Source organism: Solanum verrucosum, unplaced genomic scaffold (assembly GCF_900185275.1).
Source record: "Solanum verrucosum unplaced genomic scaffold, falcon-dt-bn FXZP01000008.1, whole genome shotgun sequence".
Classification (NCBI taxonomy): domain Eukaryota; kingdom Viridiplantae; phylum Streptophyta; class Magnoliopsida; order Solanales; family Solanaceae; genus Solanum; species Solanum verrucosum.
Window position 1 is genome coordinate 1,105,375 of NW_026020195.1, and position 144,179 is coordinate 1,249,553.

The following is a 144,179-nucleotide window of genomic DNA, read 5'->3' on the forward strand; positions in this document are numbered from 1 at the left end:
ATCAAATCCCTTAATCTTAATCGTTAGTAAACAATACCCCTTTTAAATGGAATAGATAATCCCTTTGAACAATATTTTTCAATGAGAATTATGATACAATATTTATAAGCTGAAATTGAATTTCAACAATATTATTCTTACAAGGTCAAAGTTACAATTCCACATCCCAGAAAAATTATCACTCAAAACAGGAAGAGAAAAAAAAAGAAGGGTTGGGGGTGGGGTTGGGGAGGTCAGTTGCTCATAAATCTTTTTCCTATACAGTCTGAACATATCCCATTCCTTTATGCAGCTTCCATATGATCATATATACATGCTCAATCGAACCCTACCACGTCTGGTATATAAGTGGAGAAGAGTAAGGGGAGGTCTATCATCCACTGAGTTATGAACCGTGCACTATTGACCCTCGAGGACTTCTCGGTTATCAAAAGAAGAAATAAAAAACAAACTCAATAACATACATATATTACTTCAGCATTCTATCTCAGATTCCCTTTTTTGTTTCATCTAATGGACTATCTTGTATAATCTACATCACCTTGGTCCTGATAATTCCATTGCTTGAACAAGCAATGAAGAATCATCAGTAAGATCAGAATATCTTTCTGAAGAGGAGAACTCATTGGCTCTGCAGCGCGTAGATTCTGCTCTTTGAGAAGCTTCCCATTTCTCTGCAAGTCCGTCTCCTTCGAGCATTCTTACCACTTCTGATATTTTTGGTCTATGACTAGGGTGATACTGAGTGCATATTAGAGCTACTTGTACCATTTCCTCAAGCTCGATCCGATCATATTTGTCCTTTAAGTCCTTGCTCACCAGCAAATCAAGCTTTTTCTCCAGGTGAATCTTCTTTACCTGCAACAAATATGCACATTGATATTATCAACCCCAACAAGAATCGAGATACTCTCTCCGTTTCGTTTTGTTTGTCTTGGTTTGATCAAGCACAAAGTTTCAGTATGTTAATACGACTTTTGCATCTTGTCATCAAATACCCTTTGAAGGTAAAATAGAATGTTGAAATAAAAAACATACTTAGTAGATATAGAATGGTCGTAGGCATTTTTTTTTTCTAAACAGACTAAAACGAAAAGTAAGAAAAATTGAAACGGAGGGTTTTGTCACATCTTGGAATGTGTAATACTTACCCAATCAAGCATAATGCCTTTCTGATTTACCGCTTTACCAAATTCTAGAGCTCTCTGGCCAGATATCAACTCTAGCAGGAGAATTCCAAACCCGAAAACATCTGTTTTATCAGAGGACTGTCCTGTAGAGAGATACTCAGGAGCAATATGTCCTACAGTTCCCCTAACTGCAGTTGTGACATGTGAATCGCGATGATCCAATAGCTTTGCCAATCCAAAATCTCCCACGACAGCCTCACAGTCATCGTCGAGCAATATGTTTGCTGCCTTCACATCCCTGTGGATAATCTTTGGATCACACTGCTCATGTAGATATAGTAAACCTCTTGCAGCTCCTAATGCAATTCTTTTTCTTGTAGTCCAGTCCAACGGTGGCTTGGCTGCAAGAAACAACAGAAATAGAGAAATCTACCATCAGGTATCTGAAGTCCACTAGTTCGACTATTCCGGTTCACACAGGTAAGCCTACTATGGTTAAGGATGACGGGATCTCAACCATCCCACCATATTTAAGAATACTTGCAGAATCTTTAGTTCTCTAAGGTTGTTTCTTTTTACCTTTGAGACGAGAAGCAACGCTTCCATTAGACATGTAAGGGTAAACCAGAAGCCTTTCAGTTGGTGTCATGGAGAACCCATACAAACGTAGGAGATTGCGATGCACTGCCAAGCTGATCATTTCAACTTCTGTTTGGAATTGTTTGTCTCCTCCGATTGCATTTCCATCTTTGAGCCTTTTTACAGCAACAATCGTGCCATCACTAAGACAACCTTTGTACACGTTTCCAAAACCGCCTTTTCCCAGTATCTTCTTGTTGCTGAAGTTGTTTGTGGCAACTTGAAGTTCCCTAAATTGGAACCTCCTCAAGTTTCCCAAACACACTTGTTCATGATGTTGTTCTGAAATTATCAACAAGCATGATCCTCTTGGTTAAAGCAAGACATTACTAGCATCTCGAGATTCGAGCAATATAGGTTTTAGCTGCATATCATACTCACCATTGATGTCAAAGAAAATTTGCTTGTTGTGCTTTTGTCTCCACCATAGAAATATTCCAAACCCAACAATTAGTAGGCAGATGCATCCAAGACTTGTCCCAAAGGCTAAGGCAATTTTGTGAGTTTTAGATCTTCCAAAAGGCTGAGCATCTGAGATATAACAAGAGACTTTTCAGTTGTGAATAGTACAACACATAAACTATCCAAGACTTCATGATGAATCCTTATAATAGAGTTGTAGTTAATCATAACGACGTTGAAAGCAGGAGACTTGACAACAACCAAGATTTGTGGAATAGTCGAGGGGCACACAAGCTGGCTCGAAAAAAAACTTAGGAGGATGATTCAAGATTCTTACTTTGTGAGTTGTTCAAAGTGAAGGGCAAAGGCATGGATGTTGTTGTTCCATTGCATTCTGGTTCTTTTCCAGTTGCACATATAATAGGATTTCCCAAAAGGCTGCATCAATGAGAGAAAAAATGATTTATTTTCTCTAATCTTTAGCAAAGGGAAAAAAAATGAAATTCAAAGAATTGTTCAAGAAACTTACTTGAATGTTTTAGCTAGAAGCCTTGGCACAGGACCACTCAAATTATTAAAAGACAAGTCTCTAGAAAAAAACAACAAAAATCCCATCAAAATATACTCATGAAAACAGAAAGCAGTTAGGAAAAAGGTGCACAAAGCATTCCACGTTCACGCAAGGTCCGGGGAAAGGCTACACCCCAAAGGGTATACTATAGGCAGCCTACCCCTAACTCGAACACGTGACCTATATAGATAACAAGGAGACAAGTTTACTGTTGCTCCGAGGCTCCCCTTCAAGTATGAGAAAATAAACAAAACTAAATGAAGCTAAGGAACTTACATAAGAGTAAGTTGAGTCATATTAGACAATTCCAAAGGAACAGCTCCACTAAGACTATTGTTGTTTAGTCTCCTATAACACAATTGAAAAAGAAAAAAAAAACCATAATCATTAGCTTTTTATAATTCAAGAACTCATTTTTATATCAAAATCTTTAAAATTTTCTCTGCTTACAAGTATTGAAGGCTTTTTAATTGAGCTAAAGATGAAGGGATTTTCCCAGTGAGTTGATTATCAGAAAGATCAATTGTATTAAGTTTCTGAAGCATTCCAAGTTCAGTTGGAATTGGTCCTGTTATATTATTGCTCTGCAGAAGCCTGTTTAAAAAAAAAGAAGTTAAAAAGTAATATTAGTACTACTATTTTCTATATTCTTGATTCAAATAATCAATCATTTGAAATTTCATTATTTTTTCTTCATATAAAGTACTCACAGTAGATCCAAGTGAGTCAAGTTGTGGATGTATGGTGATATTTTCCCAGACAAACTTTGTCTTGAACAAGCCCTGCACAATTCAAGAAAACTTGTAAGCACTTTCATCCTTAACTAGAGGTCTCGGGTTCAAGTATTAGGAATAGAAAAGGTTTTGTTAGTCGGGCTCCAATGCAGATACCGGACAATCAGGTATACTTACAAGCCAGTGACAAATTTATCATTTGAACAAGTGATCATAGTCCAGCTACATGGATCAACAGAACTTTCATCCCAATTCAAAACACCAAGTGGATCATGTAATGAGTTCTTGATCTCCATTAAAGCTTGCACTGTCCAAAATCAACATAACAAGAAAGTTAAAATAGATGAAATTCTTGAAATATTTTAAATTTGTTCAAATCTCATTCCTTTCAAAAAAAATCAGAAACCCCTTATGAATTTTTCACAAAAAAGTATCAAAGTTTCAATCTTTATGAGAACTAGCCTTCATAATCAACTCCAACAGGGGTAAACATATTTCAAAATTCTTAACATTTCTAAAATTTGATCAAAATCTCATTCCTTTCAAAAATTTCAAACACCCCATATGATTTTTTCAAATAAAAAGTCATAAAGTTTCAATCTTCATGAGAAAAACCACAAGAACTAACCTTCATAATCAACTCCAACAAGGGTAAGCATATTTCAAAATTCTTGATATTTCTAAAATTTGATCAAAATCTCATTCCTTTCAAAATTTTCAAACACCCGATATGATTTTTTCAACAAAAAAGTCATAAAGTTTCAACCTTTATGAGAAAAACCACAAGAAACAACCTTCATAATTAACACCAACAGGAGTAAATCATACTTTTAAATTCTTGATATTTTCTAATATGGTCAATCTCATTCCAATAATGTCTCAAAGTTTCAATCTTTATTAAAAATAACAAGAACTAACCTTCATAATTAACACCACCAGGAGTAAGCATAGCATTAGAGTAAACCAAGAAACTCAACAACACCACAAAACCAAAAACACTTCTTGTTTCCATTTGTCTTAAAACTTCAAGAAAACAGCTAAACAAAGAGTAAAAATGAGATCTTTTTTTATAAAAGAAGAATTTGGGACTTGGTTTTTTCACAAATAAGAAAACACAAATCATTGGAAAGTGGTACAATTCCTCATGCTTTGCTGCTTCATTTTACAGAAAACTTGCACTCACTCAACTCACTCACTCACTCAAAGTTTCAAACAGCTTTATGTCAGACTCTTTCAAAAAAACAAATAAAAAAACAGAGGTTTTTGGTGGTAAAAAAGTGAGAACAAAAACAACATGCCAGCCACTTTAGTTCAGTAAAGCAAACAACAAATATATAAAAAAGGAAAAAATCATAAAGGTAGTGAAAAAACAGAAAAATCCCTTTAATCATTCATTGGTTTAGAATTTTTTTCAAGAAATTAAAAAAAATGTAAAGGGTATTTGAGAATCTAACTGTTAAGCACTAAAATGATAAATAATATCATATATTTTTATTGTGCAAAATTCTTTTTGTGGGTCATGGGGGTAGAGTAGGGTGAGTTGAGGTAAGTAGGGCATGCTTATTGGGATTGCTTTAATTAAACAAACAAGGAATCTAATATTCCCTCTGAAATTTTGTAAAAAAAAATTGTTATTTTAGGAGAAACAATTCATGGATTTATGTGCAGGCATATAAATATCAAAAGATAGTATTTCCCTAGGATACAAATGTGAAAAAATAATCAATGAATTCATACAGGGGAAAGAATTGATTGATTTATTATTTTCAGTAATCCAAAGAGAATATCTTTTGCTTGGCATTCAAATTTTTGCTTAAATACATCAGTAGCTTTTTAAATTTATGAGCAAATTTCATTTAGAAACTTGAACTATGACGTGTTCCTATTGAATATTCAAGCATATGATAATAAAAGTGTTTTCCATTAGATATTTTCAGTTTAAATGATAAAAAAAAAAAAATATGTGTGTTTTTGTTAAAATGTAGATAAGTTAATCACTTAAAATATGTCATCTCCTTTAATTATACAAATTAGTCTTATTATGTCATAAAACATTAGACATATTTTCATTGAGAATGATGTATATAACTAAAGGAGATGACATATTTTAGATGAATAACTATTTTCGATTACTTTCAAAGTTATTTGGGATATAATTACAAAAGGTTTGATCAAACTAAAGGTCCATTTGGACATACGCCGTGGAATCATGATTTGAGGTTGAAGTTTTGTTTGTACATGTCATTTGAATTTTTTAAGTTGTATTTTCGTTATACACATGAAAATCCCACAAGTTGTGAAAACTGTTAAACTTCCTCAATTCTTATATAATCTTAGCAGATGAGCAAACCATAGTACATAATCCATAAACAAGATATCGAAATATCCTTAGCCACCACTTTGATAAATTGCATATATCCATGTTCCTTTACAAATAAATGTTCGCGATAACAAACTAATTTTAAATACACATAATTGATTATAAAGATTCATCAGTCAATAATAGTAGTATTTAGTAATCTTTAATATAATATTTTCACATAGTACAGACAATCTCTTTCGGCCAAGCAAAAGTCTTTTTTGTTTTTGCTAAATCTAAAATGATGGGTCATTCTTTTACAAAATATACACTTATGGATCAAATTTTATATTTAGAAGAAACATGGACCCTCAAATTTATTTATTTTTGAGAATTTGGAATTAAAAATTATGATCTTAAATCACATATTCATATGCTAATTTGAAATCCTGACTTTGTATCACATTTCCAAACTCAAGTTAATTTATTGTTTGTGAGTTGTGAAATTATTTAAAATATTAGATATAAGTGTATCTTATAACTTTTGATTTATTTTAGCTTAAATACTTTCAACACTTACAAAAGCTATGAAAAAAATATATACTTAGTCAAAACTCAAAACACTCTCTATAAGAGAATATTTTTTCTATATCTATTAACAAAATAAGCTTTATAGTTGTGGGTGGGGAGGGTTTGACTTTGGAAGTGAAGTGGAGATCTTTAAAATTCTTTTTCTCAATATTCCACTTCAATTTTTTAGAAGAATAATGCTAATATATGAAGGCTATCAAAGAATTTTAAGAAGAATTTTTTTTTTATACTAGTGTAATGTGTTGATGAAAGCTATTTCAAAGCAGTTTGGTGATTAGTTTATTTCGTACATATCACAAATGACCGCATTATTTAAAGTTTTTGTAAATTCATTATTGATTTCTTTTGTAATACAAGTTGTTGTGAGAAAATTTTTTGAAGGACATTTTTGTATTGTTTTTTTTTTCATCACAACAACAATATATGAGCATATCGACAAGTGGCATAGTGAAAATTAACGACAACTAAAATATAAGATATTCGATCTATTAGTTACTATTCATGTTTTGATTTGTTTATCTTAGTTTAATTTACGAGTTTTAGAAAATCAGCATTATAGTTGTGGCTTTTGTTGGGGGTGGAAACAATTAAAGGGTTTGACTTTGGAAGTAAAGGGGAGATCTTTAAATTAAAGTTCTTTTTCTCAATATTCCCTTTCAATTTTTGAGAAGAATAATGTTGATATATGAAGTCTAGGAATCAAAGAATTTAAAAAGAAATTCATTTATACTGGTGTAATACGTTGATAAAAGCTATTTTTAAGCAGATTGATGATTAGTCTATATCGTACAACTACACTACTTGAAGTATATATACCATGCACGATCACATTATTCAAAGTCTTCACAAATTCATTATAGATTTCTATTGTAATATAAATCATTGTGAGAAAAAAAAATTAACGACACTTTTGGTACTATTTTTTTAATTACTACTATAACAATAATAATTTCATTAATATGAGCATATCGACAAGAGGCATGGTGAGAATCGACTACATCTAAAATATAAGATATTCGTTCCATTAGTTACTACTCATGTTTCAATTTGTTTATCTTAACTTAATTTACAGAAAAAAAAAAAAAAAAAAAATAGGAAGCAATCAAATTAGGGAATAAACATATACAGTATATTTTTAGTTAGATTTAAAAAAAAAAGAAAAAAAAAGACATAATGATGCCAAAAAAGGTTAGAATCTCGAGATAAGCTCGAGATTGGTGATGTAATGGCTCCTGATATCTTTATTGGACTAATTATTTACCAACTTTAACTTTTACTTTTGCTTTTGCTTTTTATTTTTTAACAAATTACTACGTATAATTTTTAATTATGTGAAGTTGAGTGGAATTTTCATAATTAATTTGATACTCAAGATGAAATAAATAAGTCATTATATATAAAAATATTTGAAGTTTACGAGTATTGAGCCAAGTATTTAACAAAAACATAACATGTTTGAAGTTCACGACCATCAATCTAAACTTTGTGACTGATCAAGCTAATCATTTTAGCAATAGCTTCAAAATCGATTATCTATACACTTACTTATCTATTATATATATAATAAATTTTACGACATGATGAAGTCCCTTCACCCTACCCCCACTTCCCCACCCACCTCCAACATGGAGAAATATTCAAAAGAAAAATTATAACTTATGATATTTTGCTTAATAAAGAGAAAAGTTATCATAAGGTTAGCAGAATGAAATTGTAACCTTCTAAATACACGTGCAATGTGGACATGAACATCATCACATTGACCTTGGTCAAACATTCTTTAATTAATTAGTTCAAAACATGTCATTTTTTAAATTTAAGAATGACAATTATTTTTATATTATATTCTTGATATTAAAGAAATATTTTTTTCTAATACTTTTCAATGCTAAAAAACATTTAATAAAAAAGAGTGATTTTATAAAATAGATTTGTGTTTATTATTTTCTCAATGAGTATGAAAAGAATTAATGTAACCGTCAAAATAGAACAGAAGGAATAAAATGGTGCTTCCTACTATCCACTTTATATGTCTAATTGCCTTGACTAAGCATGAAATTTAAGACATTAATAGAGATTTTTTATTCTTGTAGAGTCTTCACGTTAAAGATGTGTATAATGTATTAAAATATTCTTCAAATCTGTGATCCTAGATATGACATATATTAGACATTGGAATTTAAGAGTAATTAGACTAATAAATATCACTACAACAAAAACAACTTTTAACGTAAGTAAATATGCTCATCAACAAAGTGTTAAAGTATTTACCGACACTAATTAATTGTCATTGAATCCAATGTCGCTATCGGTTCATGGACATTTACAAAGAGTGTTAATAGCCGCTAAAAATGCATATTTCTGTAACTAAACGATTGCCGTTAATTAATTACCTCTTAAAATCATTTTTGATGCAGTATATTGAAAGTAAATTTATTTTTAAAAAATCTACTAATGAGGAAACTAAGAAAACTAAATTGACGAGAGGGAGTTGCTCGGATGGTAAGCATCCCTCACTTCCAACCCGAAGGCTGCGAGTTCGAATCACCAAGGGAGCAAAAGGGGTGGGAGCTCCTAGGGAGGGTAAAAAAAAAAAACTAAATTAAAACATATATGGGGAATAAATGTTTTTATGTGGACAGATTATATAGTAGGATTAGATTATTATTTTTCTTTCTGAAAATGAACAAATTAAGTAGGCCATCCTAGTTCAATCAAGGATCAAACATAATTACAAGTAGAATCCAGTACATTAGTTGTTCCTCAATCATAATCTTTCTAGTTCTCCTTTAGTTTCCATCATTATTATAATTTATAGTACCATATTGTAAAATTATAAATTGACTTTATGGTCCATTTTCATCATTTCTTAGTCAAGAACATCAATTAAAGATGACTGTATAAATCATTATTATATGAGCCCTCAATTAGAGCTCTCTTCTTCCATTGTGTTCCCTTAGTTGAACAAATGTTTACCACATGTATCCAACTTTATCATTACTTGTTGAATATTAAGAGATTTGGACCTTACTTTGTCACTATAGTAAATTAATTAGTGCTTTCATTACTTCTCTTTGATTTCGATTATCATTTTATTTATCGTTATTACAATAATATGACTTTTTTATTACTGTATTTTTTTTAAATACTTGATTTTTAATACGTTTTACTTGAGTCGAAGGTTTATCAAAAAAAAATTTACTATTAAAAATATAATACCATCAAATCGTGATTGTTTTCCTATAATGCATTTCTTCTTTCATGGTTTGATATTCTGACATCCTAGGCGTAGAGAAATGACACTGATTATCTCGAACTTAGAAGTTAAACTACACTACAATAACGATACTATACGAGAGGTCTGACAGAAAAATAGCTCGATGTTATGATGATAGAAAGCTTAACACGATCTCATTTATATTAATTTTCAAACATTGATCCAAACTAAATTTACCTTCTTAATTAAGCAAGCTTTAGCACACGGGTGGATAGAGCTTACACCATATAGAAAATTTTCATATTTAGTAAGTTTTGCACTATACAATAACAATTACGTCTCAATTCCTGATAAGTAAAGGTAAGCTATATGAATATTCACCACTATATGTCCATATAAAATAAGGTAATTACCTCAAAGATTAAAAATATATTCAAGTACATGCAATTATACATATATTATATATACGTATAATATATATATATATATATATATATATATATATAAAATTGATCTCTGAAAACACCTGACAAGTCATTTCGTTTCTTTTTCTTGTCAATTTTATGATACCTTTAGCTCCATTGATGCATATCCCTCTTTTTTTTCTCTCCTTAGATTAACACAAGGTAGTCAATCAACAAACATATGTACTCTAAATCAGCTCCCCCACCACCTCCATCTGCCCCTAACCCCACACAAACCCTCTTTAAATAATTCTTTGTATTTTATTTTTGGAGAATTATTGAAAACATTTCTAAATTTGGCTTAAATTATTAGTTTTGTCTTCGAATTATTGACAGCTTTAAAAAAAACTGATTTACTTGACTAACTAAACTTAAGTACACCTTTGATCTTGTCACATGGATGAAATACATCCCTAAATTCTCGTCAAATTTAGGATGTTTTCAACACTTTTCTCGGATGTTACGCTCCTACAAGAGTTTGAGACCACTTGATATGTCATGTGAAAGATTATGAGTGTATGTAAGTTGAGTTAGTCAAGTAGAGAAGTGTTTTTAAGACTATCAATAGTTTGAGTATGAAAAAATAATTCAAAAGTATTTATATGTAATCTAGTGGGATAGTATGAGATGAGGTGGAGCGAGGAGCGGGGGTCAGGGGTGGTCAAAAGATGGGGATTGGGGGCATCGGGGAGGGGGGGGGGAGTGAGGAGGAGATAATGAGATTGAAATGCTTTTTATCGAACTTGTTTTTTCTACTCCTACTAAGGAGGTTATTTTTTAATTTCTGAGAATCTTATTTTTTTAGATGAAATATTTTTTAGAATAATATTTTAACCAATCAAATATGAAAAATACAAAAACACACACAAACTACTTTTGTTTTCACTTTTTCCTTAGTATGTAAGAGGGTGTTAAAGGGGGGAAAGGTAGTCAAACAAATTTAGTGGAGCTAATATAATTGACCATAATATAATCTTATTAAAGATTTATTTTCACTTAGTGGGGTGATACCCAAATGAGTAGGAAATAATTGTTACTTATTTTTTACTAGTTGGATTTTTGTATGAGAGGAACTATTTTGCTAGTTATAGGCAAACTCACATGATTATTTGCTTTAGACTTGTCTACTAAAGGAGGAAACACATTGTAAAAAGTATCCAAAATAGTTGACAACTCTAGCCCCACATTTGTCCCCCACTTTTAAGTACTTTGATATATCTAGAGAAATTATCATGATCTCTAATTTCTATATCCCTTTGTGTGTTTTAATACAAAGGAATTGGACACTTGGAGTGATAGTTGAAGTATGAAACTCATAAAATTATGATCGTTTAGGACGGTAAATAGAACAATGGATAGTTGAAGTATGAAAGTCGCAATTATGTGATAATTTAGATGAATCTTTTTTTTTCATTAACTCAATTTTCAATGAATATACGAACTTCATAAAAAAATATGAGATTTCTGACCCAAAGTTCACGGAAAACACTTCCTACAGACAATAATAATAACATACTCAATGTAATTTTATAAGTAAAATTTGAGGAAAATGATATGTATGCAGTCTTACCCTGCCTTGAACCCCTTTTGCCTTTAAAATTTTATCTTATGTAAGTTACTATAGTATTTTCAAGAAATGATATTTGGAAAAAGGAAGGGGAAAAAGGGAGGAAAGGACATCTTCACATGACCTTTATGTAAAAAAAATTGTAATAATCTATCCTCTTATTAATTATGAACAATTATATATATTGAAAATCTTTTAAAATGACCATGGTTAAAATGTGGTTGCGTATGTATAAAATTGAATACCAATCAAATAATTATACCTCAATTCAAACTTATAGTAATTCATATGAGATCTTCGTATTCATTTCACTCTATTTAGACACGCCATGTATAGAGTACCTTCAAAGGCATGCTATTGGAACACGGCAAGGTCCATTTGAAGTTGGCACTCCCAACAAGTTTTTTTTTATATCAGGTTTGAATTCGAGACTTATGATTAAAGGTAAAACAGTCTCACTACTGCACCACAAGTCATGTCAGTATAAATTCAACTTAGTGAAAGCCAAAGCCTTTTTTTTGTGAGAATAAGAATATATTTTAGAGGGAATTTTTGACATATGGTGTGCTTCTTTGAACAAAATTGGTATTTATTCCCATTACTTTGATTATTTAATCTTTTTTTCCAAAAAAAAAAAATGTTCTTTTAAATTAGTTGTCATTCCCTTTTATTAGTGCTACCTTTTACAATCCAAATTCCTACTCCCACCAAATAAAGTAGTAGAAAGAACATTTAGTTCTCTTCTACATAACCCCCCCCCCCCCCCCCCCCCCCCCCCCGACCTTCCTTTGTCTAAAATAAACTTTATTTCTCTATGTTTTAAAAAAATTATAAACCTCATGAAATCCATTTATATCCTTTTTATTATGAGTTTAAGTTATATATACCAACAACAACGAGTAATTAATAATATTTGCACAAGTTGCATCACTTATAAAATAATTATAAATAAATCTCTTGATAAACATCAAATATGGTTTAAAAAAAAAAGGAATTTACTATTTATTGAAAAATTACGATATATATATATGTGTGCGCACGTGCGCTTTAATTATTCTCTTAATTTTTTTTAATAAGATTTTTAATGCCGTCACTGTATAAAATGATATTTCGTTTCAATTATTCAATAAATACAAATTGTGCCTTCATCAGCATATGTATCGAATAACTTTGGAGACAATAAATTATAATTGGCCTACTAGAACTATCAAGATAGATCATGTTACCCTTTTATAGGATCCCTAAAAGAGCCTTTTTTTTTATGCCTCAAGACGTCCAATTGTGTTGTGCACTTTTCCATAAATCTAGTTCATCAACTTTCATTGAAGGGCACCCATTGCAGCGAATGTGATTACTCTTTCCTTAATTAGAGATCTCGAATTTGAGTTTTGGATATGAAAAAATCTTTGATAGAGACTAGAGAGCGCTTCCATCTGAAAGGGGTACGCCACGTGAATTTAAATTAGTCAGACTCTAATACATATACCGAATATCGAAGGGAAAACCAATAAACAAAAAACTTTCATTGAAGAAAATGTGTAATGGTTTTTTCGTTCTCCATTATTCTCTTTGGCTTTTTTGATTGTACAAATCACTAAAATTGCCTTATATTGTAATTGAAGGCCCCAATGGCCTATATGTTCCATTTCCCACTTGTCAAATTGATGTTAATAAAGTTATATATACAACCTAAATTTTTTTAAATTATTTGATTTAACTTTTCTCTAGAAACATTTAGGAAGAAATAGTAGAAGAATTTATTTATAATTTGTTTCTGGCTAAACTTTTAAAAGTTGTTTATATTAACAAGTATTTTTTTTGGCTAAGTGATTTGAAAAACATTTTTATTAATATTATGGCAACAAATTGTGTTTGGCCAAAATTTCAAAAGTATTTCTAGGAAAAACTGATTTTTTTCAGCTTCTGATTCTACTTAAAATTACTTAGGTTTTTTCTAAAAAATTGGTCAAATACCTTAATTTTTTACATAAAAATTTAATTTTTTAAAAGCTTGATCAAATGGACTATAAGACAATAAGAAAGAACAAACAACATTTGTAACAAAATCTAACCATTGGATCCATTCATTAATCATCACTAATACCATCTAATCAATAAGCTAAACATATAATATCCTGTCATCCAACAATTATGCTAAACGTGAGACAATCATTAAAGCAATAATAATTAATTAGTTAATTTTCTTAAAGGTCATTTGCATAATTATCACTCCAAAAATAATGGAATTATTAGCTACGAACTTCTTCGTTGTTAATCCATCGTTAATTTGCTCGATCATAGCTAAAAAATGTATTTTGATAATTTATCATTAAATAAAAATAGCGATCAATTTTATTGTTTAGCTGCACAGTTTAAATTTGTGTTGTCACCAATTTTTGTTTATTTTTTATTTTTTTAGTAGTCATGTATCCCCTTGGTCAAGATATTTTTGATTAATTATTATCCAGGATTTAAGGTGACTATAGTTGTGCCTATTCAAGAATTATTGTTAAAATACTATTCATTCTACTGAAAATTGGGTAGAATTAGCATAATAGAAACAAGATGATGTTTTACATATCCCTCAAAATTAGGATGTCTTTTAGTATAATAATTTGAGTAAGAAATAATCATAACATGCACAAGATCCAATGCAGGAATTAAAAAAAATGCTTAAGAATTAAATTGTAAATAAAAAATGTGACCTGATACATGTTACTGGGAAAGAAGACAGATATTTCGTAAAATTAGTTAAAATACATACAAATTAATCCAAACATCACGATTATGATAATAAAAAAAAAATCACAAGTTGAAATCAATCTCCTTTAATTTGTTCTTGTTTTTACTTTTTTCAATTTTCAAACTTTATGTCTGGTAATTCTGATTTAACGTACGTAAAGCTTCTAGAATGAAATTCATTTTAGAATAAGAAACTTTTTTAGGATAAAGTTTTAATTAGTTAAAAAATGAGTGTCCACTTTCAAAAATTGTATAGAAGATACTGCTTGACCTAGCAACTCTTGACTACATATTAAGTCCAACACCGTAAATTTATTCGTATTCAGTATTTATGTCAAATTAATAATAACATGACATGCATTTGTGTAATATATATAACCTAATAAGTTGTTCAATAGAGATACATGTATCGTTGAATTTTTCAAAAGTAATGTATTTCGAAAACTATCCATATCTAACATGAATACGATAACTTTTTTTAAAAAAAAGTCCGAACAACACAAATAATTTGTTTAGCTCACGGTTGAAAACTTTCCATCTTGTAGAGTAATTCTTACTGAATTTGTTCATTTAATTTGTTGTAATAGGTACACCAACTTGTGATGAAAGGGTGAGAAATAAAGAACCTAACAAACTTTGGCATCATCTTTGATCAACCATTTCTTGAAAATTGAGGACCCATGTCAATCAACAACCATATCTCATCCTTACATTTTTACCAAACTTAGCGTCAAGTGCGTGCATATATATATATATATATATATATATATAAAGGACGGGCGAGTGACGATTGGTTGAGGGACCATTGGGCCTAAGAAAATAGATTGCACTATAGCTGGGTACAAATAGGTCATTGTGACGAGTAAGCATGCATGGTGTGTGAGAGAGTGTTTTTAAGTTATATACATTAATGTCATTGTAAGATTTTCTTACTTAGGTTATTCAAAGAATATATATATATATATATATATATTTGTTTATAATGTTTTTTTTTTATATATAACTCACTATCTCATTTTATATGTTGGTATATATGGTTGAACACATGTATATGATTTAACAAGAAAGAGATTACTTTTTAGACATACAATAAGTATATAAGTAACAACTCAACATGCATATATACCAAGACTCACTAGGGTACCGGAAGGGAGTTCGCTCGAATCCTTTTAGTAAAAAATGTATGTGTATATAATTAAGGTAAAAATTATTTGTTGAATTTCTTTAACTTTTCTGATGTTTACTTTTTTGTATTTTTGAATTTCCTTAGTGAAAATCCAAAAACAAAAAAAGGTTCGCTAAAGATACGGTTCAATTTTCGAATCTAAGTTTCCCCTAATACCCCTAGCTTGTTTACACATGTTTATGTCCTTCCTTCATAAATTGTTTTGGCACTTGTGGTGGTACTAAAACTTGGATGGACTCAAACTATGAGTGTCCTTTTTTTTTCCACCCAATATCCGGAGCCCATATTGGAACTCCGATTAAATCTGTATTGCACATTGCATGGTTCATCTGCGGATGGCGCTAGCTCCAAACAAGATTTTCTCCATACTCGGGCTCAAAAGTTGAACTTGAAACTTCTGGTTGATGAAGCAGTTTCACCACTGCACCACGTTGGCAACTATGAGTGTCCTTTGCTCCTATAATAAAGGCTTTTGATTTTGTCCTTTGTTTGGATCACCCCATTGCTATAGAAAGGGGAATTGGGCTTTTCCTCTCTTCTGTTTAGGGGTAAAATAGTGTCACTAAGTTTACACCGAGCCAAAAGTCTGACTAAAACCCAGAGTTGGATATAACAATACATGCAGAAAATAAGAGGGAAAAAAAACTTTGCTTTCTTATTTGGATAAAACTAGTCATTGGTCCTTGGTCATGGTCCCCTCCTCTCCCACTCTGCTAGTGATAGATTCAAAATTTGAAGTTTACGAGTTTTTATATCAATTTTGTTTACATACATAAGGTTCATAGTCAAATACTCGGATATTTTAATAGATTTTTTAATACATATACAGAGTCTAAGCAAGAAGTTGTTAGGTTCCGTTAAATCATAAGTAATTACATGTGGATCTGCCTTTATCCTTGATAGATTCGAGATTTGAACTTCATAAGTTTAAGTATTACCAAATTGGGTTTCGAGAATGTGTATAAGTAAATATATATATATTGTTTAGTGTAAACAATTTTTACGGCATCAAATCATCTTTACATATTATACCAGCCATAGGCCCTAGTAGGGGTGTACATGATCGGGTTGGTTCGGGTTTTTCAAATATCAAACCAAATCATTTGTGTAAAAAATTTAAATTTATAAACCAAACCAAACTAATAAAATTTGGATTTTTTCGGATTTTTCAACCTCGGGTTGGTTCGGATTTTTCAAATACCAAACCAAACCATTGTGTCGAATTTTTAAATTTATAAATCAAACCAAACTAATAAACCTCAGATTTTTTCAGATTTTTGGATTTTTTCGGTAATGTTTGCATACAAACATATAATTAACTTGTACTCCAAATATTTCTTTAGTCCAACCAAAATACAATTATCTAAGGTGTTTCTTAAGAAAATGACACAAAATATGAGATGAGTACTGATGACACTAAAATATTCAATAAAAATTAATAATGAAATCATCATATAAAATAAATATTGTAAAGTCATAATGAAAATGATCATAATTTAAAAGTACTAAATCATGCTAAAATAAATTTAATAAGTATTAGTTACATTACTAAATATTTAAGGAAAATTAAAATTAGATTATGTATTTTAATTGTCTACCAATGTAAAACTAAAGAATAAATATTCAATATTATTGTCATTCTTAGTGTTGAATTGATTTTCTTTTTGCATTAGTATTAATTTGATTTTGATTTAAGTTTTATTATAATTATCAACATCTATGAACTATAATTTTTATTGGACCATTCCGAATTTTAAGTTTTAAACTTGAAATAATATATTAAAAGATAAAAACTATGAAATAGTATAAGAAATATTTTAAAATTATATCAGAGTAAATATTTTTATGTATAAAATAAAATTTTAAAATTACATATATAATGCCGGGTTGGTTTGGTCTCGATTTGGGTTTTTTTAGTTAAAACCAAACCAACCCAAATATAGTCGGGGGTTTTTTTTTCAATACCAAACCAAGTCAAACCAAACCACTAGTCGGGTTTTTGTTTCGATTTGACTTGATTTGCGGTTTAATTCGATTTTTGGTTCGATTTTGTACACCCCTAATCCCTAGCATATCGTGTTTTCAATTTTCAAATCTTACATTTTAATAAGGCTTACGTGTAGATTTTCTTTGAATGACAATACATGATGGTGTTAAAAATTATTTTGGTAGTGTATTTTTTTATAACGCATATATACACGATTTGAGTCAAAACTTATACAAAAGATTTTTACAACTGCTTCTACCATATATAGGGTGAAAACTAAAGTTAAAAGAACTATTGCTTGTCTTTATATACTGGAATTGAAAAGGGAGGGAAAAGTACACATTGACGGTTTCATATTTTGGAAAAAACAAAATTAAAAAAATGCCAAGATCATTCCTCTCCAATTATTGTAACCTGTGTAACCCCATGAACAAGTCATATATTATAATTGGTCACAATTTAATTTGGCCAAACTAGAAAGGATTTGATTTCTCGTATGGTTACTTAACTAGTAATAGTTATTGTTTATTTTTCTTCTTGATTTCATTTATTTTTTTCAAGAAAGAAAAGTGAGATACTAATAATTACTCCATTTGTTTCAATTTGTTTGTATGGATTTGACTTGGCATGAAACTAAAGAAAGTAAAAAGAACTTTTGAGTCTTGTGATTTTAAATTAAAGATAAGTAGAATGTATCAAAATGTCGTTTGATCTTATGGTCTAAACATGTCTTGTTCGGAAAAAAAAGATGTATTCTTAATAAACGGCTTAAAAGGAGAAATAAAACAAACAAACAAACTAGAAAAAGAAATTAAGTTACACCTATTTATAATGAATACACGCTGATCTAGACGCTTGAATCTATTCCATGCATGCAAAAAGCCTACTTACCATAGCAATGGCTCAATTAGATTGATTTGGTTTTTCGGAAATTTAAGGATTGTGACTATTAGACTTGTTCTACTTTGATAGAGGCACTTAGTTGTAAGCGGTCTATCATTCGGTCGCGTAAATTAGGAGCTTCAACATACCTCAAGGTTTCAAATATTTTGTTACATGGTTCATCAAAATCACATAGCTAAAAATGGCGTTATCCCTCTTCTTCCATATAGGACTATGTTATTTCCTTTAAATAGTTTTTGTTCTTTAAATAATTCATTATAATACCTATGTTGCTGCTAATACCTAGCACATAAACGAGAGGAACAAGCAGTTGCAATCTTGAATAAAGGAGAGGCCAAGAATTACACATAACAAACACAATTTTATTAGACGCAACGGAACAGAGACCAACAACATGACACAATTCAAAATGCAGACACATAAAGGCTTCTGGTGGAACACCAAAAGGCAAGACTAGATCAGAATTTGCACACAGACGTTGCAAATTCGACAGACACAAGTTTGGACGTATAAGTCCATTATTCTGAGAAACAGGGAAAACATGAGCAAACGACAGACACTGAAACAGAAACAAAAACAACAAAACAACCCTCAAGACAACACTACTCCTTTCCTTCATTCTCTTCCTCCTTCCAGCAGCCCTTCAGAACGGACTTGGGAGATTCACAGTAAGGAGTTCTAGTGAACTTCTGGTAGACAATGGAACCGCCTTTGCCAAACTCTTCTGGACTCCACTCAGCAAGAGAGTAGCCCTTAACATCAACAGAGCAAGTACGCTCCAGTAACTTGGTAGCAACATCAGCATGCAGAGCAATAGAGAACTCAGCCGGCTCAAAACATGCAAGCACTCTCTCAACCAGGGGACCCAACTCCATGGTTTTAGGATTATATCCAACAGATTCAAAGCTGGCATAGCTAAAGCCGTCCTCAGGGGTAATGTGAATGGTTGAAACAGCAGCTCCTTCAATAGAATTCATAGAATAACCACAGGGTTCAAACTCAAAATCGCATATCTCAGACTTGGGGAGGATCTTCCTTATGCCAGATCTAACAGTCATGTGAGCAGCCGAGCTTTCTTCAGTTTTGTAGAAGACAGATGCCTTCTCCCTGTCCAAACCAGTCATACACATCTCAAGAGTGTAAACAGGGTCATTAGACTGAACAGACCCAGCTGAGGCAGAGTAAACATGCCATTTCTGTGTTTTGTCGGGACTGCCCATAATCACAGCCTTGCTACCGGCAGCAAGCTTTCCAAAATATCCATCGAGGACAGCAACTTCTTCAGAAAAGTGGCGGTGAGGAAACGATTGAGCACCAGGGAAAATGAAGCTCCCACGAGTATACCTCACGTCTTGTACTTTGAGAGACAAGGTCTCAGCCAACCTTAGAATGGGCGGAATTGCAAGAAGCAACTTTGTGGTGCCACATGTTTTGATGATTATCTTGTAAGAATAAACGAAGAGGCTCGACTCAGACAGCACATAGGAATCAACATAGTCATTTAATAGGTTATCAACAATGGTGCACTCAGCAGGTCCGAGAATTTCATCCAACTGTGCCTTTGAGAGAGATCGAAGTCCTTTTCCATTAGGATCAGCAAACAGACCAGGCTCGACGAAAGAAATTTCGAGCCTCTTTTCAAAACCTTCAAAACCAATGGCAGAAACTGGCAAGTCCATTTCCATTATGAAAAAGTTCACAGCAGCAAAGGAAGTTAAAGCGGAAAATGTTCAAAGCAATGAGTGCAAAAGCAGGAAGTAGGTAAAGAAGGAAGAAAAGGAGTGAGGGCTTGACAAAAGAAGAAACTGAAAGAAGAAATTTTTTTTTTGTTTTTTTTTTGGTTGCGTCTATTGACGCTTTAAGGAAGGAAGTTTAGGAAATATCAGGATGGTTTGCGCGCGCACTGCATACAAAGGTAGAAAAAAGAGAAGTGTCAGTTACAATATTCTCACTTCTCATTCTTTATGGCTTATGGAATTTTAAAACAAATGAGATCCAGATACTTACGTTGGAGTAAGCAGCTGATCTGAACTTCTTCACTCCACCGTTTGGTCGAACGTCTTCAATGCTGTAGCCGAGGGGAGCTTCGTAAAATAAGGAACTACTACTACTAGACTTCTTTTTACCACCTTTTGACTCCATTAGATCATTCACCTGTACATGCCAACAACTTGTAAGTTAAATCCAGTGGATGCACAGCTAGGCAATAAGAAAACTGAAACCCCAAGAAGGAACTGCAGATAACAGCCATAGAATTCTAATATAGTGAAAAGTAAACATAAATATTTAGGCAACCAATGATTTTGCCAACAGATAATTAATATACCATCTACAGAAAGATAAAACTTTTGGATGGGGAAGGTTTCCTTCATCAGATAATTAAAGTTGATGGATGATTAATGAAAATAGACAGTCTTGTTACCAGATCAGGTGATATAAGGATTAGCAGGAACCAAATCATGTGCAAAAGAAAACATAACTACAGAACTCAGAAAATACCTAGAAAAAAATACAATTTAACAAGCCTTTGTGTCAACTATCCATAAAGTAACCATGTGAATGCTACAGATACAAAATTATTTCCAAAAATTGGGTGCTTCATGTCATGATCAGACAGACACACCCAATAAATAGGAGCTGGAGATTAGTACAACTAAAGAAGACCACTCAAGGTGACTCTTTCATTAAAAAGATTGACAAGACTGAAGATTATAATATGCAGCTTAACATTCCAAATTGGGATAAGCAGAATGAATTTTCTGAGCTATCCCCAGGAAGAACTACGAAAATTTTTGAGCAATTCAAAAGGACATGTCACCATAATCCATCCATATGGCAAAGCCATTGGCTCATGAACCTATGATCAAATATACATGTAACAACCATTCAATTAAGATTAACATGAGTTAAAAAGAGCCTTAGATTCAGAAACTTTATCAATATTACTGCTTTGAATTTTAAAATAAGGAAAACAGACCAGAAGCTTTTGGTTGTAGAGGTTCTCCAATATGAACAAGTCAAGTCATCCAATTTGGAGCAGACTCACGTAACCGTGGAAACTGACGAATCAAATCTCACTTATATATATATTCAAAAAAGTTAACCTAAAAAGATATGTAGGTCAATTAAAGCGGCCAAAGTGGGTCCTACTGTTTAGCTAGAAAAATTTAATCTTTGGAAAGATTCCACAACAAATAAACAATTGTGGCTCAATTTCTCAATTTCATAAAGATAAAATCTTTCAGGAATATGCAGGAAAATAACAAAAGAAAAAAAACATATATCTATAATCCCAAGCTTTCCCCGACTATAATTTAGTTTTAATTTCTGAATAAAGTGATTTTATTTTTCAAATAATGACCTTTAATATACCATCATTCCTATCACAATCACAGATCCGCTCTTAAGACGGAAAGAAACACAAATAACATAATTTTCATACAGCAAAAGCTAATCAATCATATCAACAACAACTTTCACCCTAAAAGCAAGACAATCATAGCCAAAAAGGTATTCAGAAAAGAAAAAATAAAAATAAAAACAACAACAATGATTCAGAAACAATTATTAAAAACTCAGATCTACTTTTAAAACACACAAATTCCTTGATCATTGAACACAAAATCTAATCATATCAACAACATTCACCATAAATTCATATCCAAAAAAACGTAAACTCCAACAGTTTTCATAAACATTCATAATGAAACAAGGATCGTGATACTTACAATACAAAATTTTGATGTTTGTTCCAAATCCAACTTTTCCCAAAAGAATCACAAACTTTCCAAATCCTACACAAAAATCAAAACAACAAACAATCAAATCACACAAACAAATCCATCATCAACAACAACAACAACATACATCCAAAAGTCAGAACTCACCGAAAAAAATTCTTACAGAAAATTCTTCGAGAGAAACCCTAGAAATTTGGAGGAGAAAAGAGTAAACAATAAGCTAAAAAATTGTTTAACACAGAATTCTCGTGAGCGTTTTGAGAGAGGCAGCAAATTGGCTTATTTATATATGCTGAGATAACATGATTGGTCCCTGTATTTTTCCTTTAATTATATTTAAGTCCCTATACTTTCGTGGAATTTTCGCCCACATATTCAAATGACGATATTGCCCTTTAATGTCGACAAAATGGTAGGTATGTGGCTATGACTAGGAGTCTTATTAAAATAGAAATTTTATTTATTTGCCGAAAGTGACCTTATATTTAATTTAATTCCATTTTAAAACATTTAAAAGTTGTAGAAAATTCAATTTATTTCTTTTTATATAAAAATGGATAATAATTCAATTTCTTTCCAACTTGGAAAATATATTCATGATTTTTTGCTAATTATTGAGTTATAGTTAGTCATTTATTATTTTTTCCCTTTTATTGAGTCATTTATTATTTTTTCCCTTTTATTGAATTGGTAAAAAGGTGTTCACATTATATAACTTTTACTACTATATGATTTAAAAGTCAAGGTCAAATTTTTCAAAAGAAAATAGAATGAGGTAATTAATTAGAATCTTAATAGGATTACACTTAATTATATGAACTTTTTAGTAGAAAATACGGGAACGAAAAATTAAAAAATGAGATTAGAATAGTCTAGATTGATATCATAGTTAAATTATAAATTAAGATGAATATTATTGTATTGTGTTGTTTACATAGTTATGGAGATGTTTTGAGTTTAAAATATGTATAGGATTTTACGGTTTATTGAGGTTAATAAGTAATATATATAATTTTAAAAATAATATATTTTAACTGATTAATTTGTTTATGTAATAGATATTTAATAATATGTACAAAAATCTAATAGAAATATTTTATTGTTCAAGTGTCTAAATAAAATTTATAAATATCATTATCGATCATATGTGTGCTTCTGTCATGTGGTTAGAGATTTGATAAGTCGAGTTTTAGTGATTTTTTAATTAAATTTTACACCATGTGAATCACAAGTCGATTGTTGTCACTACAAAAGGAACCCCAGTTACCAACAAAAAAATTGGTTGGCAAATTGATCAAATTGGTTAGCAGATTGAGTTACCAACCAAATGCCAACTTATATTAATTTGTTGCCAAAAGGCTCGTCGGTACATATTACCAACAAATTTTAATTTGTTGGTAAACTTACCAACCAAAAATCAGTTGGTAAATACTCAAAGATGTTGTTACAAAATTTTGAAACACGGCCCTAAAATTTCCGTTGGTAAATTCACCAACTAATTTTTTACTAGTATATTGTTAGTACATTTACTAACGAATTGAAAAGGAGTTAGTACATTTACTAACGAATTGAAAAGGAGTTAGTAAATTTTTTTCTTCATTATTCGATTCCGTTGGTAATACGTTGATAATTATAGTAAATTTTTGTTGGTAATTTACCAATAAATACTTTTATTTTTTTTGGTTTCACCACTCCACCACAACCTTTGTTGGTAATAAATTTTAAATACGTTAGTATGATTATTTGTTTTTCTAATAAATTTAATAATTAATTGTTAGTTTGTTGGTAATATATCATTCAAGGCGACTCCGTACCCAAGGGAAATCGAACCTGAGACCTCTTGGTTAAGGATGTAAGAGTACTTACCACTCCACCACAACCCTTGTTGGTAATAAATTTTAAATACGTTAGTATGATTATTTATTTTTCTAATAAATTTACTAATTAATTGTTAGTTTGTTGATAATATATCATTCAAGTTCAATGTTAGGTTAGTAATTGATTGACAATATGTTCAAAATATTATTAACTGAATGATTATCCAATAGTAAAATATTTATTAATTTATTGCATTTAAAAATCTAAGAGCACGACTATAAATCCAAAAATACTAATATTAATTTTATAAATCATATTTGAATGAAACAATGCAAAATCTATGATAACAAGTTAAATTAATCTCAATATGGCACGTATCATTATATCAAAAATTTTAATTTGAGCACGTTTACAAAAAATATTAACCAAATCTAAATTTTGGCCAAAATTTAAAAGTTAAAATGCCTAACAACACAAACTGAAAATGGAAACCTCAAAACCTGAACCAACCATCCTATTAGATATAAAAATGACCTTCCAAAGCTAATCGCACTGACGAAATTCTCATCAGAGCACGTTTACAAAAAATGTAAAGCAAAGTCAAATTTTGACCAAAAGTTAAAAGTTAAAATGCCTAATGGTACAAACTGAATATGAAAACCTCAAAATCCAAATCAACCATACTATAAGACGAAAAATGACCTTCCAGAGCTAACCGCGCTGACGAAATTCAAATTTGAACATGTTTCCCAAAAAAATTGACATAGTTCAAATTTTTGCCAAAAGTTAAAAGTTAAAACGCTTAACGACACAAACTTAAAATAAAAGTCTCAAAACCCGAACCAACCATCCTATGAGACCAAAACTGAACTTATATGGCTAATCGCGGTGACAAAATTTCAATTCGAGCACGATTACCAAAAATATTGACTAAAGTGAAATTTTGGCCAAAAGTTAAAATACCTAACGGCACAAACTAAAAATGGAAGCCTCAAAACCCGAACCCTCTATATTATTACATAAAAAATGACCTTCCGCATCTAACTGCACTGACGAAATTCTCATCTGAGCACGTTTATCAAATATATTGACCGAAGTTAAATTTTGGCCAAAATTTATAAGTTAAAACACCTAACGGCACACACTAAAAATGAAAGCCTCAAAACCCGAACCAACCATCCTATTAGATAAAAAATGACCTTTGGAGTAAATTACGCTGACGGAATTCTCATCTGAGCACGTTCACAAAAATATTGACCAAAGTCAAATTTTGGCCAAAACATAAGATTTAAAACACCTACTGACACAAACAAAAAATGGAAGCCTCAAAACTTGAACCAACCTTCTTGTTAGATAAAAATGACCTTTCGAAGCTAATGACACTGACAGAGTTCTAATCTGAGCACGTTTACCAAAAATATCGACCAAAGTCAAGTTTTGGCTAAATTTTAAAAGTTAAAACGCCTAATGACACAGTCAAGTTTTGGCTAAATTTTAAAAGTTAAAACGCCTAATGACACAAACTAAATATGAAAGCATCAACACTAGACGCTGATTTTACCAAAAAGTTTAACTTCAATTGATAAATTTACCAACTATTCAAATATAAGTTAGTAATTAATAATTTACCAATAAATTTCATCACAGTTGGTAATAGTTACTATTCAACTAAACATTCATATGTAATATTAACAACTAATAATTAATATGTTGGTAAATTTTACCAATGGATTAATGATCGGTTGGTATATTACCAACTATTTTAATGATGTTAGTAATTTACTAACTACAATCTTTATTCGTCGGCAAAATTTTCAACTAATTGGATATTGGTTGGCAAGTTTACCAACAAATTACATTTCGTTACTAATTTACCAACACATTTATATTTGGTTGGTAAATTTAGCAACACAATCTTGCTGTTGGTAAATGTTTGGTTAGTAATTCATTGGTAATATGTTAATAAATTATATAAACATTTTTTTGTCATATTTACCAACCAATATATACTTCGTTGGTAATATTACTAACAAAAGGTGTGCGTTAGTAATATTTCAGTTGGTAATCCATTGATAAAAATGTTGCTAAATTTGGCGCCATTTTTTCCCGCCGTATTTACCAACTAAAATACTTAGTTAGTAAGATTTTGGTTGGTAATCTGTGAGAATTTCGTTGTTAAGTTTTAAAATATAATTCAGTTAGAAATATGTTGGTAATTTGTTAGTAGAATGCTAACCAACTTAAGTTGGTAATAAAATATGTTGGCAATTTAGGGTTTTTTTGTAGTGTGTGATTTTTTATTTGATCAACTATGATAATATAGTTAGTGTAGTGATACATGATCTTGTTTCTATCTTGAAAACGTAGAGCGATTGTATTCGATAGATTCTTGATTCAAATAAGACATAAAAATATAGATATATAAAGCTACAAATATGTCATGTCTCATCTAATCACCTTGATCTTCCCAATACTTCGATCTACCTCTATATCTCTCCTCATATCCACTATATATAGTCAACATAGCTCCCACACCTCCTCACCGCACTTGTATATCTCCTCTTCATAATTTGCCTAAACCATCTCACTCGCGCCTCCCTTATCTTGCCCATCGTCACATCTGTCACTCCCACCTTATCTTGGATATCTTTATCCTATATACATTTCCTAGTATGCCCACATTCATCTCAATGTGCATCCTCATTTTGTTATTTCCATCTCTGGACCTGTGAGTTTTTGATCGACCAACACTCTGTCTCATACTACATAGCTAGTCTAACGACCATCAAACTTTATAAAATTTACTTTTAAGACTTAGCAATACATTATTATGACACAAAACACCAAATGCGAACCTCTAGTTTTATTTGATCACATATCTAAATTACACAAAATAAGTTGTTCAAGGTATATACTCATACATTGTGATTTTCCATTTGATCACATATTGAATTTAAGTTCGTTCATCCACTCATTACTTTGTGGTAGGTGATAATTTTCAAACTCGAATTTATTATAGTGAAGGGGCAAAAGGACGATGTGCATGGGTCATAATAATGGAATTTCAATTAAATGGACAACTATACAATATGATGCATTGAATATATTAAAAGTAGTAAACTAGGAAATGTGTTTTTTTTTTCCTTTCGACTCTTTTTCTTATAGATAATAATAATTTTATTAATATTAATGTAGAAAATTGATACACACATGTTATGTGTGGAACTCCATCAATATCACTTGACTTAATTCAATCATAGAGTTTTTTAGTTTCACGTCTTACCTTAGATGGAACAAGACGTGTGTTATTCAATTTTAGTTTAATATTAAATTCTTAAGAAAATTAGATGGTTTTTAGTGGAATTTATAAGTTGATTAAACTAATTTATAATATGTTTTAACTTGCTATGTTTGACAACTATCAAAAGTAATGTTTATAAATCAAAATCAATCAAAAGCTACATGTTGGTTGTTGTAATTTACCCATGGTAGGTGAAGGTTCCCAATGGAATTTTACATTACTATTTCGAAGTAGTACATTTGGTTTAAAATTTAATGGAGATAAAAAAAAATATTTGGTGATTTTGTGCATTTGTTTTAGTTTTGATAGATAGAATTATCTAGTATTTGTACGTTGTTGATGGGGGATGACAAATATCTCATGAAATTAATCGAGGTGTCTAAAAGCTGACCTGAATACCACGATTATAAAATAAATAAAAAAAGTGGTACATTGGTCCACACAATATAAATGTTACTTTAATTCATCAGTGAATGACCAAATTATTGACAATTATACAACAAGAAGAACGTGTCCCTAATTACATCCTTAATAGTGGCAAATGTAGCGTGTAAGTTACGAGTTAAACATAATTCAATATTTTAGACACCAAATATTATATATTTGTTATGATATAATGTTATCGAAATTTAGAAAAACCGAAAAGTCCTAAAATCAAAACCTCAAATGTAAAGGTAGGTTCTACTTTCTTGATGAATTATCCCATTCCACTAAATTAGAACAAATCTCCCATGCTTAAAACATGATAATTGAAAGATGAGTGTATTTAAATTTTATGAGTTTATTCGTTAAGATTCTTAACATTAAACCTATTATATTTTTAAAATTATGGATTTTAGCTTGTATTTATTCCAATTCTAGTAGCTTGACAAAAAAATTAATGTACCTTATTAAAGATATTGAATTTAGATGAACGTGGTGTCATAACATTGCATCCGCCTCTGAATTCAAAGGTAAGAACAAGAAAATTAAATTCAGAATCCATCTTTGCTTTTAAATTAAAATTAATTAATTAAAAGGGACCTTTCCTCCCTTCTCTTTTTTTTAGATGAGAAAATATTATATTCTTTCACATTATTAATTAATTAATAGGAATAAAGAAGGTCAGCAGTGCAATTTTTTGCTATGTGACCAAAAAGATTTTATCTTAATTAAATATATATGATGCAAATTGCAATTTTTTAACTAATCGCTAATCTTATCATCCACTTTAGAAATTATGAGGCAAAATATCTCTATTATATTACACTATAATTAAACAAACAACAACATACCTAATGTTTTCGCAAAAATTAAATTTGAAAAGGTAATACATACATAATTTTATCTTTATCTTATCATGAAGATAAAAGGAGTGTTTTCATTAAACTCTTAACTCAAGTAATTAAACATATCAAAATCAGTACGAAAAAAATATAATAAAAAAGAAGTTAATAATACAATAATCAAAATGAAGAAAACAATAAGATATAATAAAGTCAAAGATTTAAATAGGATAATTATTATAATTGTTATTATTTTATTACATTATTGGATAAAAGAGGGCCAAGTGATTCCAAAAAAATAGGGATGACCAACTAGACAACTACTACTAACTAATGGCATCCAACTCATTAACACATAGCATACATATTTAATTTATTCTCACCGAATTAGCTCACTAGTAAAGCGCATGAGCGAAAATAAATTTTCAAAATACTGAAAATAGTCACTAAATACTTTTTCTTATAGAAATAATCATCGAATATTTTTCAATGGGAGATTTCAATGGATTTTCTACAAATAAGAATGCATAACAAATTTTTTTACAAAAAAAAAAAAAAAAAAACGAATATGTGGCTTTTGAAGTATATATTAAAAATTATCAGCAGAAGGAACATGATTCTTCTTAATTAAATTGAAAATGTTAAATCACAAGATAAGTTTGTGAGTTTGAATAAATAAATTGGATTTGTTTGTATAGGCCAAGGCGCATTATGATATAATATATTTTATTAGCAGATCCTATGTTTGGGCAGATAATGTGGATTTATATAGGAAACTTCGAGGGGTTCTTTGTGTGAGTGGGGGAATCTATAATATATATATATATTGAAAGTGGATTTTTTGGATATTGACTCATCCAATGAACGGTCGTGAATCTTTTCATTTTTAATCGAAGGTCTAAGTTAAAATTTTATTTTTATAAATTTTAAATTTTAGAACGACGACCTCAAGTAATAATAGTAAGGTTCTAGACTTAATATTTATTAAATGAATGAGAAGTTTCGGATCCTACTCATTTATGTCATGATTTTTGTTTAAAAAGATTTGAAATATGAACAAAGTAAATATACAAAAAAGTTAAAGAAAATTTAATATCTATTATGGGTGTATATATCTACGTCCATTAATTTTATTTATGATGATATGAATCTGAATTAATCGAATCAGTAAATACAGTGAATATATATCAAATAAATAAAGGCACATTGAATGGTATTCGTAAGGCTTATATGATAAGATGCTTTTATGCAAGTGTGGTGGGATTATGTATGTGAGAAGAAATAGAGACAAAGAAGGACCAAATAAGTAAACATTTTGTGCCTTTTTCTAATTTTCAACAAAGTTTGTTTATTAAATTTGTTTTTTCATCGATGTTTGATATTTATATGAAATTTGATTAAATTTAATATAAAATGACTCATTTTCTTTTATAACGCTCTCAATAAGATTTTTTTTATTCTGATCAAAGATTCGAACCTTAAATTTTTAATTAATGATAAATAAATCTCAATTCTCATTGCAACTCACATTAATGTTTCACATTTTTTATTGTTTTTTATAAACTCAAGTACCCACCCCCCCCCCCACCCAAGAAAAAAAAGAAAAGTGCAAGCATCATTCACAAATCACACTTCCATCATTTCATGTGATAAAAAAAAAAAAACAGTACTTGTGCTGCCTAAACACGACTTTATTGCTTGATTAACTTGGGACCCTTCTTGGAAGGTGGTCGAAGCAGTTGATATCATCAAACAATATTATTAAATTAAGCACCTATAATAACTTATTTTTTTAAATTAAAGCTAATCTTTAATACCATAATCTCTTACAACAATATACTTTTTTTTTAATTTAATAATATAACAATTGTTGTCTTATTATTTGCCGTATAACAAATTTTGTATTATTTCTCACATAGTAATTATTTCAATATTGAGTGTAATTATATTACTTTATCGTTATTATATTATTATATTCGTGATATTCCACAATAAATTCAAACTTAAAGAAAGTGAACAAATGATGAAAAGCATAAAGTGAACGTGAGATAAAAGGATCTTATTTCTTTGGGAGGAAAATTTTTAAACTTTGTCACAAACAAATGTCAAATATTCTATTTGATGTGATATATGTAAAATACTTTACTATCTTCTTATGTTTTATTTAAGTGTAAAGAGAATCATCATCTCAATTCTAATAAGAGGTTAATTAGATCCAAGTACCTCTTTGTTGATATGATTATTTTATATTGAGCGTATTTTAATAATTTATTTTTCTTTGTTGGTGTATTTGCATCATGTTGAGGATATTTTTCGAATTTTTATGTTTTCTGATTATGTATATTTAATGATCAATTTTTTATAATACTATTGATCCTTTTGACTGTCGATTTTCATAATTTTAACAATTTTTAAGTGCTAAAACATTTAACTATTGATATATTATGTTAAGTTTGCATTATTATTGTATATCTGAAGATAATATAATTTTAATAATGATCTAAATCTCATATAATATTACTATATATTAGAAGAGTCTAGGATTTACTACCATTGTTCCAATTAAATCATTATAAATGTCCAATACTTACTACATAAAATATAAAAGTGGGCCCCACCTCCTTCCACTTAAATAATATTTTTCAACCTTATCATGGTAAAAGTTGAATTTATTATCCTTTCCATTTAATTTTATATGATATTATTTTTTCTATAAAATCATTATATATGTTTTAATAATTTAAATTTCAAATACATTATAATTTAACTTTAAAGATTTTATTTTATCAAAATCTTGTACATTGAAATATATAGTTATGAATTTAAAATATTTTTAAAATCATATAAAAATTTCAATAACTTCTCAAATTCCATAATATAAAACTTAAATACTACATATTATATATTAATTACTATACTATAAATGACTTAAATACTCCATATTATCTATTACAATAATTAACAATTATTTGACACTTTAAATTCTATCAATGCCATATAAATTAGGATAAAAAACCTAACATATAATATTTAAATATATTTAAAAATAATATAAGTAATACTATACATTACAATAATTAACAGCTTCATTATTTAAAAATTATATAAAAAATTTAATTGACTCTCTAAATTCTATTGGTACCACATAAAATAGATTATATAATAAACATATATTGTTTGAAATTGACGAAAAAGAAACAATAAATTACAATAATTAATAAAAAAAAAAGTCCACTCCAAAAAATCTATCAATTAACAACATATATTGTTTGAAATTGACGAAACAGAAACTATAAATTACAATAATTAACAAAATAAATCTCTCGACTCCAACAAATCTATCAATTAATGCCACATAAATTGGGACATGGCAAATAACATATAGTATTAAAAAATTAGGTTCAAAATGTACTAAAAAATACAATAATTAACAACTTAATATATTAAAGAGACATAAAAAAGGGTTAATATTTAAAATTTTGCATGTGCCACATAAATTAGAACAAATAGAGTAATAAATATTACTTTCAAAATAATGTTAAAAAAAAGTACTACAAATCACAATAGCTAACAATTTAAAATATTTTTAAAATCATATCAAAATTTCAATAACTTCTCAAATTCCATAATATGACATAAATTAAAAAAAAAGTGTTATAAATCATAATAAATAGTACAATATTTAAACTACTTTAAAAGCATTATAAATTGTAATAAATAATACAACAATTTAAATTACTTAAAATTTAACGACTTAAAAATATTTTTTTAAATGTATTAAAATTTTGGTTAATTGTCAAAACTTTACATGTGCCACATAAATTGGGACATGGACAGTCACACATATTTTTTTTTTAAAATTACATTAAAAGTATTCTATCAATTAACAACATATATTGTTTGAAATTGACGGAAAAGAAACTATAAATTACAATAATTAACAAAATAAATCTCTTGACTCCAACAAATCTATCAATTAATGCCACATAAATTGGGACATGGCAAATAACAGATATTATTAAAAAATTAGGTTCAAAATGTATTATAAAATACAATAATTAACAACTTAATATATTAAAGAGACATATAAAAAATGGTTAATATTTGAAATTCTGCATATGCCACATAAATTAGAACAAATAGAGTAATAAATATTATTTTCAAAATTATGTTAAAAAAAAGTACTACAAATCACAATAGCTAACAATTTAAAATATTTTTAAAATCATATCAAAATTTCAATAACTTCTCAAATTCCATAATAGAACACTTAAATACTACATATTATATATTAATTACTATACTATAAATGACTTAAATACTCCATATTATCTATTACAATAATTAACAATTATTTGACACTTTAAATTCTATCAATGCCATATAAATTAGGATAAAAAACCTAACATATAATATTTAAATATATTTAAAAATACTATAAGTAATACTATACATTACAATAAATAACAGCTTAATTATTTAAAACTTATATACAAAATTTAATTGACTCTCTAAATTCTATTGGTACCACATAAAATGGATTATATGATAAACATATATTGTTTGAAATTGACGAAAAACAAATTATAAATTACAATAATTAACAAAATAAATCTCTCGACTCCAACAAATCTATCAATTAATGCCACATAAATTGGGACATGGCAAATAACATATATTATTAAAAAATTAGGTTCAAAATGTACTATAAAATACAATAATTAACAACCTAATATATTAAAGAGACGTATAAAAAAAGGGTTAATATTTGAAATTCTGCATCTGCCACATAAATTAGAACAAATAGATTAATAAATATTATTTTCAAAATTATGTTAAAAAAAGTACTACAAATCACAATAGTTAACAATTTAAAATATTTTTAAAATCATATAAAAATTTCAATAACTTCTCAAATTCCATAATATGACATAAATTTTTAAAAAAAGTGTTATAAATCATAATAAATAGTACAATATTTTAACTACTTTAAAAGTATTATAAATTGTAATAAATAATACAACAATTTAAATTACTTATTACTTAAAATTTAACGACTTAAAAATATTTTTTAAAATGTATTAAAATTTTGGTTAATTGTCAAAACTTTACATGTGCCACATAAATTGGGACAAGGAGAGTCACACATATTTTTTAAAAAAATTTACATTAAAAGTATTCTATCAATTAACAACATATATTGTTTGAAATTGACGGAAAAAAAAACTATAAATTACAATAATTAACAAAATAAATCTCTCGACTCCAACAAATCTATCAATTAATGCCACATAAATTGGGACCTGGCAAATAACATATATTATTAAAAATTAGGTTCAAAATGTACAATAAAATACAATAATTAACAACTTAATATATTAAAGAGATATATAAAAAATGCTTAATATTTGAAATTCTGCGTGTGCCACATAAATTAGAACAAATAGAGTAATAAATATTTTTTTCAAAATTATGTTAAAAAAAAGTACTACAAATCACAATAGCTAAAAATTTAAAATATTTTTAAAATCATATAAAAATTTCAATAACTTCTCAAATTCCATAATATGACATAAATTAAAATAAAAATATATATATATATATTGGGCCCCGTGCTGGCACGGGTCCTATATCTAGTTCTCTATATAAGATGATAAAAATCACATACTTTAATAAATGACTGAAAGATAAAAATTTAAAAAATGGGACATTAATGAGAACTAGTGTTCATAACGTCTTCATTATATGAATCAAAGTTAAAATTTAAAGATTAAACAACCACAATGTTGAGGGATAATGTTTAATGTACTTAATTGAATATTATAAGAATTAAAATTAAAATTTAACGATAACGAAAGGATCAAATCGGGATATAATTCAAAAAAATATTCCTTCTTTTTACAAATAATAATAACTAAAATATATAAAGAATATCATATTATTTTAATAATAAAAAAATCATGTGGTGCTGGATCTCTTTTTTCTTATTTTAATATTAAAAAATTTGTGTGGCCTTGAATTATTTAGTTTTATGTGAAACAAATACGACTTCTTATATGTGGCTTACATTGATTCTTGGGAATTGTAATCGAATCTTTTCCACCGATCCACAATTTACCACAAAAATAATTCAATGTATTTTTATTTATTTTTTTCAATTTGGATGATGTTAGAGAATTTATTCACGAGAAAATAAATAAAAGAATCTAAAAAAAAGTCAAAATATAATTAAATAAACACATACAAAATGTAATTTGCTTAAATATTTTTGAGTGATTTTTATACTTGGCTTGTTATTATTGAAGATTAGAGATACACAATAGTGGTTATGAGTTGCGATTTACTTTTTTTGTAAATAATTATAATGTTCGAATCACATATATATGTATTCTTCAATAACACGTGCAATGAATAACTAGTGATTTTGCCTTTGCTAAAATGAAAAAAGTACTTGTACACTTTTTCCTTTTCCATATATTATTCGATCCATGCATTAAAAAGAATACACAATCAAAGAATAATTAAAAAAAATCGTCCATATATAATAAGAGCAGAATAATTCGTGAAAGTATTGCAATATATAATAGTGTAGAAATCATTACAAATATCATATTTAAGCTCATGGTTTTTAAAAGGGATAAGGGTTTGAAAAATATCCCAACTTTGGTCGGATTTGTTGTTGCGATACTAAACTTTCATGAGGACCTATTACCTCCCTAGACTATTTAATACCGGATTTTAAACATATATATTTGCCCACGTGGACATAAAAAATAATGCAAAATTATAAATAGTAATGTGTCCACGTGGACACATATATACCTTTAAAATACACTATTAAATAGTTCAGGGGGTAAAAAATACGTTATTAAATAGTCTAGGGAGGTAATAAGTCCTTATGAAAGTTTAGTATCGCAACAGCAAATCCGACCAAAGTTGGGTATTTTTCAGACCCTTATCCCTTTTTAAAAATCTAATTACTAAATCAAAAATAATTTTTAACAATCATAGCTTAATTGCTACTCAATATATTTTTAAAGATAATTACTAGTGACAATTATATTTTAGCATTTTTTGTAAAAATCGCTAAAGTTTATAGCGACATTGAATCTAATGATACCTTAATAATGTCGGTAAAGATTTTAACACTCTCTATTTATATAGATATTTATTCCTACTAAAAGCAATTTCCAATAAAAATAAATAAAATATTTGGTAATGATTAGGTGCTAATTCTAGAGAAATCATTGCTTTTAGAACTTTTTACTAAATTCACTATTGATTGATTCAATAATTGCACTAGTAATCCACACGTTAAAAAGTTAAGTTAAGAAAAGGTCGCATTAACACGTTAGCATACATTTAAAAAATCTCTTTTTAATAGTTGCACAAATTAATTTATAATTTTATACGTACCTCAATTATTTTATTAAATACCTACCATTTTCCACGGCTAAGAAAATGTAAAATATCTTATAAAATAGTCTTGACACGAAATGATGATTTTTAAGAAGTTATGAAACTATCATATGTTATATGTCTCGGGTTTCTCAATTATGTTGAATTTTCCATTTCAAAATACTATGGCACATTTGATTTCTCCTATGAAATAATTATATCAATGATACATTAAGTAAAGAACCATTATTATGCATATATTTGGACTTTATATGCATTTTAATCCACCTACAATTATACATTTCTATAACAGTTATCATATGTATCAATATTTTATCATCACAATTATATTTTTTGTGGAGCCGATCTTTCAGGTTATATTTTATCTGTGATAACATTTCGCTATAATTAATAACAAAATTCAAGAGATTCAACAGTTAAGCTTTGGGAAACTTACAGAAATCTCACTAGTTTAGGAGCTAATTATTTAAATACTCTTTAGTTTGTAATATTACGAATCTTACCAGATTTTAGTGTGTCCAGATACATGTATCTCGGAATACATGGGGTAAAAATTAGGTGTAATTTGTTCTAGATTCACTGTATCCAATTCACTACAACAAAAATAGATTTTAGCGGCAATAAATATATTAACAAAGAGTGATAAAGCATTTACCGACATTAGTTAATTTTTATTGAATACAATGTCGCTATAAGCTTTAGGGACATCTACAAAGAGTGCTAAATGTCGCTAAAATATGTCTTTGGCGGCATTAAGCTATTGTTGTTAATTAACTACCGCTAAATATCATTTTTGATGTAGTGTAAGTAGATTCACATGTATTTAGGATACATAACAAATCTCGCTCGCCTCTCTCTCCCATCTCGGTTGACACTCTTTTATGTATCTTGTATTTCAGATACATACTATATACATACAAATACATCTACCTGATGTGTATCTGAGATACATGATTATCTCGCTCGCCTCCCTTTCCATCTCGCTATTTTGCTATTCCAAAGTACCAATCTTTCCCTTTTGCTTTACAAAGATCACAAGTCAATAGAAAGCCCATATACTTCTTAGGCTGCGAGCCCAACATCAATCATTTGGATTTTAGACTGGACTTCACAAAATGGCCCATTTTGAAAGAGACTTTAAGGCCCATTTTTGAAAAACATTTTTATGTATTATACTGTGTAACTAGGTGAAATAATATATTTTTTATGTATAAATACTATATATTAACTTTCCTTGGCTTCTTCGTGGTTTACTACTCTATATTTTGACATATTAATTGAAAATTTCGACTATGCCACTGACTAGCAGTAAGAAATTCTCTTGAAGAATGCAAGAATTTCATTTGAAATATATTAGGTACAATTAAATATTTATAACATTTTAACCAAAATAAATAAATATTTATAACAATAAATTAATGATTGATTAGGATCTATCGACTCTTGATAATGACTTTAAACTCTATATTTTCATGAATTAGAAATAAATAATTATGACCTTAGGCAATTGAATTGAATGATATAAGAAAAAGTCTTGGGTCATTCAATGTTTAATTATTATCTTTAATAATTGACAATTTGACATGCACACATGTTGGTCACTTATTAATTAAAAATCACATTTTAGAATGACTTGGTGTTATAAAAACAAAAGAAAATACGATATTACTATTCGACGGGTTCTTAAGAGTAAATTATATATTTTATAAACACTTTTTCTAGTTATACTTCATCTTTGAATATCAACATAACAATTCAATAGATTTACTATCGACTTGATATTGAACATATTGGATCGTGCACTAACTCTTATCTTTGTTAGAATACTTAGTTTATTAGCATAGTCAAATAAATAGTTTTACCATTCATTGGCCATTGCCAAGCAAACTACAAGTTAATAGATGTTATATGAATTTGAATATATCGTGATCTTAATATGAATATGGAATATAACGTGAGAAACTAAAAAAAAAAGAAAAAAAAAAGGGCCTCTAGTTTAATAATATGAAAATGCTTAGCTGTGAATACACGAATAAATGTACATAGAATTGTGTGCATGGTTGACTGTCCAAAGAATATTTTGTGAACACTGCTCCAAAAAAATATTAAAATAACTACTCCCTCCGTCCAATAATAGTTGTCCATTATATTATTTTGGGATGTCCAACAATACTTGTAAACCTTATGAAATAAATTGGATAATCTTAGTTCCTAATTTACCCTTAACATTAATTATAGGATAATCATTTTCCTGTCACATTTTTTAAGACATTATATTTATTATTGAGGGTATAATAGGTAAAAAAATTTGTCCTTTCTTGATTTGTCAAAATGGACAAGTAATTAGGGACAACTAAAAAAGGAAAAATGGATAAGTAATTAGGGACAAAGAAAGTACATTCAAATGGTGAAAATAGTAAAATTATCCTTTTATTTATAGTTTCTTAAGAAATGTGCAAAGTCAATAGTAGACAATACTGTTGGACAAAGGAAGTAATTGCAAGTCGGAACACTTGCTCAATTTATTTTTTCAAGCTTTAGGGAGGAAAAAGGGTCTCTAATTTGATATGTGTTTTGAAATCTGATTAATTCGATTCGTGCCGGAAGGTCTTATTTTGAGGGTAAAATATTTTTTACTAAATGTGATTTTATATCCAGAGCTCGAATCGAAAACCTTTAAATTAAGAATGAAGTATGAAGAAGTTTTTTTTACTCCACCGTAATCTTTACATAGAGCACTTGTTCTTTTTGCTTGAATATAATATGCAGATTCCCTAGTTAAGACATATTCGTATTTCTAAGGGGTCGTTTGGTTTGAAAATGAGTTATGATGGGATAAGTTATGTTGGGATAAGTTATGTTGGGATTAGTTAAGATGGGATAAGTTGTGTTGGAATTATTTTTTATTGAGTGTTTGGTTTGTTGTATTCAAAATAATAAATTTTAAGAACAATTTATTTGTTTACAAAAATGCCCTTCATTAATGTAAAAAGTGATATAACAAAAGGGTTGAAAAAGACATTTTTGTCATTTACCTATTTTATCCCGGGATAAGTTATCCCGGGATTACTATACCACCCAAGGAGAGGGATAACTTATCCCGATACTAATTATTAATCCCGGGATAAGTTACCCCGAACTTGCCAACCAAACAACAAAATAAGCGGTACTATAATTTAATCCCGGGACTATTTGTTATTATACCTCACACCAAACGAGCCCTAAATGCTTTCACCTTTACTTTTATTGATGTCAATGTTTATGTCCCTAACACAATTCATATGAACCAATACTAGGTTTTAAAGTTTTTTTCGGCCAATCAGAATTATGATAGAGTGATAAGTAAAACGTTTTATTTTAAACATGGGACTTAAAATTATGACACTCAAATATATTGGGAAAAAAGGATAAATATACCCCCGAATTATCGTAAATGGTATGCAGATACCTTCGTTATACTTTTGGGACATTGGTGCCTCTGCCGTAAAAAACTAGAGCATATATGCCCTTCACTCTAACAAAAGACTAAATAGGGACACGTGACACAATCTTATCCGTTGATCCGACATTTCAGATCGGTGGATAAGACTATGACACGTGTATGCTCTAGTTTTTGGACGGCAGAGACACCAATATCCCAAAAGTATAACATAGAGTTTGTACGCCATTTACGATAGTTCGAGGTATATTTGTCCTTTTTCCTAATTATATTTATTGATAAAAAACAATCTTAGTCTTTTTCCTAATTATATTTATTGATAAAAAACAATCTTAGTCACCCCAATTAGTGCTTTATTTGAATTTTTTGTAAATGTATTTCTTATATTTATTCTTAATTCTTTTTTCGTATTATATGTCTTAAATTAATACACATCCAATTTTCAATTTTCAATTTTCTTTGTCTTTGCTCATTGCTTCTCCAAGGATCACTCCCCTGCGTTCTCTTTGCACAGAGGTGAGTTAGATTTTGCAGAATCTCTATAAAGTTTCAATTTTTCTTTCAAGAATGGTTATTTCTTCTCAAATCTTTGCATTATAAAGATACCCTTTTGGTATTTCTACTTTGTTTCCTAGATTCGATCTTCAAAAATCCATCTTGATGCTTCCCATCAAATGTTTATCGATAATTTGTCATATTTAGAGCATACCCTTTTCGTATTTTAGGCTCAATTTACAGATTTTATGTTCAAAATCTTATTTTGATAGTACCCATCTAGTTTGTTTGCTCTTGAATGTTATGATTTGTTCTTGTTATTGTGAGCATACCCTTTTTGTGTTGCCAACTTTGTCTTTCAAATTTCCATTTTGATTGCTCTGTTAAATTAGTTCTATATCTCTTACCTCTGGAATTGGTTTTAAGAAAATTTATCATAAATTGTAGTTCCAAGCATACCCTTTTCATATTTCTACTATTTTTCTCTGATTAAATGTTCAAGATCCCATTTTTTTTTGAGTTCCTATCAATTTTTTTTTTCTGTTTACTCTAGTATTGGTTGTGAAAGTTGGTCATGATCCTACAACCTTAGAATGTGTGTTTCTACTTTCATTTTCAGACTGAATGTTCAAATTTGTTATCTCTGTTCACTTTTTTTTAGCATTATAAAATTTGTCATATGCTTGCCGCTTTTATGCTTGTCATGGTCTCTATCAATTTTGTGTTTCTGTTAACTTTGGTATTGGTTTTAGAGACTTTCACTAAAGTGTTTTTGTGCAGATTCCAATTGGTTTATAGGTGATTTTCGAGGGAGCAAGAGGAGGTAAAGGAAGGATGGGTTACATAGGGGCTCATGGAGTGCAAGCCCTTCATAGGTACAAATACAGTGGGGTGGATCACTCCTATGTTGCAAAGTATGTGTTGCAGCCCTTTTGGAGTCGCTGCGTCAATTTCTTCCCTCTTTGGATGCCGTAAGTTTTTCTCGGAATTTTCTGATGATTCCTTTTTCCTTGGCAATTTGTGCATGTCTACAAATTATGGGTGTTTAAATTTCTTGTGTTGTGTAGTGATATAGCTTGTATAATGGAATTCATTATGTACTTCTTTAGTGAACTCACAGAGTCTTGCTGTCCTTTGGCAAATTGGAGTACCAGAGTTTCTTTTATGACCTGTCAGGGGGAAGAGAGGATAAAGAAGAAACTCTTTCTGTTAGGAATTATAATATACGATGACGTGGAGATACATAAGAATTTTCAGGATGAGTTTTGTCTATGGACAGTCTAACAGTCTTCCACTCGTAGAGTGAATTGCTTGAACACCCTAGGATAGAAGAGCAGATCTCAAAATTGAAATGTAACAGAAGTATTATGAGTGGAATCGATTGAGGGATATGGATCCAAGGAACTTTCTTTTCTCGTTTTCTGTGAATATACAGAAAGCTGTATTCTATAATGGTGATGTCAATAAAACAACTTTCAGGATCATGGTTATCAAAAGGAAATAAAAAAAGCTTTCAGGATCTTGGTACTGAGACAAACTTTTTGCCACTCATATACCTCCTTAATGTCGAAGTTAATGATAATGACAATAATAAAATAAATGAACAATTCGTTATGGAAACTTTGGGAGTATTGGGAAAGCATAGACGATTTCCTTCTGTGACGTTATAATAGGCTTTGATGCAGTTTCGTACATACTTACATACACACATATATATAAACACACACATGTATGGAGTGTATACTCATCAGGTGCCAGAATAAATAATCTAACATGAATTTGTTACCCGTTTTAACAATTAATTGATAATGGCTTTAGCTTGGTTATCATGCTGTATGTTTTTCTCTGTTTCCGGAGTTAACTGACCGTTGTTTTTTGGTGTGCATGTTCTGTATATGTTTCCCAGACCGAATATGGTACGTCCCACTGTAACCTACGATCTTTGTTGCAATGCTATTTTTCTCATTAATGTATTCTCTGCGAGGTCTGATAAATAACTTCCGTTGCAGATTACGCTTACAGGATTTTTGTTCTTGGTCACATCTGCGTTGCTCGGATATGTGAGTTGGACTTTGTATTTCTAGAACACTTATCCATTGAAGTTTTTGTTAGTAGATGGTTTTTTGTTACTTTTTCCAAGTGGAAAGGGGATATTTTCTTCAGCCTCTGCTTTGGTTTTTCCTGCTTCTTGTTTTGAAGTTTCTCCCTTCAGTTGAATCTACTATATCTTCATGAATGGTGTTTTTCTTCCCTCTCGACCTTTCAGGAGGTTGCTTTTCTCTCAACCTTTAGTACTGCATCTTTTCTCTCTTCATACTGCTCCTTCCCCACTACATTATACCTCACATCAGCAAGCAAGCTATTGACCGTAGGAAGGAACTTACTTGCCTCCTCCACCCCTTTCTTTAACTGCATAATAGACTCTCTGTCACTAAATATGTCGAGATCCTAAGTGCTCACAGGAGAATCCACAGGCACATCCATGCAGTGCAACATTTAATTGTTTGTGGTTTTGCTTTTAAAAAGTTTTTTTAATTGCATATTCTAATTCTCTCTTACTGGATATTCTTCTCCCCAGATTTATTCTCCACTGTTGGATTCACCTCCTCCAAGATGGGTCAATTTTGCGCATGGATTGCTTCTCTTCCTTTATCAGGTTTGCCTGTCTTAGCCACCATCCTAATTTTCTCAATTTGTTCTTGTAGCATAATGTTTTGATAGTCGATATGTGTTTCACAGTCATGATTATTTTAACCAGGTATGTACTCTTTGATTTCCATGTTTAATTTGTACGTAGAATTGTGTTTTAGTGTATTTTAAATTGGTGAACATAGAGGATAATGGGTGTCATTAGGTGTACTTTTCAACTTTTTTGACTTTGGATGGGTGGGAAACATAGGCTGTTACAAGTAAGTTTTTGAGGGCATGGTTCAATCTTTTAGTTTTCCATTGTTTTTGCCTCGGCATGTGCGTGATCCAATTACCACATCCTGTGTTGGTCTAGAAGCGACACTTTAGATAAACTTGTTTCTGAGGATCACTTGTTTGATTACCACATATAAAATGCTGTTTTATTAGTGTATTTTTCCATTGGTTATTTGTAGTAGCATTTTTGAGGGACAATTTTAATCTTTATGTCATGTGATTTTGACTATGTTACATGACTCTGGAATGCACATTTATCCTATATTGGTATGTTGAAGTATTTGGCATGGGTGTAACATTTTTATGTTAATTTTCCTGTTATTTTGAAGAATAATAGCCTATCCATGTCACACCCATTCAATATAGTTACAACAGCGTAAATAAGGGTCCATGTAACATAGGAATTTTACCTTTAATCACATATAAAAAAGGGAAACATTGGAGTTGAGGCATATGGTTTCTCTGCATAACTGTCATTGTGTGTGGTTTGTAGTTGTTAGAGGTCTCTGAGAGTATTCGACTTTGATGCACTGATGAGAGTATTCACTTTTGATGCACTGATGAGAGTATTCACTTTTGGTATTCTTTGAATGTTTAGACATCATACCTAGGTAAATATTGAAAATAAAAGAGTCGATGCTCCTGATGTAATGTAACTACTTGGCAGTTCTATCATCATGAGGCCTGAAAATTAGGTATAAGAATTCAACATAGATCTTTGCAGATGAATTCTGATGACCACAAAGGCCTGTCCCATTATGTTTAGTTCTCGTCAGAATATAAGTAATTTTCTTTGTAACTGACGTGAAAATAGAAATCAAGTCTGCACTCTGTGATCTTTTGTTTTGCCAGCCTCCTTTGTGCTACTGTCTTAAAAAATCTGAGATCTTGAAAGTCCCAATCCCTAATGCACATCTGTGAAAGAACTCTGGTAAGTTTAGGCCTTGTAAGTATGTTCAAGATTGAATTAATTGGTTCAACTTTGAGAAAACATGAACCATATTATATTAACTCCGTTCTGCTATGTAAAATGTTTATAGGGTAATGATAAAATTGAACTGAGATCACATTAAATTCTATAAATGGAACAGTAATTACAAGAGGCAAACTTCCAAATGAATAGCCACAGATTTCTAACTGATAGGACATGTCATTTCGTATGACTGGTATTTCACTGGAAACAGGGTTCACATCTTGTTCCTGGCATTTTAAAGTCAAAAGTTTTGTTATCTAATAGGGGAGTTGTCCTTTGAGTTTGGCTTGAGAATTTTTTTATGAAGAAAAGGTAACAAATATAAGATACAAGCTTGTTCTATAGCACGAGTTATTAAGTGTTCTTGTTTCAAGGTCAATCTACTCACTTGTTACTGGGATGGTGGCAGAAGATAATACTTACAGATGTAACTGTTCAGTTTATTATTTAGGGTACCCTTATTTTTGCATATAGTATGGCCTTTGAACTATGCAACATTGAGCTTATCTCGGAGCAACTTACCACTAAGTTTGTGCATAGTATTGGGGAACTGTTGGATGGACCAAAATATTGTTATCACTTATCTCTGGCTTTAGATTCATCTTTGGTGCTGCCCTTTGGTAGTAAAAGCTATTTCATAAAACTGTACCTTTCATAATCCTTCTTTGGAATGGCTTTAGTAATGAGATCTATTGGTTTTTTCTTCTGTTGGAGTTCCTTTTTGATTGTATTGTTTGGTTGGACTCTTAATGGATGTAGACGTTTGATGCTGTTGATGGAAAACAAGCAAGACGAACAAATTCCTCTAGTCCACTAGGAGAACTTTTTGATCATGGTGATTGTTCCTCTCCTTATTCATTTATATATTTTTATGTTATTCTCTCTCTAAGTTGCGCGTGTGCGAACTGCCGTGATTCCGATTAAATTTCTTGCTATGATTCTAATCAGATGTCTTGGTTTTCACAATTTGCAGGGTGTGATGCGCTTGCATGTGCAGTATGTCCTGTTTTCAATTATCCTTTTTCTTTCCCTGGAAAGACTTGTGACTTACAGATTTTGTGTTTAATATGAACAGTTCGAAGCCTTGGCTTTTGGGAGTTCTGCTATGTGTGGACGGGATGCTTTCTGGTTCTGGGTTATATCAGCTGTTCCTTTCTACTTCGCTACTTGGGAAAGGTAGGTGTTTATCAGTAAATTTAGTTTTTGGATATATTGGCTTAAAATATTAGAAGGGTGGATTAGTAAGCTGAAATACAAATCAAATACTGTGCATCAGTTGCAATAGCTATTTGAATAGTAATGAACTCAACACCTCTACAAGATACATGGATTTAGAAGATAATTTGATTAAATTATATAGGAGAGAATTACCCTGGGATTTTGGTGCAATGGCGAAGGTAATACAACACGTCAACACGGGATATGTGGTTGGTGGCTAGGCGCACATCACAAGTTAGAATGCTAGCTGGTTAACCAAGTCTTGTATTTAAGTGGATAAGGGTAGAGGGAGGGCCCATTTGCTCCCGAGTTTCAAAGCTGGAAACAACTGATTTCTTGGTCAAGGCAAAAAAACTTTATGAGATAGATATCTGGATCAATGTCTCATCCTAGTTTTATGTCTTTTTTTAGTATCTTGATTAAATCTTGTTTTTGGATGTTGCTCCCTTTTGCAGCTATTTCACCAACACACTAGTTCTTCCGGTAGTAAATGGACCAACAGAGGGTCTCATGTTGATATATCTCAGCCATTTCTTTACAGCTTTAGTGGGTAAGCTTGGTTTTTCTCTCTTCCCCACCTCCTTTTGAGATACATGTGAAACTTCCCAATAGGACATCCCTTCTGATGTCCTTCCTCATTCCTGGCTACCCCAGTCTACGTTTTGGGCACATTCTACCAGTTTTCTCTGTTAACAGCTTGACAATTCATGATTTCAGGGTCTGAGTGGTGGGCTCAGCCGTTTGGGAAGTCTATGCCTCTCGTGAGTTGGGTTCCTTTTCTGAACGGTGAGGCTTGCATAAAGTATCCTTTTGTTTTTCAGCTTTTAAGTTTCTCCCCAACCCTCTCTGTGTCTCTCTCTCTGTCTATGTATTATGAAGTGCTGAGTATTGATCGGAGGTACTTTATCTGATGTGATATTTGTGTAGTTATATAGTTTATATTATGCTTTATGAACTCTCTGCCTCTATACCTGCTTTCAGATGATTGTTGCTTCCATGAGCCTATCCATACATATTATTTATGGATATTGACTATGTTCCTATCTGTTCCCAAGTTGATTTTAGTGTTTCTTATTATTCTTACTCCTATTATCCTGACTTCAGAAATTCCGACCAATAAAGCCGTGTTGTTGCTGATGGTTGTTTTTGCTGTTATTCCAACAGTCTATTGCAAGTGAGTAATTTTTCATACTTCGATGAATCTCTTCTTCCATAATTTTTTCTGATAATGGACTTGAAATAGACGTGTTTTATTTATCAGATCATGGTAAATGACTTATTAGCAATAGGCAACATCCATCATTTTAACAGTTCTTGGCAATGTCCATCGTTAGCATTGTAGTATTGCATCTCTTTGAATTGTTGAACTTTATTCTGTGCCGTTTCACCTTTCTGGTGAAAGCATAGGCTACTTCTTCCATATTCATCATCTAAAGATTCTGGATTCTAGCTATTATAGTACTTTAGTTTGCTGTAACATTTAAGACTAGTTGAACAGTATTAACCTCAATTCTTTTTGGCAGTATTAACAATGTTCATAAGGTTGTTCAGGCAACAAAAGGAAGTATGCCGCGGGCGTTGGCCATGGTAAGTGCGTTTCTTAGATTATAATATGTGATTTCTGATTATAGTCTATAGTTGAATAATTTCACTTCTCTTGTTGACAGCTTTACCCATTTGTTGTTCTATTGGGAGGAGTGCTTCTGTGGTATTTCTCACTTTCAGAATACTTATTATTTTTGAGACCATATCATGGTATTTAGGATTGGTTGTTATGCAGGGACTATTTATCTCCATCTAATTTAATGAAGAACTATCCTCATCTTGTGGTAGTGGGAACTGGGCTTGCATTTGGATTTCTTGTGGTAATTGCTCTCCTTCTTGCCCTTGGTTTTATGCATTTTTACATTTTCTTGCTGTGCAACCTATTCTAAAATGAGATATCCAGAAACCTGATAATTTCTGTATACCAACATTTTCTGCTCTCATAGATGTTATGTCATCTCAATTATTGAGTATGAGTTGTTTCCTGAAGATACATGCACAAATGAGTAGTTGCAGATCTTTAGGGCCTTCTTGAATCTCATCTATTGCTACTTGAACCAATGCCATGCTCGAAATCTATTTGAAGTTCTTAAATTGTTTCTAAGTAAGGTTTTGTCTGCAGGGAAGGTTGATTTTGGCTCACCTGTGTGATGAACCCAAGGGTCTGAAAACAAATATGTGCATGGTACGCTGGTTTTTCTGATTTTTGCTGTGCAAAAAAAACCCAGATATTTTGGCCTCCATCACACACATTCTTGTGGCTCTTTCTAGTAATGAATTTCTATACTCCATTGGAAGTTATTCCAATAGGCTCTTTTAAGGGGAAAAAATAATAGAATAAGAAACCATTTTTGTGTTGAACTGGATTGATTGAGGCTTAATAACTTGCACTTTTTTGCATTTTCGAGTACTTGCATTTGGATTTGGCAATTGGGTCTACCTAGTCCCATTTGCTGTGTGGGTGCAATGCTCATTGAAGTCTTGCATTCTGTTACGTCAGGTTTTAAAGTATTGGTCGGTTAAATCACCCCCTTTTGGTCTTTGAAATACCTAAGCTGATCTTGCCCTCTCTCACACCTGAAAAACAAAAAAGAAACCAGAAAAAAATCAGACCTTGTGAGTTTGCATTCATGCACCTTCCACACACAATTCTCAACCCCTAACTGCATGCCTCCCATCACCTTAATCTCAGCTTCGGAAATCTTTCATCCCAATTTGTAGAAATGATTAGGAGCAGCAGTGATATTAGCCGAATAGTTAGGGGCAGAGGTGATGTGAGGTCCTTGGGGAGGGATTTATAGGGAATTTGGTGGTCATCTGGAAACTTGCAGATTTACATAAAATCTAATTAACTCCATCAGTGGGAGAGTTAAACCTTCTCTTTTGAGAAACAGTGAAGCTTCAATGCGTTGTGTGGGGTAATACAGAGGCTAAAATTTCAGCTCCCTCAGAACATTCTGACAAAAACCGTGTAAAACCATCTCTGTTTCTTAATTGACCCACGTAAGTGTATGAGTTGGAGAACTGTATCCTCAGAGTTGGTCTTGCCAGAGAATCCTTGTTGTTTGATTGAAGCTGATGATGTCTCCATTGAATATTGAATGAGATAGTATGGTAGAGAACAATTTATTGAAAGAAGAAGACAAGTAAATAGATGATGTTTCAAGTATTGTGGTTTCAGTGCTTTTGAAATATAACTTTATGTTTGCAGTCTCTGCTTTGTCTACCTTTTGCCGTTGCAAATGCGCTCACTGCCAGACTTAATGATGGGTAAGTTGAAACCAGTCTCATTTATTCAAGGAATTTAAGTCGTACCAGCTTTTAGAGAGTATGGTTTCACTTTTTTCCGGAATTCTTGTATTTCTGCAAGCTCATGAGATCTCTTCCTTGCAGAGTTCCTATGGTTGATGAGTTCTGGGTTCTTCTCGCTTACACTGCATACTCAGGTATTACATCTGCTTTAGCGATTCAGATGGATATGCGATGCTGTTTTGTTGAGCGACTTGGAAATTTTTTAAGTTTAGCTGAATCTGCAAACATACTTTTCTGTCAATCAAGGAAGAGAAGAATAAATTGATAGATCAGCCAATCATGAGAGCTGATGATTTAATACCATCTGCTCCATATTCTACTTTTGATCAAGAGATATCCGATCAAGTGTCTTTATATTGTCGTTTTTTCAACTCCTATGAATGATTGTCTGATTATTATTGTTTCTTCCCATCTTGTTCAGTATCACTCTATCTGCATTTTGCCACTTCTGTTATCCATGAAATCACATCAGCGCTCGGGATATACTGTTTCAGGTGAGAATTATTGTGCTTGATTCTTATTGTACCCTGCGCCGAACTATATATTATTTGATTTCAGCACAATATCTAGAGTAGAGTGCCCATTCTACTCAATAAAATCAAAATCAACCTGAAGTTTGTTACAAGGATCCAAGAACCATTTTTCAGTATCCAGTTTCCTTTATTAACATTTCCAGTCCTAATGCTTCACTTTTAAATGACAGGATAACAAGGAAAGAAGCTTGAGCCGTTTTGCGCTCTAATTTTTGGTACACCTTAAACATTTTCCTCGTTCTTGATGAACTCGAGGTTATATTTTCCTTCGGTTTGTGTATGATACAATTGTGATCTTCTTGGTGTTCTTGTTTCTAGCTTTCAACCTCGGAACTACATGGGATTGAAGTTTGGCTTTCCTTACCTAGCCGATTCCTGAACCTGGCTTGAAGGATGTTTGGGGTTCAACGAGTGCCTCTTTGACTTTTCACGGTTTGAGAGCGTTGTTTGAACTCGCCTTCAAATTCATGTTTAGTTCAAGTAGCTAAGATGAATTTCTTTGTGAATTTTCCATTTCGATTTTAGTTGACTAAGATGCTTGTCTAGGATTTTTCGATTAGTTGACCCTGCTAAAGGTATCATGTTTTAACAATATTTATGTTGTGGATTGAAGAATTGTTGGTTATTGTATTTGAATTGATTTAGATTTTGCACTTGGAAGGAGTATATATATCTTTCTCTTCCTCCCTCTGTTTATTTCTTTTTTTAATGAAATAACTAAAAAGGAAGATAACCATAATATCGTAAATCACAAGGAAGGTTTGGGAAACAGGTATACACAAAAATATTACTATATTCCATCAGATCAGATGGGAGTTTTCAGTGCATTGGATACTGGCCAATATGCATTACAAATACATGTACAAGTAAGCTGGACAACTAAATTTTGTTGCTGACTTTGTATTGCTTTGAACAATAGATATATGAAGCTGATGTCGATTCAAATCGACAGTCTTGAATAAATAATGATCAAAATAACTTTGTATTAACCAACGCCGTGGTGTAGTGTCTGAGTAAAGTCCCATTTCTACCGCGTCTTGAATGAGAGTGCACCCTTTAGCATGTTTAAATTGCTATGGCTAACCACCTTGGCAGTCTCAAATTAGCTTTCATGCCAAATTTGGTAAGAAAAATGGCATAGAGAAGATGCAGCAAGGACACGAAGAACGCACAGTTTATCAAAAGCTGCAAGTTTAGGAAGCAGAAATGTAAAACGAAGAAAACATTAGCGTTCTACTGTTCAAATTGAATAGATAAGAAGAAATCACACGTACCAGAGTCCCGAATAAGGTGTATATAAAATTCATAGAAGGAACTATCGGACTGCCTAAGGATGTGAGGATGTACGAGAGAGAAGCATGAATGTTTATCGTGATCTACAGGCAAAGAATCAACACACGAGTGATCATTTTATTTGTAAAGAATAGCTGAGCAATTGTAAAAGAAGATCATTGAAGTTTGCAAGTTACCAGAGCAAGGATGTTTTCTCCTATTAAAAATGAGGATAATATAACGTATCCGAGAGCACCCACAGCCCGAGCCTGCAAATCAAAACATATGTTTCTTGTTGGAATTTTCTGTGATTTATTACAACACTCTCAAAGAGGTAAAACAGTGGAGGGAGAGAACATACAAGAGCACACAACAAGATTGAGGCGCCCCAACTTGTTCTTAGCCTGGTGAGAAATAGAAGAGCAAGCAATCATTGAAATATCAGACAGCAGCAACATTTCAAGTGAAGGATGAACAATATAGCGGATAACTTTGTATATAGTGAACCCCAGAACATCTCAACACAGAAGTCCCTACACTATTGATCATTTGTGCATATGACAAAGCAATCGACCTACAAGGCTACAACTCCTTTAGGTACTTTTTGGATGTAAAATGGAGCAGCAACTGCAAATTTCTGTTGTAGGGAAAAGTATCCCGTCTGCATATTTTTTTCCATTTATTTGGGGGCTCTGGGGTTGAAAGAGGGAAGGGTTCAGAACAGAGAATGGGATCAGTGAATATATATTGCGGAACACTACTGCTTAATGTTTGTCCCTTTATTTGTTACCTATTCTGTTTCTTTTTTTGGGGAGGGGGAAAGGAGGTTGTGTGTTCCACTGAGGGGTTGCACCAAGGCGTATAGCCGTTGCAAGACTTCCATTGCAAAGACTTGACGAATAAGCATTCAGATATGAAGAGACATAACAAACTAACAACATACCTCCATAAGGAACCCATTGTGAAGCCAAGTAAACCATGCATTAGCTGATTCAGGAGAGAAGAAGTGTAGCTAATTTAGTAAGAAAGATCACAGAAATATGAATAGAACTTTTTTTTTGTTGGTGGAAATTCGAATAATACTTTTGTGAACATAAAGTATTGGAGCACAAGAATGGCCAACAAGTATAATAAGCAACAAAAGAAAGCAATGACAAAATTTGGCATTCACTAGCCTATAATATACATCTTTTATGGTTTATAAGACATCACTCACCATATAATTTAATGCCTTCACTGGACCAGACAAGACAAACAAGAGTACAACAGTTGCCACCTAACACGATGAGATAAATATCGTTAGAGAATATAGATGAACAAGCTTCCAGGAATAAGTGAATGTCTAATCTAATAGACACATGGAGAGGACAAACCATGGTTTTCCTGCCAGCTGCGACACCCCATCTCATCGAGGATACAACAATTGGCAATGCGAAGAAACAGCCGAAGTAATTCTGTGCTACACGTAAAGCCAAATTTCCTTTAGGAGATCAAAACCAACAGCAAGAAATGACAGATAATACAAGACAAGTTCATACAAACTGGTAACTGGATACAAACAAAAACTATGATGCAACAGGTCTGAGTTAATGTCACTTAACATCAAACGAAGTCATATACTAAAGTTGGATTACCAACAAAAATACAGAATGCACAACCTAAATTGGCTGGTTCTTTTCCTCCAGTACCACAAATTCCTCACAACCACCAACAGAGCCAAGCATAGATAGTAAAAGATTTAAAACTTTTGAAACAGTTAAGAAATAGAAGCTCGACTGTTTACACCATTATCACACACACAAAAAAGCTTGACTAATCAAGTCACATAAGCTTGGATGTTGGCAGCAGACAGGAGTGGAGCTAACTTACGTGAACCGAGTAGCTTTTGCCTAAGTCTTGTATATATATTAAGCATTCTACTAAATATCTATAGATATTCGACTGTGAACCCAATTATTATATATATAGAGAAAGGTTTTCATAAGAACCCATAAACTTCAAATTCTTGATCCACCTTTGGCAGTAGACATACCTAATACATGAACCTATCGATAACAAAGCTACCATTTTTTCCACTCTCACTAGTAGCATACAAAACAGGATTAAGAATTCAATCAAATATATATAAACATTCGACTGTGAACCCAGATATTATTATATATATTAACTTAGAGGTTGCCATAGAAACACATAAACTTCAAATTTTGGATCCACCTCAGGCAGTAGACACACCTAATTCATGACCCTATTGATATCAAAGCTACCATTTTTTCCTATGAAACAACTTTTCACCATAATTAAGTCCACATTACTTTAATCAAACAGTTCTTCACCTTGATTAGTTCCACTCTCACTAGTAACATACATTACTGTATTATTCAAGTACTACATTACATGATGGACTTCCCTTACTGCACCAAATTCAATGGTACTTCATAAACTACATCAAATTAAAAACAAAAAAACCAACAAATTTCAAAATTCCAAGAACCATAAGTACCTCAATAGCAAGAGAATTGCTCAAGAGATAAGCCAATCCTGAAACAGCAGCAAACATAGCACCCTCTACTAGTCTCAAAGTCCTCTTATGAACAACCCCATCTGGAGCTAAGTACTCATACTCCTCTGAATTTTCCTCTTCTTTATCACTCCAAATTTGGGTTTTTACAGTTGAACCTTTCACATTACTTGGCTTAAAGTTGTCAAGAGAACAATTAAGAACTAAAGGCAGAATTTTTGGTTTGTGGGTAGGCAAAAATATGAAATGGGGTGCTAAAAAAGATGAACGGGGTGATAAATTCCCAGAAATTGAAGAGAATTTGCTATGGTAATGAAGTTTGAGGACATTCATGGTGGAAAAAAAAAATAGATTCTCGTTTGTTTGTGTTCTTGATCAAAAGGTTACTCTTTTAGATAGGGGTGTTTTATGGGCTTTGGGTTTTTTCTGGTTGGCCCATTAATTTGATTTGATTAGCCCATGTATCAAATCATGTCTAAATAACCCAATAAATTAGGACTTAGGACTAAAAGAGGCCCAATATCTATACAAGTAGTCGATTTTGGGATCACCATTTAAGTCATAACGGTAGTTGATTTTAGGATCACCATTTAAGTCATAGCGGTAGTGTATATAAATTTGCAAGTTTAGTTATTGACTCAACTTTAGGCATATGCGATCAAAGTTGTAAAAGCTTACATCTGATTTTTTTTTTATGACCGTGGTGTTCCGACTAATTCCACGGAATACCTACCATTTTCCACCAGCAACAAGTACCAGGTAACTTTTTCCACCCAGGCTAGGACAGATGAGAAGAATCACCTAGTATTTTTTGTCTCCACTGAATGTTAAACCCGAGACTTCAGAATTGTCAACTACTTCATTGACCGCTAGGTCACACTATTGGGGTACTTTACGTTTGAATTTTAACAACAAAAGTTTGATATTTTTTTTACCTAAAGTTTGGCTTGCATGTATATGTCTGAAGTAATTTTCTAAAGTTTGAACTACCAAGCTTCTTAAGCAATAACCACTTGATCAATTTAAATTCAATTTTCATATGATGAAATGATGAGTTTATAAATTTTAAATTCTAGAAAAAGTAGCTTATTTGGTTATTCAATTATAAATTAAGTAAACTTTTTAATACAAGTATAAAGTCTAGACCAAATTATAACTAAATTATCCCGTAAGCAGAACTGTAATTCCGCCCCCACCTCTTAGGCAAATTCTTGAGGTTTCAATGGACAAATACTGTTCATTTATTTTATGTCTCAGGTAGTGTTATAAGATTATTACATAATTTGGTGATGGGAGAAGAATGGTGAGACAGGTAGGTGTTGTGGACCTAACAAAATTTGTGTATATTTTGTACGATAGACGTGTTACAGTGATAATATAATTAAATTGCAAGCTGTCATAAGTGTTATTAATCATCATCAAATGACATAAATGTACCTTTTTGTTAATTATTGTAAAGTAAATAACATCGAGTCTTGTGATAAACAATACTACTTCACTTAACTTTAAATGAAAAACCCACTAACATATACATATTGTGAATTTTAATATATAGAGTACTTATTATTATTATATCCACCATACCAACAAGTGGATACCAACTTATTTCATAAATAACCTTGATTGATATATGCCTACTTAATATAGCAAAAATAACTTTTGATGGTAATAAATATGTATATTCATAAAGAGTGTTAAAGTCTTTATTGATATTAGTTACTTTGTTATTGGATCTAATTATGTCGGTATAGACTTTAGGGACATTTACAAAAAGTGTTAATTGTTTCTAAAAGAACATATTTAGCGGTAATTAAAATGTTATTATTAATTATTTGCTGCTAAAGATCATTTTTGATGTAGTGGTCATCTTCAAAATTAATGAAAATCACAAATAGAAAACCTATGTCGTGTCGTGGAATTAATGATGAATGCTTGTATCAAGGTAGGCTGATGCAACCCTTTTTCGAGTCTTGCGTGAACGTGAAATGGTTCATGCACCAAGTTGTCTTTTTTAGATATAGTACTATTTATTTTTTGGTTTCTTATTGATCACGATGTACTCGTTTAGATGTCCCAACTAATTCATATTCGTATCAGGTAAGAAGTCACTAAAAAAAGAAGCTCTCTCTATATAAATTTTTTCATTTTTAAGACTCGAACATGCAATACATCATATTCGTATTGTGTGAAGGTTTTGTTTTAATTAAATCAACATTGGAAAATAAGATTTGGAAAGGGACACAACATAAAAAAAAATTGTTATGTTTTGTTATTGTCATAACAATGATGCACTTGAAATTGGGCGTGCAATGAGCCTGCATTGTTTGCTATAATAAAAAAATACCAAACATGATATAGTTTATGTAAACTTTAGGCGCTGACCTATAAAAAAATTGACGTTTTCGAGCTTATATTATACTCTAATCGTTTTATTTTACCCGACTTTTATACTAAAAATAGACCATGTTTTAATTATTTATCCATTTTCGTAAATTAAACTTTTCTATTGCTACTTCTTTTCTATACTATCCATAATATTATTTCTTATGAAATGTGTCAAGTCAATAGAGGCCACGTAATACAGAAGGAGCCCTCAAGCGTGCGTTTATGCCATTTCTAAAAGAGACTTCTTGCTTGTATTCAAAGATACTACACACGTGTGTATTTGCAAGGCCAAAAGGCAAAAAATAGCATGGATATGTGGGACAAACTAGTTAAAAGATAGAGACTTACCGAGAAGCGGATTCAGAATTTAAAATTTATAAATTATTAAAACGATCTCAAATTAATATATAATAATAATTGAGTTCATCTTTTTAATACATACACATGATATAGACAAAATCTACTAGATTTATGTAAACCTGTCGATGACACTTTAGACCTGACCCTGATTATTAAAAAAATCCGTTTACAAGGCACAACGAGTGAACCCCATGAACTTTTAACTTTTAACGTTTTTAAAAATAAAATAACTTTTAAGATTATAGTTTTATATGTACGCAATTGTAGATAATTAATTATTAAGTTGAATAAAATTGAAAAAATGTAAGCAAAATCAATTTAAATATCTGGTAATAAATGCACAAAACAATATTCTAATTCACCAAATTCATAAGTATAGAATAACATATTAATATGTAATTTCTAGTCAAATATTTAAAAAGAAGCAAAAATAAAATATATTTTATAATGATGATGTGCAAGTCAACTTAGGTGCACCTAAATTGACCAACAAATAATTTTAAAGATAAAATATCATGTTATATATTTGCTTATATTTCAAGAATTAAGACTCTTTTTCCTCTTATTATAGTTCACTTGTGCACTTAAAATGATATTTTTACTGACCGATAAAGAGTTAAAAGTAATGTAGAAATTAGTTATGCATAGTTATTTTATTTTTTATTTTATATAAAATAATATATAATTGTGGGGTTATAAGTTAGTAATCAAAACAGTACAATATTTAATGTGCTACATCTTATATGTATTAATCTATATATATGAATAAATTTCTTCCTAATCAGCAATCAAACGAGTACTTTTTTTTTTCTTTTTTCTTCTAGCCTATGAATTATAAATTGAATTTCATAAACTTCGAACTTTAATTTCTTGAGTTGAAATGCCTTTCAAATCAATGCATGAATCTTTCTACAATTTGATCAAGTTTTCTCTGACTACAAGCATAGTAAAGTGAAAACACAAGGGAAAGAAAGAAACATCACCAAAGATTATGATGTTTTAAATCAAAAATCATCTCAGATTCGGACTCTAAATATGAAAAAATTCTTAATAAAAAAATGTTTATTATTTAGTAAGCTTTACATGGCGTAACTTTAAATTAATTAGACCCTAATAGAAATATCAAATACTGCAAAAAATAAAAGAAGACAACGGAAAGAAGAGACATCAACAAAGATTGAGGTGGAATGAATAAATTAGAGATCTCGAATTCAAACTTTAGGTATTAAAAAAAATCACGACTAAGAGTGTTTCTTCCTTAATAAGTGTTACATAACATAAATTCAGATTATTCGTCCCCAAATACAAATATCAAACATCGCGAGAAACAAAACCAAGACAATGGAAATTAGAAGAGGCACCACCGAGGCAGTGGTGGAGCCAGGAATTTGGCAAAGTGTGTATAAATTTTTTTTGCAGCTGTGATAAGAGTGTGCAAAATTAAATATACACTCATATTGATTAATATTTAACCTCTGTACACCATATAATATTCTACAGAAGGATGTGCACCGAATCACCCTTCGCCTAAGGTAACTATAACGCCGTTGCACCGAGGATTGAGATGGGAGGAATAGGATTCCTTCTTTCTAATCATATCCAGATCGAATTCTAGATATGTTGTGGAAATTCATATTAATCGAGCCTTAATATAAATATTGAACACCGTAAAAATAAAAAAATGAGACAACTCGAAGTAAAATGAGTAAATCCACCACAACACGACACATATATACATCAAAATGGACTACACATTCCAATTTCATTTTCATGTTGAGATAGTGGCGTATAATATATACTCAAATCAATATCCCTTTGATTGAGTGTCACCAAATTTTGTAACATATAAATCTGATGAATCTAAATTAATTGAAAAAAGTTAGATGAACGTTACATTAAGCACTTAAATTAGTTAAATCCAAGAAGAAAATGCTAAAACTGTACTATATATAAAACTATAACATCATATGGGTAAAAAACATCCATATACTATATATATTGTTTCTTTGGTTTTCCATTTGGTGTCTAGAGTTTGTGTTGGTGTTCCGATTAAATTCGGATCACACCTTGTAGGGCTTCATTCGGGGGTGACTCTCGCAACATAATTTTCTTTTATATTCAGAGCTTGAACCCAAAGCCTCTGATTAAGGTTGAAACAATCATTTCACTACGCTGCAAACTCATGTCGGTGGTGGACTATTATTTGATAGTAAAAAGACAAACAAATAAAGTCTAAACACAATATTTTTTATAATCTCAATAGATAAATAATTATGATGAGTAAGTTAGTCGAATTGATGTTAACAAGTCGGATGAAATTAATCATGAAGCTTTAGTATAGTAACTATAAGAAGCACGTTTTAGTTTTAATTTGGAATATTAAATCATTTTAAGTCATACAAAATAATTTCATGTTTGTAATTCACTGAAATTTTATTTTCTCGTTAAAATGTTGTTTACATAAAATCACTAAACTAACTTTTTTTGTAAAAACAAAACCACTAAACTTTGTTTAACTATCACAAAACGTCATTCAACTTTCCTTAAGTATTATATAAAATGACTCTAGTTAAGATGCTCACTATTCATCGAGATTTCACTATTTAATATTGATCACAATCTTTAATTTTTGTAACATAAATTTGAAAACTTTCAATTAATAGCGAAAGAATCTCAATTATTCCGCGACAATAATTTTCATGTTACAAGTAGCTAGGGCTCCAAAGACAAAAATAAACATGTCAAGGGGACACGTGTATAAGGTGAACATATTTATTTCTTTAATAAATTCTAATGAAACATTATTGTAAAAAGAAAAATTCAAAATAGTGGGGACAAAATTAAAAAAATAGTTATGCCTCTCTGATTTGTTACTTTCAACTTCATTCCCACTTGCCTCCTCTAATAAAACTCCATATATCATATGCTTAAAAAAAATTTAAAATTTAAAATTCATAAATTCAAAAATATAAGAAAATAACTAAAATATAATAATATTATTTTTACATAGGATGATAAATCAAATCAAAAGGCTAATTATTTGATAAAGTCATGTAGATTTACTTGCTACATTTTTTTTCAAGTTTCTTTATGGCATTTTGCATTTATCTTTATTCTCTGTATAGTTGGAAAAAAAAAGTCGACTCTGATTGATAATAACATGAAAAATCCAATTAATTATTTTTTTTCTAATTTAATACATTCTCATTTTCATTTTGGAGTTTTGCATTTATCTTTTTCAGTACTTAGGGAAAAAAATGAAAAGTTGACTAGGATGGATGAAAAATCCCATTCATATTATTATTTTTCCAAATAAATACTCTCTCTATTTTTATTTTTCCAATTTTCAATATTCAAATGGTGTGAATCTAATTTGTATCCCAATTCATGTACTTCACCAAATTTCATTTCAAACACTTCATTTCGATTAGAATAAACACTTTAAACACATCTAATCGTTGGACAAAATTTATGTGTTCACTCGTATACGAAATGTCAATAAATATAATATTTGTAATTATAAAAAAAAGTGATGTGACAACTCTTATCTGATGCGGATATTGATCGTTTGTTCATATAAGCGTGATTGGGGGGACAACATAGTAAGAAGTGTTTAAAATGCTTGTTTTAATCGAGTTGAGATGTCTGAATAAAATCTCATGAAGTATAAAGATCGAGATAACAAATCAAACCAAATACAAAGTCTCATCATCCGCTACAAAATGAATCTTTCCACGTACGTTCAAATTAGTCAAACTACAAACATAGGTACGTAAAAAAAAAATTGACAAGAAAAAAAAAGATTATCTCTTCCCCTACCCCCACCCCCACTCACCCCACCCTACGCACCACCTCTCTATTTCTTTCATAAACAAACGTAAAGTGAAAGCCACCATTCTCTCTTTTTTCCTCTTACAAGAAGCTCACACTCAATCCCCTGTTCACTTCAATCTCCTTCACAACAAAATCAAGAATTGCCATGAAAGACAGAGGCAAAGCTGCAGCTACAGAAGCCATTAATGGCGAAAACACCAAAATTTCAGATTTCAATTACTCTGTTTCATCAGATATCCCCTGTATGCAACACCCAAATTCATCTCCAATTGGGATTTGCTCTTCTTGTCTCAAAGAGAAATTACTCAATCTAATTTACTCCGATCAATTCTTCTCTGATGATACAGAAATAAATTCTCCTTCTGTTGAAGTTGGAAGTGTTGGGAGGATTTCATTTTTGCTTGAAAATGAAAAACAGAGCAAAACAGAGCAAGTAATCTTGCTGAGGAGCAGCAGCAACAGTGTTGAAATCAAGAAGAATCGTAACGGGTTTTTGGAAAATCAAGAGATTTTTCAAGAAAAATAGTGAAATTTCAGGTCCCATTGAAGGAGTTGTTTCAAGATCAAGATCACTCTGTAGCTTCAGAGGTGGTGGTGATGATGGAAGCAGTGATTACAGATTTTCAAGTGCAAAAATCTCTGATGTTACTGGTGGTTTATTATTTGATGATTTCAAGAATCACAGGAAAAAATGCTCGGACTCTCCAAAAACGTTGCCGATCCTTAAAAAAAACACTATTTTTAAAGGATCCGATACAACATTTTTAAAGAATCCGAGCAACAGAACTACTATGATTGATGATGATGATGATGGTGATTCAGGTTTTATAGATTTGAAACTTGATTTATTATCAGAGCCAAAATTTGAACATTTTTCAGAATCTGGAAATTTGAGAGGTGGATCTTGTAGAATGAATGAATATGACAGAAGGATGAAAAAGGGTAAAAATGGAAAAGGAAACAGAGTATGGAAATGGATTTTCAAGAAAAGTAAAAGAGATGAAATTAATAGTAATTTGATTATTAAGTCTTAGTAATTTTAGATTTGCAATAATCTTGTTTTTTTTTGGTACTAGATTTGGTTACTTTTGTTGTTAGTAAGCAAAGTAAATATACAAACTTTACCTTTACTTTTGTCATAGTATTGTTTTGTTACTATCTGTTTTTTTCCCTTATTTTCTATTGTGGTTTGTATTTTCGTTACGTCTTTTTTTAAACTGATTTAGTTATTGAGTCGAGGATCTATAGAAAATAATTTATTTATTTCAATTTTAAGATAGATGTAAGATTTATGTACGCTATATTCTTTTTTGATCTTATTCAGTGGGACTGCACTAAATATGTTGTTGTACCTTTGATTTGCTTTAATTTTAGTTTACTTCCCTTTTTCTTTTAACTATGGTTTAATCTTCTTCTATATGCTTTAGTTTTTCTAGTTGATACATATAAAAAGATGGTCTCTTTTTCTTTTGCCAAAGTATGTTTATTGGTGTGTATGGATATCTCGAATTTGAGCTTTGAAAAAGAATTGTTTTTGATAGGAAGTATTTTCTCTTTGGTGGTCTTACGCAACGCGAATATGAATTAATGATTCGAAGTGAATATAAAAAATCATATCAGGTGCAGAGGTGGTATATATATGAATTTGGCAGAATCTAATGATTTTGGTCGAAATCATTATTAATTTAAAAAGCTATTAAAGAGTGTCAAACACAACTTTGATGTAAACAGAAGTCCTTTTTTCGTTTATTGAGAGACTAGATGACAAAATATATGTTGTAAAATAAAATTAAGAATTTAGTTATTAACACTTGGAATCATGATCTAGATTTAAAATTCATAAAATTCATACTCTGACTTCACTTTTGAAGCGAATGGAATTTTTTTTTACATTTTGTTTATGGTAAGTGTTGGGAGAAGCTAAAAGAAAATCAACAAGGTGGGGAACCTAGAATAAGGTAGTGGTTAAGTAGTCTTTTTCCTATTTTATGAAGATAGCGATGATGTTTTCGATAGATCAAATAAAATACGACAAAATCAAATATAAAAAAAAAGAAGAGATACACTAGTAAAACAGTCAGGTTAAACATAATTGGAAAAATAATATAGCAACAACACATACTATAATAACTGAAACAATGAAATAACAAGTACTAATAAATCGAAGAAAGACATAGTAACTGATTATTTTAATTCAGAATACATGTTATAAAATTTATTTTAATGCACCCCCTTCCTAACGATAGATTTTCCGCTAGCTCAAATATGTTTTACTATACTCTTACATTTTCCTTAAAATTTTCGTTGCACTCAAATTAGATCTTCCAAAATACATATTACTAAAGTTCCAAAACATAACAAAACGATATTTTTAAAGAATCCGAGCAACATAACTCCAATCTCTTATAGATTGGGTCAATTCACAGAGGTTTTTTAGTCACTTTCAGAAAATGAAACTGACCCTATAAATGGGCTTTACTCACAATGGTTTTGTGGTCCAAAAAACATTTAAAAGCCCAAATCTAAACTATTGCCCTACCTTTAGATCTTGTTGCTTAGATAAAATTTTGATTTGGTATATATAAAAAGAAGAGTTTTGCTATTTGTCTTTTTTATTTTTTCTGATTTGGGACCAATCAATGATCCTGACACTAAAATAATTTGTCTCAAGAAAATATTTGAATTGTGAAAATAAAAATAAAAATAGAAAGTGGATGATCTATTTGAAAGATTTTTTTTCTTTTCAAATTAACTTCCAGTATAAATAGGGAGCAATTGACATATTAAAAAATAGGTCGAAAACAATACTTCATGATAAAATCGAGGTGAAGCCAGTCTTAAAGCTATAAATTCGATAGAATTCAATAGTTTTGAATCAAATCAATATTAAAATATTTATCTGTATACATAATTTGTTTACAATCTAGTAAGCAAAACAGATTATAGTCCTGCTTTTAAGATTGCATTCTTTTGATGTATACAACCAGTACGTATAAAAAAATCAAAATATAGTTGAATATTAATGTCACAATTTTTATTCGAAAACTAACATTTATGAATCAATCATCTTTATTTGATATTATGTACGGTTAGAACTTTCTATAACAATATTATATGTCACCAAAACAAGCGCATGACTAGTTTCTTTTCTAGGCATATTGGTGCAGAAGTAGAACAAAAACCAACCAACCCCATTAATGCATAAAACATTTATAGGTAAGTTAAGTTAAAATTAATACTTTTGACCCTACCAAACTTTTAGGTATGAAAATGGTATGTCCCTTCATGTTCATCAAGGATGGATAACATAGAATTATGGACGATAAAATTAGCTCATGAAAATATGATCTGTTCAAATTTGAGCGATTGAGATGTATATAATATTCATGATCAAGAGCGGATCTAGGGGGTTGTCAGAGTGTTCATCTAGTTCAAGATTTCTTCAATGTTTAGTGCTACACATGATTTTTTTTTGGAGGTTTACAACCATTATGTGACATAAGAGTTACTTCTCAAATGAAAGTCAATAGTATATCACTTCGACTCGACTAATAGCTCGTAATGCTGCATCCCTTCCGATACCAGGACCATTTATCATGACTTATCTGCTCGTTGCATACCTTGATCCACAATTATATCAATATTTTGAAAGATGCAGGAAAGAAAATCGAAAGAAGAAATCAAAATTTGCTTTATAGGAGTGTGAGATAGGCAAATCCACCTTGTATTTTCTGCAATTTACTTCATTGGATTTTCATTTCCCTTACATCTGCAGAAACAACAGTTTTGCTTGTCTTCCTCCTTTGAACAAGTAAATGCTTGTCTGCACAAGATCATTTGGTAAGGGGATCGGATGTAATTCAATTGTATGTTATGCTATGTTGCTCAGACTCTCCATAAAAATTGTTACACTTGTGTCATATCTTCCAAAACTGCACTGCTTTTGGAGGATCCAACAGGCACTTATCGACATTTTTAAAGAGTCGGAGCAGGACATATGTTCTGCAATACTCCAATTAATGAAAGGCTAAGAAGACACAACACTAATGAGGAATCAGAAAGATTCATATTCATGCAAATGAGTCAAAAATCAAAACATAATTAAATTTAGGGTATCTTCACTATAAAGTCAAAACATAATTAAAATTATATTAGAGCATGAAGTAGCCCTTTACAAGCAAATTGTAATGGAAATAAATGAAACAACAAATAGTACCAGAACAATAATACACCAAAATATTCATACAGTATATTCTTTGGACTCATAAAAAATGCCACCGGATGTGTGTCAGATCCTCCAAAAGTAGCGTTTTCTTGGAGGACTCAATGGAAGTGCGGCAACATCTTTAGGGAGTCCGAGCAATATAGGTCACACATACATACAGAAACATCAACACTACATGTGGTCTCATAAACTGTCTTAGTCCCATATACTTTTAACCTTGTCAATGTGCTTGAAATCATAAGTCATCACCAAACTTCTATCCATTCGTCTCAACACGAACCTCTCAACCAAAACATAGCAACTTAATCTTCTCCATCCGTTACTATTTTCTCTGTTCTCTTCGACTTGTTTGATCCTCCCTTGATTTTGCCATCCACCTCTCTGTTGTTCCCACTTCATTCTTTCAACTATTTCATGTCTCAATCCCAAACTTGCTACTTCATTTCCATCTTTACTATAGCTTTTAAACCATATTACTCCTTCCACGACGTTTCTATCATCCCACGTTGCTTTATCAGTTCCGGCAATAAGGACAACCTGTGTGTCAAGTGCAACATCGACAAGTACTGAATTCCCTTCATTAATTTTGTCATTTTGACAAGTGAAAAACTGCTCCCATCTCTGCTCAAGTGTCATTTCGTAGAACATCGATCTCTTCATCTGTTTTTTAAGTTCTGTTCCATCTTTGATAAACACGAAAGGACAATACCAGTTCCCCACAACAACTTCAGAACTCTTCTTATAAGATGATGCAAAATTGAACTGTGGAAGTTGTTGCCTCAACTCAGCATTAAGGCCTATAGCATCATAATTTAGTTCAATTTTTTTAGGATTTTCAGCACTGAGATGCCAACCTTTTCGCCTTAGAAAGTATGGTGGAAAACTATCAGGTGCAAGAGACTTAGCATAAAAACTACCTCTGCCTTTGCAACATATATCATATAGACATATCTCAAACTGCTGAAGTGCCTCCTCTGGATCTAATGGCTTCGGTTTAACGTCCCGTACACATCTGCAGAAACATAAGCTTTTCTTGTCCTCCTCCTTTGAACAAGTGAATGCTTGTCTACATAAGGTCATTTGTTAATTGTAAGATTCATTATCTTTATCAGTCTAAAAAATTCAACATGTCACACTAGAAACTTGCAGCCTAAGGCAATTTTTCCAGAATCAATTTATGTTATGCTATGTTACTCAGACTCTCCAGAAAAGTTGTCGGATCTTCCAAAACTGCACTTTGCTTTTGGAGGATCCGACAGACACCTATAGACATTTTCAAAGAGTCCGAGCAGGACAGATGTTATGCAATACTCCAATTAATAGACAACAATACCACTAAAGCTGTTTTCTCCTAAAGCACAAATGAGTCAAAAAAATCAAATAATTAACAACATATTATATTATTACCCCTTGTTATTTCCATGAGTCTTGATAGCATAATACTGATTAGAAGACAATGGCTTATTAAGAACTGGAATGAACATTACAGTGTTCCTGTTAACGCTCGTGCTCTGACCATTGCTCATTTCGTATCGAATGGTCAGCTTCTTGTTCTGAGGGAGAGGCAAGTCCATGATTTCATAGTTTTTGCAAAGTCCAAAACAACAATATGTTTCAGATTCTGAATCTTTAATCACCAAGTAACCTGAATTTGGACCATCAGGAGGTAATGAAAGTGCATCTGGATTCTTTTTGTAGTAAGAAAGAGATCTTGTTACATACATTTTCACCAAAAGTTTGCTAACTTTTTTCTTGAATTAAGATATATATAAGATTGAACAACTAAGACAACATGTTGATAAGTTCCTTTTTATAAATTCAAATATCATGTCATGCTGTTTCTAAGAAGGTTGGGAGATATTTTCTAACTGCAAAATCTATTAAAATATTGTACATATCAGATGTATGTAATGGTAGTGGTGCACACAACTCAAACTTATATTGATAAAAAAAATAAAAGATCTTGGAAGTTTCAATATTTTGATATGGTTCAAGCATCAAGGAATTATGATTGTTATTTGACTAGTTCATAAGGATATAATAATGTGGATTCATGTTAATCGTAAGGATATAAATAAGGCAAGAAAATAGATAGCCACGTAAAAAATGATACTATAATACCTAAAAACTATTCCATGAGAACTATTTTTTAGCAATATATGTATATTAGATTACTTCATTAGGAAAATATGGGGCTCTAAACTATTGCTTTAGTTGACTTATAGTCGAGCCGGCCATGTGACCAATTGTTCTCTTAGAGTCTAGAGAAGCTTCAGTTTGAAATTAAACAAAGATAATAACAGTAATGTAAGCATGAGACGTCTTGGTAGTACCAGTGAACCAAATAAATGTGGTGATAAAATCTGGGACGGAGGACTTGTAGTATCTCTCTAGATTTGGCAAAAGCGAAAGACCGTCGTGCCCACTCTGGCCTGTGAGTGGGCCCCTATGGTTGCGAGCTAGAGCTTCCATAGCTTATGGCTATAGCAACGTAAGGACCTCCAACTTTGGATATGCACAAGTAGATCGTTAAACTTGTATAAAATTGAACAAGTAGACATAGTCATCCTACTTGACAATTCGCGTGAAAGACAATATTTACAAATCAATAGTCTTTATATAATATCACAGTCATAACTTTCTACAACAATATATTGTATTGAATTTTCAAGGTGTAAAAATACTAGATGATAAAAATCTATTCATAAAAAAAATTAATTTTGTTTCCAATAATCAGCTGGTTGAAAGGTCTTCTATATTGAATCAAGGGAAAAGGATCAAAAATACCCTCAAACTATTACAAATAGAGCAAATATACCCTTCGTTTGAATTTGGGTGCAAAACTACCCCCACCGTTACTCAATAGGCTCAAAAATGCCCTTGGCTAACGGATAAGTACAAAAAAGGAATTTAAAAAACTTTTAAAATAAGAAAAAGTCAACTTTTTCTTTTCACCTGCCCCTTCCAATTTTCTCCCGCTGCCACTCTTCTTCCTCTTTGTTCCTTCCTTACCTCTTAAATCAGATCGAACCAAAACCCAAACAAAAAAAAACTTAAATCCCTTGTCACTCAAAGCTGAACGCATTTTGACTAATCTACACTCAAGTTTCACCCACGACCCATGGCTTGTATTCGATGATGAAATTTTATGATGTCAAGTAAACAAATTTGTATATAAGCACCACATCAAAAATATCTTTAGTGACAATTAATTGACAACAACAACTTAATTACAGTTATATATATAAATATATGTGTGTATTTTGAACAACAATTAACACTCTTCGTAAATGTGTGCAAACCCTATAGCGATATTTGATCCAATAATAATTAACTAATGTGGTAAAGACCTCTTTATTAATACGTATATTTATTATCGTTAAAAAATATTTTTATCGTACTGAAGTCATTTCTGATTAATATTGCAAAACAAACTAACTTCAAGTATTATTCTTCAACAAGTGGCAACATATATTGCAATCAAGATAAATTGCAACCTTTTAATATTTCTCTTGTATGCATATAAGTTACTTAAAAGTAAACATGAACTAATTGCATATTATAGGATATTGAACGGAGAAAACTAGCATGTAGGAATGATACAAAGAGCAAAAATTTTCTACTAGAACAATTAGTGCCAGTGTATATGTTGAATTGTTCAGTTTAATATGCGTACACTGAAATTTTAACTCAATTTTGTGCAGTATTAATGATAGAAAATGAGTAATAGATTTAGATTTTTTGACAAGAGTACTCAAGATTTCTACATATCCTTTGCTTGATATATATTTGCTCTACTTGGCAATGAGATGGCATAACTTGAATTTGGCAATTTAGCCCGTATATGGAAAAATCATGCAAGTTCTTGATAAATATGCCTTGAGAATTTTTTTTTTTTTTTTTTTATAAAACAGGCTGGTGGATGGAACTTAGGGGCAGCGAGCAGAATGAGAGAGGAGGCAACAAAAGAAAAAGTCAACCTTTTCTTATTTTAAAAGTTTTTTAAATTCCTTTTTTTTACTTTTCCGTTAGCCAAGGGTATTTTTGAGCCTATTGAGTAACGGTGGGGGTAGTTTTGCACCCAAATTCAAACGGAGGGTATATTTGCTCTATTTGTAATAGTTTAAGGGTATTTTTGATCTTTTTCCCTTGAATCAAATATCTTGATTAGATCACTAAGTGCTAGAAAAATTGACCATCAACAGGATTCTTCTTCACTAAATTGGAATATATAAGACGTATACATGAGATACAATAATATACATGTGACATACACAATATACATAACCATGTATTATTCATAGTAACTAGTAAATCTGATATTGTAACATGGAAAATAGACTGACCTACTACAATCTTTTAATTCACACTGATAGAGTTTGATACATTCTTAGGGTATATAGCTTAAACCTTAAATATTAAAAACATATTCACATAGTATGTTCTTTCAACTCTTGTAAAATGCCACCATATGTGTGTCAGATCCTTCAGAAGTAGCGTAATTTTGGAGGGACTCAATGCAAGCGCGGCAACAATGACTGTCTTACTCCCATATGCTTTTAACCTTGTCAATGTGCTTGAAATCATAAGTCATCACCAAGCTTCTATCCATTCTTCTCAGCACAAACCTCTCAACCAAAACATAGCAACTAAATCCTCTCCATCCGCTACTATTTTCTCTGTTTTCTTCAACTTGTTTGATCCTCCCTTGATTTTGCCATCCACCTCTCTGTTGTTCCCACTTCATTCTTTCAACTATTTCACGTCTCAATCCCAAACTTGATACTTCATTTCCATCATTACCATAGCTTTTAAACCATATTACTCCTTCCACGACGTTTCTATCATCCCATGTTGCTTTATTAGTTCCGGCTATAAGGACAACTTCTGTGTCAAGTGCAACATCCACAAGTACTGAATTCCCTTCGTTAAGTTTGTCATTTTGACAAGTGAAAAACTGCTCCCATCTCTGCTCAAGTGTCATTTCATAGAAAATAGATCTCTTCATCTGTTCTTTAAGTTCTGTTCCATCGTTGATAAAAGCAAAAGGACAATACCATTTCCCCACGACAACAACTTCAGAACTTTTACAAGATGATGTGAAATTGAACTGTGGAAGTTGTTGCCTCAACTCAGGATTGAGGCCTAGAGCATCATCATTTAGTTCATAATCTTTAGGAGTTTCGGCACTGAGATGCCAACCTTTTCGCCTTAGAAAGTATGGTGGAAAACCATCAGGAGCAAGAGACTTGGCAAAAAAGTTACCTTTGACATTGCAACCTGTATCATATAGACATATCTCAAACTGCTGATATGCCTCCTCTGGATCTAATGGCTTCGGTTTAACGTCTTGTATACATGTGCAGAAACAGCAGGTTTGCTTGTCTTCCTCTGTTGAACAAGTAAATGCTTGTCTGCAAAAAGTCATTCCCCAATTGTAAGATCCATTACTTTGGCCAGTCTAAAAATTCTAATAAAGGGGATTCAAAAAAAATTCAAGAATTGAAACTTGAAGCCTAAAACAATTTTACTACTCCCTCCGTCCCTTTTTAGTTGTCCACTTTAGAAATGGCACACAGATTAAGGCAACAATGATTAGCACAGTGAAGTTACAATTTTACCCTTATGACAACTTTTCACTTCAAAATTACAACCACTTATTTGAATTCAAGTGAAATAAATTGGAGGGAAACAACATACACTTTTACAATTTTCAAGAAGTGTAAATAAGGGTATAATAGGAAAAAATTTGTTGTCCTTTCTTGATTTGTCAAAATGGACAACTAAATAGGGACAACCAAAAAAGGAAATATGGACAAGTAAATAGGGACGGAGGGAGTATATAGTTTTATATTATACTACAGTACAATTTTCTGATGAAAAGGATATAATTCAACTCATTGGACCTTGGTTTATCAAGAGGAAATAAACCAGACAAGAATTTTCCCAGAATCAATTGTATGTTATGCAGTAGTCCAATCAATGAGAATAGATAGAGTCATGATCCATTCCGAAATATTGTAAAGGAAAATGGACTCTTTTCGGATGTACGCCCTTTTGTAACAAATAGATCCTCACTTCTTTTCAGTTAAAAAATCGAATCACATAATTAAACTATCATATCATACAAGATCAAAAGTGCAAATAAAATAACAACATACCCTTTGCGCTTTCCATGATGCTTGATAGCATAATACTGATTAGAAGACAATGGCTTATTAAGAACTGGAATGAACATTACTTCGTCCGTGCTAACACTACTGTTCTCACCAGAACCTGATTCGTATCGAACAGTCAGCTTCTTGTTCTGAGGGATAGGCATGTCCATGATATCATAATTTTTGCAAAGTCCAAAACAACAATATGTTTCAGATTCCTCATCTTGAATCACTAAGTAACCTGAATTTGGACCTTCAGGAGGTAATGAAAGTGCATCTGGATTCCTTTGGTAGTAAGAAAGAGGCCTTGTTACATACATTTTAAGCAAATAAATTTCAACTTTGTTTAATTTCTGTCTATATATTTTCTTTTGATATGTACATGAACAAAAAGTCAAATTTAATGAGATTACTCAACTAAGGCAACTCTTATTGGGCAAAGAAATCAGCTGGCTAGCTAACATGTTGATAAGTTCCTTTTTTTTTAGTCTTGGGATGACTTTCAACATTGCTTTTGAAGGACTTAATCAAGAGTATTTACTGCAGCAGAACAATTTTTTATTTAAATATCCTGTCATGCTGTTACTAAGAAGGTTGAGAGAAATTTCCTAAATAAAAAAAACTATTAGAATATTGTACATATTAGTGGTGTAGTAAGTAAATGTAATACCTACTCAGAAACATGACAAGATATTACTATTATAATTTGACTAGAACAAAAAATTATTCTTTTCACTCTTGACTATAAGATCTCAATTATTATCCTTCAACACAAGCAATGTTGTGGACACTTAGAACCTATGTGGTTTGCTGCAGAAAGTCAACCTAAGGCTAACAGAAAGCAAAAAAACCTTATTGTTGTTTTGGATATTGCAAAAATCATTGGAACCAGAAAAGGGCATTCGAAGCTCACTAACAAATGTTCTTGATCCTTTTCATAAAACTGATGATTTCGTTAAGACCAAAGTAACAAGTATAACTAGCAACTGATAGTTATTACATTATCTCATTCGTACTGATTTAGGATAGGAGGCGAGATCCATAGGAAGACCAAATGTAAGGCATTATTGGCGGAAATGAATCACCTTCACATTCAAACTGATAAATCATCAAAGCTTAAGACGGTAGAAGTAATATTCACTTCAATGGCAAACATGAAAGCCATAAATACCTGCCTAAGAAAATGTCACCAGTTCCATTATCCTTCTTCTAGTTAATACTCCTTTCTCCGACTTGAGATTAATGCAAGATGGCTTATACTAGATGTACAGTTTACAAATCAACAAGTAGCATACAATATCTATGAAGGACAGATGCAGAGCAATTTAATCGGTATAAAAAGCAGTGTACTGCATATATCACTGTACTTTCACAAACTACGTCACTGAAAGGAAGCTAGAGTATAAACTTTTGTTTCACCAGAGTGATAGTGCAGATTAATTTAACATCTACAGTTGGATTATTCGTATGGGTGACACTACTACAAAGATTAATGTTGAGAAAACATACTTTTATCAGTTTCTTCCAAAACTTCTTCATCCCTTGAATGGAAATTTGTCTTCCCTTTCTTGATAGAGACTGCAAACAACTGCCTGAACAAAAAAGCAAAATTGAAGATGACCTCAATATGTACAAACTTTATGCTTATATTATAGTCCCACCAGGTGAGAGAAACTGCAAAGATTTTACATGTTCTCAGCCAGATGAAACCATGCTCTTCTTATAAAAGTAAGTGTCCAATCATGAAACAAATCCATGCACAAATGTCTACGGGCAGATGAAGTGAGCAAAAGAACCTAACTAGTCATTGTAACCAAACAAGCAACAAGATAGTTCTACGGGCAGATGAAGTGAGCAAAAGAACCTAACTAGTCATCGTAACCAAACAAGCAACAAGATAGTTAATTCAAGTTTCCCACTCAACCAGTGAATGATCCACTTTCAGAATACAGCAGACAATGAGAGACTTCATACAATTCAACATGGTATCAAAGCAAAGAAGAGATCATGGTTAAGTTTCATTTCCATCCACCAACAAAAATACACTCTAATCCAATTCAGCCAAATTGTAAACATTAGCTTTAACAAGTTCAAAGGAAAAGTACAATTCTATGTAAAAGAACAAAATTTCTTGAAGGAATACTACAATCTGATGGCACAAATACTGCCGATAATCGACAGGCAACAATAAGTAATGATCATCTCCTTCCAGCAATCTTGAGCAGAGGAGTCACAATGCCTTGTATCTGTAGCAATGTCTGTTGTAATCGTATTTCCTCCTCCACATCTCGTTTAAGATTTCTAATGTCACCTCGCAGTTCATCGGATGATTTGATATCTTCAGCTCGCATCTCAACTACTTTCTTTGTCAAGCCCATCAAAAACCTTGAAAATCTAGGCATGGTTGAATATCTCTGCAGAAACTTCAAAAGCAAACCAAGTTCTTCCGTTTCCAAGTTTGATACACATCTCATCAACTTCTTCCGAGCAACCAATTCCTCCATAACAGCTACCACATTTGCTGGGTTCTTCCCATTCAAAGCAGCTAACAAAGCCTCCTTGTGCATAAACTTCTTCAACAACTTATCATGCTCCGTCACCTTTATCTTCTTCGGCTTCTTAATCAAGTAATCCCATTCAGAGGGCTTCTCACTTTGCCCCCGCAGAAAATATCTGTAATAAGATGGCCTCAACACCCGCCTCTGAGGCTCTTCTACCTGACCAAAGCCACCAACATCAACAAGTTCCATGCTTTCACTTTCCTTCACCTTTCTCCTGCCTATATACAATGTCCCATTTGATGCCCCAATCACCCTTGTAGAACAATCAGGCGAGAACCCAACAGACATTAGAGGATTCGGAAACCTCATCGAATGAGTAATTTTGAACTTGGCATAATCAAACACCTTCATATATCCATCCAAAGCCACACTCAAAATCCGATATTGCTGCGCCTCCTCACCAGTCTCCTTCCCAATTTTACCAACACAAATCGAAGTAACAGTCTTGTTGTGACTCTCCATTGTACATAGCAATTTCCCACCTCCAAGTATATCCCAAATCTTCACAGAATTTCCACCAGCAGTAGCAACTAACCCACCAGATGGCAAGTAAATCACATCCTCAACAGGCTTTCCATGGTCAAACTCCATCACCGAACCCGAATTCATCACCCTAACATCCCAAACTTTCACCGTATGATCATAAGACCCAGAAACAAACATATCATCACTTACAGGAGAAGCATCTCCACACCTCACATAATCCTTATGCCCCAAAAGATCGTAAATTTTTGACTCAGTAGTAATATCCCAATACTTAACAATAGCATCATCCCCACCGGAGAAAAGGTGAAGCTTATCAACCCGCGGGTAACGAACAACACGAACAGGTCGGGTATGGCCACGAAGCCGACGAAGTGGGACACGGGTCTTGAGGTCGAGAACTTGAACGGCGCCGGAAAGGTCACCAGCAGCGATAAGACGACCATCGGATCGGAATGAAGCGGAAGTGACAGTATCACGGAAAGCAGAGGAGATGGTTGTTTTAGGTTCAAGAGTTTTGCCGGAGTAAATGGAAACGGTGGCGGAATGGGCGGCGGCGAAATCGTGAGGAGATGTTGGAGAGAAGACTATGGAGTTGATTGAAGAAACAAGTGTTTGTGGGGTTTGAATTTCTTTAGGGGTTTTGAAGGATTTCCAATACTTGGATTCAGGGGTTGGTGTAGATGAATTTGCTGAAGTGGGTTTCAATTTTGGCTTCACTGGGAAAGTTCTTGCTATCGATTGAGTTTCAGCCATTGTTGAAGCTCTGAAGAAAACTTCGGCTGAATATGATTAGGGTTTAAAGGTCTTAGGGTTTATCAATCTGAATATTAGAGATCTTATATATGTTACGGAAAATAGTCAAAAATGACCTTAAGTTATGTAAAATTGAATAAAAACACATTCGTTAATAGTTTGATCATAAAAGCAATTGTCGTGTAAGACGCGCGTGCATCTATTGTTTGATCCAAAACGCAGTAGGAAAGGAACGAAAGTGAGCTTGTTTTCGTGCAATTTGTCATATAGGACGTGTGTGTCTATTTATTTAATTTTATGATAGTTATAGTGTCTATTTGTATATGCATTGTCCTGTAGGACGTGTGTATTTATTTATTTAATTTTATGATAATTTAAATGTCTATTTGTATACGTTTAAAGTTGGAGGGCGTAGTTTAAACCTATTTTACTTGTAATTTTATTCATTTTTTAATATTTAAATGACTTATAATAATATAAACGTTTGTTTATCTATCAATATTTAGATGACTTGTAATAATATGAATGCTTATTGTATTCTCGATAATGGCATTGTAATATAAGGTTTTAAACTTCTAATTAATTCTTACACAAACTTTATAACTCGTCGAAAGGTGCATATTTATTACTCATATTGTATTTATATTTATATAATATGTAATATAAGTAGGTATTTATCATAATGCATATTTATTTATTTTTGTCTAAAAACATTACTACTCCTATAATATTAATGTTTTATAGGAGAACAATAGGATCATTAACTTCACAAGGACATTTTGATCTTTGTAGAATGCCATATATATCATTCATTGAAGTTTTTTTTTTTGCAGATAAGCATTTACTTGTTCAAAAGAAGAAGACAGTAGATCCAGCGGAGGCATATCAGCAGTTTGAGATTTGTCTATTAGTGGCACAAGTAAAATTATTGTGTTCTACCGAACCCGTAGGATAGTTGGATAAGATATTCGATGTGAGTTTAAAGAGTAAAATATGATACTATGAACTTTAACGCGATTCCAGTAATACAACAAAACACTATTTTTCCATTGAGGCTTTCGAATTTTGACATATTCATCAAAAGTAGGATTGCCAGTTAAACAAAAGAATCCATTTTGCAGGTGCAGAGTAAATTGAACAAAAGGAATGCAGCTTTGGAGACTTTACATTGTAAATAGACTAGAAACGTTAAAATGGACAAGGTATGAGACAAATTAAATATCGATCTAAACTATGTCAATCTTCGGATAAGTGTATGAGACTTGACAACTTTCTCCAATGACAGTCTTGAGTGAGTAAAAACTTGGGATGTAGCTACTCGATTTATGTCCAAGGTACACTTTAACCTTTGTAAACTTCTTTTCTTTTGGGTTGTAAGAAACTACTTGTGTGCCACGATACCTTTGCATCAATATTTCTCCATCTTTCCAAGTTGAGATTGGTATAAATATATCACAACGGATATTTGATTGAATAGTATCCTTCAAAATGCGAGTTTTAGTCCAAGATTCAGCTATTCCATACTCTTTCATCCACCATATATCAACATACTCACTATGGTTAGGACTACACAAACATAGACAATTCCCCAACTCTACTAGCGTCAAGTTGTAGGATGGAGTTTCCAGACCACGCGGAGCTAACAGGGACTTCAACTCTTCTGTCCAACTGTTAAAGGAGTAAATGCTGTCATTTTTTTCCGAATTCATCCAATGAACAACACCATTGACGTTAGCCTTACTAAATGATACGGATAGAGGTTGTGGAGCCTCGCCCACATATCTCCATTTTTCATCAACTCCAAGAGTATAAACCTTCAATTCTGCTACTTTTTGATGTCTAACTGCTGATCTCAGTACTTTATACTGTCTAGAGGCTTCACTAAAGCAGAATGCATAAGCAACACGAGTTCTTTTCTCCTGTTTAGGCAATTTAAGTTTGAAATACTCACCCAAAGGAGGATTGCTAATGTAAACCGAATGGTCTAAGTCAAACATCCAACCTTTCAACAAACAAACAAACCCATTACATGAACCAATTAATCTCATGTTGGGTGAAGGAAGATGAAACTTAGGGCTCAACACAGTGGTGCTCTTTAGGGGGGAAGGATCATCTGGTTTGAGTTCCACAAGAAACTGGACATAGTCACCAATCGAAAGCAAAAGGCTGGGAAAATTAGACGATGTTCTTTTGTGATACATGTTAGAAAATAATGGGTCGGAAGTTAAAAGATTATACCACAGTTTACAAACCGTCTTACAACAAAAAATGGACTTGATTGGTAATCTCGAAAGAATTTCCGACATAATCTCACTCGAAAGGTCCATGATCATGGTGACATGAGAGATTATTCTTCCTTTGCAATCTCCCTTTAAAAGCTTAGAGCTTCGAGGGTCCATGACTGTCAATTCCTTTGAACAAAAAAGCAAAAGCAGAGAAAGTTTTCTACTATGAAAGAAAAAAAAAAACATACAATGATTTAGAATCCCAACTACGTCCCTAAATATAGATCCCGAGTAATCCCAAACCTATAAGAAAAAAGTTTTCTCAATCCTAAAAGAACAATATATTCCTTTCCCGAATCTATTAGGACAAAGAGTTTCCTAAACCAATAGGGATTATGAATTTCCTAAATTGGGGAAAAAATTCAAGAAATAATCAACACCTATTTTATTTCGAATACGTTTATCATAATAATCCTATTTTATTTCGAGTAATTTTATCATTCAACTATGCAAATGTTGTATTCATTCAAACAATATAATACGATACAGTATGAAACAATATAATTATTAAGAGTGTAAGTATAACTGAAAGTATGTATGTATTAATTAATTATAATTCCGTGAAATAATTGTATTTATAATTTAAACATATATCACAATTCACAACCTGGAGAGATGACGTGTGTTTGAGCAGAAAAAAAAAAAAAGGAATCAGGAGACAAACAAATTAAAATACATCTTATTATAAGGGCTATTAATTATCATTCCTTATTCAATACTAATTAGGCCTTATTTGTTTTAAAGAGTAACACGACAATTTTTAATACCAAAGAGACTATCTATGATGTATTTTCTAGGCTTCCAGTTGATTCTTTAACTCTTTCAAGTGTCTTTCGAGCGCGTCTAGTTTTTTCTGTTCCTATTATTTTTATTGATAGGCCAACATTTTGTTCCTTAGTTCGTTCTATTCAGACAAGTGCAGAATGAATCGAATAAAATGAATGCAACTTTCGAGACTTCACATTGCAAATAGACAGAGTTGTACTACCATAACTCAAAAACATCCATTAAACAGTAAAAGTTGACATACCATAACTCAAAAGCATTCATAAAACAGTAAAAGTTGACAGGTCTTAAGCTAGATGACTCATAGAAGCAAAACATAATATCCAGGAGGAAATAAGACAAATTAAATATTTAAACTATCTCAACCTTCGGATAAGCATATGAGACTTGTAAACTTTCCCCAATGACAGTCTTGAGTGAGTAAAAACTTGGGATGTAGCTAGTCCCTGCAAATCCAAGGTACACTTTAACCTTCGTAAACTTCTTTTCTTTTGGATTGTAAGAAACTACATGTGTGCCACGATACCTTTGCATCAATATTTCTCCATCTTTCCAAGTTGAGATTGGTATAAATCTATCACAACTGATATCTGGTTGAATAGTATCCTTCCAAATGCGATCTTTAGTCCAAGATTCAGCAATTCCATACTCTTTCATCCACCATATATCAACATACTCACTATGATAAGTATCACACAAACATAGACAATTCCCCAACTCTACTAGTGTCAAGCCGTAGGATGAAGTTGTCAGACCACGCGGAGCTAATAGGGACTTCACCTCTTCTGTCCAACTGTTCAAGGAGTAAATGCTATCATTTTTTTCCGAATTCATCCAATGAACAAAACCATTGACGTTAGCTTTACAAAATGATCCACATAGAGGTTCTGGCACTTCACCCACATTTCTCCATTTCTCATCAACTCCAAGAGTATAAACCTCCAACTCTGATACATGTGGACGTCCCTCAAACTTACTAACTACTGATCTCAATACTTTATACTGTCCAGAGGTTTCACTGAAGCAAAATGCATAAGTAACACGCTTAATTCTTTTCTCCCATTTGGGTAATTTAACCTCGAAATATTCACCCAAAAGAGGATTGCTAATGTAAACCGAATGCTCTAATATGTTATTCATCGAACCATTAAACAAACAAATGAACCCATTACATGAACTAATTAATGTCAAGTTTTGTGTATATAAAGTTGGGGGGAGGTGAAACCTAGGGCTCAACACAATGGTTCTATTTAGGGGGTGAGAAAAATCATCTTTGAGTTCCACAAGTAACCGGACTGAGTGATTTATCGAAAGCAAAATGCTGGGAAAATAAGATGATCTTTTGTAATACATTTTACAAAACAAGGGGTCGGAAGTTAAAATATGATACCAGAGCTTACAAACAATCTTACAACGGAAAATTGACTTGATTGGCAACCGTGAAAAAATGTCAACCATAATCACTATATGAAGGTCCATAATCCTCGTGACATGAGAGATTGTACTTCATTCGGAATCTTCCTTGAAAAGCTTAGAGCTTTGAACATCCATGATTGTTACTTCGTTTGAACAAAAAGGGAGCTAGTTTATAAGGTTTAGGTCTTATGGATTGACTGGACTTTCATATAAAGTGTGATCCTCTAAAATGACTAATTGAAAGTAATTATTGAAATTTAACTAGCCGTTAGCTAATATTAAATTTTTTTCCTAATATTATTTCTTACACTGACTTAGTATTTAGTAAATAATGAAAGTCTAACTAGCCGTTAGCTATCCGTTGGAGTGAACCTATATCTATAAGGTATCACTTTGGAGACTCGAAGAATATATAATTCTTTTATCTTTCTTGAGATTCTATTGTATCTATTCCCAATTTATAGCTAGCAGTTTTTTGTTTACAAACCAAAGAAAGTAAAGATATGTTCTAAAACTTCTAGATATATGTTATTGTCCATTAATGTGCTTAGCATTGAAATCGTTTAAGTATTTATTATAGATTCATGAATTGAAAAGAAAAAACCATCTTCCGAAAAATTTATAACATAGAATTAAATTTAAAATGAATGTTATACTTCACATTCACGTATTTTGTATATTTCAAAACTTTTAATGATGGATTCGTTTCAAAATTAATTGAAATACTTCCTCTTACAATTTCCCATTTGTTTCAAGAGTATTCCTACACACTCCAATCGAAATCGATTTATTGACTTATTAAGAGAATATAATCTCATCCTTCTCTTTAGTAGGAATATTGATAAATTTATCGATACTTTGTTGTAAAGGAGGATGAGATTAATTTCTCTCAATGAAATTCATAGACTATTTGGTCGGAGTATGCAAAGTTACTCTTGATGAATTCACTGCACTAAGTGCGAAGTGAAGACCGTTTCAATAAGATTTTAACAGAGAGATCTTAAAGCACTTAGCTAAGAGGATTCCAGACATATGGCAGTAAGGTATCGAAGAATTTTGATTTTCACCGGAACATAGTGATATGCGTGGAATATTTTTCTATTTCATTCAATGAACCACTTAGTTCAAGTTTCGTTCACTAAGTAGTCAATGATTTAAAAGACACCATCATTGATGAATGTTGCTAGATTAATGTCTCAAAGTATTTTTAGATTTTTCAAAGATAAAATTTCTTGAAACAAGTGGGGGATTGTAAGAATTAGTGTTTCAATTAGATTTGAAACATGTAAATTCATCCGTTAAAAGTTTTGAAATATACAAAATACATGAATGTCAATTGTAACATTCATTTTTGTTTTAATTCTATGTTATAGGTTTTTTGGACAATACTTTTTGTTTAAATTGATGAACCTATAATAAATACAATCTAATTAAAAGTCTTTTCTTGCAAAAATTCTGTCCTATAAATTGAGTTTCTTTTGTATGTAAAGACAATCACTCAAAAAACTACTTTTCCTTAGAAAAACATTTGAGAGACATTAATCAAAAGGTGAAATAATACAACCAAACACTATTTACCCATTGAGGCTTTCAAATTTTGACATATTCATCAAAAGTAGGATTGCCAGTAAATTTTGTCATTTTCTTCGCGATCCATCCAATGAACAACACCATTGACATTAATCTCGCCAAAATTATACCCATACAGGACACGGAATTTCACCTACATATCTCCATTCCACACCAACTTCAAGAGTATAAACCTCCAATTCCGATACTTTAGTATGATCCTGAACCTTTCTATTTATTAATGATCTCAATATTAATTGCCTTCCTTTCTGTTCATTCTTCATATGCATTTTTCTGTAATTGTATGTATATCAGATCAATTTTTGAAATTTCAATAAATCATGCCTTTTGAATTACCTTTTTTCTCGTTATGTCTTCCTATTTATCAGTCTTGGGTATGAGGCTAATTCCATGACTAGACAATGTCAATCTCGAGAAGACAGTGTCAATCACTTACGTTACAAAATTGCAGAAACATCTTGTGCTCGAGGTCGTCTATGTTTACTCTGTTGCTATTATTTTTACTGATAGGCCAACATTTTATTCCTTAGTTCGTTCTATTCAGACAAGTACATAGTGAATTGAACAAAAGGAATGTAAATCGGACATAAATTAAAAGCATCCATAAAACATTAAAAGTTGACAGGTCTTAAGCTAGATTACATGAGAACCATAGAAGAAACACATAATATCCACGAGGAAATAAGACTAATTAAATATCTACAGTATATCAATCTTCGGATGAGTGTATGAGACTTGAGAACTTTCCCCAATGACAGTCTTGACTGAGTAAAAACTTGGGATGTACCTAGTTGCTGCATATCCAAAGTACACTTTAACCTTCGTAAACTTCTTTTCTTTAGGGTTGTAAGAAACTACTTGCATGCCACGATCCTGTTGCATCAATATTTCTCCATCTTTCCAAGTTGAGATTGGTATAAATCTATCACTACGAATATTTGGTTGAATAGTATCCTTCAAAATGCGAGTTTTAGTCCAAGATTTAGCTATTCCATACTCTTTCATCCCCCATATATCAATATACTCACTATTGTTACTATCACACAAACATAGACAATTCAAAAAACTCTGCTAGCGTCAAATTGTAGGATGGAGGTATCAGACCACGCGGAGCTAACAGGGACTTCACCTCTTCTGTCAAACTGTTGAACGAGTAAATGCTGTCATTTTTTTCCGAATTCATCCAATGAACAAAACCATTGACGTTAGCATTACTAAATGATCTCCATAGAGGTTTTGGAACCTCGCCCACATAGTTCCATTTTTCATCAACTCCAAGAGTGCAAACCTCCAATTCTGTTGCTTTTAGACGTCCGTCAAACTTACCATATCCTAATCTCAATACTTTATACTGTCCAGAGGCTTCACTAAAGCAGAATGCATAAGCACCACACATTTTTTTCTCCTGTTTAGGCATTTTAACCTTGTAATACTCACTCAAAAGAGGTGTAAAGCGAATGGACTAGGCCATAATTCCAACCTTTCAAAAAACAAACGAACCCATTACAAGAACCAATTAATATCATTCCGGGTGAAGGGAGATGAAACATAGGGCTCAACGCAATGGTTCTCGTTAGGGGTTGAGAATCAATAGCTTTGAGTTCCACAAAAAAATGGTTAAAGCCAATAACCGAAAGCAAAAGGCTGGGAAAAATTAGATGATGATCTTTTGTGATACATGTCAACAAATAATGGGTCGGAAGTTAAAAGACTATACCACAATTTACAAACCGTCTTACAATAAAAAATGGACTTGATTGATAATCTCGAAAGAATTTCCAACATAATCTCCCTCGAAAGGTCCATGATTTCGGTGACATAAGAGATTGTTCTTTCTTTGCAATCTCCCTTGAAAAGCATAGAGCTTCCGGGGTCCATGACTATCACTTTCTTTGAACAAAAAGGTTGCGAGTTTTAACGAGGTTCAGTTAGGTCTAATCTTCCAAGCAAAGCAGAGAGAGTTTTCCGAAAAAATAAGTGTTTAATGCTTTAGAAATCCTCAATTACATCCCTATATAAATAGATTCCAAATAATCCCAAACCTATAACAAAAAGGTTCTCCCAATCCTAAAAGAATATTATACATATTCCTTTTCTGAATCTATTAGGACAAAGGGTCAAGTAATAATCAACGCCTATTTTATTTCGAATATGTTTATGGTAATAATCCAATTTTATTTCGATATTGTATTCATGAAAACAAAGTTATTTATTATAAAGTGAAAGTACGTATTAATTAATTATAATATAATAACCTGGAGATAACCGTGTGTTTGAGGAATTAGATTTTGATTAGGAGAATAATAAATCAGAATACGCCTTAGATTATATATCATTCTTTATTCAATACTAGTTATGTATTATTTTTCGAAATTAATTTAATATTTTCCTTCTCTTTTTTTTTTGTCTTCTCCATAGCCATAGCAATAACATGGAAGGCAAAAAACGCCCTCCCTCATCCTTGGAAGATGCCCAAAGTAATCGAAAACGATGTCGAATTAGCACTACGACGAAGGAGGACGCGGTGGCGCATGACTTTGTAGATGACATGGTATTCGAGATACTAACATGGGTTCCAGCTAAGTCTCTAATGCGATTCAAATGTGTTTCTAAAGCTTGGAATAGTTTGATACTACATGATTTCAACTTTGTCAAGTTGCACATTGCTCGTTCTAGAGACCGTCCTCTAGTCACCCGCCTTTTATATGAAATAGGTTTAAAAACACCTCATATTCCCCAACACTACTTGAACGCTACAAGAAGGTTTACTAATAACCAACCACCACTTGAACTATTCCCTTTACAACTTGTGGGTTCTCGTAATTATTTTGATTATGGAGAGATTTTTATTTGCTCAAATCATTGCAATGGCCTTGTTTGTCTGTATAACGGTAAAGATAGTCAAGGTTTCTTGTATAACATCACAACAGGGGAAATAAAGCCTTGCCATTTTCATTGGGATATACACGAACAGGGGATCGTCCAGAATTGTATCTAGGATATGATCCGGCCACAGAAAGATACAAATTGCTTCGCGATCGTATTTATTACAAGAAAAGGCCATGTATAAAGATTCTAACTCTAGGAAGTAATAATTCATGGAGAAGATTATGTGAAAATAGCCCTGGTAAACTTAACAATTTGAGTTCTGGTCGTACCTTCGTCAATGGGGTACTTTATTGGGCTAATCCTAAGTTTAATTCTATCACCTATTTCAACTTAACAGAGGAGAAGTTTGGAACTCTTTCACCTCCAGAAAAAAGTCGAGTAAGCGAAATTCAAAGTGCATTGTGGGGAAAGTTGATTGTGTACCCACGTGACCAACCTGAAAACTGCAATTTGGTGGTATACGACGAGGTAAACAAGGTTTTTACAAAATTTGATTCCGATCCGGATTTGATGAAGGAGAAATTTGTAGTTCTTGAAGCAGAAAACATTGAAAAAAGAAGAGAGAATGAAAAATATATTCTTGCAACATCAAGCCTGACCTCAACATATTTGGTGTTCGCCTATCATTTTTGGCCAAGATATGTTAGCAGGTTTGTTGAAAACATTATTCCATTATCATTTATTATTGACGTTTAGTTTTAAGAATAGTAGACAATTTATATAAGTTTCAGAGTTTTTCAAGTATCTGTTAGTAAACAGAATTTTGTTGATGTTAATGCCTTAAATCTGATTCATACAATATTTAGCTTGCAAAAGAAACCCAAGAGCAAATAGTACTATTACTGATTGAATATTTTGTACTCCACGAAACATAATACTGTTTGACTGCAATAAGGGAAAAAGGGATATACTTTTTAACTTTGTCATTTAAAGCTGATATATCCTTGTTACAAAAGTGTCTAAAATATGCCCCTCTTTTTTATTATTATTATTATCTTAGTTTTTTATAATAAAAAGAAATTAAAAGAAGGGGAAAGAGTCTGATTAGAGCTGTCAAAAAGGGCCGGCTCAGCCCCACCGGGCCCAAGCCTCGAGGGCCAAGGAATTTGAAGGGCTAGGGCGGGCCGGCCCTTCATTTGGTAGGGCCTAAAAATGCTCAATCCAACCCAACCCTAGAAGGGCCAAGGGCTGGGGCGGGCTAGTCCTTATGTTTTTCTTTTATAATTTTTTTTTCTTTTCAAACTTATAATTCTATAACATCAAAAAAATGAGAAAATTTTCAAATCAAATATGACAAACAATGATGTTGTTTCAATAACACTAACAAAAATCTAGTGTAATTAGCATGTATCTCACATACTGGATATGCGAGTGAGATAAGAGAGTGACAAGCAAGATGGGAGGGAGGCGAGGGCACGAGATTTGTATATGTATTCTAAATACATGCGAATCTACTTGGATAGAGTGTATCTAGAACAAATTAACTCAATTTTGAGTCCATATATTTCGAGATACTATCTGGGTACGAAGATTTATAATATTACAACATAGCGTGTATTCAAATAATTAGATTATATACTAGTGAAATTATTATAAATTACTTTTAAATAAAATATTTGGCCCATGGGCCGACCCTAGCCCAGCCCCGATCAAGCCTCAAGGTCCAAGGTCTTATATGGGCCGGGCTTATAAGCCCTAGTTTTAAATGGGCTAGAAAATCATATCCCTTAACTTTGTCATTTAGAATTGATATACCCATCGTTATAAAAGTGACTCATATATACCCACTGTTATACGAATGACTCACATATACCCTTTTCCTCTAATGGAAGTGAAAAAATTAGCTTTCACTAATATATATATATATATATATATATATATATATATATATATATATATATATATATATATATAATCCATATGAGGTATGTTTGATCCTCCTCTCACGTATTTTTTTTTTGTTTCAACGACTAATTTAAATTTATTATTTTGATGATCAAATTTATTCATGTTTCAATAATTTTCTTGTAAAATTTATTATAGATGTCCCAATTTTTTTTTTACAACTACAAAAACTAAATTACAATATAGCCGAAAAGTTGTAATTTTACTAGTCTATTATAATTTAGTTCTTATATCTGTAGAAAAAATATTTCTGGCATCTATAGTAAAATTTTATAAGAAAATAAGTGGAAAAAATTAATAAATTTGGACATCAAAATAATAAATTCAAATTAGTGGATAAATAAAATTAGTCAAAAGAAAAAAGTGTGAGAAGGATCAAATATACTCCTACATGTATTATGTTTTTTCAAAAAAATTATTAAAAAACTAATTTAAAAATATATTTTTCACGTTAGAGGAAAATGAGATATGTGAGTTATTTGTGTAACAGTAGGAATATATATGAGTCACTTTCATAACGAGGGACATATTAACTCTATATAACAAAGTTAATGAGTATATCAAACCCTTTTCCCCTACAATAATGAATAGAGAGCTCTCTGGTTAGATTGAAAGCATGGCCAACCACATTTCTATTCATTTCTCATAAGGAATTTTGCTTCAGAAGTGATTCTATTTCATGATTTTTATTTGAAAATTCTTAAAGACTCAAGGTGAGTCATGCTGCACTTTGGTCTATTATGTCAATGATTTCCATAGCAGTAAAAGGTTAATTAAAATATTGAGCTTGAGTCCTGATGTATTATAATAATAAGATGTTGGGTTTAATTCCCACCGAATTATGCATTGCTTTTAATCTTGCATTTCATTTTAGAAAAGAAGAAAATTTAAATAATGTTATAAATTCACAAAAATAAAAAGAATTAGGAAATCAGAAATATTGGAAACTGAAACACTTATTACCGTTTTGATTATTCCCAAACTATTTTTTTAAGAAAATATTAACTATAGTAAAGAACCTCAATAAAAACAAGGGTAAATATGAAGAAAAAAATAGGGTCAACAATTCTCTTAAACTTTGAAAAATTCAGTTACTTTTAAGTTTAGACTATAAAAAAAATCTCAATAATTCACTTAATATGAACTAGAAAAAATTAGGTTATACGCGTGCAATTCAAATACATTTCTACAACTCAACAAATCCAATTTTTTTAGATGTATTGGTAATAACCTCATTGAAGCAGTGACAATACTATAGTGGTGATAGGGGTGGAGATAGAATATAAGAAAGTCGTCAAATACTGTATGTTATGTCTGGCGGCTGGTGAATCCTATCCAATATTGAAATTGGATTGGATATTTTCTCGATTTCTATAAAGGGTTTAATGGCAATCAGACTCCTCTTCTTTGGAAGTCTAATTGTTAGGGAGACGTCGATTCACGAATTTTCTAGCTTACCTTTCCCTCAACCAACAATTCTTTTAATTTCCAAAATATATATAATTCAGAATTATTTTAAGCACCTTATCACGAAAGTGACCAAGCAAGCCAATGATGATGATTTAAATTGGGAAAATTACATGGTTAAGCAAATATATATATACTAGTTAATTAGTCATCATAGCTATAGTTTTAGTTAATTACCACTTGCGACCAACATTCAGTGATAATTACGTGGGTTGGAGTTTCGAGTTTGTATAATTCACACGTTTGTATAATTGTATAATATAATTTGTATAATTTTTGTATAATGTAATTTTGTGTAATATAATTTATATAATTGTTTAAAATTTAGGTGTTTGTGTTAGTATAAATTTGTTATTTTGCGTTTATACAAAAATAGCTCAATTATACAAGCATACCCACGAATTATACAAATTCACCCGCGAGTTATACAACCTGCGAATTATACAAACGAGACAACTTAAACTATAACTACAACCCATACATATGCAAATTATAGCTATGAAATATAATTAAATTTATCTGTGAAAACTTCCTATTTAAATTCAAACTTTATCCAAGCTAAAGTGAATCGCTCCATCTTCGAGAGCCCATCATTGAGATAATAGTAAAAAAATTTCTTTTAAAACAAATAAAAGAATTAACAAATCAGTAAAAGAATATAATTTAATTAAATTGGGGTTGAGAGTATTTTTGTAACACCCCAGAAAATTTTCGAACTAACACTCGAACCGTTCTTCGTAGTGAGTGAGATTTTACCAAGGAATTTAAAATTTCTTAAGTGTTAAGGTCACTAGATGTAGCACCTTGAGTTTCAAAAAGAATTAAATTGGAAATAGCAAAATTGGAATTTTTGCAAGTTATGCTTAAGTATGAGTTTTGGGTCGACTTCAAACAACCATAACTCCTAGCTCAGGATGAATTAGGTGTGCTACCAAATACCGTAGCGAAGATCTTTGAATTATCTTTCCAACGCCGCAGAGTTTGCTATGTTTCGAGGTCGGATGAGTGAGATATGACCTTTTGAAGATAGGTTGTCCAGTTAAGGAAAGTTAGCCGAAAATAAAGAGGGGTATTTTGGTCTTTTCCTTACCCAACCTGATGTAATTCGTTTTTAGTAATATTTCAAGGGTCTAATCCTATTAGGTTCAGTTTTATAATCCTAAAATACACCTAGGGTTTTAGTTGAGAATTCAAGAAGAGAAAAGAGGAGAAAAGAAAAAGGATGAAAGCGTTCGTCGAGATTCTTGCATCTTGTTGCGGATTTTCGCCATGGGTTTGATCCTAAGAGGTATGTAAGCTTCCATAGTGTTGGGTTCTTTCACCCACACGTCAATCATGATTTATTCAGCGTAATTTCGTTCTTGAAATTTAAAGATTAGAGTTTTTGATGAGTTATTGATAAGTGTTCTTGAAGTTTCATTAAGTTTTGAAGTAAGATTCTTCTTAGGTCAACTTTAAATGACCATATCTCTTAGAATATTAAGAGTTACGTGAGCCATAGCCTATCCAATTAAAGGTAATTGAATCTACTTTCCAACCCCACCAGTTTCACGTCAATCCAATATATGAGTAAAAAGTTATAACTATTTTAGTAACCTATACAGTGCTGTTACGAATTAGCCGACGGGAAAATATTTAAAAGAGTCATTTTTGTCTTTTTACCTCCAAGAAACCATAAATGGAATTATTGACTAATAAAAGGCTCAAAACAGTTAGATTTACATCTTCACTCATGAAAATCATAATTTTTGGCTATAGAGATTTTAATAAACTAACTCGAGAATCTCAAGAAAGGTCTTCTTGATTGTTTACCTTCAAGCTAGGGTTTCAAGGCTTCTAATCAAGTTCTTCTTTAAGATTATTAAAGATTCTTCAAGATTCTTCAAGAATCTTGTTCTTCTAGGTATGTAAGGCTATCATAGTGTTGGACTAGTTCGTCCTCACGCCCTACATCTACTTTTAGATCAGAAAAAGAGTAATCTAGGATACTTTCCCTAGATTTGAGTATTCTTGAGATAAGTTGATTTTGAGTTCTTGAATTCATGTTTCTTTTAAAAGTTCTATTCCTAATTATCGAATATCTATATTGTTATTGAGATCCTTCATATCATGAATCATAACTCTTGAATTCATAATTCAAATTCAAGAGAGAGTTAAGAGTAGAGTTCAAGAAAGCCTTTGAGTTCAATTGTGAATCCTTTGAGATCAACTATCGATTTGAACTAAGTTTTGAGGAAGTAAGTCAGAGAATGAGAAGAGTCACATACATGAGTTTCGTAATGTTATGTAGACTTACGAGTCAAGTCGTTCATGCCCATAAATTCCGCATGAACTCCAGAAGTTGAGTATCTTTAAGAGGAGTAGTATCTTCAAGTTCTAAGTCTTGAGTATTGAGTTCTTAATCCCCTTTGAGATTATATTTCTAAGCATGGGACTATTACATGTTACCCATAAAGTCTTTGAGTTGAATTGTTCATGCCCATAATTCCGCATGAATCCTATAAGTCGAGCAGTCTTGAGAAGAGAAGTATCTTTGAGTCCTTGAGTTGAGTCGTTCATGCTCATAATTCCGCATGAACCCTCTGAGTTGAGCATTCTTGAAATTAGTAGTATCATTGAAGTTCTTGAGTTCCAAGTATTTGAGTTCTATCTATGGTTATTGAAAACCTTGCATTTAGTAGTTCATGTCCATAATTCGGTAGAACCATATTTTAAGAAGTCTTTTACAAACGTTTTAACTTTGTTTAAAGACTTAAGTTTTGAGTTCAGTAAAGAGTAAAGAGTAAAGTTTGAAGTCCTTTTCTTCAAAAGTATATGGGGACTAAGTATTCCCAAAGAGTTTATAAATGTTTTCACATTTAAATAAGAACGGAAACTGAGATTTCCAAAGGGCTTTCGGGCTAGTTTTCAGAAAAGAGTAATAGCTTTCTAAATGAAGCAAGCAGGGAAACTGAGATTTCCAAGATAGCCTTTGAGCTAAGTTTTTGAGCAATTATCTCAAATCATCAGAAAAAAAAGTATGTTTTTAAAACATAAGAGCTAGTATATTTTGGGAGTAGTATTGAGCACCGATATGGGGGAGAGTTCAGACAACTCACAGCCCCCATAAACCATGTAGCCATCGTGGGTAGAAAAGGGTCATACTTTTTAGATGAACCTTTTTCACATAGACTAGTGGATCCATTAGTAGTTCAGGTCCTATACCTTTGGCCGGGTATAGGATGCGCTGGCAGCGTGAGGTAGATCGCTGTATCATCACTATAGCTCTTATGTGATGGTTGTCGGTTAGAGAAACTCCCACAGAAGTTATTGTATTTTTATATACATCAGTTTATTGTATTTTTATATACATTTCAGAGTTATGTTGTATCCTTGCATACACACAGATTTGACAGCATGTTTTTAAACAGTTTGTTTCTTTATATTGCACTTGTTTTAAATTGCTTTATATTGAAATGAGTTCAGTCATATTTAGTTGAGTATTCAAAGTTGAGTATCCAGAGTCGAATATCATATCTTTGAGTCGAATATCATATCTTTGAGTCGATTATCATATCTTTGAGTCGAATATCATATCCTTGAGTTGAGTATCTAATCTCGGAGTTGAGTATCTTATCCTTGAGTATTTCTGAGTTGAGTAAGTTTGAGTAGTTTTGAGTACCCTTGAGTATTCCTTGAGTTGAGTAAGTTTGAGAAGAGGTAAGTATGTTTCATTTCTATCAAGTTTCAAGCTTATGTTTATGTTTTAGAATTCCTCTTACATGCTCGTACATTCCACGTACTGAGCCATTTGGCCTGCATCTTTTCATGATGCAGACACATGTATTCAGGATCATCAACAGGAGCTTCGTTGATACATCCGAGAGTTCGAGTTAGCTATGGTGAGCCTCCTTGCTTTCGGAGGATTTTATTTACCTTTCAGTTATATCAGTTGTTAGGATGTCGTGGGTCTTGTCCCGACTTCCATCTTTATCAGTTAGAGGCTTCATAGATAGTCAGTACAGTTGAGAAGTCTGTATCATTTATTTTATTAAATATTTTAAAGACTAAAGTTGCCTTTTTATGGCGAGTTCTATATATTTTATTATACAGAGTTTTCTTTGGACTTAAAGTTTGTATTTAAGTTTTATGAACTTTTATTTCAGTTTTTAAGCTTTGTATGCTTGAATCAGTTTTCCGCTTGTAGTCAGCTAGGATGAGGGTTCGCTTGGGGACCAGCAATGGTCTTCGAGTGCCGGCCACGTCCAGGGTGTAGGCTCGGGTCGTGACAATTTTTAAATCAAAAAGTAAGAGGAGGGGGTACATTTGAATGAAAAATCATTGTGAAGGGTATTTTTAGACTAAAAAGTAAAAGTAGGGTATTTTTGAGTCATTATTATAGATTAGGGGTATTTTTTTACTCGTTTCCCAAAATCAAAGGGTGAATTGGGAAAGAAAAAAAAACAGACTAACTACTTCTATATAACTAACTACTCGTTCGTCTTCTTCTTCATTCCTAAAGCATTCAACATTTGGTAATCTCTCACTTTCTTTTACAGTTTGAGTTCTGTTCACTTTTTGATTCAATTTTCACATTCCTTTTCTTCTGCAATTTACAGGTCGCATAGAAATTGAAGAAATGTCAGGTTAGCTTCTTTTTTTTTTTTTTTTTTTTGTTGTTGTTGTTGTTGCTGTTCTTTGCATTTTAGAATCTAACATTTCACAAGATAAAATGAAGTTCAAATGCGTTTGTGTTGTAAATTAGAGTTGAAGAACTTGAATAGGAGGAAGAATGAGCTGTTTATTTGCATTTTCGAATCTAAAATTTCACCGAAATTGGAGATAAAATGAAGTTCAAATGCATTTGTGTTGTAATGTAGAGTTGAAGAACTTGAATAGGAGGAAGAATGAGCTGTTTCTTTTCATTTTCGAATCTAAAATTTCATAGAAATTGGGGATAAAATGAAGTTCAAATGTGTTTGTGTTGTAAAGTAGAATTCAAAAACATGAACAGGAGGAAGAATGAGCTGTTTATTTGCATTTTCGAATCTAAACTTTCATAGAAATTGGGGATAAAATGAAGTTCAAATGTGTTTGTGTTGTAATGTAGAATTCAAAAACATGAACTCGGAAGAATGAGCTGTTTATTTGCATTTTCGAATCTAAAATTTCATAGAAATTGGGGATAAAATGAAGTTCAAATGTGTTTGTGTTGTAATGTAGAATTCAAAAACATGAACTCGGAAGAATGAGCTGTTTATTTGCATTTTCGAATCTAAAATTTCATAGAAATTGGGGATAAAATGAAGTTCAAATGCATTTGTGTTGTAATGTAGAATTCAAAAACTTGAACAGTGTTGACACCCAATTTTAGACCTCTACAAGGTAAATTAATCATCGAGCTTCTTAAATTCCAAACGAGTTGAAATAATTGACTTTATAATAGTCAAAATATTTTCCAAGATAGTTTAAAGTAATTTTGTCATTTTATGATTTTCTAAATAATATATCTTATGTAATTACGTATATAGCAATTAATGTATTTTATGAATATTCGAAAAATAGTCTCAAAAGGATATTAGTTTTGTTCATATAGTAGTTTATATTTTAAATTATTTAGTTTCTAATTAAGGTAATTATTTTAATTTGTTAAGATTAAGAAGCTAATTAATTAATTTATATTAATTCATCTTATTTATCTTTAGCTGAATTCATCAAAAAAATCCAATTTGGCTAAGTTCTAACTTCGATTGGTTATAATTGTAATTCATTTAGCCTTCTTGAATTTTCAATTTTAGCCTATCATTTAATTCAATATTGGCAAGACCAAATTTTGGCCCAAAATGCAATTCCAATCTCCCAGCCCAACAATAATTCATTGCAACAACAACATTACAGCAACAACAGCCAGCCCAATTAAATACCAAAGATGACCCGGCCCTATCCCCTTTTTCCCTTTCAATTTCAACGACAAAGCAGCAGCAACATCAGAGCAACGAGCAAATGGCGTGAACATGGCGTCAAAAACAGCAGCAGCAACGACACAAAATGGAGTCAAATCACACAGCGGAGTTCACAGAGCCAGCAGCTTTCCGCGTCTCCCTCCTCTGCCCTCATCAACTCGTTCCAACCCTACCAACTGCGTCCCATCGACCTTGTGGCTACAAGATGGCGCCACGTCGATTGAAAGGGCGGTGGACTTAATCGAAGCCGTCCACACTAATCCGTTTGTCTGAATTTAGTGGGATTTGGCTGAAATTTTGTATAACGAGCAGCTCCTCGGCCTTTGAAATTCTGAATTTTGGGGGATCGATTTTCGAATTCCTATTCTACCGTTCCCCCCCCCTCCCCCCCAATTCTGAACCCCAATTCCCTTTTCCATAAATACCCTCTTCTTGTTCTCGTTTAAGGGAGGAGAAAAAAATATGAAGAATTAGTTAAGTATCTGAAAGGAAGAATTACATTAAAACCAAAGTTCTTGAAGCTGTTTGGTTCAGTCTTTGATTTCGTTCTCTTTGTTTTGTTCGTTCGAGTTTCTCGGGTCGTATTTCGGTGTGAAAGTTGCTGTCGTCGTTCTAGCTCGCCGTGGTCTCAGTTTGCTGCACCTTAAAAGGTAACCCCTGTTTCAGTTCGTATTTCGGTTATATATTCAAAATGCTAGTATGTTAACTGTCGAGTTATTCGAATGATAGAAATTTGGTTTGTTTCGATTTTTTGTTTGGGTTCAAGTCAATAGTATGGCTTTTGTTTAGTCAATCGGTTTTTTTTAGTTCATTCCTTTCCCATGTAAACCCGGTTTGCTTCCTCAAATATGGTTTATTTGCTTCCAGATATTAGTAAGAATAGAAGTTCTTCGTCTTCTTTTGTCTACTATTTCATCTTTCGGTTTCGATTGTGACTCGAATATGTGTTTGGTGACATGCTGCTATATTTTTCTCGCCTTAGTCCTCATATAGCCCGTGATCGGTTTCCGAAATGACCGTATTAGTCCTAGTTTGTTCCTGTTTATTATGAATTCATGTTATTTGCTTAATATTCGACGCCGTACCCTTCATTCTTTCACTTCAAGTTGAGTGAATGAAGAAATGCGTCAATACTTTGAGTTACATATCATATTTGCTGCTATCTCGAGTTCTTGCAGCGTATTCATGATGGCTCATTTTGATCCCTCTCACTCGGTTGTTTTTGTTGAATCCATTTTGGTGTTCGAGCTTTATTTCCCTTTTCCAGATTGCATCTCCTCTGTTGCTAGTTTTCTCTTCAAGTTTATTATATATCGTTTACCCTCTTTGTCTCCTAAGTTGTGGTATTTCGGAATATGTGGATACTAGTTTAGCGATTTGGGGCCAGACACTATGCGAAAAATTGATTTAGTCTCACATGCTATCGATTTGTGTGAGTTTGCATTATCCCTTCCTGTTATTTAAAAGAACTCGCCCTTTTGTTTGTTAGAGTTTCTTTCTGTAAGCTTTATACCAATTTCTGGCTTATTTTTTTTGACATATTGTGAGTATGCAAGATTGTGAATGTATAGCTATCCTCCCGTCTTTGCTTTGCTTCATTTTTAGCATGCCGCTATGGTTGTTAAAATTGGTACATGTTTCCTTCAAAAAAAATTTCATTTTTTTACTTAGTTTGGTCGATGCCTTAAGGATTAAGACCACCAGTGAGTTGCTATCCGGAATGTCAAGCATTTAAAATTACATTCTTGTTCCAACTTGAATTTCGAAATGTGTTGTGTGTTTTAGCATAGCTGATTTTTACTGCTTAATAATACCTTCGCCGTGTTTAGTTGATTGAATGTGACAATAATCTCCTCTAAAATAACTTGGCTGACTGCTGTCTTTAAAATTTTCTGCCCTTTGGCATAATAAATTAGCATCACTAAGTTCCATTTGTAGTGCTAGTTTGTTTATCGCATGAAATATATTATTTGCCAATAGTGCAACATGCTCTCTTTCTCATTTTTTTTGGTTTGCCATTGTTTAATGTTGGTTGTTGGTCACATATTCTATATAATATAATCTACCCTTGTTGCCTCTTTTTGATGACCCTTACTTTTGTCTATTCAAGTATATATGCGTGTGCTACTTTCGGGTAGGAAAATTGTGATTGTTGATCCTTGACATTTGTTAAGCTTGCTTGCTTTTTTTTTTTTTTTTTTTTTGTTGTTTGTCTCCCTTAAAAGTTACTCGTCATTTTAGTTTTAATAGTTGGGTTTGGTTGCATTTTTGTTTCGAGTTTCTTAAATAGCTTTTTATTGCAATTAAGTTGCGTTTCGTTTATTCTATTTGATGCGAATGCTAATTCTTGCCTTTTTTTTTGTATGAATCCTCTCCGAGTCCATAATGGATTTCTTTACTTCACATTTCCGAGAGGGCCACGGAAGCCCAAAATTCTTTTATTGAGTCAGCCAACTTTGAGAAAACGATGAACAAGTCTTTGTAGTTGACGTACAGGTCTCGAAACGCAGAAAAAGGGGCTGTATACATCAATATACACCGATATACAGCTGATGTATACAAAAAGGGAAATTGGGGTTAAATCCCAAAATGGTAGCGAATTTGGGCCCAAGAGAGGCCCAAGTTCAATTTCCTCTTCATCTAACTTATCTAATTGTGTGATTATTCATTTATCTTCTTTTTTTTTGCGATTTAATTTAATTAAATTCCCCAAAAGATGAACCATATTCTTTATGTTAGTTTTCTTTAAAAATAATTCATTCTTATTAACTCTTATACTTATTTAAATTTTTATTTTTTTTCTAAAGTCAAAACTTTCACGTATCTTTAATTAGATTAAGATTTTTTTTTGGTTTATCTACCAAGTTGGTTCGAATTATTATTTCTAAAAAAAAATGACGTAAATAAATCTTAATTAATCTAGTTTTGTTAAAGTCCTAATTGACCAAGTTGCTTCAATTAAGATCCTTTTTTTTTTTCCAAAAATTAAAAAAAAATTATTCTTTATTTAACTATTTTTATCAAAGTTAATCGAATATCGTAAAATATTATATATTTTATGTTAAATTATTTTCCTAAATTTTTTTTTTTTAAAAGATATGTTTTACAAGGGTTTTCTTCATTTAAATCGTTTTTTTTCACTCATTTCAAAATTGTTCTAAGTTGAAGTTTTTTTTTTTTTTTTTTTCTATTTCTTTTTAATTTTAATAAACTTTGAAAATGTGTTAGTCAAAATCTTTTCAATTGATTAAAAATAATAAATAATAGTAAAAAATAAAAATAAAATATACTTACTTAAGTCATTTTCTTAAAAAAAAAAAAAAAAAAAAGAAGAAGAGGTTAATCAAATAATAAGAAATGGTTTTCATATTTTAATTTATCTAATTGGTCTAAAAATGAATTAATCTAGTTTTATATTAATATTTTAATCACTTGTAATTTAATTCAAATGTTTCATTTCAGATCTCATTCTCCAAAAGGTAAAAATAAAATATAAAATGTTCGTTATTTAACTATTCTTCAGAGTTAATTGAACATTGTAAATTATCACATTTTTCTTTTATGTTAAACCATTTTCCTAAAAATAGTCAAAATATATTTTAGTCAAGTCGCAGGTCAACCGCATGTTAGCGGACACTTCGAATGCTTAAACCCTTCTCGAAGTGTAAATTGAACTCCGAACCCTCTTTGGTATTTTCAAATGATTTTTTTCTGTTTAAATCTTTGAAAACTATAAGTTTTCTTAATTTCTTTAAAAAATTAAGTAGCGACTCTTTCTAAGTATTTTTTTTAAAAATGTTTTATACTTAGAACATTTCAAAAGAAGTAATTTTTCTAAAGATAGGACAATTACGGCACAACAGAAATGGCGACTCCGCTGGGGATTCAATTAGGTTCTAACCATAATGACTTGACTCTCTTTGACTATTTGCTAATATTTGTTGAATTGTTTTACCTCAAATGTGTCTTATTTGCTTAAATTGTGATATCAACTGTCATTGCATCCATATCATTTATTCCGTCAAATGACATTTTTTTTCTTTTCACTTAAATGACGATTATGCGGGTCGCAGTCGTTCGTTAACCAAATTGTTCTCGGTCGTTAATTGTCTCGGCCCAAGTAGTCCGCTTGGGTCACCAATCCACTTTAAAGAAAACCCACTCTTAGTCATACTAGGATAGAGCAAGACCAAATCCCTGAAATTTAGCGCATTGGCCTAAGATGACCCAATACCCAAGGCGTGTCGGGTCCATTAGAAAGACCACCTTGAGTCCAAAGGGTCCACGGCCCGAACGGACGCTCATACTTACGTATTTGAACGATGTATGCGCTATTTGACAAAGTGTTGTATCTTGGGTTTAGGGGGTATCTAATTATTTGTATGTTTTTGTAGATGGCTAAGCAACACTTGAGTTTCAAAATTGTCACCGAGACGCCAAACCTCCTCCGTGTATGGTGGTACAATCTCAATGCATATCAGAAAAGAGAACTCTCCATTCACTTAGGTCACCTCCCGTCAATAATGAATCTCAGAGTCTGGCCTAAGTTCATTGAAGTGGTCACTCGATTTTGGGACGATGAGAGGATGGTGTTTCGCTTCGGAGATGTTGAAATGACACCAACTGTTGAAGAAATCAGAGATTGCCTAGACAGTGTCGGAATGTGCCAGAAAAGGAAAAATCATCCAGATCATCACATTTTGCTACCAGATAAGCCAACCAGCACAGAACTAAAAAACATGTTGTTATTGCTAAATGCAGACTGGCTAGACACTCGAGTATTCCGTTTCTGAAATTCTACGAATGGTGGGGACACGAGAACTATTATAAGAATTTTCCAAATGAGTTTCTCAGTCGCAGTAGTTGGAGTCAAACTCAAACTTTAGCATTTGTTGTATGCCTCTTAGGGACGATGGTATTTCCTCAAGGTGAAGGGAATGAAATTGATACTCGGGTCGTCATGGTTACACACGCCATCTTCGAGGGTGTTGGTAAGAAAGGACAAGTTAAGAAATACTTCAACCTAGCCCCGATCATTCTGGCTGACATCTACCGATCTTTGGGTCAATGCAAAAATGGGTTTTTCCATTTTTTCAAGGTTGTAATATTTTGCTACAGTGGTGGATGTCTAAACATCTGGTGAAGACATACGAGACTCAGAAACAGAAATTGGCCGAACCACAAAAAGAAAGCCGCCTCGACCATTACGAGTTTCATTTGAGCAACAACAGGTTCAAGATCCACAGCACTAGGGAATCATGGGCCAAAGTCTTCCATGACATAAAAGAGGAAGACGTACAATGGATGTTTCAAGATTTCATGTCAGAAAAAATAGCTATTCAGGGGGCTAAGTGTCCTTTCCTAATCCTTCCTGGCATTAGAGGGGTACGACCTTACAATCCTAGCAGAGTAATGCGGCAATTCGGCAGAAGACAGATTCTACCTTTCAAAGGAGACACTAGCCGCTATGTCTTTGACTACAACGGGTGCGACAAGATACCTCACGCGAAGGATATTTGTCAAGAATGGTCTGGACGGGTCAACCTAAAAGAGAGCATGACAGAAAATAGATATGAAGCCGGGTATGTGGATGAATACAAAAAATGGTTGCAGAATGATCTGCGTGGTACACTTGACCCAACGCCACGCACGGGACAACAAATTGAAGATGTCCAGGTAAGGCTCCAAATCCAAGCCTACCATTTTCAGCAGGAATGGGACCGAAGAGAGCAAGAGTTTCAACGTAGGGAGCAAGAATACCTGCGTAGGGAACAAGAATTCCAGCATAGAGAATATGAAAGCCAAAGGGCATTAGCCTTTGCCACGCAAGAGTTAGCTGACGCGAGATCCTGCCTGATGCGTTTTGACTTGAACTTTGATGAACAGCTTAACACCCTCCAGGGCGTGTCAATGTCTTCCAAAGCTGTGTTCGCTGAGCCGCATGTGATAACCAGCAAGTTTCTCATTCGTGAAGAAGTGGAAAAAGCAAGAGGAGGAGCAGGTCCTTCAGCATTTTAGTTATCTTATTCCCCTGCGTGGGATTGATGTTTTTGTATTTGCAACTTATCTCTTCCCTAAAAGATGTATCCCTTTACTTAATTTTGTAATGAATTCTCTATTGTTTATGAATTCTGTTTTGGGGGTGCAACAATTTGTTTTAAATGGCGCAATACATCCTTCAATTCGCTAGGCCTACCCTTGGCACAAAAGGGTCACATGCATGTTTAGGACGCGAAATTTGCCTGTTTACTTGTGTGTTTAACTGTTTGTGTGGTACGTTGCTTTGAATGAGGACATTTTAGCCCACTCCTTGTCAAAATAAAATAAAATAAATAAAAAATAAAAAATAAAAAAAAATAAAAAAATAAATAAATAAATATATATATATATATACACAAAAATTGAATAATGTCAAATACAAGTCACTACCAAAATGTCCGACCAAAATTCCATGAGTCTTAAGTTTCTCAGTCAGAAATAAAATCCTACTATCAAATCCTAAGTCACTACTCTATCATCTCATGAAAGGTAAAATTGCAGCTAAGATGGAAAAAGGAAAGAGTATCGACATAGAGCTAACTGAAGAGGATTTGAGGATGAAATTACAGCGGCTCAGACAAGATATCCAAGAAACCAGAAAAAGGAGAATAGAAGTGGAGTTTGCCACCGCAATCGCACGAACAACAAATGCGGCACTAGACGTGGAATTGGCAGCAAAGATGACAAAATATGCTGTTATAGATGAAGAGATAGCTGCCGTGCGGAAGAAGCGCGATGCCCTCAAGGAGATAACCTTGATGCTTCAGAAGCCACGTGGAAAACACTCTTTCTTCAGCCAAGATGCCGCCAACTGTGATCCCAAAGGTGCTAGACCTGAAGCTACTGAAGAAGATACTGGGGAGGAAATTGTCTATAGGCCACCTCTTCAGGGATGGTGGAAGGAAGGGAATGAGAAAACCACCATCGAAACATATGAGTTTACCCCTCGTGATTAATGCGACAATCAGAAAAAGAATGGCCTGAGTGGAGGCACATTTTGTCTTTTAGGAGCTTTATTGTCTGTTTTTCACTTTCCTTGTAATCTTCAAGAAATGAATGAATGAAAATGAAACTTCTTCTGTATTCGAACTACCTAGGGCCTGAATTCTCCTTTGGAGATACGTAGGCAGCCTTTCAAGGCCCGGCCCCTATCTTTTAAAATTTTCTTTTCCCTTCATTCTACAAGGAAACATTAAGTTCAGATCAACAGATGCCAGAAGATGCAGCAAGAAGACCTTAGCTCAACGCAATTTAACCTTTCTGAGTCACCAACCTCAGCATAAAAAAAACGAGCAAATTCCTGCTTGTTCAAAAGTCAGTCCCCACTATTCGTGGGTTGACATGTTCTCAGACAAAGCAACTTCTATGTGTTTATCTGTTTTCTATGTGATATCTTGCATTATTTATCCAGAGCTAATACTAACAGATTTGCCTTTGAGTTGTTTTTCTCAACAGGTAGTTAGAACTGGTCTGTGTCGATAAGCTGGCTGATCATCCTTATTTCACTAGATCTAAAGGTCCTACAGATTCCTTCCCCAATCAAAGTTCACAAAAGGGAAAAACACAATGGGTGATAACAACGAAGAAACCAGCCTTACTGATGTCGTGGTGACTCAGCCCACCCTTGCTGATCAGAATGAACTGATCCTGCAGCTGATGCAACAAATTGCTGAGATGAGGGTCGAGATGCAGAGAAAAAATGATTTGCCTCCTCCGATTCTTGCTGTCAATGCTCAACCAGATGGAAGACCTCCAGCTCAAATTCCCCCTCCTAACGTGGAACAAGCTCAGAACCCGCCTTTAAGCCCTGCTCGTAAACCCTCCATCATTGACCTTACCACCCAAAACCCCCATTACGCCTAAGCCTCTTATCACACACCACCCCCTTCTCAAAATACCAACCTCCAAGCGCCACTCCCTTCCCCCAATGCAAACTACCAAACTGGCCTACCCCCTCAAAGCCAAAATGTTAACCGCCCGCACATTTCCCTCAATTACCAAAATCAACATACCAACCCCCAGACTTTCCCTCAAAATTACCAAGCCACTCAAAATGCCCAAAGTCCCTCTATTGCTCCACCACTACCACAAAAGGCCACTTTCCAAATACCGATCCCCAATGAGCATGACGTCCATGGTTCGGAGCTTGACCACTATGAGTAAAGGGAGAGAGAGTGGAGGTCAAAAGAAGAGACCACCAAGACAGTATGAAGGAAGAAATTAGAAAGGCCATGAAAGAATTGAACTGCATTCCTGAGGTCGCCGGATTGAGCTACGAAGACCTGTGTATTCATCCGAATTTGGACCTCCCGGAAGGGTTCAAGGTGCCAAAATTTGACATCTTCGGAGGAACGGGGAACCCCTTAGCACACCTGAGGGCCTACTGTGACCAACTAGTGGAGTTGGAAGAGACGAAGCTTTGTTAATGCGGCTTTTTAGTCGAAGTCTGAGCGAAGAGGCTCTAGAATGGTTTACGTCTCATGAAACGAGACAGTGGTCTAGCTGGAATGCTCTGGCTAAGGACTTCATTGAACGATTCGCCTACAATGTGGAGATCGTTCCTGATCGTTACTCCTTGGAGAAGATGAAGCAGAAGCCGACTGAAAGCTATAGAGAATTCGCATATAGATGGCGAAAGGAGGCAGCTAGAGTTAGACCTCCTATGTCAGAAAAGGAAATTGTCGAAGTGTTTGTGCGGGTGCAAGAGCCCGAATATTATGACATAATCATGTTGCTCGTGGGAGCAAAATTTGCTGAGATAGTCAAGGTAGGTGAGACTATCGAAGATGGATTGAGAACCGAGAAGATTGCCCGTGTTGCTGCCTCGCCCGGATCTTCGGGTTTGTTGAAGAAAAAAAGAGAGGATGTGTCCTCTATCTCTTATGAGGGGAAGAAGACCCCAAGGAAATCCTCATCATACCAAGGTCGTTCTCGACCTTCACAGAGTTCGTACCTGGCTTATTATACACAGACTGATTACCAAAATAATCATCCCCCCAGTTATCAAAATACTCCCCCTACTATCTACCAAACTCCCCCTCCAATTTACCAAACTCCACCTCATCACTACCGAAACGTCGCCCCCAACTGTGCCAATGTTCAGACAAATTACCAAACTCCTCCTCTACGTACCAAACCCCAGCTCCACTTTACCAAAATACCCCCTCGAACTACCAAGCTCCACAACCAAATTATCAAACAACTCATATCCCAGATATCAACCCCCCGTCCGAATGCTCCAAATTACTGCCAAATGCCTCCCCCTCAACAAGGAAATTACGATCCCTCCCGTCCTAGATTTGAGAAGAAGCCTGCTAGAGCTTTCACTCCACTCATTGAAAGCCGAACAAAGTTGTTCGAGCGATTAACTGCGGCAGGATATATTCATCCAGTGGGGCCCAAGCCGGTTGACACTAGTTCAAAGTTTTACAGACCTGATCAGAGGTGGCGTATCACTCTAATAGTGTTGGTCATGATACCGAGGACTGTATCAACCTGAACATAAGATCCAAGACCTAATTGACCAGAACGTGGTCTCTCTTCAGACAGTCGCCCCAATGTCAATAGCAATCCTTTGCCAAATCATGGAGGCGCTACTATCAATATGATAGAGATAGATGATGACTGGTGCGTGGCGAAGACAATAGTTTCGATTGCTCCTGATGAACTGGAAAGGGCTGTAGCTTCGTTAAGCATCAGACAGAAGAAAGAGTTTGTGATTCTGACACCCGAGAAGGCTGTTGCCTTGGTGCCACGGGAAACTCTTACCCAACTAAAGTTTGTGATTGAAACGGCTGCCACCCAAGGTATGACCAGATCCGGCAGATGCTACACACCTGAAGAGTTAGCTCAAGGGGGGCAGAAGAAGGATCAGACTAAAAGGCCGATTAGTGAAGCTGAAGCCGAAGAGTTCTGGAGGAAGATGCAGCCGAAATATTATTCAATTGTGAAGCATTTGGAGAAGACACCAGCTCAGATTTTGTGTGGGCTTTATTGATGAGTTCACAGTTGCATAGACAGGCTTTGATGAGAGCTTTGGATGACACTTATGTGCCTGTGGGTACTAATAGCGACAATCTAGCAGCCATGATACACCAGGTCATTCGGGGACATCTAATCAGCTTTTGTGACGAAGAGCTGCCCTTTGAAGGGAGGATGCACAACAAAGCTCTGCACGTCACCATCAAGTGCCGGGAAAAAGTTATAAATCGTGTTTTGATCGACGATGGGTCCGGTCTTAACATATGTCCGCTTTCGACTCTTAAGCAACTGAAATTTGACTTGGGAAAGGTTCAACAAAACCAGGTCAATGTGAGAGCTTTTGATGGAGTGCAAAAGACACGATAGGGGCAGTAAATTTTGATATTCAGATGGGGCCTGCAGAATTCAATGTGGAGTTTCAGGTGTTGGACATCAATACCAGCTACAATTTGCTTCTGGGAAGGCCGTTTATCCACATGGCTGGGGCTGTGCCTTCTACCCTTCACCAATTGATGAAATTTGTTTGGAAGGATCAGGAATTGGTATTCATGGTGAGGGGAGTCATTCCGATGGGTATGCGCCGGTCGTTCACGAGGTTTCTCGAGGTTGTGATTTCTACACGGTGGAGCTGGTAAATGTCACCGGTGATGATTTGGCTCTGCAACCTCTTATGCCCTCCGTGTACAAGATGATTGCTACCATCATGCTCCAGAATGGTTTCGAACCAGGTTTTGGATTGGGGAAGTACTTTCAAGGAATCGTCGAGCCTATCCAAATTCCCTCCAAAGGAGCAAAGTTTGGTTTGGGGTATGTCCCTACAGAGGCTGATGAAGCAGAGATGAAGAATAGAGTATTGATCAAGCATTGGCCAGGCCAATTCCTCAGCTATACCAGTCATTCCCGGTGCAAGAACACGTCAACAATGGTGATCTCGGGGAAGGAATCTGGGGCCTATTTGAGGAGATTGATGCGGTCATCGAGGAAGAGGCCGGGACATCAGGCATCCGGGACGCAAACCTGAGGAGCAATTGCAAATTGGACCTCCACACCACTCATGATTTCCCGCTCATCTGGGTAGAAAGGACATGTGTTTTGTTTATTTTTAAAATCGGTGGTAGTCCGGAAGAGGCTCGAGACCCACCCTTTGTGCAATTGTTATTTGTTTGAACTTTTAAATTCCCTTGTGATGTTTAAAAAAAGGCAAAATGGCTCTCGGCCATGACCAAAGTTTGTGCTTGTCTCTCAATTTAAATGAAAAGCCTCTTTTATTAAAATTTATTTATTTATCTGTTTATATTTTACTTTCCTAACTTTGTTCGTTTATGATTTCAGTAATATTAATTTAAAACCTGCCAATGTCATGTCATGTCATGAACCGAGTGAACGAAATGAAGTAGGTGATGATGAATGTGAGAAATACGAAGAAGAGAATGAGATACCCAAACATGTTGCGATGAATTTCGCAATTCGAGAATCAACACAAGCCAAATTTAGAGGAAACCGAGACTGTGAATCTTGGAGATGAAGAATGTGTTAAAAAAGTATCCATCTGACTGAAACTCAAAGAAGAGACCTGGTCCATTTGCTCAGGAGTACATTGATATGTTTGCCTGGTCTTATAGAATATGCCAGGATTGAGTACGAATATGGTGTCCCACAAGTTGCCGATTAACCCAGATTTCAGTCCAGTAAAACAAAAGACTCGAAATTCAAGCCTGAGTTAAGTTTGAAGATCAAAGAGGAGATTACGAAACAGATCGACTCTCAAGTAGTGGAAGTGACACAATATCCGACTTGGTTAGCCAATGTTGATTCCGGTTGCCAAGAAAGATGAAAAAATCAGAATTTGGTTGACTATAGAGATCTCAACAAAGCTAGCCCGAAAGATAATTTTCCATTGCCAAACATTCACATCCTCATTGATAACTGCGCTAAGCATGAGATGCAGTCATTTGTGGATTGTTATACGGGTTATCACCAGATCCTGATGGACGAAGAAGATGCAGAAAAGACAGCTTTCATCACGCCTTGGGGTGTATATCATTATCGGGTGATGCCTTTTGGTCTCAAGAATGCCGGTGCTACTTATATGAGGGCCATGACACCATCTTTCACGATATGATTCACAAAGAGATCGAAGTGTATGTAGATGATGTCATAATCAAGTCCCGCGAGAGTTCGGATCACTTGACTCACTTGAGAAATTCTTTGATCGTCTGCGTCGATACAATTTGAAGTTAAATCCCGCCAATGTGCTTTTGGAGTGCCAGCTGGCAAGTTGTTGGGATTTATAGTCAGCAGGAGGGGCATTGAGCTTGACCCTTCCAAGATTAAGGCGATCCAAGAATTACCTCCTCCGAAGACCAAGAAAGAGGTGATGAGTTTCTTAGGAAGGTTGAACTACATCAGCCGGTTCATAGCTCAATCCACCGTGGTGTGTGAGCCCATCTTTAAGTTATTGAAAAAAGATGCCTCGACCAAGTGGACCGGAGAATGTCAAACTGCTTTTGATGCCATCAAGAACTATTTGTCCAATCCGCCGGTGTTGGTCCCTCCGCGAGAAGGGAGTCCGTTATTGCTATATTTGTCTGTCTCAGATAATGCATTGGGATGCGTGCTTGGTCAACATGATGAGACTGGGAAGAAGGAGCGAGCCATTTATTACTTGAGTAAAAAGTTCACTCCATATGAGGCTCGTTACACTCTTTTGGAGAGAACATGTTGTGCTTTGACTTGGATCGCTCAAAAGTTGAGACATTATTTGTCTTCTTATACCACATACCTTATCTCCAGGATGGACCCGTTGAAGTATATTTTCCAGAAAGCAATGCCGACAGGAAAGTTGGCTAAATGGCAAATGCTTTTGAGTGAGTTTGACATTGTGTATGTAACTCAAAAGGCAATAAAAGCACAAGCCTTAGCTGATCATCTTGCGGAGAATCCAGTTGATGAGGAGTATGACCGCTCAAGACTTATTTTCCCGACGAGAAGTTTCATTTGTGGGTGAAGATATTTCTGAAGCATATCCTGGTTGGAGAGTATTCTTTGATGGAGCGGCAAATCATCAAGGGAAAGGTATCGGAGCAGTCTTAGTGTCAGAATCCGGTCAGCATTATCCTATGGCGGCTAAACTCCGATTTAATTGCACAAACAACATGGCTGAGTATGAAGCTTGCATCCTCGGTTTAAAGATGGCAATCGACATGAACGTTCATGAGCTTCTAGTTATTGGAGACTCAGACTTACTGATTCATCAAGTTCAAGGAGAATGGGCCGTGAAGAATCCAAAAATCACACCGTATGTGCAGTACATACAGAAGTTGTGCAAGAGATTTCGCAAGATTGAGTTCAGACATACTCCCAGAGCCAAAATGAGTTGGCCGATGCTCTTGCCACCATTGCCTCGATGATCAAACATCCAGATACAAGTTATATTGATCCAGTAGATATAGAGGTAAAAGAACAGCCTATTCATTGTTCACATGTTGAAGCGGAACCAGATGGTTTGCCTTGGTATTTTGACATCAAGAAGTATTTAGAAGATGAGACTTATCCTGAGAATGCAACGTTCAACCAGAAGAAATCGATACGCCGTATGGCCCTCAATTTCTTTGCAAGTGGGGAAATCCTTTACAGGAGGACTCCAGATTTAGGTCTTCTCAGATGCGTTGATGCTAATGAAGCTGCAAAGCTTCTGGAACAGATACATGCCGGAGTTGTGGTACTCACATGAATGGGCTCACTTTGGCCAGAAGATCCTTCGAGCCGGTTACTTTTGGATGACTATGGAGCATGACTGTTGCAAGTTTGTGCAAAAGTGTCATAAATGTCAAGTGCATGGAGATTTGATTCGGGTGCCTCCTCATGAACTCAATGCTATGAGTTCACCTTGGCCGTTTGTAGCTTGGGGCATGGACGTCATTGGTCCAATAGAGTCAGCCCCTCTAATGGACACAGATTTATTTTGGTTGCGATTGACTACTTCACCAAATGGGTGGAAGCAGCTTCATATAAATCGGTGACCAAGAAAGTTGTGGCTGATTTTGTTCGCAATAACCTGATATGTAGGTTTGGAGTACCAGAATCCATTATTACTGATAACGGAGCGAATCTTAACAGTCACTTGATGAGAGAAATATGTGAACAATTCAAGATTACTCACCGGAATTCCACCGCCTATCGTCCCCAAATGAACGGAGCTGTAGAAGCCGCCAACAAGAACATAAAGAAGATTCTGAGGAAGATGATTGAAAATCGTAGAGGTTGGCACGAGATGTTGCCATATGCTTTGTTGGGTTACCGAACAACTGTCAGAACATCAGTTGGAGCTACTCCATATTTGCTAGTATATGGAACAGAGGCAGTTATACCTGCAGAAGTTGAAATACCTTCATTGAGAATCATCCAAGAAGCTGAATTGAATGATGCTGAATGGGTTCGCAAGCGGATTGACCAGTTAACCTTGATCGATGAGAAGAGAATGGTTGCCGTTTGTCATGGTCAACTGTATCGACAGAGAATGACTCGTGCTTTTCACAAGAAAGTAAGATCCAGGACATTTGAAGTTGGTCAGTTAGTTCTTAAGCGCATTTTCCCTCATCAGGATGAATATAAAGGGAAATTTGCACCAAATTGGCAAGGACCCTACATGGTTCGCAAAGTGTTATCCGGAGGTGCCTTGGTCCTGTCGGAGATGGATGGCACTGAATGGCCGAAACCGATCAACTCAGATGCTGTCAAGAGATACTACGTGTAAAGTTTCAGTTTGTATTTCTGTCACTCCCTTGTAATCGTTCTATTTGCTTGTAATTGCTTTGTTTAGAATTTTATCCCTCTTGTAAGAACTACGTTTGACCTGAATTCTCATTAATGAGATACGTAGGCGGCCTATGTCGGCCTGGTCACCCTTTATCCCTTTTAATATTTCTTGTATTTGAACTACGTTCGACCTGAATTCTCAAGAATGAGATACGTAGGCAGCTTATGTCGGCCTCGGTTGGTTTCTTTGTAAATTTCCTATTTTTGTTAGTCCTCAAGGGGGAACTATGTTTGACCTGATTCCTGCCTCAACGGGATACGTAGGCGCCACAAGGGCTCGGTCATATCTCCCATAAAATTTTATTTTTCCTTTACAATAGAAACTGGGACAGAATTTTTGAAAGGGATTCAAAAATTCTCGAGAAGAAGATCTTTCCACCAAAGTCAAGACTGAAGTTACTTTGAGATTTGTGACTGGGATAGAATTTTTGAGAAGATCTCAAAAATTCTGTGATTGCTCACCAACGGTTAAAGATAAGCCAAGACAGTTAACTGGGACAGAAATTTTGAGGATGGCCTCAAAATTTCAATAGGCTCATCGGCAGTTTGGAACAACTTTGAATACTTCCCAGCAAGTTATCAGACAGATCTCAAAACACCAACCCCGAATGGTGTTCATTAAGCTCGACTTGACATGACACTTGGCAGTGACTTTTTCAAATACTACTTTTGAAAATCTATTTTCCTTAAAACTTTTCCTCCATGTTTCAATTATTTTTGCATAAAAATGTTTTGTCTTATCTATCAAGAAACGGGAGATCGGAGGAATCAATCGGAGATAGCAAAACAATGAGCAGACAGTCGAAGAGATCGATACAGATCAGTTCACTCTTAAACTAACAATTTTTCTGTGGATACAGGTTTATAGGTTTACCTCAAAATCAACATATTCCTCCACTCGATAAATATGGAGAAGTCAAAAGGGCGAGGAGCTCCCCCAAAATTGACAATTTTTCGGTGGATGCAGGAAATATTTTATGTTTCTTATATCAAATATTTGGGAATATGAATAGCATTATTTCGTTCAAATTCCCAACAAGGCGAAATCCATAATGGACATACGATTATGTTCGGAGTGGTGACAAATAAAAACCTCGAAGAGAGATTTTATTTATTTTCCAGCAACTAAAGATATCTGGAAGACGTTTATCTGCATTATATTGTCATATATGATAATACTCTTACCCTGAAGGTTATTTATATTGTATTGTCGAATGAGATGATACCACTACTCCGAGGTCATTTTTATTCGTATTGTCGAATGAGATGATACCAGTACCCGGAGAGTCATTTATATCGTATTGTCGAATGAGATGATACCACTACCCAGAGAGTCATTTATATCGTATTGTCAAATGAGATGATACCACAACTCCGAGGGTCATTTTATTTATATTGTCGATTGAGACGATACCACCCTCCAAAAGATACCCAGAAGGACACATATGTCGCTCGGTGAAGCACTACCTTCATTCGGTATCAGGGAGGCATCATCAGAGAAAGAAGTCATGCATCGCGGAAAAAAATCCATGCATCGCGGAAAAAAATCCATACATCACCGGAAAGAAAGTCATGCATTGCAAGAAAAGATTCATGCATTGCGAGAGAAGATTCATGCATTGCGAGAGAAGATTCATACATTGCAACAAAAATGTCATGCATTGCGGGAAAGAGATTCATGCATTGCGAGAAAAATGTCATACATTGCGAGAAAAATGTCATGCATTGCGGGAAAAATGTCATGCATTGCGGGAAAAAGACTCATGCATTGCGGGAAAAAGATTCATGTATCGCGAGAAAAGAGATTCATGCATTGCAAGAGAAAGATTCATGCATCGCGAGAAAAGAGAAAGAAGTCATGCATCGCGGAGAAGTCATGCATAGCGGGAAAAATCCATGCATCGCAGAGAAAAACCATGCATCGAGAAAAAAGTTATACACCACAAGAGAAAGATTTGCCTATCACAAGAAAATCAACATCGTTTGCATCATTTTTCTTTGTAAAAATGACATCAAGAGAATCATCAACAACGACATCCAGAGAATTGTCAACATATTACATTCACATATTTTATTACTTCGTCATCAAAAAAAAGAGTGCATTGAAGATTATATTGCAAATACAAAATACAAGCTTTATTTGCTTCACGTCAAACCCGATAGAGTTTACGTCAAATATTCAAGGAGAACAATTAAGTGTCAACACGGTAAAAGACACTGTCTCCCACTTGAATTGCATTTTTATGCTAATGAGTTTTATCTCAGTCTTTGTCGAGAGCATCCGAAAGGATGAATTCTCCAAAACAAACCACAGGTGCAGACGACATAAAAAAGGAAGCAGCACAACGTGGAACCTTTTCTTAGCAGCGAACTGCGACATAGTCCGAAGAGGCATGCCAAACTCTTAGGACGCGAGGTGAGGAGCGACTTCCACCACAATCAAACCACACCCCTATCAGAAGGCATATGGGTTCTTCTTTGGGTTTGTCAGTTTTAGTTTCGCATCCGGAAATTTTTTGGTCTTTACCAGAGGCAACTTTCCAATCCAAGTGACAATGCACCAAGAGCTTTGGAAATTATGTCCATGCAAATTCTTACTTACGGATGTGAAGAGCTTCACATTCATGGTTAAGAGGTTGCAAGCCTCTTTTTCATACTCGACTTATTTGTCACTCTTCCAAAACCAAGGGTTATCTAGCATAATAGATTTCTTTTTTCAACCGATCGAGTCGAACTACAAACAGCCTGATTCCTAAGGTCAAAGGATACGTAGGCGGAATCAATGTTGAAAACTCAGTTGCGTTACAACATTCACTCTTAGATCTTATTCTCGAGCATTCTGGTCCTTTCATAATACGGTATCAGGATAGTTTTTGAATTCTTTCAAAAATCGTGCGTCAAATCAAGTGTATAGAACTACAAGTGGCCTGAATTCTCATATAACCTGAGATATGTAGGAAACCTGATACCAAGGTTCGGCCATAATTCCTAAAGCTGAACCAAAATCCTTTTCCTAAAGATGAAGATGTGGTCGGTCAAAACTGGATTTGTCAATTTCGTTTGCCTCGAATTTCTTTCATCAATCCAAGTCAAACGAGGGACAGCTGTTGACACCCAATTTTAGACCTCTACAAGGTAAATTAATCATCGAGCTTCTTAAATTCCAAACGAGTTGAAATAATTGACTTTATAATAGTCAAAATATTTTCCAAGATAGTTTAAAGTAATTTTGTCATTTTATGATTTTCTAAATAATATATCTTATGTAATTACGTATATAGCAATTAATGTATTTTATGAATATTCGAAAAATAGTCTCAAAAGGATATTAGTTTTGGTCATATAGTAGTTTATATTTTAAATTATTTAGTTTCTAATTAAGGTAATTATTTTAATTTGTTAAGATTAAGAAGCTCATTAATTAATTTATATTAATTCATCTTATTTATCTTTAGCTGAATTCATCAAAAAAATCCAATTTGGCTAAGTTCTAACTTCGATTGGTTATAATTGTAATTCATTTAGCCTTCTTGAATTTTCAATTTTAGCCTATCATTTAATTCAATATTGGCAAGACCAAATTTTGGCCCAAAATGCAATTCCAATCTCCCAGCCCAACAATAATTCATTGCAACAACAACATTACAGCAACAGCAGCCAGCCCAATTAAATACCAAAGATGACCCGGCCCTATCCCCTTTTTCCCTTTCAATTTCAACGACAAAGCAGCAGCAACATCAGAGCAACGAGCAAATGGCGTGAACATGGCGTCAAAAACAGCAGCAACAACGGCACAAAATGGAGTCAAATCACACAGCGGAGTTCACGGAGCCAGCAGCTTTCCGCGTCTCCCTCCTCTGCCCTCACCAACTCGTTCCAACCCTACCAACTGCGTCCCATCGACCTTGTGGCTACAAGATGGCGCCACGTCGATTGAAAGGGCGGTGGACTTAATCGAAGCCGTCCACACTAATTCGTTTGTCCGAATTTAGTGGGATTTGGCTGAAATTTTGTACAACGAGCAGCTCCTCGGCCTTTGAAATTCTGAATTTTGGGGGATCGATTTTCGAATTCCTATTCTACCGTTCCCCCCCCCCCCCCCAATTCTGAACCCCAATTCCCTTTTCCATAAATACCCTCTTCTTGTTCTCGTTTAAGGGAGGAGAAAAAAATATGAAGAATTAGTTAAGTATCTGAAAGGAAGAATTACATTAAAACCAAAGTTCTTGAAGCTGTTTGGTTCAGTTTTTGATTTCGTTCTCTTTGTTTTGTTCGTTCGAGTTTCTCGGGTCGTATTTCGGTGTGAAAGTTGCTGTCGTCGTTCTAGCTCGCCGTGGTCTCAGTTTGCTGCACCTTAAAAGTTAACCCCTGTTTCAGTTCGTATTTCGGTTATATATTCAAAATGCTAGTATGTTAACTGTCGAGTTATTCGAATGATAGAAATTTGGTTTGTTTCGATTTTTTGTTTGGGTTCAAGTCAATAGTATGGCTTTTGTTTAGTCAATCGGTTTTTTTTAGTTCATTCCTTTCCCATGTAAACCCGGTTTGCTTCCTCAAATATGGTTTATTTGCTTCCAGATATTAGTAAGAATAGAAGTTCTTCGTCTCCTTTTGTCTACTATTTCATCTTTCGGTTTCGATTGTGACTCGAATATGTGTTTGGTGACATGCTGCTATATTTTTCTCGCCTTAGTCCTCATATAGCCCGTGATCGGTTTCCGAAATGACCGTATTAGTCCTAGTTTGTTCCTGTTTATTATGAATTCATGTTATTTGCTTAATATTCGACGCCGTACCCTTCATTCTTTCACTTCAAGTTGAGTGAATGAAGAAATGCGTCAATACTTTGAGTTACATATCATATTTGCTGCTATCTCGAGTTCTTGCAGCGTATTCATGATGGCTCATTTTGATCCCTCTCACTCGGTTGTTTTTGTTGAATCCATTTTGGTGTTCGAGCTTTATTTCCCTTTTCCAGATTGCATCTCCTCTGTTGCTAGTTTTCTCTTCAAGTTTATTATATATCGTTTACCCTCTTTGTCTCCTAAGTTGTGGTATTTCGGAATATGTGGATACTAGTTTAGCGATTTGGGGCCAGACACTATGCGAAAAATTGATTTAGTCTCACATGCTATCGATTTGTGTGAGTTTGCATTATCCCTTCCTGTTATTTAAAAGAACTCGCCCTTTTGTTTGTTAGAGTTTCTTTCTGTAAGCTTTATACCAATTTCTGGCTTATTTTTTTTGACATATTGTGAGTATGCAAGATTGTGAATGTATAGCTATCCTCCTGTCTTTGCTTTGCTTCATTTTTAGCATGCCGCTAAGGTTGTTAAAATTGGTACATGTTTCCTTCAAAAAAAAATTCATTTTTTTACTTAGTTTGGTCGATGCCTTAAGGATTAAGACCAACAGTGGGTTGCTGTCCGGAATGTCAAGCATTTAAAATTACATTCTTGTTCCAACTTGAATTTCGAAGTGTGTTGTGTGTTTTAGCATAGCTGATTTTTACTGCTTAATAATAACTTCGCCGTGTTTAGTTGATTGAATGTGACAATAATCTCCTCTAAAATAACTTGGCTGGCTGCTGTCTTTAAAATTTTCTGCCCTTTGGCATAATAAATTAGCATCACTAAGTTCCATTTGTAGTGCTAGTTTGTTTATCGCATGAAATATATTATTTGCCAATAGTGCAACATGCTCTCTTTCTCATTTTTTTTGGTTTGCCATTGTTTAATGTTGGTTGTTGGTCACATATTCTATATAATATAATCTACCCTTGTTGCCCCTTTTTGATGACCCTTACTTTTGTCTATTCAAGTATATATGCGTGTGCTACTTTTGGGTAGGAAAATTGTGATTGTTGATCCTTGACATTTGTTAAGCTTGCTTGCTTTTTTTTTTTTTTTTTTTTTTGTTGTTTGTCTCCCTTAAAAGTTACTCGTCATTTTAGTTTTAATAGTTGGGTTTGGTTGCATTTTTGTTTCGAGTTTCTTAAATAGCTTTTATTGCAATTAAGTTGCGTTTCGTTTGTTCTATTTGATGCGAATGCTAATTCTTGCCTTTTTTTTTGTATGAATCCTCTCCGAGTCCATAATGGATTTCTTTACTTCACATTTCCGAGAGGGCCATGGAAGCCCAAAATTCTTTTATTGAGTCAGCCAACTTTGAGAAATCGAAGAACAAGTCTTTGTAGTTGACGTACAGGTCTCGGAACGCAGAAAAAGGGGCTGTATACATCAATATACACCGATATACAGCTGATGTATACAAAAACGGAAATTGGGTTAAATCCCAAAGTGGCAGCGAATTTGGGCCCAAGAGAGGCCCAAGTTCAATTTCCTCTTCATCTAACTTATCTAATTGTGTGATTATTCATTTATCTTTTTTTTTTTTTGCGATTTAATTTAATTAAATTCCCCAAAAGATGAACCATATTCTTTATGTTAGTTTTCTTTAAAAATAATTCATTCTTATTAACTCTTATACTTATTTAAAATTTTTTTTTTTTTCTAAAGTCAAAACTTTCACGTATCTTTAATTAGATTAAGATTTTTTTTTGGTTTATCTACCAAGTTGGTTCGAATTATTATTTCTAAAAAAAAATGACGTAAATAAATCTTAATTAATCTAGTTTTGTTAAAGTCCTAATTGACCAAGTTGCTTCAATTAAGATCCTTTTTTTTTTTTCCAAAAATTAAAAAAAAATTATTCTTTATTTAACTATTTTTATCAAAGTTAATCGAATATCGTAAAATATTATATATTTTATGTTAAATTATTTTCCTAAATTTTTTTTTTTTAAAAGATATGTTTTTCAAGGGTTTTCTTCATTTAAATCATTTTTTTTCACTCATTTCAAAATTGTTCTAAGTTGAAGTTTTTTTTTTCTTCCTATTTCTTTTTAATTTTAATAAACTTTGAAAATGTGTTAGTCAAAATCTTTTCAATTGATTAAAAATAATAAATAATAGTAAAAAATAAAAATAAAATATACTTACTTAAGTCATTTTCTCAAAAAAAAAAAAGAAGAAAAAAAAAAAGAAGAGGTTAATCAAATAATAAGAAATGGTTTTCATATTTTAATTTATCAAATTGGTCTAAAAATGAATTAATCTAGTTTTATATTAATATTTTAATCACTTGTAATTTAATTCAAATGTTTCATTTCAGATCTCATTCTCCAAAAGGTAAAAATAAAATATAAAATGTTCGTTATTTAACTATTCTTCAGAGTTAATTGAACATTGTAAATTATCATATTTTCTTTTATGTTAAACCATTTTCCTAAAAATAGTCAAAATATATTTTAGTCAAGTCGCAGGTCAACCGCATGTTAGCGGACACTTCGAATGCTTAAACCCTTCTCGAAGTGTAAATTGAACCCCGAACCCTCTTTGGTATTTTCAAATGATTTTTTTCTGTTTAAATCTTTGAAAACTATAAGTTTTCTTAATTTCTTTAAAAAATTAAGTGGCGACTCTTTCTAAGTATTTTTCTTAAAATGTTTTATACTTAGAATATTTCAAAAAAAGTAATTTTTCTAAAGATAGGACAATTACGGCACAACAAACAGGAGGAAAAATGAGTTGTTTCTTTGCTTTTTTGAATCTTAAATTTCATAGAAATCGGAGATGAATTGAAGTTCAGATGCATTTGTGCTGCAATGTAGAATTTAAGAACTTGAACAAGAGGAAGAATGATCTGTTTCTTTGCTTTTTTGAATCTTAAATTTCACCGAAATTGGAGATGAATTGAAGTTCAAATGTGTTTGTGTTGCAATGTAGAATTTAAGAACTTAAACAGGAGGAAGAATGATCTGTTTCTTTGCATTTTAGAATCTTAAATTTCATAGAAATTGGGGATAAAATGAAGTTCAAATGCGTTTGTGTTGTAAATTAGAGTTAAAGAACTTGAACAGGCTGGATTAGCCCCCAATATGCTAGAATTAGACCCCAGGAAAAAAAAAGGAAGCAGAACAATGTTGTTCACTGGTTAATTTTGCCACAGACAGTGAGTTAAACTTGAACTGAGTTAAGTGAAAAACATTAGTAATAGTATGCCCCTTAGTTAGAATCTTCAATTTCCCTCTACTTTAATCACCATCCTTGCATCTTTGTTCCTTTTGGGAACTAACATTAGAATCTTCAACTTGTACATTATAGGCAGTACTGTTTTTCCAGAGATGAAAGACATTTCCTCCTCAAGAAGAATTGAAAGAGCTTTTGGTGAGATTATTCAATTGCTGGATGAAGTTGAGTTGGTATCACTAGAGTTCTATGAATGTGTCAACTTCGAGGACCATATAGACTTTATGTATCCCATTTTGGATACTTACTGCTGCATTAACCGCGCCACGTTAAGGTAAAATCTTATAGCTAAAATCAATAGAGTCCAGTTCTATTCTTTTCAAATGACAATTTTTTTTTTTTTTTTTTTAGAGGTAATCATCAAAAACTGAATATAGAATCAGTGCAAGAAGATATATCATTTGTGATTGGTGACCCTCTCTGGCAAAGGTTTAACCATGTTATAATAGGGAACGAAAAAGATGCTGATTTCTATTCATTCGCTTGCGACAAAGTGTAAGTTTATTAAGTTTAATATTTTCTTTGTTTATTTTTTGATACGAAATCTAATTTAATTTACTTTTTGCAGGACATACTATTTTTTCCCGAAAGAGACGGAAAAGATGGTCATTTGCTTTCAAATGAGGGTCGACAAATCAAAATTGATATGGATGGTGATTTTACTGCCACTTTTTTTTGGTAAGTTTGTATCCAAGTACACAATTAAATCATTCCTAATTGTAAAGGATATATCAACAAACTGAAGAATTCTTTTATGTGGCAGGTATCAAGTTGTAGGATGGAGTTTTCAGACCACGCGGAGCTAACAGGGACTTCACTTCTTCTGTCCAAGGAGCTAACAGGGACTTCACCTCTTCTGTCCAACTGTTAAAGGAGTAATTGTTGTCATTTTTTCCCGAATTCATCCAATGAACAACACCATTGATGTTAGCCTTACTAAATGATACACATAGAGGTTCTGGAGCCTCATCCACATATCTCCATTTTTCATCAACTCTAAGAGTATAAACCTCCAATTCTGGTACTTTTGAATGTCTGGCAAAATTACTAACTGCTGATCTTAATACTTTATACTGTCTAGAGGCTTCACTAAAGCAGAATGCATAAGCAACACAAGTTCTTTTCTCCCGTTTAGGCAATTTAACCTTGAGATACTCACCCAAAAGAGGATTGCTAATGTGAACCGAATGATTTAAGTCATACATCCAACCTTTCAACGAACAGACAAACCCATTACATGAACCAATCAATCTCATGCGGGATGAAGGGAGATGAAACTTAGGGCTCAACACAGTGGTGCTCTTTAGGGGGTAAGGATCATCTGGTTTGAGTTCTAGAAGAAACTGGACATAGTTATCAATCGAAAGCAAAAGGCTGGGAAAATTAGATGATGTTCTTTTGTGATACATGTTAGAAAATAATGGGTCAGAAGTTAAAAGATTATACCACAGTTTACAAACTTACAACAAAAAATGGACTTGATTGGTAATCTCGAAAGAATTTCCACCATAATCTCACTTGAAAGGTCCAAGATTATGGTGACATGAGAGATTGTTTTTCCTTTGCAATCTCCATAGTTAATATTTTCTTTGTTTATTTTTTTGATACGAAATCTAATTTAATTTGTTTTTTTGCAGGACATACTATTTTTTTCCAAAAGAGGCGGAAAAGATGATCATTTGCTTTCAAATGAGGGTCGACAAATCAATATTAATATAAATGGTGATTTTTCTGCCACTTTTTTTGGTAAGTGTGTATCTAGGTACACAATTAAATCATTCCTAATTGTAAAACATATAATATATCAACAAACTGAAGAGTACTTTCTTTTATGTGGCAGGTATCAATATGAAGCACAGACAACAATACTGCCTATTACTCACTTTTTGGTTCTTCTTTGTAATCATTTTTTTGGCCTTGAGTTTTGACGTCTGTATTAGGTAGATAGGGAAGTTGATTAAAATGGCAAAAGTATAGGTGTTATCAATTTTAAAGTAGAATCATGTCAATTTTGAACTCACTGTAGATGACAGCGAAGGAATGGCTGAGGTAGATATTGTTTCATCTTTCAATAGATGCAAGATTGAGGGAGGGTGACGAATGACGATACATATGAGCTTCTTAAAGTATAAGCCACAAGCATTTGTTCCTTCTCCTTTGACCTATAAAATTAATGTCAGAAATAGTTCTTTTTTATATAAGTAGTTGTCAACCTTAGAACTACCCAATCTCTTAAACTAATTTGTTCTGTTCAGAGCTCAAGTTTTGTCCTTGAGCCACTTCTTTCCTTCCATTGACATCCAAGAAATGTAGTTAATATCTATGTTTCTCGGACTCTACCAAAAATGTTGAATCACCCTTGTCGGATCCTCCAAAAATATACTATATTTGGAGGAACCGACACACAACATCATCATTTTTAAAGGGTATGAGCAACACACGTTATTATCTATTTGTGTCATGACCTCTTTGTAGAAAAACAAACCGTCTGAGTTAGGCCGTAGGTTCATTTTATTTTCTCCACGAACACGAGGAGAGATAGATAGAGAGAGAGAACATATGACTGAAATATCTGAGTTGCAAATTCTTATGTATGTTGATATATAAAAGTCAAAAACGTCCGGTAACACCTGAAATACTTGATAACCTCTGTCCTCAAAAAAGTTTAAAACAGTAAGTTTATCATAGTGGAGTTTCCTTTTCAAGTGTTTTTGCTTCTTATAGTACTTACTTTTATAATGAACCACTATCACCAGCACTCTCCACTTCTATTTGTCTAAATGCTTGTGCTAATATGTCGAAAACAGGTCTGATCATGGGGCCTGTCTTTTGCTGAGCTCAATTTACTGAGACCACTCGCTGCATATACTATTCTCCGCAATGTTGAAAATGAAAATAAATAAAGTAAATGTTCGTAGTGCTGCTTTCGTTTTCTCTACTCCCTCCCCCACACTAAATTATTTTGTGTTCCCTTTCCTGTTAAGAATTTTGCTGATCACATCATTTGATTGTTCTAATGATTTTGATTTTGTTATATCATGGGGCTACTGTTGATTTCATGTTCAAATGAATCTTATCCGAACGTTTTCTTTTTTCTTTTTTTTTACCCCTCCCTGGATCCTCCCTTGGTGACTCAAACTCACAACCTTAGGCTAGAGTTGGAGCTGTGAGGGATGCTTACCATCCGAGTAACTCCCTCTTGTCTTATAGAATTACGCGAGGATTAAGGAGTCTATGCATAAAAACATATTGTCTTAACATTTAGATATGAAATAAAGACTCATTTGGCATTCATGTAAAAAAAAACAAACATGAAGAAAAGTAAACATACAAAACACCTCTCTCTCTCTTTTCAGTGAAGCAAATTTGTTGAATGAGTGATGGATAGGTTCGACGATTCAGCCTTAAGATGAGCAGTGGTGCAAGGAACATCTTCGAGGTCACATAAATCAGGGAAAGGACTATTAAACTGGAGATCAGTAAGCATCTGACGAAGGTCTGAAGTTTCTTCCTTTAACTGTGAATTCTCTTGAAGGACTTTGTCATGACATTCCGAGACATGATTAAGTTTATCAATCAAATTATGATTCTCCGTTCTAAGACGAAGAACTTGTGACCATAACTCATCAAGTTGTCTTTGTTTCCTCATCCTTGATCTTCTTGCTGATTCTCGATTAGATATCATCCTCCTCTTCTTTCTCTCGTCGATGATCTTAAGTTGTTGCTCATCCGTTTCATCAGAGGTAGAGTTACCACTGATGCAAGATGGTAATAGATTATTGAAGTCATTAACAGGATAGTTTGGTAGAATATTAGTTAAGTATCTACTAAAGTGGAGTGATGGTGAACTGTTTTGCATGAAATTGAAGTCAAGAGGCAGAAGTGAAGGATTTTCTGAAGAAAAATAGTGAGTTGCTGCAGTTTCTGATGGAATCATAGTTAAGTAACTGTATGTTTGCTTTGAAGAATTTTTTGTTTTTGTAGATAAAGTTGAGATTGTAGGAGAACATTGGTTGAGTAATGAGGGGTTTTTATAGGAGAAGAGTGGGTCAAGATTCAGGGGAAGCTTACATAAGCAGAAAAACAGAACATCAATTTAGGAAGCACGTCGAAAAAAGGCGTTAGACGCGTGGTGTGTGGTGAGTGGTATGTGTTACTACTACTATGTTGCTCGGATTCTCCAAAAATGTCTTTGGTTGTACTCTATGGTGAGTGGCATGTGTTATTACTACCATGTTGCTCGGATTCTCCAAAAATGTCTCTGGTTGTATTCTGTGGTGAGTGGCATGTGTTAGTGTTACTACTACTATGTTGCTCGGATTCTCCAAAAATGTCTCTAGTTGTATGTTGTGGTGAGTGGCATGTGTTACTACTATTATGTTGTTTGGATTCTCCAAAAATGTCTCTGGTTGTACATTGGATCCTCTAGAAGTATGTATTTTTGGAGGATCTGACATGAGAATAATTGAGGGACTTTTTGTAGGGGGTCGATATAGTCTTTTTACTTACATGATCAACTCTATATACTTGTATATTAGTTAGTTTGTTTGCTTTAAGACTACTACCTACTCGAACTATTACTAGCTATTAACCACGGTTAAACATAATCAAAGGAATGGGAGGAAAGACCTATAAGGAGAGACTTGTTTATTTGTTGTATTTTTGGAGGATCCGAGCAACATATAAGCAATAACTTTGATTGGTTCCATGATGAATCGATATATGATGTATATGCATGTGTCCCATTCCATACATGCATGTCATGAAATTTCTAGCATTATGTAGTTGTTCAGACTCTTTAAAAATGTTGTTACATCTCTGTTGAATTTTCTTGAAATGCATTTCTTTCGAAGGATTTGATATACAGTAGTATCAAACAATACTTTTGAAAAGTCCGAACAACATAAGTTGAAAGTCAATCTTATAAGAAGAGAGTATCCAATTTGAGAACAATTATCTTTTGGTGGATGACGAAATCTAGGTTAATTTATTAAGTTGGAAATTATTTAAAAACATGTTAATGATGATTTATTTATTTTATTTTTTAAAAAATAATGATGAGTCGAAATCCACTTAAATTGAGGTTAAAGGGACCCATAGAGAAGAATTGTAATTGTCCATATTGTTTACTTTAACATCTTACTACCTAAATGCTTGCGTATTACCTTTTTAATCAACTAGCCATTAGCTAAATAAATTGTCACAATACAACAAAACTTTATTGTTCATAAGCAAAAAGCTATTGAAATGAGAGACCTGATATCTGTGTTGGTCGAAGGTAGCAAGAATATTATAATTTAATCAAGGTGTGGTGCATAAGTTGACTCATATTTTACCGTTAAAAAAAGAATAAGATGAATTTACACTAGCTGGCTGACTCATACACCACATATATTTTACTATAGAACTCTTATTAGTTGTGTTACTGAAATATTTTTAGTGGAAGGTAGCTCTAAAGTCTTAGAGCACCATAAACCTTTGTTTTCCTTTTTTTTTTTTTTTTTTGGATAATCGAAAAATTTCGAGGGTCAAGTACTCTTCTTCACTTAAATATCATATTTTTGCTTACGTCAGAATTCAAACTTATGACGTGAATTGAATTTCATATATCATATGTTGTGCTCTTACTACTGAATCAATGTCTTATAAGGTTTTCTCAAGCTTTATGGTTTGCTTTCCTTTCTTTTATCTTCTTCTCTTTATACTATTTTAAACAATATATGAAGAGAGATAAAGGGAACTTTATTCCATATTATGAAAATCAATAAATATGATTACATGCTCCCAATGAATTACACACATATAATTAGTTTAGTGCAAATTAAGAGTCATTTGTCTCATGTTGAGATGATGAAATCCATCAATAGAAAACTATTTCTATATATAGTGACCCATAAAACAAATTAAAATGATTATAAGTAGAAGAATATTCTTATTGTAGCCATATGTCCTAGGCAAGTTATGTCCTTGAGTCTGAATACACTACAACAACATGTTTCGTGTAATTTCACACGTGGGATATGGAAAGGATATAATATAAGCTAACGTAATCCTTTTCTCGTGAAAGTAGATTAACTGTTTCTGAAAGACCCTCGACTAGTATAATTCTTTATGATTACCAATATCTTTATTTGTCTTATATTTATTCCCTTTTTTTATTTCCATATGGACTTTGGATGTTAATGTCAGCCTATCAAAAAATATCTCATAATCAACCAATTCTTGTCTGAAATTGGAGAACTGTTCCCTTATCAGTTTAGTCATATGTTGAATTATTATTATTATTGAAGTACTTATGGTCAGGGACGAAGCTATAATATTAGGTACGAACTTGAAAAAATTTATTCACTCTATATTTGTTTGAAAAAATCATTAAATATGTATAAATATTTAATTGTAAATCAAATAACAAAAAATGAACGAACGGTAATGTAATTTCAATAATAAATTTAGAATTCATGATATTTAAATTCCAACTTCGCCTCTGTGTATGTTCACTTTGTTATTTTGTCAGACATCAACATGTTGGCAATGTAACTAGAAGAATACATGCACTTGAAAAGGCCACTTGAGAAACAGTATTATATCATCATTTTTTGAAATTTTGTTAAAACCAATACATATTATTCTTATTTAAATATAGTGAAAGTTCGTTTTCAATCGCTATAAGTGTAGTGTCACTCACTTGAATATTGCATATTCATTTTTACTTGGTTGTCCTAATTCATGACAATTTCTCTTAGAGTCTTGCCAAACCATACATTTGCACTCAATTGCTTTTCTCCCTCCTTGACTCTCGAAATCATAATATGTTGATATACGATGTAAATCCAGATGATTAATATATTGGCATAATGGCAAATTTAATCATGAATTTATGAGTTCGATATAATTCAGTGTTTTGAAATCGAACACTAAATATACATGCAAAAAACAAATATATATCAATAAAATTATATATACATGTTAATCATATTTCATGTAATATGTTAAGGAAATGAATCTTTATGTTAATTCAACCCTGAAAGCTAGAGTTTGAGCCTTACGGAGAAGATTTTCCAATTATATAAGGAGATAATAATTCATTTCCTCAACTAATGCGGGAACACTCAAGCACTCCTCGACTGTTTTAAAATCGGACATTTGGAGCACACAAAGTATAGCATGTAGCCCAGTGTAACCAAGAGTAAATATAGTTTTAGCTCTGATATCATATTAAGAAAATAAACATTATATATCTAACTTAATCTATAGTTCATAAGGTGAAGATTATCAAGACCAATATAAGGAAATAACAGTTCTTTTTTCGCAACTAGTACGACACATTCTAACAAAGCGATATAAAAAAGTGGATTCATTCAACATAAACATCTAGAGAATAATACACTCGTATAAGAATATATAAAATGGAAATACACATACATGTATCTACATATGTTAAATAGGGGGGGTATGGGGGGGGGGGGGGGATGGTTAGGTGTTGAGTGGGTGATTTGGGTAATGAAGTACTATGAAAGTTCTTAAGTGTTTCCAATCATAAGAACTACTATATATTTGAAACTTTAAAAAAAAGGTATATACTTTTCTTATTAAGGTTGTGGTTAAGGTTTATTTGCTAATTATTAATTAACTTTTGATCCACTTGTTGCTAATCTATGTCCACTACTTTATTAGAGATTATTTTTTCATTTATTATATTTACTATATTATGTTATTAATAAAACATAAGAAAATTGACTAGTAACATTTTTGTATCGAAAAAGTGATTCCAAATCTCATAGGTAGCAACTTGCAACCGCAAACTTGCATTTTCTTCAATTAATTATATAATTAGAGTCTATACCCCACCTAATTAATATATTAATTAATTAAGATTACTATTTTTATTCCATTATTGTTAATTAATCTATTATATATTTATTGAGACGTCTCTTTGGTGCAATAGCAAATCCACAGTTTGGATAAGTACTAACAAGAGAAAAAAACAATATATTAACCAAAGAATATAATCATATATATTAAGGTTTAATGAAATTTTTAAAAGAATTTAAATTTTATATATTGATAATATATAATTATCGGGTGAATTTATAAATGATCACTTAATTAGTATCATTTTACAGTAGTAAAATTTTTTAAATAATTTTTTTGTAATGATATAATCATTTATTGTATTTAAGTGTTGTGAAAGTTACTAAATTATTTAAACCTAAGTATCATAAAAGTCATCACAAGGAACCAACATCGACATTTAATATGATACTTAGACAAAGTTGAATTACGTTTTAATTATCAGAATATATATTCATTTTCTTTTTTGCAATATTTAAGGAAAATTTAGTGCGATTTCAGTGAATTTTTGTAATATTTAGATAAAATTAATTATTTCCTTAGAAGCTTTTTAAAGGATGATTCGTTTTTAGCTCTTCTTGTTCCATATCGCTAATACCTAATTAATATTTCACCGTCCTATATTAGTTGATCATCTTACTAAAAATAGTTGTCTCATATTAGTTGTCCACTTTACTAAATAAAAAAATATTAATTAAAAAATTTCTATATTACCCTTCCAATTAATTCTTTTTAAAGTGTTCAGTAAAATTTCCAAGAGGTTTTTTCTAGTAAAATTATCTTCTTATTTATGATATCTTAATAAGCGTATGAAAAGAAAAAATAATCAACTAATATGGAACGGAGGGAGTACCGTGCTTAATGTTAAACGTGTACGACTGTGTGATTTAGGGTTAGGTTTTATTGTGTTCAATTCTTGTTACTGGTCTAATCCTCCTAGAAATAACAATTAACATCCATTATCAAACTTTCATTAATTAATTTTTTTTTTTTTAAAGTACCACTTCAAGGAATCTTCTGTCTTTTTCCTTGATTAAGAAAAGAAATTTTGTACATGCTAAAATTAGTGGTTAAGTATAGAATAAAATGGTTATTGAGAATTTGCTTTTCATTGGTGAAAGAAATAATTTATTTAGGATAATTCGAGACTTACGTGAATTAGTTGAGAACTTGAGTCAATTTGATAAAAAAAATTAACTTTTTAAAAATCATCTCATATTAGAACTTACGATTTGATTAATTCAGATTTAAATTTACGACACAAAACTCATTTATTCAAAAGAAATTAATTTGAATATGGAACAAACTTAATTTATTTGATGATAAGATGTGAGATTAAAGACAACTTTCACTATTAGAATCAAAGTTCTGATAATTGCAACATAAAAAAACCAAATAATTTTCTAATCCAAATGCACCAAATTAAATTTTATAAGCTAAAGTTTTGTGCAAATTATATCAAATCCATTGAAGTGATTGATGTTATCTGGATCATAGCATTACCAAAGTTGAACCAACAACATTTTTTTTTTTTAATTGATGTAATAAAAAGGAAACAAGACACTTGTTATAAAGCATAATTCCACAAAAAAAGGTGTTGATAAAAAATTGCTAAAGGGTTATTCAAAAATATATTTTTTCATTTCAATTTATTTATCTATTTTTTATTTGACATTAAAAAAGTTAAAAAGAAATCTTAAATCTTAGGGAAAATGCATAAGTACCCCCCAGCCTATGCCCTAAATCCCTGATATACACCTAACTTTTACTAAGGTCCTATTACCCCCCGAACTTATTTTCTAATTAATTTTCTACCCTTTTTCAGCCTACGTGGCACTATCCTTGAAAATTTTGTCAACACGCGCAGGGCCCACAAGATAGTGCCACGTAGGCCGAAAAGGGGTAGAAAATTATATATAAAATAAGTTCAGGGGGTAATAGGACCTTAGTAAATGTTAGGTGTGTCTCAGGGATTTTGGGCATAGGCTGAGGGGGTACTTGTGCATTTTCCCTAAATCTTATGATCTTAAACTAATTAAAGATATATAGAATGTACTAAAATATCTTATAATCTTATCGTATTAAACATGTCACGTGGAAAGTTAGAATTAAAGAGTTGTCACTACCGAAAACATAGGCTTTTGCCATTGTGAATCAATGAGAAATTTTGTGTTACAAAACATAATTTTCCCATCGAACCAGCTTTAAAAAATGCACAATGAAAAACAGATTCTCATTGAAATACTGAAAAGCTTCCTAAATTTTGTGTGAAAAAAAACTACTATTGTTTCCACATATTCAATCAAATTAAATATATGTAGAAATAGCTAAAAAAAACATTTGCTATTGAGAAATTTCCATGAAAAATAATATTTTTTTAGTAGTGCACCAAAAGTGAAGAGAAATATTCTTTCTGAATTAAAACAAAAAGTAAGACAAATCAATTGAAATATAGATTGAATATTATTTTTTAATATTAGTTATGATATTTGTTATGGGAGTAACCAGTTTGTCTCACGTTGATTAGTTTAGAACTAGTAGAACTTAACGGTGACGTTTTTATAACTAATTATTTATTATTATATAATTAAGAAGATAAGTTCATGATAATATTTAACAGCCACTTTTAATTTAAAGAATAATGAAGTTAGTGAGTGTTTTTTTCTTTTTTAATATAGATGTGTACTTTATAGTTGGGAAATCATGAAAAACGTACAGATGTTGGAGTCAATTTGTTTATTAATTCTTTTTTTTTTTTAAATAAAAAAAAGATAAATATAAGAAATGAAAGTATTTTTCTTTAGTAACAAATATTAGAAAACAAAATGATTAGTAGGTTTAAGGAATATTGTATTTTTTAAAAGACATTTTTTTGAATATATTAGAACATGCCATTAACACCAAGTTTTAACCCCCATAGAGAAAAAAAAAAGTGCTATTGTACTCTAGTTACAATATTCCTATCATTTGAGGAAGCACTCTCTACTAAGAATTTTTTTTTATATTCAGGGTCTTATGCAACATGAGTTCAAAATAATCGAGCTCAAAATTTCAATGAAAATAATATTTTTTTTTAGTAGTGCACCAAAAGAGAAGAGAAATATGCTTTCTGGATTAAAATAAAAAGTAAAACAAACAAATTGAAATAGGCTGAATGTTTTTTTTTTTTAAAATATTAGTTATGATATCTGGGAGTAACCAGTTTGTCTCACGTTGATTAGTTTAGAACTAGTAGAAGTTAACTGTGACGTTTTTATAACTAATTATTATTATATAATTAAGAAGATAAGTTCATGATAATATTTAACCGTCACTTTTTAATTTAAAGAATAATGCATTTAGTGAGTGTATTTTTTTCCTTTTAATATAGATGTGTACTTTATAGTTGGGAAATCATGAAAAACGTACAGATGTTTGAGTCAATTTGTTTATTAATTCTTTTTTTTTAAAAAAAGAAGATAAATATGAGAAATGAAAGTATTTTTCTATAGTAACAAATATTAGAAAACAAAATGATTAGTAAGCTTAAGGAATAATGTATTTTAAAAAAAGAATTATATATATTTTTTAAAAGACATTTTTTTTTGAATTTATTAGAACATGCCATTAACACCAAGTTTTAACCCCCATAGAGAAAAAAAAAAGTGCTATTGTACTCTAATTACAATATTCCTATCATTCGGGGAAGCACTCCCTACTAAGGATTTTTTTTTTTCATATTCAAGATCCTATGCAACACGAGTTCAAAATAATCGAACTCTAATGCGAATATTGGACACCGGATGAAAAATAAAAAAGAATTCCTATCACTAGAACACTTTAACCTAATTCAAAAAGATGTAATGGATGACAAAACATAGGAAAGAAAAAGAAGAGGACAACTTTGAAGGATAAAGGACAGAAAATGACAATACATATAGTACCCCTTCCTTCTTTAATATTCTTTTTCTAGCAATGAATTTATCAATTATTGCTTTTGTTTAGGAATCAATCAAACAATAAAGGAACAAAGAAATTAAAGAAAAAAAAGAAGAAGAAGGATTTAGACTTTGAAGAGCAAAAGGATGACCAACTTGTTACAACTATGCAAGGAGGGAGAGTCAACGATGTACAGAAGCAGATTCAAGATTTAAATTTGATAAATTGTGTGGTGATTTAAGTACTTCATGATGATGTGTATTGTCCGCTTTGGGTTTAACATTGCACAAATTTGTATTTTAAGGTTATGTTATATATATCAAGCTTAAAGAATACCTATATCATGAAAACTTGAGTTATACCTCACTTCCCTCTCTTATTTTTGATGTGAAATTCGTCGAAGATGTAAGTGAGTAATTTGAATCTAATACTGTTAGGGGTCGTTTGGTAGAGTGTATTAGGAAAAATAACGCATGCATTAGCACTGTGTATTACTAGTACCTTGTTTGGTACTCTTTTCCAACCAAGCATTAGTTATACACTCTATTGTGTATTAAAGTGTGTATTGCTAATACCATGGATTTCTAGGTATTAGCAATGCAATGGTTTTAATGCATGCATTAGATTAACTAATGACAAAACTACCCTCTATTAATAATAATAATAATAATTATTATTATTATAATAATAATAATAATAATAATAATAATTAATTATAATAATAGTAATAATAATTAATTATAATAATAATAATAATTATTATTATTATTTTTGTAAAAGAATGTGGGGGTATTTTTGTAAACAAATATTTTTTTAATAGTCTTTATACAAGGCTTGCTATTTCCAATACATCAAACCAAACAATGTATAAGAAATAATGCAAGCATAACTAATGCAAGCATTACTAATGCTTGCATTACTAATGCATGCATTACTAATGCTTGCATTACTAATGCATGCATTACTAATACATCATATTCAGCATTATTCTTATACACTCTACCAAACGACCCCTTAATAAGAATTATATATTTATAGATATCATTACTAAAATAGTTTAGAATTTTTGTTACACATCAAACATTTGATTATTGGAAATATTTTCGATGGACTTTCCGATAGAAACGAACGAAGAAAATTTCCATTATTTTTAGTAGTGATAGTAAATCTATCACGTATATCAAAAATTTCCACAACTCTTTTTTTTCATCTAATATTCAATACTCATATTGAAAATTAACTAAATCTGAATTCACACAAAAAAAAATTCACATAAAAATAACACTCCCTAACAGCTCATTATACGTAGCTTATGAATTTAAAACATATATACTTAGACAAGTATGCATACCTTAGTCCTTATTAGTTTATACAAATCTCAAAATTATAAATTTAAAATTCTCATTTCACCCAATAAATAAGTCCCATAGGAAATAAACTAGTTATATAGCTTTTGTTTGACCAACATGTGTCTCCACTTTCTCATATCCACTCAAATAACTGCAACATATTTTTCTCTTTATAATTTTTATATTCTATCCTCACAAAATGTCATAAATGAACTTTGATTGGCTAAAATAGGATAAGATCGTCATTATTTTTCTATATTCCAATCATCAACTTTATTTATTTTTTATATTTTAATAGTTAATCATGTCCTTACAATTTCCATTCAATTTGTACTTGATATTCACTAATTATATATTGCAGTATTAAAATATTTATTATTTGTAGAGTTTGATTTGATTATTATAATTATTGGTGTTTTATGCGTTTAGAATAATACCTTACTTTAATTTTATTCGTCCGCATGTTAAACTTGCTTACGTACTCTTAATCCACTTCTATTGGGATAATTAATTTATTAATTTGTTCTTAAAACACCTAACTAACTGTTGATAATGTTAATTAATTTATGACCAGAGAAACTATGTACAATTTTTTCTTTTAGATATCAATTATTAATCTTGGTCTTCGTGGTGGAAAAGATGAGATAAGTGAGGTTGAGATGATTTAGATATGAACAGATTACAGATGCATAGATGTTCTCGTAAGGAGGTGTGAGAAGTTAGCTATGGTGAGTCGTCTGAGGAGAGGTAGAGGTAACTTGAAGAAGTATTGAGAGACATAGACATCATGACACATATGCTATATATCGAGGACATGACAATGCCTAGAAAAATATGGATAGTCGATAGTTCGGATGGAAGGTTAGTACGTAGGTAGAGTGTTGTCTAGTTTAATTTTCTTTATCAGTAATATTATTACGGAAAAGGGTAAAAAATACACTTAAACTATCCGAACTAGCTCATATTTACCCTTAAACTATATTTCGGCTCAAAACTACCCTTCCCGTCAAATTATTGGGTCAAAAGTGTCCTTCTTATTAACGGAAGTTGTTAAATACCATGTGGATGCCATATTGCACGCCAATAGGGTTCCACTACCACATAGACTAAACGGAAAAGGGTAAAAAAACACCCTTAAACTATCTGAAATAGCTCATATTTAGCCTTAAACTATATTTCGGCTTAAAATTACCCTTTCCGTCAAACTATTGGGTCAAAAGTACCTTTCTTATTAACGAAAGTTGTTAGATGCCATGTGGATGCCACATTACATGCCAATAGGGTTCCACTGCCACATAGACTAAATCCCTAAATCCTAATTACTCTCTCCCATCCCCCCCCCCCCCCCCCACCTTATTTCATTATTTTCCAGAAACGATTTCACCCATTCTCCCTCATTTCGCGGCTAGGGTTTCACAATTTTCTTCGTGGCTGGTTTCAAAGTGGATATTCGTGGTTGTAGGTTAGTAAATATTTTTTCTTATTTTATTATGTTTACGATTTCAAAGCATGATAGTTAGGATTTCACAGCTTTCCCCTTATTTCGTGGCTAGGGTTTCATAGCTTTCTTCGGGATTGGGTTTCAAAGTGGATATTTGTGGTTGTAGGTTAGTTAATCTTTTTTCTTATTTTATTATGTTTACAATTTCTTCGCAGCTAGGGTTTCATAGCTTTCTTCGGGGTTGGGTTTCAAAGTGGATATTCATGGTTGTAAACATAATAAAATAAGAAAAAAGATTTACTAACCTACAACCATGAGTATCCACTTTAAAATCCAGCGACGAAGAAAATTATGAAATCCTAGCCGCGAAATGAGGGAGAAGGGGTGAAATCGTTTTTGGAAAATAATGAAATGAGGAGAAAAAGAGTAATTAAGATTAGGGATTTAGTGTATGTGGCAGTAGAACCCTATTGGCGTGCAATTTAGCATCCATGTGGCATTTAACAACTTCCGTTAATAAGAAGGGCACTTTTGACCCAATAGTTTGACGGAAAGGGTAGTTTTGTGCCGAAATATAGTTTAAGGGTAAATATGATCTCTTTCGGATAGTTTAAGGGTATTTTTGACCCTTTTCCTTTTAGTCTATGTGGCAGTGGAACCCTATTGGCGTGCAATGTGGCATCCACATGGCATTTAACAACTTCCGTTAATAAAAAGGGCACTTTTGACCCAATAGTTTGACTGGAAGGGTAATTTTGAGCTGAAATATAGTTTAAGGGTAAATATGAGTTATTTCGGATAGTTTAAGGGTATTTTTGACTACTATTATCTTGTTCTTTTATTATTTATCTGTTTTAGTTATCGTATTATTCGTTATTGTTTTCTCTACTATTTTTATTATGACTACTTCTCTCATATTGTATTTTCGTTTGATACTTGATTTGATATGTTTAATTACTTGAGCCGGAGATCTGTAGGAAACAATCTGTATTTTTATAAGATAGAATAAAATTGCGTACACATTATTTCATTTATGAAATTATATTGATTATGTCGTTATTATTGTTGTGTTATGTGTCAATAATTTTGGTCACTTATCTTTTATTTTAATAGTATAGATGACATCGCCAAATTGATAATGATATTTTGTTGATAAAAATATGCTACAATTGACACGAAAAAGTTATTTGCTTAATTAGAAGCAAAAAGGTAAAAAAATAAACCATTTTTTTACTCACTAAATTCATGTCCAAAGCAAACCAAAACCTCTTTTGCAACAAATAAACAAATGTATACAAAAAAACAAATTGAACAATGAAACAAAAGTTTTTCTTTCTTCCTTTCTATCCATTCAATGCTTTTTCTTTAGTTTTGAGAAAGTTGTTCTTTGCTTTATGATAACTGGTGGCCTGATTAATATGGTTATTAACATGTTATAATGTAACGGTCCAATTCGCTAATGATATTGTCTACTTTGGAGCTAGGTCTACATAGTTTTAAAAATGTATCATTAGGGTGTAAAACGTTTCTGTGTTTTGTAAATATAAGACTTCTTATTCTAAGTTGGGGCATATACACCCCTCTTATGGACACAGTGAGCCCAGCATCCTCGTTGAGGTTTGCCCCACCGCATGAGATTTGTCTAGATTCAGCAATTCTGATATCATTTTTAATGATCCAACCCGCTAATGATATTGTCTACTCTGAACCTAGGCCTGCATGACTTTAAAATGCGTTACTAGAATAAGACTTGCTTACTTATAAGTTATATACTCAACATATTTACTGACGAGTGAGAGTAGCTCAGATGATAAGCATCCCTCTCTTCCAATGCAAAGATTGTGAGTTCGAATCACCAAAGAACAAAAGGTGGAAGCTCCTAGAAAGTTTTTAATAAAAAACATATTTCCTGTTTGTCACAAATTCTAGCATATTTCTTATATAAATAGAGATAAACATACACATATTTTAATTAATTAAATGTTAAATGTGTATAAATTCATACTGAGTATATTAGAAGGACAAGAAATAAGAATTTGTCAATAATGAGGTAGTAAAAACTATTATCCCTAACTTGAATCCTGATGTATTTATCACTAACACCAAGACAAATGTTGATGGAATGATTCTTAATCAATGCACATTAATGGTAATTAATTGCTTGTTTTCTTTAATTAATTGGTTCATTAAACTTTTCGACATCATCACATTTATCTGAAAACAATTGGACCTCATGATGTTTCTATAGCTAATGATCTCACTTATGATAATATTGTTGAAAATTAGTACATCTTAAAGAATGATTAATTAGAGAGGACTCTTAATCATTATATTTTTTTATACACATACTTTTTAAATTACAATTTAACCTCTAAAATGTTATCAACATGAATTGTGATGAGATGGTTCAGAATCCCTCTATCGTAACCAAAGGTGGAAAAACTCATGCTGAGAGTGTCACACCGATATGTGAGTCCTCCAATATATGCACAAATTAAGATTCAATAAAATCTATAATGATATCGAACCTCGAGTGAAAAATCTCGAAAAAAAAACCTTTGAAATCTTTATTGTAAGTGCTTTATATACACTTACCTTCATCTTTGATATCTTTGAGTGACCTAACACCAAACTAAATAAAGTCAGCACAAAGTACATGCCAATCAAAGCTTTAATTAATTCCTCCATTAGTAACTTACAATTTGTCAATAATTTATAGAAGATGTTAGAATGGATTTTGTTCAATTTACTCTCAAAAAATAGGGAAAATGCATAAGTACCACCCCAATCTATGCCCGAAATCTCAGAGACACACTTATACTATACTAAGGTCCTATTACCCCCTTGAACTTATTTTATAAATAATTTTCTACCCCTTTTTGGCCTACGTGGCACTATCCTTGAAAAAATTGTCAACACACGCTGGACCCACAAGATAGTGCCACGTAGGCCAAAAAGGGTAAAAAATTATTTATAAAATAAGTTCAAGGGGGTAATAGGACCTTAGTATAGTATAAGTGTGTCTCTGAGATTTCGGGCATAGGTTGGGGGTTACTTATGCATTTTCCCCAAAAGATATGGTGTAATTCATGGAAAACATGTAGAAAATAGTTTTTTCTCCTACCCTGGTGTTTGATATATATTGAGATATAATTAAATTTGTATTCATTTTGAAAAATCTCATATTAGAAGGGGGAGGTGGCGTTAAATCAATTCCAAGGGTAATTTAGTATCTAATAAAGCTCAAATATCAAATTTATGAATGCGTACTTATCACTTCACATCGCTGGTACATAAAAAGCTTTGGAAACACACTTTATAATCTCCAACAACCCATAGCATACTTTTCCTTCCTCATATTTTTTCCATGTTCCCCACTTCTATTTATGCATTTCTCCACTAATATAATGTTTAATTTATTTGTTATTGTGGCCTTGTGGGTGGTGAGGTAGGTTAAATACACGCCAATCGAGGTAAATGGAAGTACACAAAAAAAACGGATTCAGAAGTTGAAGTTTTTGAATTTTTATATATATTGATTGTACATAAATATATAATAATCATTATTGGATTTATAATAAATATTTAATGAATTTTTTAATACAAAAACAGAGTTTAAGCAAAAACTACTGAGTTTTTGTGAATCATAAGCAAAGCTCTGAATCCGCCGCTGTTAAGAAAGTATATAAGCTAGTGAAAAATATCGATAAATTTTTTATTTAATATATAGACAAAGTTTAGACAAAAGCTATCAAATTTTCGTGAATTCATACACAAACCTCTGAATATCCACCACGGTTAAGAAGGTATATAAGATAATGAAAAATATATATGCGTACCAATGTTCACATCAATTTAATTATATTAACTTATGATGATTTAAATGATTCTACATGATAAGAATATATATATTACTAAGTAAAAAATATCATGTCCCCTTTTAATTTCCACTGTTCGATTTGCCATTTGGATGTACTTGGTGATGGTTGTTGCATGCAACTTCCTCCCTCACAAACCAATTGCCCTACTTGTCTATTTAATCAGACGCGGATTCAAGATTTAAAAACTATGAAAGACAAACACACATTAATTAGTTAAATTTTGTAGAATTATATATGTACTAATGATAAATTTAAATAAGATGATATGGACTTGACAAAGTTGACCGCATAGTTTGAAGGTAATGAGTGCCGCTATACACATATATACATAATTTTTTTACTTGAGCAGAAATTTTATTAGAATTATTCCTTCTAGACTTCACTCATAAAATTATATTGAGTGTATATTGTTGTTATTGTTAAAAGTCCTTTGAAGAACTTGACAATTTTTTTTGAACATTTAGTTGTACCATATTGTGTGCTTTAATTTGTCTCCACTTTCTCATCCCACTAAACCAACTCCAACATATGTTTTTAGATTATTATTTTTTCAATTAGTATGGTAGTTTTCATCACCTCATTGTTTACTAATTGTAGACTATCTCCTTCTTTCTTTTTTCTCTCAATGTTCGATATTCGTAGTTGACACTAAAAACACTTCCAACATTGTCTATACATTAAATAAATCGTCACAACTTACGATCACTTCAATCATCAAAAATAAATCATCGAACATTCATCACAACTTACGATCCGAGTCAAAGCGAGTGATGCTTGTCATCCTTAAGTATAGGTTTTGATTTTGAGTCCTGAGTGAAATTCTCTTAAATAGTATTTTTCATATAAATAACTTTATACATGCAAATTCAAATCAATCAGGCTCCACGTTATCGGATACTAGATGAAAATAAAGAAAAAAAAAACATTTAATTAACAAGGGAGATGTTCTCCAAGAAAAATAAAATAAAATGCTACATATCACATGTTAGTTCATCATGAGAGATTAAAAATGGGAAACCTATGGCCCAATACCTTTGCTCATCTGCTTAATAAACTGTATACTCATTATGTATATAGGTAGTGTATATTATATACCATATATATAATCGAAGTGTATATTTTGACCATAATACTAGATGGCTAATATATTTACGTAAATTTTCCATAAAAAATATGATTTTAAGTTTTCTTGTGAACTTTTAATTTTTTATTTGTTGAAGAAGAGAGATGAGCTAGGTAGGGAGGGAGACAGATTCTACGCAGAAGCTATTGGGTTCGTCTGAAAAGTCATGTTTCATTGTAGCTCCGCCCTTGTGAATAGGTCAATTGTACGATGACTAGAAACAAAACACAAGGTTTATCCATTTTGTGTACGTAAAAGAGTCTTCATAATAAAACTAGAATCACATAGTTTACATGATAACAACAAAAACAACTTTAGTACGTACAATTAAATAAGCTTGAAGGAATACCTCAGTAGGAAAAAATAATCTATTTTTTTAATTATTAAAGATTAGGGGTGGTAATTGGGCGTGTAGGTCAAATTTGGATGGGTCATAATGAGTTAAGACAACAATCGGGTTAAGAGTCAACCCAACTCAAATTTGCTTGAGTCAAAATGGGTTAGGTAATGGTCAAGACCCAATCCAACCCGATTTTTACTAAGCTTAATTTGTTTTACTTGTTCTTTTAAAATATTTTAGTACTTAATAAAATTATTATTTTTCTTTATTATGGCTATATATAACATATCAAATTTTTAAAAAAAGTTTTTAAAAATATTTTGACAACATTTTTCATAAGTCAATTCAGGTTACATATCAACCCAATTTTAATGGATTGAACTCATAAATAGGCGAGTCAATAACCCGCCGAAACTTAAACGAGTTGAACGGATTGAACGGGTTGGGTTTAATTTTTTCACTCCAATTAAAGACAAAATTATTGATGTGCATCTCCAATCTGTCACTAAATTACTTATAACTAACATAATTTTTATGATAATATGGATTATCAACGAACTATTTTGCTTGGCTACAAATTTTGTCTAATCATCGACTCTTTTAGAAGTGAATTACCACAAAACATCTAAGAACTAATTTTAGATCTACATTGCACTAGATGTGCCACACTTTTTAATGAAAATGTTTTCCTTTGTATCGAACAAATTCTATACATATATCATCTAAGTTGCTCAGACTCTTCAAAAATATTGTCACACTTGTGTCGAATCCTTCAAAAATATATGTGTGTGTATATATATATATATATACTCTTATAGTATCAAGCAGTAATTCAACAGTTTTTTCACGGAAACACAGTCTCTTCCTCCTTATATACTCTAATGATATCAAGGAGTAACTAAATAATGTTTTCATTGGAGCACTGCTTCTTCCTCTACTAATTAAAAATAGAGGGGTATGAAAGTAAGGTAGTTGCTTGTAAATTATTGAGAATATAATCAAACAATAAAAGCATGTCCATCCTAACAGCTTAACCTTTTAAATGAGACGGTCACACACTTCAAAATAAATAGTTTCCTTTTTTGGGTACAGGTATTCTTTTCCAAGGAAATTTCTTTGCATTTGTCCATAAATTCAGCCAAAATTTCTCAATCGAATTTGTAAATTCCTCCCATTTTCTCTGCAATTGCCCAGAAATTAATTCACGTAAATTTTTTCTTTTCTTCCTTCATAAGTTTCCTCCCCAATTATCCATAAATTCAACCAAAATATCTTCTTAGGCCCAGCTATTAATGCTTTTCTTCTTTCCTTGCAATTGCCCAGAAATCAATTCACATTCCTTGTGTGAACTCAATTAATTTTCGGCGGTACTTTTATATAATTTGAGTTACGATAAGCACCACATCATTCTACATTCAACTATGAAACCAAAAGATGTTATTGCTGTCGTCAGTCGATGAAGATCGACTAACAACAGCTAAAATTGTTACAATCACTTGTGGTTTAGCAACACGCATGCCTTTTCTTCCTTGCGAATACATAGGACAAGATCGATTCCTGTATTTATTCGGACAGGAAATCGATCTTTTTTCCATACATAGGACAAGATCGATTCCTGTATTTATTCGGACAGGAAATCGATCTTTTTTCCATGTATTCGTAGTTTTTCTTATGATATCATTTGCTACTTCTTTCAGTGCATTGTATTTGCTCAGCAAATACCCAAAGGCAGCTAACTTCTGCAAAAACTTCTCCATCACTAGCTTGGTTTCCGCAATGGCTTTTGCAACATTTTGCTTTTTCTAGAGACTCGAAATTTATTATTTGTACGTACGTACGTGGTCTAAGTTAAAGTTACTGAATTTCTACGAAGTTTTAGTAGCTTGTTTTCTTCTTAATTGTAATATATATATATATATATATATAAATTAGTATTTTACTGAATTCATATGGAGTTGTCGTAATACCTTTTCAAGTATTATCTTTGTTGTGGATGATTCGTTTTTCGTTTCAATGTATATGGACAATATCGTTGTGATCAATTAACTGACTTGGCCGGGAAGTGTTCTTGCATGTATCATTGGCTCGGATAGTCCTGCTTTTATAATGTTTTAGTCACTTTTTAATGGCTTTTTTAATTATGTGCAATAATTGCACTGTTGAGTAATGGGAAGCGGGCTAGTTCCCGAAATTAAAGATAAAATTATTGATGTGCATCTCCAATCTGTCGCTAAATTACTTATAGCTAACATAATTTTACGATAATATGGATTATCAACGAACTATTTTGCTTGGCTACAAATTTTGTCTAATCATTGACTCTTTTAGCAGTGAATTACCACAAAACATCTAAGAACTAATTTTAGATCTACATTGCACAAGATGTGCCACACTTTTTAATGAAAATGTTTTCCTTTGTATCTAACAAATTCTATATAAATATATCATCTAAGTTGTTCAAACTCTCCAAAAATGTTGCCACACTCGTGTCGGATCCTTCAAAAATACACTTTTTAAGAATCCGACACATACCTATCAACATTGTTAAAGAATCTGAACAACTACTATTTCATTCCCCTCCTTCCCCTACCCCTCTAGCCTAGCTCGGCCCGAGCAAGGCCCAAAAGCCCCATGCCTTTCTTGATCGGACCAACCCATATTGAAAAAGTCCAAATACTAATATGAAGTAGTACTAATAAGCAAAAGGAATAGCCTAAGAAAAAGCAACAACAACAGCAGGGAAGAGGCATAGAAATCCAATAAACCACATATATATAACATTTGCAGGAAGGAACATCCCCATGGCTACGATGATCGCGCAAGCAGCTGCTACGCCACCTGTTTTCCCAGCAACGACAGACGCAGCAGCCACCTGTTTCCTTTTCTTGCTCTTCTTACTCAACCACATCCCGAGAAAAGTGGCAATAAATCCAACAGCATTAGCTGCCACCACAAAATTTAGTCCTCGAAGAGGCATCGAGGACGATGTGGTGGCAGTTGTTGTTGTTGATACATAAGCCATTAGGGAAACAGCTGCCTGCCCTGTTATTCCAAGTGTGATTTCCATCAATCTCGTTGAGAATTCTCTCGACGAGTGAGAAATCACAATCTTATTAGTTGTTGGCAATGTATTTGTGAAATTCATAGCAATTGTCTCCTCATCGATCAATATTCGTATCTCCTCAACAAGATGATTATTCGTAGTTCCACCTTGTAGAACATTAATTCTCTCTTCATAGACTTCATAAATCGGATTATTCTTAACACTGAACGAATGATTTTGAAAAATATCACCTTCAAAAGATGGACTTTTGAGTGTTGACATGATTAAATTTGATGAAAAAAAATGAATTAGTTTTTTTTTATTGAACACATGTTAATCATTTATGGGTGATTTTATAGTAGAAGAAACAAATGTATAATTGCGTAGCTTCTTGGATTTTCCTGTAAATTTCTCAAAAGTCAACTAAAAATACTCTACTCCTTTGCTTGGTTTCCTCTTTTTTTTTTGTGGTTTCACGCTGGGAAATCTCCAGTAAAATGCTCGGTAACAAAGACGATTTTGTACAAGGAGACTCGAACCTAAGACCTCTTGGTTGAGGATGAAAGAGTCCACACCAAAGAGTATTTTTTGACTCATTAAATAACAATAAAGATACTTTTAAAGGAACCAAACTATTAATCACACCAAAGAAATTTCCCGCACCAAACTATTAACGGAGAACATTTAGGGAAAACTACACAAATTGATCCTATAAGGCAACGTATTTACTCAAATTGAACCCAACTCAATATATTTATCCTAATTGGACCCACAACTCAAACTATTTATTTGACTGTCTCCTTGTTATATTCACTGATACTATCCGAGTATGTATATATATATATATATATATATGATATTTATATACTATGATAGTATCAAGCAGTAATTCAACAGTTTTTTTACGGAAACACAGTCTCTTCCTCCTTATATACTCTGATGTTATCAAGGAGTAACTAAATAATGTTTTTATTGGAGCACTGCTTCTTCCTCTAGTAATTAAAAATAGAGGGGTATGAAAGTTAGGTAGCCGCTCGTAAATTGTTGAGAATATAATCAAATAATAAAAGTGTGTTCTCTCTAACACCTTAAACTTTTAAATGAGACTGTTACACACTTCAACATAAATAGTTTCCCTTTTTTGGGTACAGGTATTCTTTTCCAAGGAAATTTCTTTGCAATTGTCCATAAATTCAGCCAAAATTTCTCAATCGAATTTGTAAATTCCTCCCATTTTCTCTGCAATTGACAGAAATTAATTCACATAAACTTTTTCTTTTCTTCCTTACTAAGTTTCCTCCCCAATTATCCATATAATATTCAACCAAAATATCTTCTTAGGCCCAGCTATTAATGCTTTTCTTCTTTCCTTGCAATTGCCCAGAAATCAATTCACATTTCTCTGTGTGAACTCAATTAATTTTCGGCGCTACTTTTATATAAATTTGGCTTACGGTAAGCACCATATCATTTTACATCACTATTTGCATTCAACTATGAAACCAAAAGATGACGTACCTATGTTATTGCTGTCGTCAGTCGATGAAGATCGACTAACAACAGCAAAAATTGTTACAATTACTTCTGGTTTAGCAACACTCATGCCTTTTCTTCCTTACAAATACATAGGACAAGATCGATTTCCTGCATTTATTCGGACAGGAAATCAATCTTTTTTCCATGTATTCGTAGTTTTTCTTATGATATCTTTTTCTACTTCCTTCAGTGCATTGTATTTGATCAGGAAATACCCAAAGGCAGCTAGGTTCTGCAAAAACTTCTCCATCACTAGCTTGGTTTCCGCAATGGTTTTTGCAACATTTTGCTTTTTCTAGAGACTCAAAATTTATTATTTGTACGTACGTATGTGGTTTAAGTTAAAGTTATTGAATTTCTACAAAGTTTTAGTAGCTTTTTTCTTCTTGATTGTAATAATATATGGGCGCTGCCCAAGCCTAACATTAATAAAGTTATATTGTTACTCTCTCCGTCCCATATTAGATGAGAATCTTACTAAAAATATTTTTTTCATATTATTTGAGCACTTATTAAATTAGGATAGAATTAATTAATTCTTTTCCATTTTACTCCTACAATTAATATGACCATTCCTATATTGTATGTGTATTTTTTGTAAATCATTTCAATGTGCATTGATATAAACAAAGGGCAAAATGGTGAAGTCTTTCAATGTATTAATGATTTCTTAATCACCGTGTAAAGTTGGAAGTGCCCATCTAATATGGGACGGAGGGAGTATAGTTTATGTATTGTTATAAAATTAGTAAAGATTGTTATAATATATTTTGCTCATAAGTGAGCTAATATAGAAACTTATTTGTCATTTGTCTTTTTAATTTCAATTTTAAATAGCAAATAAATGTAGCGATAAGATTGAGGGTAGAAATGAAGCATATCTTTCTCAATTTAAGTAAAAATAAACAGAGTAGAAGTAACATTAGGGTTATCGATAGGACGATTCATTCGGTTATTTTTTAAAAAATTATATCATTCAATTTTTTGGCTATTTTATAATGTATAACCAAAATTAAAATTTTAAAATCATCCGAATCCTAATTTATATGACACAAGCAGTACAAAAATTAGTCTTTTTTTTGTTGTCTTGTAGATATTTTAAGTTATTATTTATTGTAAATTATAGTACTTTTTATTAAAGTTTTTAATAACATATGTTACTTTTTATGTTTGAGAGTTAAACCAACTTTTTTTATATGTCTTTTAATTTTATATGTGTTTTGTCCTTTTCCATTTTCAAAAACTAATACTCTCTCCATTTCTTTTTATAAATATATTGGTTTTTCCCTCTTCTTATTGGAACGCATGTTGACTTCTTATATAGTAGTTATTCCCTCTTCTTATATAGTAATATATATATATATATATATATATATATATATATATAATTAGTATTTTATTGAATTCATATAAACTTGTCGTAGTACCTTTTCAAGTATTATCTTTGTTGTGGATGATTGGTTTTGCGTTTCAATAGATATGGACGATATGGTTGTGATCAATTAACTTTTCATTCATATTTGTTTTATATTTTTCCTATTGTGTACCAATAGTTAAACTTTCTATTGCAATATAACTTTATAATTGTGAAATTTATAATTTTGCGTGAAGCTATTTCTAGTTACAATATAACTATATAAAAGTGAGAAAAAGCATATGTAATGCGATATAAATCCAATAACATTATTTATGACTGTGCGAAGCACAAATACATTTACCAATACTGGCATGATAAATCTAAATAGCTTTAACAAAGTAATTAAGAAAAATCTTCTAAAGTTATTACTTTGCGACCAAAGTTAATGCTTTCTTGATCTATCACATGACATCCCGCTGAACCAAAATGTACACAACATTTACACATGCCCTTAAAACATGTTAGATATCCAACTTCGCATAAATTGGAACAATCCTTAATCGAAGAACATTGTTGTCCCATCACAACATCTGAGGATCGAAAAAAAAAATTAGCACCTTGCACAAAAATTGTAATTGTTGGTTAATTCATGAGAAATTAAAAATTATTGTATGATTAAGACAGATCTAGAGTTAGTATGTTCTAAATTGGTGGGTAATAATTTAACAATTATAATAAAATGTTATGATATATTATATTTAATATAAAAAAAATCGAGTAACGTTCATAAAAAAAAATAAAGAGAGACTAACCGGATGAAAAGATTAAACAAGTGACTAGCAAAAACACAATCAACAAAGCCTTCTCCATATCAACTAAACTTTATTAAGCAAAGTAGTATATTTTTTGCTCTCAAGTGTTTCTTAATGTGACAATATATATAGGACCATGTTTATTAAATGCATGATATCTTTCTAGTAAATAGAAAATATTTGATATGATTATATATTCATTTATTATGAAGTTTTTTTTTTTTTTTTCTATCTTTAATTAGTTTTCCTTTTTTATATGTAACAGGGAAGTTATTATTGATTTGACTTTTTTAAGTTGGAAAGTTTAGAATTGGAAGTCATTATACTAAACTTCTAATTAAATCAATTCTAATCATAGAGGGTTAATTCACCCTTGGATCGAAACTGCAAACTACGCTAGATATGGAAAATTACAAATCTTCATGTTTTTTTTTTATAAATAGATGTTTGTGATTACAAACTTTTAGATATACATAATTTTATAAAGATCACTAGTCAATAATAGTAGTAACTAGTTATTCTTAATATAATCATTTCACTCACATGATACAAATAATTTCTTCATTCCAAACATAAGTCTCTTTTGCTTAAAATAATGGGTTTTTTTCATAAAAAATAATATAAACTTATGGGTAAAGTTTTACATTTAAAAAAAATAAATTGAAATCATGATTTCAAATCTTGATATCAAATCGCATGTTCAAACACCTCTGAAGGTCAGTTTTGCAAATAAATAAATTTGAAAAACAAAATCTAACCTCCAGAGGTCGGTTTATAACTGGAGGTTGGTTTACATTTTATCAATTTTCAATGCTAAAAAATTAACCTCCGAAGGTCGGTTTTTCGAGTCATATTTTTTAGTAGTGCCCATTTTTTACCCTCGATACCTGACCTAATTAGCAAAAGAAAAAAAACCTCAATCCCTTTGGAAAATTGCACATTTAAAATTTGTCATTATAGATTTTCTTTTCATAAATATGTATTCTTGTTTTGGTTATTATTAAGAATTTCTTCAATTTAAAGATGTCTACTAAAAATATGACTTCGTATTTGAAAAAAAATAATAGAGAATTGAACACTTCAATAAAATAAGTGATGAGCTTTATTGTTTAGCTATACAATTTTTCAGTTACTAATTTCTCTTTTCTCAATCTATGGTCAATTAAAAATAGTGGGTGCGACTAAATTTGTTGTTGATGACCTAGATCCACTATGTTCTATAAATTACACATCATAAAATCTTGGAATGCCAAAACTATTTCATAAAAATATGTTTTTTATAACGAGTTATACTTGAATTCTGCATATATATATATATATATATATATATTTGTTTTATATTTTTTCCTTTTGTGTAATAATTAATTTATTGTTTTTTAGTGATAGAATTTCATTTACAAAGCTTTAAAATGATATTTATTTTTGTGTTACTTGGATTGTAATAAACTATTTCCGCTTACAGTTATAATTATATTAAAGTAAGAAAATGCATATGTAATGAAGTATTAATTCAATAATGTTATTCATATGACGGTGCAAAGCGCGATTACATTTACTAGTACAAAAGTAAAGGTATAGCAAATCTAAATAGCATTAACAAAGTAATTAAGAAATGTTTTCCAAAGTTATTACTTTGCGACCAAAGTCAATGCTTTCTTGATTTGTAAGATTGCATATTGCGGGAAAACCAATACAACAACCACACACGCCCTTAACACATGATGGATATCCTTTTTTGCATGGCCCGTGACAATCCGAATACACAGAACACGGTTGTCCCATCACAATATCTGAGGATTGAAAAAAAAAAATAGCACCTTGCACAAAATCATAATTATTGGTTAACGATCAAATTCATTCCAACTCGTTCATTTGACACTGCTGACAAGATCTCATTTTGAATAAACCTTGTCATTATACAATCAAATCTCTTTATAATAACATCGTTTGTTCAAATATTCTTTGACTTCTCTAATAAAAATGTTATTCATAAAACATATAACATAACATAAAAAATCAAACAAGTGACTAGCAAAATAATTGACTAACGTTCATAAAGAAAATAAAGAAACAAAGAGAGACTAACCACATGAAAAGATCAAATAAGTGACTAGCAAAAACACACTCAATGAAGCCTTCTCCATATTAACTACTTAATTTTATAAAGTAAAGTAGTATTTTATTTTATTTTACTTTGAAGTGTTTCTTATGGTGACAATATATATATAGGACCATGTTCATTTAGTTCCTTCCATATTTCTAGTAAATAGATAATATTGATAAGATTATAGTCAATTGGGAAGTTTGTTTTTATCTTGAATTTGTTTTCCTCTTTTTTATATGGAATGTTGTAATTATGATTGATTTGAGTTATTTTAGTTCGGAAGAAAAAAGTAGTACTATAATTAAATTACATTAACTAACAATTTAAAAAGTATATTAACAATTTAGTTGACTCTCAAAATTTTACAAGTGCTATAAATTAGGACAAAGAGAATAATATGTATTTTTATTTTTATATATAAAAGAGAATGTGAACGGGTTAGGGTAAGTCAATGAAAGTTAAGAATTTAAAATATTTAACAGTATATTAAAAAAATTGATTGACTTTCAAAATTTCACTCATGCCTCATAAATTGAGATCTGAGGAAGTAACATATATTACTTGAAAAAACACATACTTAGTAAAATATTTAATATCATATTAAAATTTGGTTGACTCTCCTAATTATATTTGTGCCACATAAATTGAGACATATAAAGTAGTATATGTTGGGTTTGTGCTTGCACATACGGTATATTTATAGGCTAACATTTAATAATGCAAAATCATAGAAAGCAAATTGAAAGTCA

The 144,179-nt window shown here is 32.3% G+C and overlaps 8 protein-coding genes and 4 pseudogenes across 13 annotated transcripts; 2 read left to right on the forward strand and 10 right to left on the reverse strand.

Moving 5' to 3' along the window:
- Positions 1-528: 528 nt before the first annotated feature.
- On the reverse strand, positions 529-4,784 carry LOC125829760 (protein NSP-INTERACTING KINASE 1-like). 2 transcript variants are annotated; one of them, XM_049508959.1, is made up of 11 exons: positions 4,395-4,784; positions 3,654-3,783; positions 3,453-3,524; positions 3,193-3,336; positions 3,019-3,090; positions 2,701-2,760; positions 2,509-2,609; positions 2,151-2,300; positions 1,710-2,051; positions 1,152-1,531; positions 529-858 (listed from the first exon to the last, which is right to left on the reverse strand). In XM_049508959.1, the coding sequence occupies exons 1-11, from the start codon at positions 4,597-4,599 to the stop codon at positions 538-540; spliced, it is 1,977 nt and encodes a 658-aa protein (XP_049364916.1). In that variant the 5' UTR covers positions 4,600-4,784; the 3' UTR covers positions 529-537. The 2 variants fall into 2 exon arrangements, with proteins under 2 accessions (XP_049364916.1, XP_049364917.1); XM_049508960.1 differs by lacking the exon at positions 4,395-4,784 and adding an exon at positions 4,271-4,281.
- Positions 4,785-18,808: 14,024 nt separating this feature from the next.
- LOC125829783 (S-adenosylmethionine decarboxylase proenzyme) lies at positions 18,809-22,452 on the reverse strand. Its single transcript, XM_049508981.1, has 4 exons — positions 22,336-22,452; positions 22,161-22,226; positions 20,440-20,586; positions 18,809-20,335 (listed from the first exon to the last, which is right to left on the reverse strand). Exon 4 carries the CDS (start codon positions 20,115-20,117, stop codon positions 19,035-19,037), a length of 1,083 nt encoding a protein of 360 aa, XP_049364938.1. The 5' UTR covers positions 20,118-20,335; positions 20,440-20,586; positions 22,161-22,226; positions 22,336-22,452; the 3' UTR covers positions 18,809-19,034.
- Positions 22,453-40,689: 18,237 nt separating this feature from the next.
- LOC125829784 (choline/ethanolaminephosphotransferase 1) lies at positions 40,690-49,599 on the forward strand. 2 transcript variants are annotated; one of them, XM_049508983.1, is made up of 19 exons: positions 40,690-40,880; positions 41,816-41,825; positions 41,919-41,969; positions 42,488-42,565; positions 44,567-44,642; positions 44,781-44,803; positions 44,883-44,983; positions 45,481-45,575; positions 45,743-45,811; positions 46,130-46,199; positions 46,549-46,612; positions 46,693-46,733; positions 46,806-46,890; positions 47,193-47,255; positions 48,282-48,340; positions 48,464-48,516; positions 48,804-48,876; positions 49,086-49,130; positions 49,234-49,599. In XM_049508983.1, exons 1-18 carry the CDS (start codon positions 40,744-40,746, stop codon positions 49,105-49,107), a joined length of 1,170 nt encoding a protein of 389 aa, XP_049364940.1. In that variant the 5' UTR covers positions 40,690-40,743; the 3' UTR covers positions 49,108-49,130; positions 49,234-49,599. The 2 variants fall into 2 exon arrangements, with proteins under 2 accessions (XP_049364940.1, XP_049364939.1); XM_049508982.1 differs by lacking the exon at positions 40,690-40,880 and having other exon boundaries at positions 41,757-41,825.
- Positions 49,600-49,944: 345 nt separating this feature from the next.
- LOC125829797 (uncharacterized) lies at positions 49,945-53,055 on the reverse strand. Its single transcript, XM_049508992.1, has 8 exons — positions 52,688-53,055; positions 51,561-51,641; positions 51,404-51,463; positions 51,131-51,174; positions 50,549-50,591; positions 50,385-50,456; positions 50,190-50,291; positions 49,945-50,100 (listed from the first exon to the last, which is right to left on the reverse strand). Exons 1-8 carry the CDS (start codon positions 53,036-53,038, stop codon positions 49,981-49,983), a joined length of 873 nt encoding a protein of 290 aa, XP_049364949.1. The 5' UTR covers positions 53,039-53,055; the 3' UTR covers positions 49,945-49,980.
- Positions 53,056-59,359: 6,304 nt separating this feature from the next.
- On the forward strand, positions 59,360-60,414 carry LOC125829795 (uncharacterized; annotated as a pseudogene).
- A 3,284-nt stretch (positions 60,415-63,698) lies between these two features.
- Positions 63,699-70,944, reverse strand: LOC125829777 (uncharacterized). Of its 4 annotated transcripts, none has more exons than XM_049508976.1 (3): positions 69,671-70,038; positions 68,235-68,923; positions 63,699-63,886 (listed from the first exon to the last, which is right to left on the reverse strand). In XM_049508976.1, exons 1-3 carry the CDS (start codon positions 69,985-69,987, stop codon positions 63,705-63,707), a joined length of 1,188 nt encoding a protein of 395 aa, XP_049364933.1. In that variant the 5' UTR covers positions 69,988-70,038; the 3' UTR covers positions 63,699-63,704. The 4 variants fall into 4 exon arrangements, with proteins under 4 accessions (XP_049364933.1, XP_049364931.1, XP_049364934.1 ...); XM_049508974.1 differs by having other exon boundaries at positions 63,705-64,046; positions 68,395-68,923; XM_049508977.1 differs by lacking the exon at positions 63,699-63,886 and adding an exon at positions 70,839-70,944 and having other exon boundaries at positions 67,790-68,923; positions 69,671-69,952.
- A 719-nt stretch (positions 70,945-71,663) lies between these two features.
- On the reverse strand, positions 71,664-73,514 carry LOC125829764 (protein SLOW WALKER 1). The gene has a single exon (XM_049508964.1). The coding sequence runs from the start codon at positions 73,465-73,467 to the stop codon at positions 71,866-71,868; it is 1,602 nt and encodes a 533-aa protein (XP_049364921.1). The 5' UTR covers positions 73,468-73,514; the 3' UTR covers positions 71,664-71,865.
- A 1,179-nt stretch (positions 73,515-74,693) lies between these two features.
- On the reverse strand, positions 74,694-75,866 carry LOC125829781 (F-box protein At3g07870-like). Its single transcript, XM_049508979.1, has one exon. It carries the CDS (start codon positions 75,864-75,866, stop codon positions 74,694-74,696), a length of 1,173 nt encoding a protein of 390 aa, XP_049364936.1.
- Positions 75,867-76,889: 1,023 nt separating this feature from the next.
- On the reverse strand, positions 76,890-78,089 carry LOC125829775 (F-box protein At3g07870-like; annotated as a pseudogene).
- Positions 78,090-80,243: 2,154 nt separating this feature from the next.
- LOC125829779 (F-box protein At3g07870-like) lies at positions 80,244-81,422 on the reverse strand (annotated as a pseudogene).
- Positions 81,423-115,427: 34,005 nt separating this feature from the next.
- On the reverse strand, positions 115,428-117,492 carry LOC125829655 (F-box protein At5g07610-like; annotated as a pseudogene).
- A 449-nt stretch (positions 117,493-117,941) lies between these two features.
- Positions 117,942-118,612, reverse strand: LOC125829805 (basic leucine zipper 43-like). Its single transcript, XM_049509001.1, has one exon. It carries the CDS (start codon positions 118,610-118,612, stop codon positions 118,028-118,030), a length of 585 nt encoding a protein of 194 aa, XP_049364958.1. The 3' UTR covers positions 117,942-118,027.
- Positions 118,613-144,179: the final 25,567 nt, after the last annotated feature.

Excerpts from the sequence above, each read along its gene's own strand:
- LOC125829760 (XM_049508959.1), bottom strand. The coding sequence starts at position 4,599 with ATGATTTGTGTTTTCTTATTTGTGAAAAAACCAAGTCCCAAATTCTTC. Across the intron at positions 3,337-3,452 it reads TTGACTCACTTGGATCTACT|GCTTCTGCAGAGCAATAATA; the intron begins GTGAGTACTTTA and ends TTTTTTAAACAG. Across the intron at positions 2,761-3,018 it reads ATGACTCAACTTACTCTTAT|AGACTTGTCTTTTAATAATT; the intron begins GTAAGTTCCTTA and ends GTTTTTTTCTAG.
- LOC125829783 (XM_049508981.1), bottom strand. The coding sequence starts at position 20,117 with ATGGAAATGGACTTGCCAGTTTCTGCCATTGGTTTTGAAGGTTTTGAA.
- LOC125829784 (XM_049508983.1), top strand. The coding sequence starts at position 40,744 with ATGGGTTACATAGGGGCTCATGGAGTGCAAGCCCTTCATAGGTACAAA. Across the intron at positions 46,891-47,192 it reads TTGCATTTGGATTTCTTGTG|GGAAGGTTGATTTTGGCTCA; the intron begins GTAATTGCTCTC and ends TTTTGTCTGCAG. Across the intron at positions 48,341-48,463 it reads ACTGCCAGACTTAATGATGG|AGTTCCTATGGTTGATGAGT; the intron begins GTAAGTTGAAAC and ends TCTTCCTTGCAG.
- LOC125829797 (XM_049508992.1), bottom strand. The coding sequence starts at position 53,038 with ATGAATGTCCTCAAACTTCATTACCATAGCAAATTCTCTTCAATTTCT. Across the intron at positions 51,642-52,687 it reads GCAATTCTCTTGCTATTGAG|AATTACTTCGGCTGTTTCTT; the intron begins GTACTTATGGTT and ends CGTGTAGCACAG. Across the intron at positions 51,464-51,560 it reads CAGCTGGCAGGAAAACCATG|GTGGCAACTGTTGTACTCTT; the intron begins GTTTGTCCTCTC and ends TCATCGTGTTAG.
- LOC125829777 (XM_049508976.1), bottom strand. The coding sequence starts at position 69,987 with ATGTATGTAACAAGGCCTCTTTCTTACTACCAAAGGAATCCAGATGCA. Across the intron at positions 68,924-69,670 it reads CATCATGGAAAGCGCAAAGG|ACAAGCATTTACTTGTTCAA; the intron begins GTATGTTGTTAT and ends GACTTTTTGCAG. Across the intron at positions 63,887-68,234 it reads GAAGTGGGAACAACAGAGAG|GTGGATGGCAAAATCAAGGG; the intron begins GTGGATGGCAAA and ends AACAACAGAGAG.
- LOC125829764 (XM_049508964.1), bottom strand. The coding sequence starts at position 73,467 with ATGGCTGAAACTCAATCGATAGCAAGAACTTTCCCAGTGAAGCCAAAA.
- LOC125829781 (XM_049508979.1), bottom strand. The coding sequence starts at position 75,866 with ATGGACCCTCGAAGCTCTAAGCTTTTAAAGGGAGATTGCAAAGGAAGA.
- LOC125829805 (XM_049509001.1), bottom strand. The coding sequence starts at position 118,612 with ATGATTCCATCAGAAACTGCAGCAACTCACTATTTTTCTTCAGAAAAT.